The sequence below is a fragment of the Lactuca virosa genome, chromosome 6, assembly GCF_052849685.1.
Source record: "Lactuca virosa cultivar CGN04683 chromosome 6, Lactuca_virosa_CGN04683_v6, whole genome shotgun sequence".
Taxonomy (NCBI): Eukaryota; Viridiplantae; Streptophyta; class Magnoliopsida; order Asterales; family Asteraceae; genus Lactuca; species Lactuca virosa.
Genome location: NC_136431.1, coordinates 61,005,359 through 61,149,537, shown reverse-complemented (window position 1 = coordinate 61,149,537; position 144,179 = coordinate 61,005,359). Strand labels below are relative to the sequence as shown.

General features: G+C 39.1%; 1 pseudogene; it reads right to left on the bottom strand.

Moving 5' to 3' along the window:
• Positions 1-123,725: 123,725 nt before the first annotated feature.
• On the bottom strand, positions 123,726-125,571 carry LOC145121078 (protein VAPYRIN pseudogene; annotated as a pseudogene).
• Positions 125,572-144,179: the final 18,608 nt, after the last annotated feature.

The following is a 144,179-nucleotide window of genomic DNA, read 5'->3' as shown; positions in this document are numbered from 1 at the left end:
ATTCTCACTAGGTCTGTAGAAGAGGTAACCAAAGGATTTCTGTGGTTAGCCGATGAAAATACACCTCTCACTTCGAGGTTCGAGCTTATCATGAGTCTCGCATCTCACGAAAGCCTCGCAACCCCAAATTTTAATGTGGTCTAGTTTGGGTACTTTACCAGTCCACATCTCATGAGGAGTTTGGGCAACTTTCTTTGTGGGAACTAGATTAAGGATATAGGCGGCAATCTCTAAGGCATACCCCCAAAATGAGATTGGTAGCGAAGCTCGACTCATCATGGAACGAACCATATCCAACAAGGTTCGATTACGCCTCTCAGCTACACCATTCAACTGCGGTGTCCTGGGAGGTGTCAATTGTGAGACAATCCCACATTCCCTAAGATAGTCGAGGAACTCTGAACTAAGATACTCACCACCTCGATCGGATCGAAGCATCTTAATGTTCCTGCCCAATTGATTCTCGACTTCCTGTTTAAACTCTTTAAACCTCTCAAAAGTCTCTGACTTATGCTTGATTAAGTAGACATATCCATATCTACTGTAATCATCAGTAAAAGTCAAATAATAACCATTAGCATCCCTTGTGGCATGTTTGAAGGGCCCACACACATCCGTGTGTATAAGATCCAACAAACCTTCACCCCTCTCACAAGAACCTGTGAAGGGTGACTTTGTCATTTTTCCAAGTAAGCATGATTCGCAACTATCATCTGACTTTAGGTCAAATGACTCCAATACTCCATCCTTTTGGAGTTGGCCTATGCGTTTCTTGCTTATATGTCCAAGACGACAATGCCATAATGATGCTTTATCCAAGTTATTATCATTAACAGAATCAATACACAATACATTATTTCCTAAGTTATCAACCACATATACAGTTTCATACACACCATCACAAGGTAATGCTTTAAAATAAAGAACATTATTAAAGAAAACATTAATCGAACCAACTTCATTATCAAATGAAAAGGTGAAACCTTGTTTATACAATGCATGAAAGGAAATAATATTTCTTGCCATTTCTGGCGAATAACAACATTTATTCAAATCTAAACTAAACCCACTACTTAGCGATAAAGTATAAACTCCAATCTTGGTGACAGGTAAAGCTTTCCTATTCCCCATGATTAAGTTTATTCTTCCATGCTCCACATTCTCACTTCTTCTTAGTCCCTGCAAATCAGAACAGATATGAATACCACAACCGGTATCAAGGACCCAAGAGTTAGAATGGGGTGAGTTATTAGATAAGATAGTGTAAATACCTGCATGGTTGGGTTTAACTTTCCCATCCTTCACATCTTGCTGGTACTTTGGGCAGTTCCGCTTCCAATGTGACTTTTCATGGCAATAGAAGCATTCAGCCTCTTTAGGGTCAGAAGAAGGAGTGACAAAACCTTTCTTGGTTCCACTTGAAGAAGAGCCATAAAGGGTCCTAGCCTTGGTACCCTTCGAAGAGCTCTTCCTCTTCTTCCCTCTACCTTTCCCGATTTCCAAAACCGGGGCGGAGTTTGGAGTAGGAGTGTTAACAACCGACTTACCCTTAAGACCTGTTTCTACGGTCTTGAGGAGTCCCTGAAGTTTGCTGAGTGTGACCTCTTCCTTATTCATGTGATATGTCATGCGGAATTGATCATAGCACGATGGTAAGGAGTGCAAAATGATATCTATTTCAAGCTCCTCAGGGAAGTTCACATTAAGCTTCAGCAACCGATCCACATACCTTTGCATTTTCTGCATGTGGCTCGTGACGGATTCCCCGTCCTTCATCATGGTTGTTATGATAGAGCATATGATTTCATACCTCTCTTGTCGTGCACTTTGATGGTATCTTTCCATCAGATCTTGGTGCATTTCAAAAGGGTAGAAGTCCTCATAGGACTTTTGGAGTTCCGCTGTCATGGTGGCCAACATGATGCATGCCACTTTTGTAGCATCCCTTTCATGTGCCCGGAAGTCAGCGATCTCCTGGGGAGTTGCAGTGGTCTCATCAATCTCCTTAAGCTCCTTGTCAAGGACATATTCTTTGTCCTCGTAGCGGGTAATCATCCTGATGTTTCTGATCCATTCATTGAAGTTGGATCCATCAAAAGTGACTTTCCCACACAAGTTCATAAGGGTAAAGGAGCCATTAGGATTAGAGCCAGAAGCAGTATTGTTTGAAGACATCTGAAAGAAGAGAACAAGATTAGTTTAGATATTAAGAGAGTCCTTAATAAAACACCCAAATGTAATATTAAGGCTAGGATCCAATCACAATATATTATAACTTAGAAGAGGTATGCCGTAATCCACGCTATAACATATTTGAAAGGTAGGTGAATGACGATTCACCAATTTCCACCATGAAAAACGAAATATAAATATTAGGTTTTTAATTGGTTCTTAGAAATTCCTAGATTCTTTTGAGATTCAATGAACTTTTTAAAGGCATGTTTCAATCTCGAGTGTGCCCTCCAAGTTTTGTGACTGGGATACCGAGGATCACAAAACGAGGTGTGAAGTAACCATGCAAATCACTTGGTACCCTCAAGGTTTATCACTCAATCGATGTGCCGGTAAACCACACACGCTCCACCGATGCTATGGTAAACCTTAAGTCACCCTTTACCTACCTTGTTAAGTCCAAGTTAGTGTGCCGGTTAACCACACACGCTCCACCAACGACTTAAACAAAGTGTAAAGTGTAATTTCATGGATTAGCACCTTATTCACATTTTCCTAAAGTAACTAAGATTGGGAATTTAATAAAAGCATTTAGTTACTTTATAATATTCATCATACTTTTAATGAGAATTTATAAGTCCTTGTCTTACCCGTTCGGCTAACGACCCTCCACCGATCAAGGAAGCGGTGGGTGAGAGTGGACACCCATTAAGTTGCCATTTTATAGGCAACAACCTTATACCCCCCTTATAGACCGGCTTCGTGAATGAGGCGTACTAGCGGTAAGATGACTTGTTGTTATACATATATATATTAGTAACTTATAATATTATAAAGTATAAGGGTTGAATTTTAACTTTTAAAATTCTAAGGGTTGGAACTAAAGTTTTAATCAAGACTTTACATGTTCCAAAACTTGAGGGAAAGTTTTGTAAACTTCCAAAACTTTTCATTTCTTATAACTTATGAATTAATTGAGTAATAAAAATGAAGACTCTTCATTTTTATAACTCTTGTGTTCTTTTAATGGCTTTAATAAAAGTGAGACTTTTGGTTTTCCATAACTTGAGGACAAGTTATGGACTCCATTAAAACACATTATGATCATGAATTAAACTACCATGAAGGTTACAAACAATTCCTATGATCATCTAATCTTCATAAGTTCAAGAACATGAATATGAACACTTTCAAGAATCAAAAATTACACTTAAAAAAAACTTGTAATTTTAATAATTGCCATTGTAAATGGATTAGCATAAACATTACACCATCTAAAACAAGCTTTAAAACATCAAAACAGTTTCTTTAAAACATCAAAACAGTTTAGGGTAATGTTTCTAGTCCATTTCCAGCAACAAATGTGCAAACTTTCATACGAGCAGAAAACAGAAAAACGATTTTTTTTCCAAGCTGTTTGCACACAAAAAAAAAAACAACAAACGAACCAGTCTCTGATACCACTGATGGGTTTTGAGCATTCTAACACTTCCTAAGTGTACATGCAACCCTAATAACCTTGGATCTATGTTTGTCTAATTATCATGCAAAGTTGAATTCCAAGGTTATATTCCTATCTAGCATACATGGGGAACAAATTTTAACTTGCATGAAAGATAGAATAACTTACCTTGTTGTTGCTTATGATCCTTGAAACCTTGTGAGCCTAGCACCCCAAGTGTGCTGCCTCAAATGCTTCACACAACACCAAATGCTTTTGGAATGACTTTAGAGAGAATACACACTTCTAAAATCGGCCTAGCCCTCTTGTTTCTTATGTGTTGCCTATTTTGGTGGAGAATGAGTTTCTTATATAGTGTTGACACATCTAGGGTTACACCATGTAAGCCCTAATGTGTCATGACTCTTCATTTCCATGACCCATGGGTTTGTAACTCCCATGGAGCATCCATGGAGCATCCTATGGGTGGAACCCAACTTGATAATCCATGGAGCCTCTTAGCCCACTATATAAGATATGGAAGATTTACATAATCTACCCATATATTTAATTAGTTATCTTTTGATCACTTAATTAATCCTAGATTAATTCTTGATCAATACTAATTATATAATACTATTAATATATTAGAACTTATAATATATTAATAAACCACAAGTGTTATTTCTCTCATTTAGTCTATCCAAATGCATGATGCCATGCAACCCAAATGGACCATGCCGGGTCGGGTCAAGTACATACTAGAAATAGTTATGGACTTAGACCCAACCGAACCCTACCATGCCGGGTCGGGTCAAGTACATACCAGAAATAGTTATGGACACCTTATCCAATGCACCAACCGAACCCTACCTTCGGTTCTAACCCTCTCAAGACCCAACCTTCGGCCAGACTTCGGAAATTAGCATTTTCTTCCCGGTTTTTAACCCAATCTTCGTTTTAGGCCTGTTTTTCGTGATTTTAACACGATATTTTCACCAAAACTCATAATTTAATATAAGAAACCCTAAATATTCATTTTTAATCATATTTTTGGGGGAAATCCTTGTCCAAGAATAAAATCTATTAAGTTAGATCTTGGGGTAGAGTGTTGACTTTATCTAGAGTATGACACAAGCAATCTCCCCCATACCTTCATAGTGCAACCCTCAGTCACTATTCCCCCTACCTAGTCAACTATTGGTCCCTTGACACCCCTCCTCCAGCTGTAAAGGTTCATCAAAAGCTGAAAATCTCCTCTCTCCTCCCATTTCACTCACTTTTCACCAAAAAGCAAAGCACATTCTCTCTCACTTCCTCTCACCAAGAATTCGAGATTCAAGGCTGATCTTGAGCTCTTCACTCACCTTGGTAAGTAAATCTCTTCCCGGACTTGATTTCCTTACACTTCTTCACTCAAATCACGGGTTCCTTACACAAATATCGTCATATTTGTTGTTAGATCTTCGAATCATCAAGCATCTTCTAAGTGTTCTTGAGTTGAACACTCCTTTTCTTCATCACCCATTTACTGAAATCACTCAAGGTGAGTTCATGCCCCTACATTTTCATGTTTTCATCAAGTTTTAGGGGGGGAATACAAGTTAAAATACCAAAAACTGAACTAAACTCAAACAACAGCTTTCATCAGAAAAGTTGAGTCTTATTCATGGACTGTTTTGACTATCTTAAACTTAATATCTTTCAAAACTGTTATATATGCAAATAGTTCAGGTTCATACCTTTAAAATGACTACTTGCACATCTCCATACGATTTTTCTATGATTTATGGTGATTTTTACAAAACTTCCTATCATTTCAGAAACGAATTCGGACCAGTCTGTGAATATGAACATTTTAACACAAGTTAAAGACTTCTAAAAATCATAATAAAAATTATGAATAAATTAGACATATTTTGTGAACTCTCAGAATTTACGGATTCATTTCTCGACTTCGTATGATTTTTCTATTAATTTTCTAAAATAGTGTAGAAAGGGAAAAAACTAGTTCACAGCTTACAACTTTCATAACACTTTGTAGTATGTTGAGCAAAGTGCATAACAATAAGTTCTAAATATTCAATGTCTTTTCTTGTTGGTATATCATCATAAACTGAAATTTAGTCATTCATGATAAGGTTTCTTCATTCATTTCGAACACATATAATAAACTACAATAAGCATAGTTTATGGATTTTTACTACATGAAAAAGGTTTTACTCTCAAAACAAATGGGTTTTTCATATACTACATGATAAACTATAATAGTAATAGTTTAAGGATTTCATATCACTAATTTATTCATAAAAGGTGATTTTACTTCCTCGACGGAAGAGGTTTTAATATCAAACTATGTGTAAACTAGTTAACTTAAGTTGTGAGGCAATTCTCTCCCCGTACGTTCGAGTACGGGATTCTAAATCCTGTAAGTTATAACCAGAGTCTCTTGTAGGGAGAGCGTGATAATTGTGAATAGATCTATATTGGGATTGACACCCCACACCTCGCTGCTAGCTACAGCCGGACCGGCAGGTCTACGGGTGACAAGAGTCATAGGATATTAACGTCTGAAAAACGTTGTTGCAGGTTATTTCTCGTCATAGTATGGTTATAACGACTCACATAGGGAGTTTACAATCTTTCAAGTTTACAGGGAAAATTCTACTTTGAAAAGGGGTTTTATCTATTTAAAACTACAAACATTATAAGTACAAAACACACTAATACTCTCGGTCCTGGGATTTAGGACTACATGACTTTTATAAGGAAAATATTGGATTTTCTTTGGAATCACATTTCTATTAACACTACATTTTATTTAGAATTGTTAGACTTCAACTATAATTGCTAAGTGTATATGCTAGAGTTATATAAGAATCTAGTCACAATCGACTTAGAATTTGTGGGCCCACCTTACTTCCTGTTCCTTGTTTGGTTGTGGACCTAGGGCAGACCCATTATATTCTACGGTTTATTTAACTTAAAGATTTATATAACTTATATACATTGGGTGATTATAGAAGGAATCTAAGGGTCTTTCTAGGGTTCACTATCGCATAACATAGGAGCATTCATTTCACACTTAACAAAGAAAATATTGGATTTTCTGGAAACATACTCCGTCGCTTTTACAAGGAAAACGGTTTCTTCCTCAAACAAAACTCTTATGAACTCACCAACTTAATTGTTGACACTCTTTCAAAACTACTTGTATTCTCAGGAAATCAGTGAAACGGGAAACCATCAGCATTTTGAGGATGGGACGTAAATCGTCAAACAGTTCATTTTAGTCATCATAATGTAATTGGTTTTGAAACATGTAAACATATACTATGGTGTAACCTTTTCAATTATATTTATGATGGTTGTATTACTTTGAGTACTATTATACTCGTTGTTGTGATACTATACATGAAGTCCTCCACCCCCGGACGTTTCCGCCATCCTTGGTTTGGGGGTGTGACAGATTGGTATCAGAGCTTTGTTTATAGTGAACTAAGTATATCGAACCACATAAGATATACAAACTATAAATGCATTGGGACTAACGTCTCTGATTAAACATTTTCAAATAACTATACTTTTAGAAATAAATAGTTTCTTGTTAAAAGTATGAGTGCATGCATACATACTAGTGTAGTATCATATCTAGGACAATACAAAAGTTAAGAATAGAGGAGTTGTGCAATGTGAATATGCCCTGGGATATGCAATCAAGTCTGGGAGGAATATAGCCTGATCAACTATATTCGTCCGAGAAGTGACTGGTATGTGTCAGGGGATAGTCATAGTGGACAACAAGTCTATCAACTTACCAACACCCATACAAGAAAATCGTTAAGAACCAAACATAACATTTAAAATACTATAGGAGTGTTTTGTGGTGCTATAACTTATGTGAAAACTAAAGACCCCTACTAGTAGGTCTATAATGACTAAGTGCATACGCTAAGGTTATACATAATTAAAGACATTATAGACTCAGAATCTATGACTATTGCTCTACTTCCTGTTCCTTGTTTGGTTGTGGACTTGGAGTAGAGTCATTTATTCGAAGGTCTATTCTATCGCAGATTATGTATAACTAGTATGCACTATGTGATTTTAGACGTGACTAATGAGGATCACCCTCCTATAAGTAATTATAGGATTAGACGCCTATTAATTATATGCCTCTTACCCCACCCCTATTCTCGCACGGGCATCATGACAAGATTTTACTTACCAGGAGACCCCTACTTCCCGAACCCGGAGAGTTTGTGGGCGGTTGGGAAAAGAGTCGGAAGTAGAGCCAGAGGTCGACAACTCTCCTTACATAGCCAGGACTCTCACGAACCGCTTCGACTACATCGAACCTGTGCCCCATTGGGCAACATTGATCGAGGGGTGGAGTCGCCAACAACACCAGTGATCGCCATTGGGAGACCAACGAGGTTGCAGAAACCTCAACCATCGGGGACCAAAGTAGGGAGACTGCGAATCGAGTTCGGGAACTGCGTGCTACTACAGACGCTACCATCTCACAAACTCGAGACCTAGAAAGAGACTGCTATTTCAGAGACTAACTCACTAAGGACCTTATCGCCGCTCAGGCGAAGGCAAAGGAGTATCAGGATAGACACTCGAAGAAAGAGTGGTCGCAGCCGAGCCTAGGTTAGCAGAACTACATGACGCATCGGCTTCGTTTCAAGCATCACTGGGGACGTATTGTCGTGAGCAGAGTTCATTTTACTCACAAGACCTTGTAGATTAGGTCTATGAGTATGCGTTGGTGCTACTCCCCTCCATGTGTAGACCCGACCCTACGAGTTAGTAATTACACTAGTCGAGAGATTTAATTGCGGTCCAAACTTTTCCTTACAATGACCTGGTGTAGACCTGCATCGAGGTCAAAATTTTCTCTGAAACCAAAATTTCTAGAATCACATTAACAAAATGGGCTTACGGCAGGCCCATTAGACTCGAAGGTCTATTAAGTCTTACTCATGCAACTAAGCATACATCAAGTGGTCGTAAGAAGGACCTAGCTTGGATCAAATTACAAGGTTTCGCTTGGATACAGAACTACTAAAATACATGGGTTTATTATAGACTTTCATTAGGAATTGCTTTCAGAACACCATAAAAACCAGAATACGATACAATTAGAACTAAGATAAACTTAATAAGATAACTCACGAAGTCGTTTTCATCATGAAACAGAATTATGTCATCACCAAGAGGTAACCAGCCAACTAGCAAGACACCAACCCTGCAGATAGACTCTGCTACATTTCAAGCTGCAGTCACATCAACCGTGGCAGCCGTCATGGCGCAACTCAATGCTAACCACGCCAGCGGGCGCGGAGATGGTGCCGGAAATACTAACCGCAATAATAATCAAGAACACCAGCGGGCGTCTACCAACGAAAATACCTCAAACCACAAACCTAAGAGCAAGAAACGGAAGTTTTGGAACGGAAAGAAGTGCAACCCATCCCAAAAAAATTCGCTAAGAGACAGCAACTTGTGGCTACCCCTACAACTACGACAGCAGTCACAACACATGCCTCGACATCAGCCACAACATCTGTCACTCAAGCACCAGACAGGCAATATATGGGAACACTTCCAAAGTATAACAAGTGTAACTACCATCACACCGGAGCTTGCCGGATTCCACGCTGTATCAACTGTAACAGGAAAGGACATACCGTCTACTTCTGCAGGACCCCGACCCAGCACATCGCTTCAACCACCAATACTGGTGTAAGTCCAGTATGCTTCCTATGTGGTGAAACGGGACCCTTCAAGAAAGACTGTCCAACCGAGAAGAATGACGGAGGAGCAGGAGGAGTGTGACAACTGAACCAGAGGAAGCAACAAGGAAACTCATTAGGACTTTTGTAATGTTTCCAACAACAAAAACGTTTAAGTACCATATGTTTGTAATGAATTTGGTATGTTTGCTAAAATTACCGTCTTTCAAAAAGTAGTTAAAATACTCTCTCGTTCAATCAAATCAAAGACACTCATATATGACCTTAGGATCATTACCAGTGAGCTGCGATGACTTGGTGTATACATCAGGGTTAATTATAATCAAAATACTACAGACTTAAGGCGAATAATTCTGTCCCGACTCCTGTTCCATGTCTATTAGTGGGGTTAGGGTAGATCCACTCACTCGACGATTTCATCAATACCAAATTTCATACGACTTGCATATACCGCTCGATCATAGAGTGATCTGTCAAGGATCATGATATATAGTATCATTACTAGCTATCAGAACACACTCACTACCAGTGCTAGCTGCTGTGGTATGAATCATCTGCAATAATAATAACATCGAACAAAACGGAACACACTGAAAAAGAAACACATGATGCACTATCACTCTAACGAATATCTCTTACAAATACAACTTAACACATGTATCACTAAAAAGATTTGTTGTCGTCATTCGATTTCGATTGTCATAGTCCTCACCCTCCCGATTAAACGGCTACGAAAAGACCCTTCACCTAACCCACTGAATATCGAAACCCTCGTCCCTCATAAACGCAAATCCGACACGGACCTCCGGGTCATCTCTCACTGTGAAACCCCAAAACACTCACCAGAGGAGTGTTATACCTCCCAAAACCCTTCCACAAGTATTTCCAGAAGACCCTTCGGGAATGTCACGCATGCAGCAGATAAGGTTCAAGCACAAAAGCTTGGGACGAATACGGTTAGTCTATCACTACTAAGTGTATACGCGAGGATAATATATAATTAAGATTCTACGGACATTGGATGTGTGTTTCCGCCCTACTTCCTGTTCCTTGTCTGGTTGTAGACGTGGGGCAGAGTCACCCATCCAACTGTCTTACCAACCTTAATTACATACGACCTATATGCGCAAGTTAATGATAGATGGATCAGGTATGAGTCCTACCATGAACTTCGGGACAAGGCTACCCAGGAGTGCGAGTGAACGTTGTACCATCCACATAAGTCTAGTCGCGTAAACCGAACCTATATGTTCCCTACCGATCTAATTAAACGAGAAACACTAAAGCAGGCCCTATGCAGCGCTCCAAGGAGAAGTTATCACTTATGACTTAGTACAAATTCGAGAAAGGCCTAAAGCATCTCGAAAGCACGACAAGCCCTAGTCGAAAACTGCCCCTCTTTCCCGAATAAGTTTTATCTCCTATGTAAAAAAACACAGGGTTTTTACTAGTAAATCTATGACGGCTAGTGTAAACTTTGTGGTCATATATCATTAAGATTCTATAGACTTAGGATGTGTAATTCCGCCTTATTTCCTGTTCCTTGTTTGGTTGTGGGCTTAAGGCGGGGTCACTCATCCGAATGCCCTTGAAATCTTAATGATATACGACTAGTTTACACCAAGCGATTATAAAAGATCTGGTAGGACTTATATTGCAAATTTTCATCACAAATTGTTGAAGCACTCGTAATACTAGTGCTCCTAATTACATTATAAAATATTCGGAGTAGTAATACCAAGTATAAAGCGGAGAGCATAAAGGCATATACATAGAATACACCACCATTCCAAAACAATCACTGGTGGTTTTGAATCGACTTAACACCGGTTACAAAAAGATGTCCAAACGTCGTCAATTAACATAAGATGGCTTGGTCCTTACCATATCAATTCCATGTGCTACGAAAAGTACCCACATCTTTTCCCCAAACTCTCGTAGTCCCAGTCAAAACGCTAATTTCGGGACGAAATTCTTTCTAACGGGGGGATGATGTGACAACCGGCAATTTTTGGTCAAGTCAAAGTCAACCAAAGTCGACAAGTCAAACCGGTCAACTCATCTAACCCTTGAATATTAGGATTTCCATTACGTTTCTTATTGTACAACTCGCAATCTTAGTACAAGGTATCACTTAGAGTTTTCACGTGCTCGGAAATTCTAAACCCTAATAAGGGTAAGTGATGAATCTACTCGATAAAACATTATTCCATACCCCTCGGGAGCGTATAACATTCATAACAAGGCTTAACAGAGTGTAAGAACCTTGCGTTACGAAGCCAAACACTAAAAAAGGTCACAAACGTAGTCTCTCTCAACCACTTTCACTCTATCTCTCCCAAATCTCTCTAAGTATGTGCAATCTCTCCTAAATCTCTCTAAGTATGTGAAATCTCCCCCAAGTCTCTCTAAGTATGTGAAATCTCTCCCAAGTCTCTCTAAGTATGTGAAATCTCTCCCAAATCTCTCTAAGTATGTGAAATCTCTCCCAAATCTCTCTAAGTATGTGAAATCTCTCCTAAATATCTCTCTGTATGAGAAATCTCTCCAAGTGTGTGAAATCTCTCCCAAATCTCTCTCTGTATGAGAAATCTCTCCAAGTGTGTGAAATCTCTCCCAAATCTCTCTCTGTATGATAAATCTCTCCAAGTGTGTGAAATCTCTCCCAAATCTCTCCAAGTATGAGAAATCTCTCCAAGTGTGTGAAATCTCTCCCAAATCTCTCTCTGTATGAGAAATCTCTCAAAGTGTGTGAAATCTCTCTCAAATCTCTCTCTGTATGGGAAATCTCTTCAAGTATGTCAAATCTCTCCCAAATCTCTCTCAAAATCTCTCTCAACTTTTTATAATCACTCGGGGCATCCCAACTCTTAATTTGGTCGAAAACCGCTCGAAAACGGAAGTTTACGCGAAAAACAGCTTTAAGGAGCCGAACCCTCTTAAGGAGCCGAACCCTCTTAAGGAGCCGAAACCTCTTAGAGCCGAAACCCTAAGAAGCGAAACCCTAAGAAGCCTCCTAGAACCGAAGTCTCTTAAGGTTCGGTCCATCTTGCTCTCGGTTCCTCCTCGCCCAATTTCGCTTCCGACAAGATTCGCTTCTAACAACTTCACCTTCGGTCCTGACCTTGCCACAGAACCTCCCCTCGGACCGAACCTCTCACTCTCGGTTCCAATGCACCAACCGAACCCTACCTTCGGTTCTAACCCTCTCAAGACCCAACCTTCGGCCAGACTTCGGAAATTAGCATTTTCTTCCCGGTTTTTGACCCAATCTTCGTTTTAGACCCGTTTTTCGTGATTTTAACGCGGGATTTTCAACAAAACTCGTAATTTAATATAAGAAACCCTAAATATTCATTTTTAATCATATTTTTGGGGGAAATCCTTGTCCAAGAATAAAATCTATTAAGTTAGATCTTGGGGTAGAGTGTTGACTTTATCTAGAGTATGACACAAGCAATCTCCCCCATACCTTCATAGTACAACCCTCAGTCACTATTCCCCCTACCTAGTCAACTATTGGTCCCTTGATACCCCTCCTCCAGCTGTAAAGGTTCATCAAAAGCTGAAAATCTCCTCTCTCCTCCCATTTCACTCACTTTTCACCAAAAAGCAAAGCACATTCTCTCTCACTTCCTCTCACCAAGAATTCGAGATTCAAGGCTGATCTTGAGCTCTTCACACACCTTGGTAAGTAAATCTCTTCCCACACTTGATTTTCTTACACTTCTTCACTCAAATCACGGGTTCCTTACACAAATATCGTCATATTTGTTGTTAGATCTTCGAATCATCAAGCATCTTCTAAGTGTTCTTGAGTTTAACACTCCTTTTCTTCATCACCCATTTACTGAAATCACTCAAGGTGAGTTCATGCCCCTACATTTTCATGTTTTCATCAAGTTTTAGGGGGGGAATACAAGTTAAAATACCAAAAACTGAACTAAACTCAAACAACAGCTTTCATCAGAAAAGTTGAGTCTTATTCATGGACTGTTTTGACTATCTTAAACTTAATATCTTTCAAAACTGTTATATATGCAAATAGTTCAGGTTCATACCTTTAAAATGACTACTTGCACATCTCCATACGATTTTTCTATGATTTATGGTGATTTTTACAAAACTTCCTATCATTTCAGAAACGAATTCGGACTAGTCTGTGAATATGAACATTTTAACACAAGTTAAAGACTTCTAAAAATCATAATAAAAATTATGAATAAACTAGACACATTTTGTGAACTCTCAGAATTTACGGATTCAGTTCGCGACTTCGTATAATTTTTCTATGAATTTTCTAAAACAGTGTAGAAAGGGCAAAAAGTAGTTCACCGCTTACAACTTTCATAACACTTTGTAGTATGTTGAGCAAAGTGCATAACAATAAGTTCTAAATATTGAATGTCTTTTCTTGTTCGTATATCATCATAAACTGAAATTTAGTCATTCATGATAAGGTTTCTTCACTCATTTCGAACACATATAATAAACTACAATAAGCATAGTTTATGGATTTTTACTACATGAAAAAGGTTTTACTCTCAAAACAAATGGGTTTTTCATATACTACATGATAAACTATAATAGTAATAGTTTAAGGATTTCATATCACTAATTTATTCATAAAAGGTGATTTTACTTCCTCGACGGAAGAGGTTTTAATATCAAACTATGTGTAAACTAGTTAACTTAAGTTGTGAGGCAATTCTCTCCCCGTACGTTCGAGTACGGGATTCCAATTCCAGTAAGTTATAACCAGAGTCTCTTGTAGGGAGAGCGTGATAATTGTGTATAGATCTATATTGGGATTGACACCCCACACCTCGCTGCTAGCTACAGCCGGACCGGCAGGTCTACGGGTGACAAGAGTCATAGGATCTTAACGTCTGAAAAACGTTGTTGCAGGTTATTTCTCGTCATAGTATGGTTATAACGACTCACATAGGGAGTTTACAATCTTTCAAGTTTACAGGGAAAATTCTACTTTGAAAAGGGGTTTTATCTATTTAAAACTACAAACATTATAAGTACAAAACACACTCATACTCTCGGTCCTAGGATTTAGGACTACATGACTTTTTGTAAGGAAAATATTGGATTTTCTTTGGAAACACATTACTATTATGAACATTATAAGTACAAAACACAATCATACTCTCGGTCCTAGGATTTAGGACTACATGACTTTTTGTAAGGAAAATATTGGATTTTCTTTGGAAACACATTACTATTATGAACATTATAAGTACAAAACACACTTATACTCTCGGTCCTGGGATTTAGGACTACATGACTTTTATAAGGAAAATATTGGATTTTCTTTGGAATCACATTTCTATTAACACTACATTTTATCTAGAATTGTTAGACTTCAGCTATAATTGCTAAGTGTATATGCTAGATTTATATAAGAATCTAGTCACAATCGACTTAGAATTTGTGGGCCCGCCTTACTTCCTGTTCCTTGTTTGGTTGTGGACCTAGGGCAGGCCCATTATATTCTACGGTTTATTTAACTTAAAGATTTATATAACTTATATACACTGGGTGATTATAGAAGGAATCTAAGGGTCTTTCTAGGGTTCATTAGCGCATAACATAGGAGCATTCATTTCACACTTAACAAAGAAAATATTGGATTTTATGGAAACATACTTCGTCGCTTTTACAAGGAAAACGGTTTCTTCCTCAAACAAAACTCTTATGAACTCACCAACTTAATTGTTGACACTCTTTCAAAACTACTTGTATTCTCAGGAAATCAGTGAAACGGGAAACCATCAGCATTTTGAGGATGGGACGTAAATCGTCAAACAGTTCATTTTAGTCATCATAATGTAATTGGTTTTGAAACATGTAAACATATACTATGGTGTAACCTTTTCAATTATATTTATGATGGTTGTATTACTTTGAGCACTATTATACTCGTTGTTATGATACTATACATGAAGTCCTCCACCTCAGGACGTTTCCGCCATCCTTGGTTTGGGGGTGTGACAATAGGGATGGGTAATTGGGTTAATTGTTTGACGATTAAACATAATAATTATATTATTGTGGGTTGAAAACCCTATGTACTCACCAAGTTTCCCAACCTGACCCACTCATGCTTATTTGTATCACAGGTGTCGATATGAAGCTACTTTACACTGAGAAATTTAAAAGAGATGTAGATCACTAGTGTAAATGAATGTAAGTTCTGGTTATGCTTATGTTTCTGTATTGACGATGACATCCCAAAGTTTTAAAAGGACTAAAATACATTTCTTCGGAAATGCTTTGATAACACATTTATCATGTTTTTCTGGGAACAAATTCCGTAACATTTTTATTAAAAGAAGTACTCTGATTTTTATAAAGCATAAACAAAATCGGTCTTTTCTGGCCGTGAAAATGGGGATGTCACAAGTTACTTTCTAAAGTTAAGCCCATATTCATGAGGCTCAATAATGGCCCAAGTCCAAACTAGGACCACTAATGGCCTGACCCATCTAAAGAACCCTAAGGCCCAAATATTCCAAAATGGCCTTTAGTCAACAGTCCAAACTCAAACAGCTGATCGTCACAGTGTGACCACCTCGTGGTCATGTCATGAGCATCAACTCGACCCAGACCCAACTCAACGACTCAACTCAGCCCATTAATTCGATTTCAGTCATTTTCACGTCGTGACCTCTTCCTGAGTCATGTCGTGACATAATTCGGACAAAATAGTCGGGATGGCAAGCCTCCTCACGACGTGATAGGCTTAGTCCTCACGTCGTGAGCGCTGCTTTGGCCAGCCTTGAGCATTAAGCTCTTATTCCTTATAACCATAACTTGGTACTTTCCATAGGGTCTTCCCTCACCCAAAGGATGATAAAAATCATAGCTTTTTAGTCATGCATGTCCAATGCATGACTCAAACACTCACTAGGTCAAAAGAGGGAAAATGAGATCTAGACTCATGCTTGGAGTCTCAAACTATACCAAAACTTAGATCCAAGGACTACATCACAAAGAATGACTCAATGATCCATAAAGTTGCCAACTTTAAGGATCCCATGCATGCAATCCATCACAATCATGCAAAAAGGAGCTTAGAACGTATATCTAGCATGCAAGAGGTAAAAAATTCAGATCTTTAAGACTTACAATGGTCCAAAAACTCAAGAAGAAGGTAAGATAGAAGCTGGAATTCCAAGAGGTTGCTCCACCAAGGTCTTCTTCTCCTTCAAGGATTCAAAACCACTAAAGAATGCTTCAAGGATCACAAAAATGGATAAGGACTTCAAGTGGGACGAGATTAGGGTTTCCAAGAGGCAAGAGAGTGACGGAGGTTAAGGATGGGCAACCCTAACCCTTTCATTCCATTAAATACCCGAAATATTAGGGTTTTGGTCATCAGCCCGTTCTCACGTCGTGAGCATTCAAAGTCTCATGTCGTGAGGCTCAAAAACATGGGTCAACTGGTCAATGGCCACTCACGACGTGACTACCATGTCTCACGTCGTGAACCTCATCCAAAGGCTACAATTCAATAAATAAATACTTGTAAGACCTGGGCGTTACAAAATATATGTCTTATAGAGAATGGAATATTTGAAGTACATGATTACATAAAGAATAGTGTTTTCAATCTACATGATATGATTTGTACAAGTCAAAAATGATAATGTTTTGGTATACCATGTATTCATGCGATGGTGCTAATTAAATCACCAGTCTTTAAACAATATTTTTCATGTCGGTGATGTACCGATTTGTGTTGCTACTATTCTCTAGTTGTTTTCTTGTTCCTTTGTAGCATTAATATTTCTCTGTGCAGTACGCCTTTTCCTCGGCCATTTGAGGGTGCGATGGTTTCATGTTGATTAAAATGGAGCCTCTATATTAGGTCATTTTGTTAGTTATATTGAATTTTTAGGTCTGCTTATCTTTTTGACATGATGCAAATTATGGGGTCATTCCCAACAGTTCTGTGAAACTTGTAGTATTTTTTATTGTCTTTTGGAGGGAACTTCTCACATATTGTATGATTGTGTGTTTTTTTGGATGGACTATTGTTGTTATGCTTAATCGTTTGTCTGTAACGCCCGGTTCCCGGTACGTATTTTAAATATAAGTATTTTCATTTTTACACTGGGACTCGACGAGTTGGAGGCCCAACTCGTCGAGTAGACTGGATTTTTGAAGCGAGTTTTAAGTAACCTACTCGACGAGTCGAGAGATTGACTCAATGAGTAGGACTGCCTGGATGAAACCCTAATATTCAGGGTTTGCACCCAATTTAAACAGATTATCTTGTCCCACTTCTGCCTCCATCGTCTCTCACAGTCCAGAAAAGCCCTAACTCGAAACCCTAAAGCATTTGGAGTGTTCTTGAGCCATTTTTGGGTGTCTGTGGTTGTTTGAAGCTTGAAGAAAGAAGTGGAAGCTTGGTGGTTCTAGAAGGAGCAAGTAGATCCAGAGATTTTGCTTCATTTCCAGCTCATTCAAGGTAAAAAGCTTCAACCTTGACCATTTATCTCTTAGATCTCTAGTTAGGACAAGTTTCTACCTTTTCTAAGTTTTAGTAGAGCCATTTTAGTGATTTTGTGGTTCTAAAGGGGTATGACTTTAGATCTGGAACCATTGAGGGTTCCCATGGCATAAAGGTGCCAACTTTATGGCCATGGGAGTCCCATGCATCATATAAATCTCATTTTAGAGCCTTTTGAGCCAAAAACCCCATGCATGAACGTCAAGTTTGTAGCTTTACGTGTAATATGGACCCTAGGAGGTCAGATTTATGTTTTGGATGCATTAGGACCATCTGAAGTCGACTGAATAGTTTTGGACATAGAGGGACTCGGTGAGTCGCTTATGTGACTCGGCGAGTCAGGTCGCATTTTTCCCAAAACCCCTTCTGATATCGGGTAGTGTGTTGAGTTGGAAGAAGACTCAGCCAGTTGGGTTCATTATGGACCTGAAGATCAACGTACTCGACGAGTTCAAGGATGAAATCGGCGAGTTCAAGGCAATATCCCAACTAGATGAAGATGAACTCGACGAGTTCTATGATGAACTCGGCGAGTCAAGGACTAAAAACCTTAACTCGGATGAAGATGAACTCGACGAGTTCAAGGATGAACTCGGCGAGTCAGTTGTAGAAGGTGCCGACTTTGTTTAAAGGAGAACTCGGCAAGCCCTTGTAAGGCTCGGCGAGTAGGGTCGAAGTCTTGGCGTTTTCATGATTTCGGAACTCGACGAGTTGTGGGGCCAACTCGGCGAGTTGAGTCAACTGGATGTTGACTTTGACCAAGGTGTTGACCTTGACTTTGACTTTGACCTGATTTGACCAGGAAATGGTAATTAAGGAAGATTGTTATGTGTAGGATCTGAGAGGGGTTGATTCTGGCAGCAAGGACAGTTCAGACACTTTACGACATCGAGGTGAGTTACCTTCCAGTAGAAGTGGGTCTACGGCCACAATGTCGACCCACTAGTAGGGATTGTTTGTCGAGTAGTTGTCTTTGTGATAATTACTTGGGTTTGCCACTATCTGATGTTTTTTACATGCTAGTATAATATGATGTTATGTGATAGTGGTAGTGAGGGGAATAGTCCCCGGTTACCGGTCGATAGGGCCGAAGGGGTAGTATAGTATCCAGCTATGCTAGACAGTATGATTATGTTATGTTATTATGTGGTAGTAGTAGGGGTGAAATAGTCCCTGTAAACGATTAAGATAAACCGGAGGGGTAGGTCGGACACCCCGGTATGTCTGACAAGGGTAGGTTAGGCACCCCGGTATGCCTTGCAGGGTAGGTCGGGCACCCTGATATGCCTGACAGTATGTTTATTGTATGGTATGTGGTATGATGGGGGAACTCACTAAGCTTCGTGCTTATAGTTTTCAGTTTTGTTTCAGGTACCTCTTCAGCGAAGGGGAAGGAGCCGGCACGGTAGCAGCGCATCGCACACATATGATTTCCGCATTTTGAGATCCATGGGATTGTACTCTGACATTGTTACTATTTTATGTTATGGTTTTAAGACACGCGACTAAGGTTTTATGAAATGATATGAATCGTTGATGTTTTTCAATAAACCGTTTTATAAGTTACTTAATTAAAAACAAAATTTTTGGTCTTTAAAATTGGGATGTTACAAGTTGGAATCAAAGCCTTGGTTTGAGGGATTCGGACACACCTTCGGGGGTGTCTGGACTCAAGTCGAGGGTTTGAAAGATTTTTACAAGAAAATAGTTTTTATAAAAATTTAAAAATAAAAAGGTTTTGAGAAAGAACAAGGTGTGTGATGCGTGCAACCGGCCGAGCTCAAGTAAGTTTTCCCCAAGATACCCATACATGTTATGTTATGATGTGATATGATTATGAGGACTGCATGCTAGATTAGGGCCAAGGATCTAGGAACGATGCCTTATATGCTTGTTGCCTTTGTATGAGAATTGCATGCTAGATTAGGGCTAAGGATCTAGGAAGATGCCTTATGTGCCTGCTATATGTGCTTATTGAGTTATATGCTAGAACTGATTAGTCAGTAATATGATGACATGAATAGGATATGCTTGGTATGGTTACTCAATGCCCGAATGCTGCTTGCTTTGTGCTTTTGGGAGTTCTAGTTATCTTTAATTAGCTAGTAAATGAATACGATAAGTTACATATTGCGAGGACTAAATAATTTCAGAAGGTTAGGTCTAGCCCTATTGCGCAGCTCTTGTTTGAGTCCAACCGTTGTAGGGTAGGACCTCTCAATCGAAGAATTATCTGGTCTTAGTGATATGTAATGGTATTCGCAAGCTAGTTAGGTAAAGGTATCAGGGATTCCTTATGCAGCTGATGGAGGAGAGTAGGTCGGAGAGTTACCCTAGGGTAAGCCTAGGATGAGATTAGTGCAGAGAGTAGTAGTAGTAGAAGGGACTTGGTAAAGTCAAGGAAATCCTTGAGGAAAGTACGGATAGATGTGGAAGGTAGTATGGGACCGTACTAATGAAAGCAGAGGATCCGTACTCGAGTCAAGGAGGGCCGAGATAGAACCAGGGAACTTGTAGTATGTGAGACCTCCTGAAGTTATGTATGACCTTGACGGTTATGTGTTTTGTTTCAGAATGGTGATGATTACGCGACATAGAGGAGGAGGTTCAGGATCAGGATCGGGTTCGGGATCAGGTGCTGAGCCAGTTGATGAGGGACTACGTGAGTTCATTGCATCTGAGATCACTAGAGGCATCCTTGAGTCGACCCCGATGATTTTCTGGTCGATCAAGGAGATGCGGAGATGCGGAAAACCCGCTATCATGACATGTTGAGAGCTGATATTCAGGAGCATTTCAGTTACTCAACGTGCCCGGCCCTGGATTCCATGATTGCCAGGGCGAGGGAGAGGGAGATTGATATAGAGCACCTCAGGAAGAGGAAGGCAGATACTGAGCAGGGTACTGGGGTTTCGGGGAAGAAACCCAAGGGGTTCGACTCTAAGTCGAAGGGCCATCAGGGCCGGAGCTGTTGCGGGAAGTGCGACAAGCCACATGAGGGGGTTTGTAGACTAGGGTCATCGGGCTGCTACAAGTACGGCAAGATGGGGCATTTCAGCAAGGATTGTACAGCCCCTACCCCCACCATTCCGACATCGGAGTTTTTGTGTTTTCACTGCAACCAGCGAGGCCATAAAAAGGCCAACTGCCCGAGATTAACAGAAGCAGCAACGCCAGTGGCGGTGCCAGTGCCAGCGACCCTGCGGATCACTGATGGCCGTCAGGGCAAGTCAGAGGCTCCAGTGGTGAGGAGCCGAGCCTTCCAGTTGACTACCGAGGAGGCACGCGCCGCACCCGATGTGGTGACGGGTATGATTTCTTCTCTTTAGCTTTTATTATATGTTGTTTATGATATTTATGTGTCATGTTATGTGTTTTTTAGGTTCGTTCCATGTGAACGGTACTCTAGTTCAGGTGTTGTTTGATTCGGGTGCTACCCGATCATTTGTTTCTCTTGCACTTAGCAAGAGGTTCCCTGAGTCTTCGGGCATGTTGGATTGCCCTCTAGAGGTCGAGATTGCTGATGATCGATTAGTTCGAGCATCAGAGGTTTTCAGAGATTGTGTTTTGAGGCTATTTGAGGAGCGCTACCTGGTAGACTTGGTTCCCATACCATTGCATGGGAACAAGGTCGTCATCAGTATGGACTGGTTGAGCCCTAATGGGGTTGTGATTGACTGCGCGCAATAGTTGGTACGTGTCAGGACCCTAAGTGGGGAGAGTTGGTGATTCAGGGCGAGAGGCCACAGCACAGACCAGCTTTATGCTCAGCAGCGAGGGCTAGGCGCTACCTTCATCAGGGTTGCGCCGAATATGTCGCCTACGTCATGGATACCCGAGAGAAGGGCAATGCGACTGTGAGTGACGTGCCAGTGGTGCGAGATTACCCGAATGTGTTTCCAGAGGAGTTGCTTGGGATACCTCCGGAGAGGCAGGTGGAGTTTAGGATCGACCTGGTACCCGGTGCGACCCCGATAGCCAAAGCACCATATCGGTTGGCTCCCCATGAGATGCAGGTGTTGTCTACACAGCTACATGAGCTGTTAGACAAGGGATTCATTAGACCGAGCAGTTCACCCTGGGGAGCCCCGATCCTGTTTGTGAAGAAGAAGGACGGGTCGCATTGGATGTATATAGATTACCGGGAGCTGAACAAGGTAACGGTGAAGAACCGTTACCCACTCCCGAGGATTGATGATCTCTTCGACCAGCTACAGGGGGCATCTTGGTTTTCCAATATAGACTTGAATTCAGGCTACCATCAGATGAGGGTCAGAGACGAGGATGTACAGAAGACTGCGTTCCGGACTCGCTATGGCCACTACGAGTTCGTGGTGATGCCCTTCGGGCTCACCAATGCTCCTGCCGCGTTCATGGATCTCATGAACCGCGTATGCAGACCAATGTCGGATCGGTCTGTGATAATTTTCATCGATGTCATCTTGGTTTACTCCAAGACGCAGGAGCAGCATGAGGAGCACTTGCGGGAGGTGTTGGATCCCCTGAAGAGGGAGAGCTTGTATGCCAAGTTCTCCAAGTGTGATTTCTGGTTGCGCGAGGTGCAGTTTCTGGGGCACCTTGTCAACCAGAACGGGATTTTGGTCGATCCGGCCAAAGTAGAGTCCGTGATGAGATGGGAGGTTCTGAAGTCTCCATCTGAGATTCGGATTTCCTTGGATTGGCAGGCTATTATCGGAGATTCATTCAGGACTTCTCCAAGATAGTTGTACCCTTGACCCGACTCATGAAGAAAGTCGTTGTATTTCGCTGGGGGCCTGAGCAGCAGGCAACATTTGAGACGTTGAGACAGAGACTATGCGAGGTGCCGATCCTCGTCCTGCCAGAGGGCGTGGAGGATTTTTTAGTGTACTGCGATGCGTCCATTTTGGGTATGGGCGAAATATTTATGCAGAGAGGGCATGTCATCACCTACGCCTCGAGGCAGCTGAAGCCTCACGAGGCAAACTACCCGACGCATGATTTGGAGTTGGGGGCGGTCGCCTTCGCCCTCAAGATATGGCGACATTACCTTTATGGGGTCCGTTGTACCATTTACACGGATCACAAGAGTCTGAGGTACCTCATGGATCAGCCGAATCTGAACATGAGGCAATGTCGGTGGCTAGATGTTGTGAAGGATTACGATTGTGAGATCCTCTACTACCCGGGGAAGGCCAATGTTGTGGCCGATGCTCTTAGCCGCAAGGCAGCCCCGATCATAGACGTTTGCTTGTGGATGACAGTGGTGACTCCGCTTCTGGAGCAGATCCGAGAGGCCTAGCAGGAGGCTATAAAGGAGGAACATCAGAAGAGCGAGCGTATTGTAGGACAGGTTTCCTCCTTCGACTACAATAGCCGTGGATTGTTGACACTACACCGTAGAGTGTGGGTTCCATATCATGGAGGGGTGCACCAGATTTTGATGGAGGAGGCGCACAAATCCCAATTCTCGATTCATCCCGGGGCGAAGAAGATGTACATAGATCTGCGTCCTAATTATTGGTGGCCCTGCATGAAGCGGGATGTAGCCTGGTACGTCGAGAGATGCCTGGCCTGCAGGAAGGTCAAGGCCGAGCACCAGAGGCTTCACAGCAAGACGCATCCGTTGGACATCCCTATGTGGAAATGGGAAGATATTACTATGGATTTCATCACAAAGCTTCCCAGGACCGCACGAGGGGTGGATTCGATTTGGGTCATCGTGGATCGGTTAACCAAGAGTGCTCATTACATACCGATCCAGGAGAGCATCTCGGCCGAGAAGCTGGTCGATATCTACATCCGAGAGGTAGTAGCTCGACACGAAGTGCCAGTCTCCGTGATTTCTGACAGAGATGTGTGGTTCACTTCCAGATTTTGGAAGAAATTCCACGACGAGTTGGGTACTCGTCTGCACTTTAGCACCGCTTTTCACCCGCAGACGGATGGTCAGAGCGAGAAGACCATCCAAACTTTGGAAGATATGTTGCGGGCATGTGTTTTAGACTTCCGTGGTAGCTGGGATACCTACCTTCCCTTGGCAGAGTTTTCCTACAATAATAGCTACCACGTGATTATCGACCGTCCTCCCTTCGAGATGTTATACTGGAGGAAGTGCAGGACCCCGATTTGTTGGGGCAAGGTTGGGCAGAGAGTCATAGGGAGTACCGAAGTGGTACTCAAGACGACAGAGAGGATCCAACAGGTCCGGAGCAGGCTTCAGTTTGCTCAGAGTCGGCAGAAAAGTTATGCCGACAAGCGTCGTTCGGACATGGAGTTTCAGGTCGGGGATATGGTCCTCCTGAAGGTGTCACCTTGGAAAGGTGTCATCCGGTTCAGGAAGCGGGGCAAGTTGGGCCCCAGGTACATCGGTCCTTTCAGGTTTGCAGCCCGAGTGGGAAAGGTGGCGTATAGGCTGGATCTGCCAGCCGAGCTTAGCCAGATTCATAGTACCTTTCTCGTCTCCCAGCTGCGGAAGTGCCTGGTAGACGACTCTGCAGTGGTGCCTTTGCAGGATATTCAGGTGGATGACAGCCTGAACTACATTGAGCGACCAGTAGCTATCCTCGACAGGAAGTCGAAGGATCTGAGGAACAAGAGGGTCAAGTTGGTGAAGGTGCAATGGCAGCACCGTAAGGGCTCAGAATGGACGTGAGAGCCGGAGGACGAGATGAGGGAGCACTACCCCGAGCTTTTTCCAGATGCAGCAGCAAACTTCGAGGATGAAGTCTAAAATAAGTGGGGGAGATTTGTAACGTCGGGTTCCCGATACGTATTTTAAATATAAGTATTTTCATTTTTACACTAGGACTCAACGAGTTGGAGGCCCAACTCGTTGAGTAGACTGGATTTTGGACGCGGGTTTTAAGTAACCTACTTGACGAGTCGGGAGACCGACTCGACAAATAGGACTGCCTGGATGAAACCCTAATATTTAGGGTTTGCACTTTGCACCCTATTTAAACACATTATCTTGTCCCACTTCAGCCTCCATCATCTCTCACAGTCCAGAAAAGCCCTAACTCGAAACCCTAAAGCATTTGGAGTGTTCTTGAGCCATTTTTGTGTGTTTGTGGTTGTTTGAAGCTTGAAGAAAGAAGTGGAAGCTTGGTGGTTCTAGAAGGAGGTCAGATTTATGTTTTGGATGCATTAGGACCATCTGAAGTCGACTGAATAGTTTTGGACATAGAGGAACTCGGTGAGTCGCTTATGTGACTCGGCGAGTCAGGTCGCATTTTTCCCAAAACCCCTTCTGATATCGGGTAGTGTGTTGAGTTGGAAGAAGACTCAGCCAGTTGAGTTCATTATGGACCTGAAGATCAACGTACTCGATGAGTTCTAGGATGAACTCGGCGAGTTCAAGGCAATATCCCAACTAGATGAAGATGAACTCGACGAGTTCTAGGATGAACTCGGCGAGTCAAGGACTAAAAACCTTAACTCGGATGAAGATGAACTCGACGAGTTCAAGGATGAACTCGGCGAGTCAGCTGTAGAAGGTCCCGACTTTGTTTAAAGGAGAACTCGGCAAGCCCTTGTAAGGCTCGGCGAGTAGGGTCGAAGTCTTGGCGTTTTCATGATTTCGGAACTCGACGAGTTGTGGGGCCAACTCGGCGAGTTGAGTCAACTGGATGTTGACTTTGACCTAGAGTTGACTTTGACCAAGGTGTTGACCTTGACTTTGACCTGAGTTGACCAGGAAATGCTAATTAAGGAAGATTGTTATGTGTAGGATCTGAGAGGGGTTGATTCCGGCAGCAAGGACAGTTCAGACACTTTACGACATCGAGGTGAGTTACCTTCCAGTAGATGTGGGTCTACGGCCACAATGACGGCCCACTAGTAGGGATTGTTTGTCGAGTAGTTGTCTTTGTGATAAGTACTTGGGTTTGCCACTATCTGATGTGTTTTACATGCTAGTATAATATGATGTTATGTGATAGTGGTAGTAAGGGGAATAGTCCCCGGTTACCGGTCGATAGGGCCGAAGGGGTATTATAGTACCCAACTATGCTAGACAGTATGATTATGTTATGTTATTATGTGGTAGTAGTAGGGGGTGAAATAGTCCCCGTAACCGGTTGAGATAAACCGGAGGGGTAAGTCGGACACCCCGGTATGTCTGACAGGGGTAGGTTAGGCACTCCGGTATGCCTAGCAGGGTTGGTCGGGCACCCAGATATGTCTGACAGTATGTTTATAGTATGGTATGTGGTATGATGGGGGAACTCACTAAGCTTCGTGCTTACAGTTTTCAGTTTTGTTTCAGGTTCCTCTTCAGCGAAGAGGAAGGATCCGGCATGGTAGCAGCGCATCGCACACATATGATTTCCGCATTTTGAGATCCATGGGATTATACTCTGACATTGTTACTATTTTATGTTATGGTTTTGAGACACGTGACTAAGGTTTTATGAAATAATATGAATCGTTGATGTTTTTCAGTAAACTGTTTTATAAGTTACTTAATTAAAAACACAAATTTTGGTCTTGAAAATTGGGATGTTACAGTGTCACTTTTATTAGTTGGTTGGTATCATTGACTTTGATTTGGTTTTTAAATACTCGAAAATACAAAAAAAAGTCAAGTAACAGAAGTAGTCTAAACAAAACATCATATGATCTATCCAATGGATATAGGTTCATGTCATTCAAGAAAAAAAACTAAACTACAAGTGGGTTAGTGTATTTATACATTTTCCAGTGATCAAGAAGAAAAACCAAAGGATCCAAAGTAGAATTCTTTTATCATAGTCACAACCAAAGCAAGAATCCTTCAAACAAGCAAACAATAAGATCAAACCTTCTTAGATCGGTTACCAAGCAACTCGAAAACTCTTCTAGTATTATTGTTATTTATCGGGAATGAGATGTGAGGGGAGTAAGCGAAATTTCAATATTTTATATGGTTCTCTTTAAGATTGTTGTGCACTTTATACTTCAACAATATCTGAATATTTTCATCCTTTCCAAGTGTGGTTTAAATTATGTTATCCAATATAATTATCTCCTAACTTATACATTTGACTTGTTAAAAAATAATTCCCTTTATTTTATTCTCTAATTAAACCATCAAGTGTTTATGAATTTATAAACTAGCCCATGTATTTACTTATCTATTGCTTTTGATTGTGTCTTGTGTAACCCAATATGCATATGTATCTATTACAATATCACTAACTTGTGTTAGTAGGCATATCTCCAATATACTCCCACTTGCACATGCCACAACAATTGTATAACCGTATTTAAAACTACATAAGGTATGTCGTCCGAGAAAAGTATTGAGATCATAATCCTTAGGTGTGATCCAAACCTTTAGGTAAGTGGCCAAATATCCCTTTGTGCTTGATATTCGTGCTATATATCCTTATGAACGTGAGAGATGGCATGTCATCAATGTTAAACATTCAATATTCTATTTCTTAATATATATATATATATATATATATATATATATATATATATATATATATATATATATATGGTGACCTTGAAAAATAATGTATAAGTGATCTAATCCTCTTTAATAAATAAATGTTTTTTTTGCCACTTGTCACACTCTCATTCAATTTGCCAAATGTCATTTTATGGTTATTTTGAATTAATTTTTTTCCACATGTCATTGTATGAATTTTTCTATTTTATAAAATTCTATATAATATTTTAATGTAATAATAATAAATGTAGTAATAAATGGATATCAATTTCATTAATGAACTTACATTTTAATTTCAAAATTCCCAAAATTAAAGCTCATTAGTTTCTTTTATCTATTTAAATTATTTGTTTAAATTTAAAAGATAAAAAACATTTCCATTATAATAATTCATTATTTTTCTTATTTTCTTATAAATTCAAAGTTCTCAAATATTTTGACATTTATATTTAACCTTTTTTTTTAAATTAACCCATATAATACATGGGTATCACAACTAGTGTTAATATTGTATGAGTGTGACCATACTTTTATTATTAGTGTCGAATCATCAAGGGCCCAATTATATCACTTTTACAATAGGTTAGAAGGATAAGTAATCATTGACTACATATACTTCACCCACTAATCATGCAACATCTAATCGTTCCTTATATATCTTTCAGTTACGTGCACCATTGTAGAACATCTATTTTCAAGATTAGCAAAATACAAAATCAACAAAATCAATGAACATAAATCATAATGATTGAAACGTGGATCTAATGTTTATAAATTAATTGCAACTTGTATAACCGATGAGAAAGGTTTGTAGATTACTTTTCTCAAAGCTAAGAAGAGCCACAAGAATCCAAATGAGAATTCCATTACCTTAGTCGCACCCTGAAGCTGCAATAAAGCATGCTCTTCTTCCTTGGAAACTAAGCTAAAATCAAAACCTTGAGGCTTAAGCCTTCTTTGTGTTGTAAAAAGAGAGAGGGGAGTGAGAGAAAGAAATCAATATTTATGACATGTATTGTGCTTGTATCTTAAAGATTTTCATGCCTTATATAGTGCATAAACTCTAGAGATTATATTTCTCTTCAAGTTTACTTAAATATGGTAATTATACAATATTTCGAATTATGGACCTTGATTGTATAAATGGTCAGTCTCCTGTATTTCTAGCTAAACAATTATTTACCAATGAATAGCAAATATCACCTTGATTATTTATTCTTATTTTTTGGGTTGAGTTATGTGTGTAACCTAATAGGCCCATGTAACTATCTATTTATGCCACTAAATTTTATCAGTGGGCATATCTCTAATATACTTCCACTTGCACATGTCACAACAATTATATAGTTAAACTCAAAAAATTACACATGGTATATCTTTCAGATAACTATTGCGATCATAACTCTTAGGTACGATATGATCTTAGTTAAGTGATCAAGCACCCTTTTGTTTTGTATATCCTTATGACCATGATACATGGAAAGATGTCAATTTCAAATGTTCAAGATTATGTTTCTCAATAAAGATTTGTGGTGAACTCAAAGGAAGACTGCATAATTGATCCAATATCAATTCAACATGATTATAACTATAAATTTACTGTCAGCAACAAATCATCAACGCCCATGAATATCACTTATACCATAGGTTAAATGGGTCAAATCAACATCGACTAAATATACATTTTCTCATTCATCATATCATACCTGAACGTACCGTGTATGCCTGCTAGTTACCGACAATGTTGAAGCACGTCAAGGTGCAACAAAAATATGAGTCAAATCCTATGTATCCTTGTTTCAGGTATGTAAGATATAACCATCTTAGAATTATTTGTGACAAATTTCATGAAGTAATCTCTAAGTGCGGATTATTCTAATAATTGATCTCTAGCAAGTGCATGTGAGCGTTAGTCACATCCTTAGGCAATATCCATCTTTATGGGTAATCAAATAACACATCACATTAGTCTTTATTCATTATTTCATTCCATGAAGAACGACCGACTATGGATATTCTTAATTAACTAATATTTATATAAAATGATAAACATGTTAAATGGAACACAATGATGCACCAATGCATATAATTGCTTATAACATACGTTATGATATCTACATAATAATCATTATATTAGATCAAGTGCACACTATATAAGTTCCCAACACATCAAAAAATCAATCTAAATTAAATACATTTAACTAGACCTAGTATGATGTTATTGTACTATAATGTCTCTTTTTCCGACAAACTTCGATATTTCTTGAGTATATAATATGTGCACTTGTGTGTGGCATCGCCGATATCTATGATGAAATCATCCATCTATAATCCCCTATGCATCTCTATTACTTGCAATATACTTAAGCTTTATCGAATCAGATACAATATCTTGCTTGGAACTCCCCCAAGTCAGTGTTTCTCCGTTTTAATAAGCCCATGAATCCTGAATGTGAACAAGAGTCGTCTATATTAGTTTTAAAGTATGTATCATGTGACTCACTAAATTAACATCTTCTTCACTTGACAATGACCAAGGTAAATTTAAACACTTTAAAATGCCCTTGACAACCATCTAATAGGATTTGTGTGGGTTGTTATAAAATTAACTATTCATGCTTAAGGCATATGCTACATTAGGACTTTGTATATAATATGACGTATATGATTAATCCCATATATGAAGCATATGGGGTTTGGCTCATCCTATCAAATTTTGTCAACATAACTAGGACACTAAGCTTAATTCAGTCCTAAACCATGTTGTATAATAATAAACTCCTTTTGGAGTCATATTTCTTGAATTTCTTCCAGATCTCATATACGTTCTTTGGCTTAACCTATTTAAATGTATATATCTATCTTTATAGATCTTTATTCCTAATATGTATGTTGTATCCCTATGTCTTTCATAGAAAAAATTATTTCTTTGCCAAGATTTTCAACCTCTTAATATTAGGGACATCGTTTCCTAAACAAGAAAAACTACAATACTCCCACTAATCATGACATATACTCAGAGTTCAACTTCACTTTTTGGTAAAATCATACTCTTTAATTTCTAAGTAAAAATTTCAACTCTAAGATATCTTTTGAATTCATAAATGGACTTTCGAAGCTTACACGCTCTGCTTATGATGTACAAACTCTCATAGAGTGTCATGAACACATCCTTAATGAAACTTTTATTTAAAAAAAGAGGTTTTTACATTCATTTTTCAATCTACACTGTAAGTTTTTGTGTAACCCTTTGCCACTAATTGGCTTAAAACACCCACTCAAGATTGGTTCCATCACTTTGCTCAATTTATACCTCAGCTCGACTTCACTCACAACTGATATTATTCATTGCTTTTTATACACCGACACGGTAAGCATATTGCATATCTTTTACTATATATGGATGATATCCTTTCAACAACATCATCGATCAACCTACTTCGTCAGATTAAAAACACTTTAGGCACTAAGTTTTCCATAACTGGCCTTAGGGATCTTAATTTTTTTTTTCAAATATGGTTGTCACTAGAGATCGGTAAGTCATGTTCTTGTCTTAAGAAAAATAAGCCACAAAAATTTTCGAACGAGTTGTTATTTTAAGTTGTAAACACGTTCGCACACCTGCTGACACCTCCAAACCTGATGACTCCAACGCCTTATCTATGATCCTACTTTGTATAGGAGTTTAATGGGTGTATTATAGTATTTTACATTCACTCGCCCACATATTACACATGCATTACAGCATTTATTTGTCTACATGTATTATCATCTAGATCCTTGTTTCACAACTCTTAAGTGAATTTGTAGTTACATTCGAGGCACTACAACCTATAGGTTACAATTGTTTGCATCCCCCTTCTAGGGGTCTTATTGCCTATTCAGATGTCGATTGGGTAGGTTGTCCGACCACCCGGAGTCTATGTGTTTCTCATTCAGAACTATCTATCATGGTCGTAAAAAAGGTTAAGGAATTATTTCTAGATCAAGTGTCAAAGACGAGTATCATGACGTTGCAAATGTAGTTATGAAAACATGTTGGATTCAGAATTTGCTCCGTGAGATTCACTAACCAACCACCTATGCCAATATCGTCTAATGTGACAATGTCAGTGGTTTGTGTATTGCTTCCAACCTGGTTCGACATCACATAACCAAACACATTGAGACTGACATTCATTTTGGTTATGAAAAAGTTACGATGAGTTAAGTTTGCGTGCTACACATACTGTCATCATCTTAATATGCTCACATTTTCACCATTATAGTACCCTTTATCCTGTTTTTTGATTTTCGATACAACTTGAATATCGTGTTCTAAATAGAGTAAATTACACGAATGGTCCCTATGGTTTAGGGTAAATTGCACGTTTGATCCCTGACTTATTTTTTTAACTCGGAAGGTCCCTATTGTTTGTTTTTGTTACGCGTTTGGTCCCTGTCTTACCTAAAAAGATTATTTTGTCATTGATTTTTTAATTTATTTAAATAAACGCAACCCTAACACCATCTCCCTCACCTTACCTTATCTACCCCATCATTTTTTCCTATTTAAATAATAGTCTTTTTAGGTAACACAGGACCAAGCACGTAACAAAAACAAACAGTAGGGACCAAGTGTGTAACAAAAACAAACAATAGGGACCTTCCAAGTTAAAAAAATAAGTTAGGGACCAAATATGAAAATTACCCCAAACCATAGGGACCATTCGTGTAATTTACTCTTCTAAATATGAGTGGACGTTAATATATATTTATATGTGTATATTTAGTTGTATTGATTCTCCATCCTAGGCAGGTCCAATATTTGTTGTATCTAATATATATTATTTAACATATTATTGATTATTCAATAATGAGACAGGACTATATGAGGAAAATTGGAAAAATATCATTCTTCAAAAAGATGTTTAACAGAAACGAAATTTTAAATATAGAAAAGTAATGAAGAAATTTGAAGAAAATGTGAAGGGACGTGGTGGCCACGCATATATACAAGCGGCTTTGCTTGACATCTGAAATTTTGAATAGCCATCGTAACTTGGTAAAATGACCCGGTTAAATTAAAAGAAAAGGAAAATACGCTCATTATTCAAAGTAAATACGATAGTCTTTTAGGATGTATTATTTTGTTTATTTTGAATAAATTATAATTTTCATTCGATGGTTATTGAATAATCATGGTTTTATTTTAAGAGATTCTTGCATGAGTAGTATTTAAGACATAGTTTGTTAACATTTGTAGTCTTTGGACTATGCAACTTGGTGGCTCATACTAAATAACCATTTTGTCATCGTGTCTTTCACTATCTTTTTAAAATACTATAAAACTCGCTTACAACTTAACCAGACCATAATAATAAAATAAAATAAATATTAAAAATATTAAAAAATTAAAAAATTAAAATTATACATTCAAGTCCAAATACGTCTTCAATCATGAGCATGAGAGCAAGAAATCATTTTTTTTTATTCTTGGACAACAAGCATACTTTGATAGGTTATAGGTATACATTTACAACTACAAACAATAGTTAATTGTACCATTTTAATGATCTATGCTAAACTGTTTCAAGGTTTATGTGTGAGATCAATCACGGAACACTAACAATATTTTGGATGTGTCATGGTTTGAATAACGGAACTTATGTGTGAAATTACACTTATTGACCACTAGGCTCTTGGGCTCTCATCGTGGAGGGTATTAAAATATAGAGTAAATTACACGAATGATCCCTATGGTTTGGGGTAATTTGTACGTTTGGTTCCTAACTTATTTTTTTAACTCGGAAGGTCCATACTGTTTGTTTTTGTTACGTGATTGGTCCCTAGTGTTTGTTTTTGTTACACGATTGGTCCCTATCTTACCTAAAAAGACTATTATTTAAATAGGGAAAAATGGTGGGGGTAGGTAAGGTAATGTGAGGGGGTGGGGTTGGGGTGTGTTTATTTAAATAGATTAAAAAAAATCAATGGCAAAATAGTATTTTTAGGTAAGACAGGGACCAAACACGTAACAAAAACAAATAGTAGGTACCTTCTGAGTTAAAAAAATAAGTTAGGGACCAAACACGCAAATTACACTAAACCATAGGGACCATTCGTGTAATTTACTCTAAAATATAAACATATTAGTGTACTAGGTTAAAACCCGTGGAACCCACGGGTGTTGATTTTTAATTGAATTTAAAAATTAATTATTTAATAAAATAATATTTCATTAATTTTGATAACTTATGAATTGTAATATTGCATTTTTCAATAACTTTTTGATTTGTAAGTATTTAATTACAAACTAAATGATAAGTATTTAATTAGAAATGAAGATTTTTGAAAACCCTTATTTTTGGTGCATGATTCTTGTTGGACATATGCAGATGATGCATTACCAATGTGTGTAATGAAATTAACATAAAAAAACAATACGTAATTATAAATAAATAAAGTAATATGATGGATTAAGTGTGATTTGCTAAAAATGAATAAAATATGCTACAAAAAAGTTGGCTACAAATTTTGAAAAACTTCCTTATAAACAACATTAGAAGTTTTATTTGTGAGTTTGTCATCTTTATCTAAAATTAATAATTTTAATCCCTCTCTGCTTTGAACTCTAGATAAGGCAACATACAATTGTCCATGTGAAAAAACTGGATCTTTGAGAAACAAACCAACCTTTGATAACGATCGTCCTTGACTTTTATTAATAGTCATTGCAAAACATACGGCCAAAGGAAACTGTCTTCTTGTGAATTTGAAGGGAATCTTTTTTTCTGATGGAGTTAAAGACATTATTGGAATAAAAGTCCGGTTTCCAATATTAGTTCCAGTTATTATACGTGCCTCAATAACACGTTTGCCCAATGATAACACCTGTAGTCTTGTGCCATTACATAAGCCGTTTTTCTGATCAATATTTCTCAGTAACATTACTGGAACACCAATTTTTAAAACTAACTTATGATTTGGTAAATCGGATACTTTGAGACCATTTAATACATCAGGAGAGTATAAATTTGCATCAAACTGATCATGGACAAATTCGGATTCACATATGCTGTCTGAACTTAAATATTCAACTTCATCTCCTGGAAACTTGTTAAGCAAACGATCGTTTATTTCCTGAACAACTTCATTTTTTGGAGCAAGTATCGCTCTTTCTTCGAAATAATTTGTATTGCTATAGTTCTCCAAAATTGAAGGATATACAAACTCAATTAAGGAACCTATAGGATCATGTGAATCATTAATGAGAATATCATCTGGAATATCGATAATCGTTTCATCGCCGTTCGGACCACCAAGTTTGCCTTCTCCTATATCCAATAGCCAATTTGCAAAATCTCTTATTTTTCCTATATCAGATTGATCCCTTACAATAGTCAGCCTCATGTTTTTTGTTAATCTATGGACTTTGCAATGTTGCCATAAATATGAAGAACTCAAAGAAGCATTTACAATGTTCTGTCTACTGCCACCCGGAACAACAGGTAGAATCTGTCTAAAATCTCCTCCAAAGACAATAACTTTCCCTCCAAATGGAATATTTGAGATGGTTGAATTTCTGCACCTTAATAAACATATTAGTGTATTTGATGGTATGTGGTCCTTAACTAGTTTTGCATCTCATGCGATACGGCTGGAGCGTATGTGTTGCAAAAATTTATGTATAACCAAAAACTTATGCTCTACAACTACCCATGTAGTCAACCTTTGCAGTCTTACCATGCATCCACTTTGCAACCACCATGTAATTATCCATATAGCTCCACAGTCACCAGCAGTAGCCTTTACAGTTGTGGTTCTACTCTGTAGCATGCATGGTGTCAGAAGTGACAATAAGGTAAGAGGAAGAGGAAGCCTAGACTCCATAACAACATTTTCTTATACCAATCAATGAAAATAAATTATAGGTATTTTAGAGAACACGTATTCGATTTAACAAAAATACTTCGTTTTTCCTCTTTATGTAGCCATTGTATTGACAATGTTGAATTAGCTAAGATATTAACAACCATTTTGCATAAACTTCTAAAATTAAGTTTTTGCTCCTCCCGTACTCAGCTCACTACTATATACAACTTCAAAAATAAGTGTCTAATTATGACTTCATGCTTGCTAGGAGTCAACACTTTTAATATGTTAATCATACTTAGTTCACCTTTGTTAAAACCGATAAACCACCCTAAGAAGCTTCGGTTTTACTCATAAGAATTAAAGATGAGCGAACAATGTTAACAAGCCTATGAGCCACATGCACATTGTTCAAGAATATATTTCAAAGTAATCTAGAATAACTTTCATTTGTATAGGAGCATCGTCTGCAGAATACACGAACTTAAAAGAGAAGTTATGAAAGTATGTCTTCTATTTAGGATTCAAGACTGTAACCGTGAAAAAAAAAATACAAGTAACCTAATAATTTTTTTTTTGGAATGACAAAATTTTATTTAAAAAACCTAACAAGAAACTAATAAAAATTTACAAGACATTACAAGTTGAAGAGGAGCAACCAATTTATTTTATCTTACATTTTTTCTCTTGTTGCAAATCCAAAATAACTATCTAGCAACTATGTTGTAAAAAAATTGCAACCTTACTAGGCCTTTTCGAACCAAGAATTTGAGCATTACGAAAATTCCATAACACCCAAAAAGCAAAACAATTACCGCATGAAAATACTTTTGGACGAAACCGCAACGGCAAGTTGCAGTTATTTATAGTAAAAAACCGAAAATTATGGTTTTGATTCGGTTCAATTTTGCGGTTATTCTTGCGGCTGTGTAGTTATTTCGGTGTGGTTTTGGTTTTTAACCACAAAATGAGGTGGTGTGGTTTTTGCGGTTAAAATGGTGCGGTTTTACATGTCCAAACCAGATTTTTCGGCTGTTTCAACATTAAATATGTTGAATTTCATCTCGTGTCAACATCAAAAGAGGGATTTTGTTTGGATTTTACTTCAATACGAGCAACAGGAGGCTTGTGCAGATGAAGGCTAGAGCAAAATGAGAAGAACGATGTTGATTCAATTTTTTGGATATCCCGCTTAGTCGTTTACATGCGCCTTAGAGGCTTAGACCTTGTTTTTTCAATCAATATATTTTTATTAATTAAATAATAGTATAGATATTTAAATAATATATTATACGGTTATTTCGGTTAATTTGGTGGTTTATTCAATATAAAACCGAATCGCACCGAAACTTTTTGGTTTTTTAAAAGTTACAGCATCATCAGTTTTTGTTTCGGTTTTGGTTTTTCAACTTCGGTTTATGTGGTTTTTTTCAGGTTTTTTTGTGTTTCGGTTTGGTTTATGCTTGCCCTTACCAAAAACACATGCTTTATCATCTTAACTCCCGTCAAATAAGTCTGTTACACAACAAAATCCAAATAAATACCACAGTTAGCAAGGTTCACCCTCATACATAATCTGCTACAAACCAATCCTCCCAACAAGATATGTAACTCAGGCTGGAGGGAGTGGTAGCACTCCTAGCACATTTCCACATAGGTTTTTTTATTGCCATGTCAGCTTAGCATGTTTACATTGAAAAAGGTAGGGAGTGGTAGTGTGTGGTTTTGAATAGGTTTTATTTTGAAAAAGTAAAAATAGAAAAAATAAAACAAAATAGCAACAGCCAATCAGAACTCACCCTCGCCATTTTTTCTCTCATCTCCTCTCGTTAAGCCCTTAGCGAGACACAGGGGCAGTGTTTGGCTTGTGCTAGTGAGGCTCTTAGCGACCCCCACTCCCTAAAGCCTTAATAGGAACATAATTGTTCCCTCTAGTCAAACTACCATTCCTTGAAAATGTATGAGAATCCAATAAAAACCATGCTAAAAAAAACATTCAAAGAATCCAGAAGCCACCTCATCTTGTCAGAACGATCAAGAAAATTATAACTCCAAATCAGCTCCACAACATCACCTAATTTCTCAGCCTTGACCCCCCCCCCAATTCGACTCACAACTCAAACTTAAAACTAACCAACCACCCCTTAACTGATCTGCAACCCTCATTTATGACAATCTGTATATGGAAAAAATACATGGAAACTGAATCGCTAAGGGATGCACACCAAGTCACACATTCTTCCAAAAATTTATCCTTTGATCGTCCCCCACTTTAATATGACATAACTTTTATAAATCCACCACTCTCTCCCACATATGCTTGATAGTCCAAATAATAGATTTCCATGGACCTAAAGGAGCACCAATTGTGTCCTACTCTCGACACCCACTACATGAACCATGAACAACCTTCACAACAAACGTAACATCACAAAAATCATATGAATTTAAAATTAAAAAAAAACAACCCATTATCCATAATTGTTTACAAGAAAAGTCATTGTTTCAAAAGTAAATTCATATCAGAGTGTCCCAAAATCCAATATCATGAAAATAGGTAGATGTGCACGATCAAGCTTTCAATTTCTCACGATCCCCTGAAGTACCTGAAACAATAAACTAAAAGTGCAAGCCAAATCTTAGTGAGTCCCCCCCCCAAAGTACCACCACACGACATAACAACCAATAGCATGCATACATGAGCCTTCAGCCTGACTGGACCGCCGCACCGGGCCTACATTCTATCTAGACCGCTCTCCGGGCCTTCGACCTGGCTGGACCGCCTCACAGGCCTTCAGTCTATCCGGACTGCCCTGGGTATCTTGGCCTTCAGCACCAGTTGGTCCGCCAAAACCCAACAACCATAACATGTCGACATATATAATACCAATCAATAATTAGCAAACACAGGTAATCCTACAGATCTACTAGTATAACATATATCCAACAACTCAGGTAGTCCTACCTATCTACCAGTCTAATCATATAACCAGTGAACGCATAACTCAGCATAGCAACATATGAATACCAAGAGATCTAATCTAATGGGTCAGCCTTGGTGCCTTTGACTCGTAAGTACAGTGAGGAAAACTCACCTCTCAGTCCAAAATGATCGTTGAACATGACACAGCTCTGAATATCAGCTCTACCGATCACCTATCCAACAAATAGTGACCAATTCTCAATTACAACTCAAAATACCCAAAACGCCCCTAACTCAAACTTGGGTCAAAGTCAACGGTCAAAGTCAAAGGTCAACCTACAGCTGATCGCCATGTTGTGGCCTTCCTTGGCCACGTCGTGGCCATAAGATGCCCAAACAGACGAGCCTTAGCCCAGTCGCCACACCATGGTCACCGCTCCCAGAACCTCTCAATGGAATAAGCCGATTTCTTCGATTTCAGGGGCTCCTAAGCCCAAATATGATCTATTATGGGGTCTAGATGGATAAAGTTCCAACCTTTATCCCTTAAGTCCCTCCAATGAGTAAGGATCTCAAATTCTAGGTTCAAAAGAGCAAAAACCCCAACATGGCTTAAACATTAGGCTCCTAATCCCTAAAGTACTTTTTTCTAAAACTCAGTTTTGATCCCAAATAACATTCTAAGTCATAAAGTTTCCAACTTTATGACCTTGCATGACAATAAAGTTTCCAAAACATAAACCCTAACATTTTACAATGCTACAAGTCACCAAATGCATGCATGGTGGAAAGGAAAGGGTCAAGATTCAATTTTTATAACTCTAAACACCCCAAAACGTCCAAAAAGGAAACTCATTTGGTCTTGAGTAGTCCATACTCATAAATACCAAAATATGGGACTAAAAGCAAATACTTTCTAACATTAGCAAGATCTAGAGGGATAATCATCAAGTTCATAACTTTATACCTTCTGGGGGTTGCTTAAGAAGTGTACAGCTCAGATCTACAAGGCTTGGAGCTCCCTTCTTGCTTTCCAATGGCTTCCCTCCCTCTACATACCAAACACCAAAATAAGCTCAAAACACCACCAATGGAGATCAGGGTTTGAAAGGAACGAAGTGGGCAATGGAGGCTGATGAGGGTAAAAGGTCTCGAGGGAATGTTTAAATAGGGTGCAAACCCTGAAAATTAGGGTTTTTCTCCAACAATGGGAACCACGTCGTGGAACCTATTGCGACACCATGGTGGTCCATCGAAAACCCGCGACCCAAAAAGGATCACCATGCCATGGTGGAACTCCACCACGTCGTGGCCACCCAAAAAATATTAAACTTGGTAATTTAGATTCATACCTTGAATGGGTGTTACAATTCTCCCCCACTTGAATTAGACTTCGTCCTTGAAGTCCTCAGCTGTGAATAACTCAGGGCAGTGTTCCCGCATCTCAGATTCGGGTTCCCACGTCCATTCGCAACCCTTTTGGTGCTGCCGCTACACCTTGACCAAAGACACTACCTTGTTACGTAATACCTTAATCTTCCGATCCAAGATCGCCACTGGTCATTCCATATAATTCAGGCGATCATCAACCTGAAAATCCTCCAAAGGAACAACCGCTGAATCATCAGCCACTCACTTTTGAAGCTGCGAAACATGGAAATTGTTGTGGATCTTGATGAGCTCCTCAGGCAAGTCCAATCTGTACGCTACCTTGCCAATACTGGCTATCACCCGGAATGGTCCAATATATCGGGGGCCCAACTTGCCCCTCTTCCTGAATCCTATTACACCCTTCCAGGGGGATACCTTCAGCAAAACCAGGTCCCCGACCTAGAACTCCAACTCAGATCGACGTTTGTCGGCATAACTCTTCTGCCAACTTTGAGCTGTCTGAAGTCTCTGCCTAATCTGTTGAATGAGCTCTGTCGTCTGAAGGACTACCTCAATCCTTCCTATGATCCTATGACCCACCTCTCCCCAGCATACCAGGGTACGATATTTTATCCCATAGAGAATCTGGAAAGGCAGTGCACCGATAGTGGAGTGATAGTTGTTGTTGTAAGAAAACTCAGCTAAGGAAACGTAGGAATCCCGAATCCCACCGAAATCTATGACACAATCTCTCAACATGTCCTCAAGCATCTAGATGGTCCGGTCAATCTGACTGTCAGTCTACGGATGATAAGCAGTGCTAAGGTGCAACCTCGTACCCAATTCCTCATGAAACTTCTGCCAAAAACGAGATATGAACCGAACGTTTCGATCAAATACAATGGATACTGGAATACCGTGCCGAGCAACAATCTTGCGCACGTATAAATCGGCCAATTTCTCAGCCGAAGAACTCTCCTGAATAACTAGAAAGTGGGTGCTTTTGGTCAGAAGGTCCACGATAACCCATATTACGTCAATCCCTTAGCCGAACGAGGTAACTTGGTGATGAAATCCATAGTAATATGTTCCCATTTCCACATGGGAATCTCCAATGGCTTCAACTTGCCATGCGGCCTCTCGTGCTCGGCCTTGACCATCCGACAGGTCAAACACCTCTCAACATACCATGCTATCTCCCGATTCATGCACGGCTACCAATTCTGAGTCGCAAATCCCGATACATCTTGGTGGCTCCTGGGTGTATCGAAAATCTGGACTTGTCTGCCTCCTCCAGTACAACTTGCCTGACCCCACTAAAATCTTGTACCCATACCCGACCATACCGGGTCAATAATCCTCAGCTGTCGGTAGAAAACCTGTCGGTCTCGCCTCTGAGTCGCTCATGCTTCCAGTTCTCTTTCTTAGCTCCTTCCACCTGAGCTTCCCTGATCAAACCCAACAATGGTGAATCAATAGAAATCCTCATACAAATGCTCCCAACCATAGAACTAGCCGTCTTGCGGCTCAAGGCATCAGCGACCACATTCGCTTTTCCCGGATGGTACATAATCTCGCTGTCATAATCCTTGACCACGTCAAGCCACCTACACTGCATTATGTTCAGATTTGGTTGATCAATGAGATATCTCAAACTCTTGTGATCCGTGTAGATGGTACACCGGACCCCATACAAATAATGCCACCAAATCTTGAGAGCGAACACCACTGCTCCCAACTCCAAATCACGAGTCGGATAGCAAACCTCGTGCGACTTCAATTGCCAAGAAGCATAAGCAATAACCCTCCCATGATGCATAAGAACGAATCTTAGGCTGGTGATGGATGCATCATAAAATACCATAAAATCATCAACACCCTCGAGGAGGGTCAACACTGGGGCCTCACACAACTTCTATCTCAGTGTCTCAATTGCAACCTGCTGATCAGGAACCTAGCGGAAATCAATGCCCTTCCTTGTCAGACGAGTGAGGGGTACCGTAATTTTGGAAAAGTCATGAATAAACCTCTGGTAATACCCTTCCAATCCCAAGAAACTTCTGATCTCCGAGGGAGACTTCGGAACCTCCCGCTGCATCACGACCTCAATTTTGTCCGGATCGACCAAAATCCCGTTCTGGTTGACGAGATGTCCCAAGAACTGGACCTCTTATAACCAAAACTCACACTTTGAGAACTTGGCATACAACCGTTCTCGCCTCAAAACTCCTAGAAGCTCTCGAAGGTGATCCTCATGATGCTCTCGGTCTTGAAATACACCAAGATATCATCAATAAAAACAAAGATTGATCGATCGAGCATCAGCTTGCATACCCCGATTCATCAATTCCATAAACACCGCAGGCGCATTGGTGAGCCCAAATGGCATCACCACGAATTCATAATGACCATAACGAGTCTAGAACGCGATATTCTCCACCTCCTCCTCCCTAACCCTCATCTGATGATACCCCGATCTCAAATCGTTCTTGGAGAACCAAGATGCACCCTGGAACTGATCAAAGAGGTCATTAATCCGCCGAAGTGGGTAATGGTTCTTCACTGTCAACTTGTTCAACTCCCGGTAATCAATGCACATCCGGTGTGAACCATCCTTTTTTTGACAAATAAAATCGGCGCTCCCCATGGCGAATTGCTCGGTCTAATAAACTGCTTTCCCAACAGCTCCTGAAGCTGAAAGGACAACTCCTGCATCTCCGGTGGTGCCAATCGGTACAACGCCTTAGCAATCCGGGCCACACCTGGAACCAAATCGATTCTGAACACAACCTTTCTCCCAGGGGGCACATCGGGTAACTGCTCCGGAAACACATCGGCAAACTCTCTAACAACTGCTACATCCGAAACCGAAACCTCTGTCCCAACCCGAGTGTCAATCACATATGCAAGATAACCCATACACTCATGCTGCAGGTACTGTCGGTCCCTGACAACAGAACAAAAAGCTAATCCAATCCTGGTACCCTCCTCATAGATAACCAGTTCTCCTCCACTTGGGGTCGAACTATCATTCGCTGACCCTCACATTTGATCATAGCTCCAAATTGGCTCAACCAATCCATTCCCACTATCACACGCATCCCCCATGGGGATAGGAATCAAATCAATCGGATAAGGCACCCCAAAAATCTCCAAGACACAATCCTGATAAATGCTCGATGGTTGTCTTGATAGAACCAAACATCTCCAGTATAGACCTCCGGACAGTAGCAATCACCTCAGTGGTGATGATCTCCTGAATCTGATCATCAGTCAAACCTGGAATATCCTGGTCACCCGCCCCAGATCCTAATCCTCTCGTCTCCCCCATTCTGAAATTAAACCAAAACACATCAGAAAAACCACAATACACATTACCACAATCACGAGACAAGACTAACCCTTGGGGTTTTTTACTCGTTGCTACACGTACGAGTCCTGTGCTTTTAGTAGTACGGGACCATACTGCCTTCCACACCTACCCGTATTTGTATCAAGCATCATCACAACTGCCAAACATAATTATAACAACTAGGATACGCATACATCATATACTCACTCTCTCAAGAGTGGCTAAACGTTCCTCATCTGGATGGCTGCTCACACATATACTCATCCATGAAACTTCCACCAAACCTGTAGCACTCGTGTATGCTAATCATACATAACATTGGACCCTATAGACAGTCGAATACTTGATTCTACCTTAAGCCCTTCATTAGACAAGAACAGTAAATAAGGCTAAACCAAACATTCTCAGGCTATAAAATATTAGTTATGTACAAATATGATGCATACTTAAGTAACTATAGTAATGATATCAATTCCATACAAGAAGTAACCCTAGGCTATCAGACATCATACATCAGAAAATTCTGTCATGCAATTCCTGAAGATCCCTAACCTATCACTAGCATGCTGTTTTATCATAAACATCATATCAAATAATAGTGTGGTAACTTGAGGTATACTTTCTTGCTCCGGCTGATCGTACGCATCACATCCTTCCTTGGTTACTTTTGAAAACAATTTTGAAAACCGTTTTAAAACTTTTGCAGTTCATTAGTTTGAGTCTGGATTCACATGAATGTTCATCCAATTCACTTAAACCAAGGCTTTGATATCAACTTGTAAAATCCCAAAAAATCATAGGAATTTAAAATTAAAAAAAAACAACCCATTATCCATAATTGTTTACAAGAAAAGCCATTGTTTCAAAAGTAAAATCATATCAGAGTGTCCCAAAATCCAATATCATGAAAATACAAAAAATATGCATGATCAAGCCTTCGCTTTCACACGATCCTCAGAAGTGCCAGAAACAATAAACTAAAACTGTAAGTGAAAGCTTAGTGAGTCCCCCCAAAGTACCACACACAACATAACAAACAATAGAATGCATACATGAGCCTTCAACCTGACAGGACCGCCACACCAGGCCTACAGTCTATCTGGACCGCTCTCCGGGGCTTCGGCCTGACTGGACTGCCTCACAGGCCTTTTGTCTGTCCGGACCACCTTGGGTATCTTGGCCTTCAGCACCAGCTGGTCCGCCTCAACCAACCAACCATAACATGCCGACATATACAATACCAATCAATAATCAGCAAACACATGTAATCCAACAGATCTACTAGTCTAACATATATCCAGCAACTAAGGTAGTCATACCGATCTACCAGTATAATCACATAACCATGATATCTAATCCAATGGGCCGGCCTTGGTGCCTTCAACCTGTAAGTATGGCGAGGAAAACTCACCTCTCAGTCTGAAATGATCGCTGAACAGGACACAACTTCGAATATCAGCTCTACCGATCACCTATCCAACAAATAGTGACCAATTCTCAATTACAACTCAAAATACCCAAAGCGCCCCTAAGTTAAACTTGGATCAAAGTCAACGGTCAAAGTCAAAAGTCAACCTATAGCTGACCTCCACGCCATGGCCTTCCTTGGCCACGTCATGGCCATAAGATGCCAAAACAGACGGGCCTTAGCCCAGTCGCCACGCCGTGGTGCCCCAGACCACTTCATGGTCACCACTCCCCGAACCTCTCAATGGAATAAGTCAAATTCTTTAATTTCAGGGGCTCCTAAGCTCAAATCTGATCTATTCTGCGGTCTAGATGGATGAAGTTCCAACCTTTATCCCTTAAGTCCCTCCAATGAGTAAGGATCTCAAATTCTAGGTTAAAAAGAGCAAAAACCCCAATACGGCTTAAACATTAAGCTCCTAATCCCTAAAGTCCTTTCGTCTAAAACTCATTTTTGATCCCAAATAACATTCTAAATCATAAAATTTCCAACTTTATGACCTTGCATGGCAATAAAGTGTCCAAAACATAAACCCTAACATTTTACAATGCTACAACTCACCTAATGCATGCATGGAGGAGAGGAAAGGGTCAAGATTCTATTTTTATAACTCTAAATATCCCCAAAATGTCCAAAAAGGCAACTCATTTGGTCTTGAGTAGTCCATACTTATAAAGACCAAAATATGGGACTAAAAGCACATACTTTCTAACATTAGCAAGATCTGGGGAAATAATCATCAAGTTTAGAACTTTAGACATCCTGGGGGTTGCTCAAGAAGTGTACAACTCAGGTCTACAAGGCTTGGAGCTCCCTTCTTGCTTTCCAATGGCTTCCTTCCATCTACAATGGATACTAAACACCAAAATGAGCTCAAAACACCACCAATGGAGATTAGGGCTTGAAAGGAACAGAGTGGCAATGGAGGATGATGAGGGTAAAAGGTCTTGAGGGTTAATGATGTTTAAATAGGGTGAAAACCCTAAAAATTAGGATTTTTCTCCAACAACGGCAACCACGTCGTGGCACCTATTGCGACGCAGTGGTGGTCCATCAAAAACCCACGACCCAAAAAGGACCACCACGTCATGGCCACCCAGAAGATATTAAACTTGAAAATTTAGATTTATACCTTGAATAGGTGTTACAACAGCAATCCTTAACGAATCTGCATAAAAAAACGCCACCACCATTTAAACAACATAGTCCTATTTGAAGGACCATAAAGTACCAACACCTAACCCATCATCTAGTATACTAGCAATAAAATAAGACCACCGAATCCAATAAAGCTTTCGCGCCCGAACATCAACTATCTTGAAAAAATGAGCTTTTATAGCTTTAAGAACTATAAAAGGAACATCATATACAAACATGTAATACGAACCGAAACTACCAAGGATAAACTTAAGAAGAGTAAGTCTACCTCTAATATAGAGAGTCTTCAACTTCTAAATAGGTATTTTAGAAGTGAATAGATCCAATAACCCTTGCCGAGCATTAACCCGAGACATCTAATCACCAATCAGAAGACTCAAATAAATGAACAAGATGTGACTTTTCATACACCCACCAACATTGCCATCTCTTCCACCTATGAAAAAAGAACTCTCACACCAATTATTTTATTTTCAACAAATTAATTTTGAGTCTCGAAGCCAGAAAAAACACCGCAAAATCTGAAAAAACATGTTTATCATTCTCTAGAGACCAATCACAAAGCAAAACTTCATCCTCTGCATAGAAAAAATAAGAAATCTCTAGGGACGCCCTACCCACCTGTTCATATACTTATTCTCACCATGTACGATATCATTAGTCCTTTTTATCCCGTATAATTAAAGAAGAAGTGAATTTGATGCAAAATATTCGGGGCTAGGTGAAAATATAATCATATTAGTGAAAACGAACGAATATAAATAATTATTAACGAACGATTATAAGCAAATATCTTCGAACAATAACAGACAATTGTTCGTGTTCATTATTCTATCTAAACGGACAAAAAATAATATTATTCATGATTATTCGTTTATTAAATAAATGACTTTTTGGTTGTAAGACTCACAAATATTTTGTTAAACGTTCGATTATTTACAACCCTAAGATTATCATAGTTTTCTAGACAAAATTCATATAACTTTTTTTAAAACGATATATTACCTCAAAATTAAAGAATTCGATATTGGAAGATAGGACAACTCCTTTAGAATGCTTAACTTTTAAGTGATCACCATTAGGGGTGACTATAAACCAAATCGAAACCCAAAAAAATCAAAAACTGCAGAAAACAAAGCCAAAAAACTGAAACCGAAACAAAAACCGATGGTACAGTTTTAAATTTAAAAAAACCAAAAAGTTTAAGTGCAGTTCGGTTTTATATTGAATAACCCACCAAATCAACCGGAATAACCACATGATTTAATATATTATTTAAATATTTATAATATTATTAAATTAATAAAAATATATTGGCCGAAAAAACAAGGTCTAAGCCTCTAAGGCACCCGTAAGCGACTAAGCGGGAGATCCTAAAAATTGAATCAACATCAGCTCTTCTCATTTTGCCCTAGCCTTCATCCACCCAAGCCTCCTGTTGCTCGTGTTGAAGTAAAATCCAAACAAAAGTCATCTCTTGATGTTGACACGAGATGAAATTTAACATATTTAATGTTGGAAACAACCGTAAAATCTGGTTTAGGCTTGAAAAATCGCACAATTTTAACTGCAAAACTGCACCACCTCATTTTGTGGTTAAAAACCGAAACTGCACCGAAATAACCGTAAAACCGCAATAATAACCGCAAAACTGAACCGAATCAAAACCATAATTTTCGGTTTTTTACTATAAATAACCGCAACTTGCGGTTGCGGTTTAGTCCAATAACCGCACCGGACCGCACATGTTCACCCCTAAATTCACCACCAAACCATCTGGGTCCAAAAAAAAAATACATAAGTTACAAAATAAAATTAATAAATTATGAAACGAATAGCAAATCTTTTAAACAATTGCAGCTCTGAAGGAGTGACCTAAATATCTTAAATTCTAATTTTAGTATTAAATAAAGGGAAATACCTACGAACTAGTTATTCGTGATTTTTTTTATTATTAGTTTTTTTGTAAAATTACCAAAAATAATATATACAGGGTTGGTGAGATGGTCGTGACGTCGTGTTAAAGATAAAAGTTGGAAGTCTACCATCAACATTTTGACTTCGGAATTGTTCCAATTATGACCTCAAATTTGTGTATTGTTTATTGTCATTTTCTCTCACGATTGTTGGTCTTATGCCAGGTCAAAAAAGGAAGGAGATAGGTATTTTATCTCTTATCATTTTTTATTTCCATTGAGAACTTTTTTAACATGCACTTAATTGGTCTTTAGTTAAACTAAGAAAATAGTCCTACAAGACAAATAGCCTTTAAACAATTGATTAACTATTCAAGTCTACTGATTTTAAAAGTCCTATCACTTATATAAAGGTTATATAAGATTGAAAATAAGTCATTTAAATATAATCTTTTTCTATATAAATTGTCATGAAGAAAAATTAAAAAGTAAATTAAATTAATTAAAAAGAAACAAATATAACTTGATAAAATTTAGAGGTTAAATATATAATTATTGAAAACTGATTTAATATTTTCTTTTTGAAAGTTTCGACAAATTGTTAAGTGAAGCAAAGTAAAAAAATTCTTGCTGCAAAGAAGATTCGAACAACGTACTTGGACATAGAGAAAACATCTTAACATATCAAAATATATAATCTGGTTAAAATTCAGACTCTATTTTTTTAGGGTCCTACCACACACCATGCATTTAGATCGGGCCTATTAATCACAATAAAAAAGAAAAGTTGTCAGAAAGGTTAATTCTGAGCGACAAAGAACAATGTCAAGGTGCAAGCTTTATACTTTAAATGACTCAGAAACTTAAAGAAGATGATGGATCTAAGCTTGCTCTTTGCTTTCTTGCACCAAGATAGAGTTTCCTCCTCCACAAGCTTCCAAAAATCAAGGAGATAAGCTCAAAACCAAGCCGAGCTCACAACCATAGAAGGGAGGGTAGGGTTTTGGGAAAGGAGAATGGAGGCTGAAGAGGATGACCTAAATCTGGAGTTAGTGCCTTTAAATATAGGAAAACCCCTAAAGCCTTGGGCTTGTGCTGCACCAGCAACCACGTCATGGCCATCATCTCGCCATGTTGTGGCAACCTTGCCAGATGTGATCTTCATTAAATGACGTGGCCACACCGTGGTGACCTCTTCACCACGTCGTGACATAAGGTTTTTCCCAAAACCTTGTCTTTAAAATCCCCGAGTCCTCGTCTGATCAATTTCGGCAAACGGGTATTACAACGTGGACCTACTATCTAGTGGGCTAACTTGAGTTAGATGTATCTACGAGGTTGCTAGAGTGGGAAGTAGGCCCATATATGATGAAACAAGGCAGAGTCGGAGGACCATTAAGTTTGAAGGTGGCATAGAAGGCCTAAAAACAATGATTGGGATGGATTCAATGTGTTCCAACACACACCCATCCATATGAGTTTTCACTTAGGCTAGAGGGAGTGGTTTTATACTTACCACAGTCCACGTATGCGCCACCACGTAGGATTTACCACACTGTTTCAAAAATTTGTCATTTAAAGGGCGTGAGTTGCCATGCTTGGGATGCTATTTTTTTTTAAACTTAATTTATATAAAAAACAATCAATTTAAACAAAATATTTTTATAAAAACTAAAATTTCTTTAATTTTGCTGAGTATCATGGACATTTTCAGGTAAAGACTAAAAAATATTGATTATATTTTATGAAATTTATAAAATAAAATTATATTTTTGGGGTATAATAATAATTAACTTATATAGAAAGAGTTTATTTGAATTAATAAAGAGTATTAAATATAAAAGAGAATAAATCAAATGTTAACTTTTATGAAGTTTAAGGATAAATATAATATTTTTCACTTTAAGTTTGGGATAGAAAGTGTAGTAAGAGAGAATTCTCAGGGTCCATTATTGCAACTTTGAATTCACTTCCTCTTTCTCTCTAATGGGTAGTTGCTTGCAGAGTTCATCCACCGAGCTCGGCGTACCAAGAAGGTGGGCAGGTGTTCGCCGAGCCATGTAGGCATTGCCGAGGAGGGTGCCGAACCCACTCTTCTTAGCCTTATGTAATAACATAAAACGTACAAATAACATTATGTAAAAAAATACAGTATAACAAAATTTGATTTGGGTGAGTATAGTTGCATTAACTAGTAAGTCTTGTACAATGTAAGAACCAATTCATCATGTCGTTCTATATATTTAATTATAAAACTAATATTTTTTCCCTATTCTAATCTAATCTAGTCCGATATTGGTTTTTGGTTTGACTGACTAAACGATCCTAAGCTTACGAACAATAACTGTGAAAAATCCTGTAAATGTTATATAACATGTTTGTTTGATATTTACAATATTTATATCATGATTTTTTTTTAAATAATAATAATAATAATAATAATAATAATAATAATAATAATAATAATAATAATAATAATGATAAAATCATGAATTCTTTAATTTGAGTATATATACAAAAATAAGTTGAAACAAAATATCATAAAAACCAGTCACTTGTTAAGATGGTTGGTGAAGGTTGGTGAAGGCTGTGGGGTCGGTTTTTGTTATGCATACGTTAAATATAGATATAATTATATATGTAATTCTCTTTTTGTATTTATTTTAGATGCATTAAGTATAAACAAACAGGAAAAAATATATATAAATCTTAGAATAAATTGCAGAAATAGTACCTAAGTTTTTCAAAAATTCACGCTTTTGTAAGGATATGCAAAAAATATATGATCCAATTAAAACTGACCAACAAACACCAGAATCCCATTATAAATGGATTTAGACCGTTCTAAAATTTCAATATCCAAATTAACTTGGTTATTATTAGGCTATTCATGACCTTAAAAATCAATTATCAAGTCATGCAGATCGCATAGTTGTAATTTGTAAGTGCTTGTTGGGATATTAATGACCTTACAAATTTATTCGGAAGGCTTTACAAAATGGTGTATGACCTTACAAACTTATTATCATAGCCATGTAAAGGCTTCAATGAAGAGATTTTTAGGGTAGAGTTCACTTATGAATTATGTAAGTCCTATACTTGTTTGTATTGACTCATAGGTAATAAAAGGACACTTTAGGGATGAAAGAGGGTTCTAAGTGATGATGTTTTCAAGGATTTTAAGATGTAATAATTACATTGATTCTTCAATCGACATCAAGGTGAGCTCGTTGCCTATGAACACATATACCATACTATAATTTTGTACTTTGAACCTTTTAGGACTTTTACACTTTTATGTATCTAATTTATTCGAAATACTATATGTAATACATGTTGCATTTATGAAAAGTTTACAAAGAGTTTTGAATGGGGACAATTTAGCTTGTTCTCTAATGGTTTGAAATCATGATCACCTTTTAAAACTTTGTTTCTAAAAGCAATATAAAACTCATTTGTTCAACATTGTAAAACATAATTTACAAACAAAGAGTAATAACATAGAATAAGTAGAAGTCCAAATCATCAAATTCTATCGATGCAAGTGTACAGTCATGTTGCTCCTTTCCTTAAAACATTTAAATCAACAATTGTAAGCATAAAGCTGAGTGAGTTCCCCAAAATACGACATACTATAATGCACATACAATGCATACGAACAAGGCTATCGGCCCCAATGTTGATCCACCATACAAACAAAGGCTCTCGGCTCCAGTGTTGATTCACTTGACGACTAATAGCTCTAGTTTTAGTCTAGTCATCAACCAAGGGTTTTAGGCTTATGGCTCTAATGCTTTTCCGCTATCAACCCCGAGTATTTAGGATCATAGCTCCAATGTTGTTCAACCATCTACCCCTTATACAATATGTAGACATATCATACAACCAAACAATCAACAAGTAAAATACTATACTAGTATACTTGCCTAATCACCATACCACAATACCATTACATCCAATCATACAAATGATATATACGGTACCATATAGTATAGTGAGATAACTCACATAAATCTAGCACACAAGTATCTCATGTAATAGTCCACAAAGGAGTCAACTAGTACGACTCACCTAATAACAAGTCGTATAAGTAATAGTAGTAATGTGAGTAGATGAACTTTTCCCTTTCTGATCACCTACAACACGTCAATAACCGCTACTTTGTTCATTCCTCAAGTATTACTTAATGATACTTAAGTGTTGTTTGTTTTTTCAGAGCCAAAAGTACTGCAATCTACATACTATATCTGCAAACCTCTGTAGAAGAAGAGGTGGACAAAACGTCTGCAGTCTGCAAGAAGAAGACTGTCTGTTTTTTAAAATCTGTAGTCTACTGAATAAACAGAAATTTAAATAAATCGGGTTTTTAAACTAAAATTTGACATTGAGTTTTAAATAATTTAGAATTCTAGTTTACAACTCTGAAATATAATACCTTTTGAACATTCATACCACAAATGAAATTTAACCAACAATTACCTAAACAATACTCTTACAAAATGCATTATATACATACATAGCCTAAAACCCTAAAGTATATTTCTTAAAACACCATTTTAAACATTCATACCACTAATTTATATAACCCGCTCCAATTAAATTTTGATCTAAAAATCAAACGTCTTCATAATGAGCTTCCATGCACTTAAATGTCTTAAATGTCCAATCAACTTGTACACAATCAATTAACTCATACTTCTTGAAATTTGCTTTCAAACTCACTTCCTGTTGCTTATGCAACTTTTCTTCTTCTTCTTTTATTTTTTCTAGAAAACAAGAATAATTTGCCATATTTGCCACAAAATTAAACAAGTGTTAATGCTAGCCCTTTGGTTCAGGTGCTTGGCGGTGTTGGTTGATTCGGCTGCTGGTATTGATCGTTTTGAGATTTAGACCTTTAATCTTCATGGTTGTTGTGTAACGCTTGTTTCAGGTATCATTTATTTCTCAACATTTTAGGGTTTTGGACTGGAACTCGACGAGTTAGGGAGCCCCAACTCGTCGAGTAGGGATCGTTTTGGACGCGGGATTAAAGGTCTACTCGACGAGTTGGAAGGCCCCAAATTGACGAGTAGAAGCTGGAAAGGAAAATCCTAATTTTTAGGGTTTGCACCCTATTTAAATGTAACACCCGTAGATCAGGGCTAGTCAATAAAGAGACAATAAGTGTCGAAAACGACTTTTTGATAGAAGATTATTTAGAATGAATATTCTTAATAAAAGTCGTAGTATATGAAATAAGGATTCCGGAGATATAAAGAATACCGAAATCCGAGTTATAACGAAGAAGTTATGACCTGTCGAAGTTTCGTGACAGAACCAGCACGACACTACGTGACGTAAATAGTGAATTTACGATAGAATGATTTTTAGCCTTAGTAATCTAAACGAAAGTCGTAGTGTTTGTTAAACCGAAAGCGTGCATAAAAAGAACGCCCAAATCCGACTTCGTATGAGGAAGTTATAATTTTTCTAAGTTTCAGCTTAACAATAGACAACTAAAAACTCGAATTTTAGATCGAGTGATTTTTAGCCGACACAACCTAAATGAGAATCTAAGGTCTCGTCAATAGTAGTACAATGGTAAAAAGACTGACGAAAACGGACGTCGGATGAAGAAGTTATGAATTTTTAACGGAATTTCCTGTCCCGGTCTGTTAAAAATAATAATATTAAAATTAAAGTCAAAATTAGCCGACGGAGTCTAAACGAAAGTTGTAGAGCATAATGTTACCTACGCGTGCATATAAATAACGTCAAAAACGGAGCTCGTATACGAAAGTTATGGATTTTAGAAGTTTGGGACACAAAAATCGAGAAAAATGCTAAAACCGAGGAATTTCGCATGGATCAACTTCGGCCACGTCACCCTCGCTCGCAGCATGTCGTGTGTCCGATTTGCTGAGTCACCCGAGGCCACCTGTCTACGCGTGTCACATCCGTGGAGGCGTCCGAAGCGAGCCACGTCGCCCTTCCCTTGCGAGTCGCCCTGTGTCCGAAGCAGGTGAGTCATCCGAAGCGCTGGACCAATCCGAAGGCGACGCGTGTACATCCTTCCGAGACCGACACCTGGCCCCTCCCATGTCCGACGCATGCCTCCCCCTCTCGTGTGAAGCTGCCGCGTGGCTTCTCCTCCTCCCTCCGGATCCGAACCTCTTCCCTAGAAATAGTGCTTGCGAGATCTCCCGGCTAGATTTAGAAAATTGCCATTTTTCACCCCTAAACTCATATTTTCACTATTTCAACTTCCCCCGAAGCCCCGAGATCATTTACAACACCCGAAACACGTTCCGAAGTGCCCAAGAAGCCCGATAAATTTATCTTTTCGGTTTGAAGCTCAACCCTCGCAGAGCCCGGTTTTTCATTAAAGCCTCCGGTTTCATCGGAAACGATCGTTTTAGGAAATGAAGTGTTGTCCGATCATCGTATTATCAAGTGAGTGCATAGTCCCTTTCATGAACATGATTTTAATACAAGTATTGTTTGAATGTATTGAATATATGTTTTGTGTGAGTTATTTGATGATGTCTGAATTAAGTGTTAAAGAACATACTTGAATGTTTGTGATAATTTAGGTTAAAGAGTAAACCTAAGATTGGTTATAATGGTTATGGGGTAGTATCTATTTATGAGTACGAGTGAGATATATACGGAGAATAGAACTTTAAAATATGTCATTAATCCGGGAGTATGGATTAAGACTTAGTCAGTTGTCATTAATCCGGGAGTATGGATTAAGACATAGTCAGTTGTCCTTAGTCCGGGAGTATGGACAGGACATAGTTATTTGCTTTTAGATCCGGGAGTATGGATCAGGTCGAGAGGTTAGTTTTAGATCCGGGGGTATGGATCAAGTCGAGAGGTTAGTTTTAGATCCGGGAGTATGGATCAGGTCGAGAGGTTAGCTTTAGATCCGGGAGTATGGATCAGGTCGAGAGGTTAGTTTTTTTTAGTCTCGTTAAAAGGATTGACGGGGTGGGGTAAGAGTCGGTTATATATATATAGAGAAAATTTTATATTGTGTGAATTCTAAATTATATATATGTTATAACATTGTGGGATTGAAATCCCTATGTACTCACCAGGTTTCCAAACCTGACCCACTCTATATTTTTGTATCACAGGTATAGATACAAAGACACATTACACTGAGAGATTAAAGAGATGTATATCATTAGTGTAGATGAATGTAAGTTCGGTTTATGCTTATGTGTCTGTATTGACCAGGACATCCGAAATGTTTTAAAACGAATAAAATACATCTCTTCGGAGATGCTTGGCTAAAGTATTTATCATGTTTTTCTGGGAACAAATTTCGCAATATATTTATTTAAAAATATACTCTGATTTTCAAATAAAGCATAAACAAATCGGTCTTTTCTGGCCGTGAAATTTGGGGATGTCACCGTTGGTATCAGAGCATTAGTTTAAGCGAACTAGGAATTTGTAGGAAATTTCTAGACTTAAACTTAGAATGCTAACTAATGATTGTGAGGAGTGTGTCTAAAAAAAATGTTAGGTAGTACACCTAAAATGACACAAGCACTAGTATATTTTAGAAATGATGCCTAAAATGCTTTTTTGTGCTAAATGCTATATGATTTCCATATATGATATTATTTGTTCGGATCTATGGTCTGTTGCCGACCAGATATGGAAACCTTATGTGTTTAGGATTCTAAGCGTACGACTACGATATTAGATCTAGCATGTAAACGTTTCAGAGTGATAAGGATGATATATATATATATATATATATATATATATATATATATATATATATATATATATATATATATATATATATATCGTGAATGAGGATCTAAATTCACCTTATTCGGTGTATAGATCAAAAATGGCAAGAACCAGAAGTGGAGCTGGAAACGTGAACAAAAACAAGAATCAACCACCTGTGATTGAGCAAGTAGTTGTTGCAGCAGCAGCACCTGAGCCGATGAAAATGGCTGGAGTACAATTGATGATTCAAACAATGTTGGATCGACAAATGGAGGAAATTAAACGTCTGCTTCAGCAGAATCGTGAGGAACGTACAATACCAATTGAAGAGCCCGAAGTAAATGAAGGGCAGTCGGAAGGAGGAAACTTCAGTGGGATTGTTGGTCAAGCCAACCCACCGATTTTTAGGCAAAACAACCAGGATGGAGGAAATAACGAACGCGGATGCAAGTACAAGGACTTTATGGCATCCAAACCACCATTCTATCTGGAAGCCCGAAACCAATGGAAGTTATGGACTGGATCTCCGAGATGGAGACAATGTTCGAGAATTGCGAGTGTAGCAACAGACAGAAGACCGCACTAGCAATTCCTCTGTTAAAGTCTGGAGTGTTGAGTTGGTGGAAGCTACTAGCTGGTTCGATGCCCAAGGTAGAAGCTAGCAAGATGTCTTGGGAAGATTTTGTGGTACAACTAAAAATGCAATACTGCTATGAGCAGGATCTTCTGGAAATCAACAATGAGTTCCAGAATCTGAAGAAGGGAAGATTGAGCGTCACCGAGTACGCTATTAGTTTTACGGAGAAGATGAAGCTTGTTCCTTACCTGGTTCCAACTGAACTATCCAAGATTAACAAGTTTGCCCGTGGATTACCAATGAACTTTGGTCCGATGGTCAAACAAGCAACCACTTTGAAAGCCGCCATCTGGGCTGCTAAGAACGTCGAGACCCAGATAAGGGAAAAGAATCTGGAGAGGGCCGAAGTGGGCGAGAAAAGAAAGTTTGAAGGATCCTCAAGGTCCGATGAGAAGAGAAAATTCTCGAATTTTGATTCGAAGGAGTTCAAAGAAGGAGCACAATGGTGTGATAAGTGCAAGAGGAAGCACATTGGGAGATGCACTAAAGAGATGACCTGCTTCAAATGTGGGAAGACTGGTCATTATGCCAATGAATGCACAGCCAAAAGAGAAGCCTGCTTTAAGTGTGGTGAAGAAGGACACTTCAAGCAAAACTGCCCAAGAAGAGAAGGGGCTACAAAGCCGAATGTGCTACCACAGCCAAAGGCAAGAGCATTTCAAATGATCCTTGACGAAGCAGATGACAATGCGAGGAATCAAGGATGAAGACTTCATATCAATATATAAAGTCTGTATCAGGAAGTGTAGCCTATTAGAGGCATAGAATAGGGTGAACTTGAACCTTTGTGTAGTCGTTTCAAGAAATAATATAAACCCTGGTTTTGTTATCTGATGTGTTGAATGATTGTGTGATTTTGTATGGTGACTTGGTTGACTGCGAGACAATACTTGGGACGAGTATGAGTAGGTGTGAATGGTAGTAGAGGCCTGTACTACCGGAAGCACAGGACTCGCACTTGGATCAGGGAAAGTCACAAGGTTACCAAGAAGCTAGTAATTGATTTCGTTTTTGTTCATGTATGTCGTTACCATCATTTCGGTAATGACTAATGAGATGATTGTTATTCCGACCCTAGTGGTCATATCAAATTGAGTCCGACTACGATGAGTTTGTTACGTGGTTCAGAGAACCAAGTTCGATGTAAGAATGTGAAGGAAGGTATATTCCATTTTGGAATTTGACTCTAAGAGACTTGAGTCTAAGCGTTGCATCATACGATGAGAGATCGTTAGAGCATGACCCATCAGTCTGTTACAATAGATAAAGGAAAGTACTTATCCTAAGAAGAAGAAGGAGTCCTCAGTAAGGATTTATTTTGTAACTCGAAGGTTACGATTGAGCGTCCAACATAGTACGAAGAGCAAATGCAGGATTGAGCACTACCTGCGATCGAGAAGTCCAAAAGCTAGATACTCATTCGAAGAAACATATAGATTACGGTTATTACTTAGGATGGAAAGATGACGTATGGAATCATTATACCAGGCCTATTTCGTTGATGATTCCGGGAGGTAATCATCCTAAGGGGGAGATAATTGTAACGCCCGTAGATCAGGGCTAGTCAATTAAGAGACAATAAGTGTCGAAAATGACTTTTTGATAGAAGATTATTTAGAATGAATAGTCTTAATAAAAGTCGTAGTATATGAAATAAGGATTCCGGAGATATAAAGAATACCGAAATCCGAGTTATAACGAAGAAGTTATGACCTGTCGAAGTTTCGCGACAGAACCGGCACGACACTACGTGACGTAAATAGTGAATTTACGATAGAATGATTTTTAGCCTTAGTAATCTAAACGAAAGTCGTAGTGTTCGTTAAAATGAAAGCGTGCATAAAAAGAACGCCCAAATCTGACTTCGTATGAGGAAGTTATGATTTTTCTAAGTTTCAGCTTAGCAATAGACAGCTAAAAACTCGAATTTTAGATCGAGTGATTTTTAGCCGACACAACCTAAATGAGAATCTAAGGTCTCGTCAATAGTAGTACAACGGTAAAAAGACTAACGAAAACGGACGTCGGATGAAGAAGTTATGAATTTTTAACGGAATTTCCTGTCCCGGTCTGTTAAAAATAATAATATTAAAATTAAAGTCAAAATTAGCCGACGGAGTCTAAACGAAAGTTGTAGAGCATAATTTTACCTATGCGTGCATATAAATAACGTCAAAAACGGAGCTCGTATACGAAAGTTATGGATTTTAGAAGTTTGGGACACAAAAATCGAGAAAAATGCTAAAACCGAGGAATTTCGCATGGCTCAACTTCGGCCGCGTCACCCTCGCTCGCAGCATGCCGCGTTTCCGATTTGCTGAGTCACTCGAGGCCACCTGTCTATGCGTGTCACATCCGTGGAGGCGTCCGAAGCGAGCCACGTCGCCTTTCCCTTGCGAGCCGCCCCGTGTCCGAAGCAGGTGAGTCATCCGAAGCGTTGGACCAATCCGAAGGCGACGCGTGTACAGACTTCCGAGACCGACGCCTGGCCCCTCGCATGTCCGACGCGTGCCTCCCCCTTGTCTGCGAAGCTGCCGCGTGGCTTCTCCTCCTCCATCCGGATCCGAACCTCTTCCCTATAAATAATGCTTGCGAGATCTCCCGGTTAGATTTAGAAAATTGCCATTTTTCACCCCTAAACTCATATTTTCACTATTTCAACTTCCCTTGAAGCCCCGAGATCATTTCCAACACCCGAAACACGTTTCGAAGTGCTCGAGAAGCCCAATAAATTTATCTTTTCAGTTTGAAGCTCAACCCTCGCAGAGCCCGGTTTTTCATTAAAGCCCCCGGTTTCATCGGAAACGATCGTTTTAGGAAACGAAGTGCTGTCCGATCATCGTATTATCAAGTGAGTGCATAGTCCCTTTCATGAACATGATTTTAATACAAGTATTGTTTGAATGTATTGAATATATGTTTTGTGTGAGTTTTTTGATGATGTCTGAATTAAGTGTTAAAGAACATACTTGAATGTTTATGATAATTTAGGTTAAAGAGTAAACCTAAGATTGGTTATAATGGTTATGGGGTAGTATCTCTTTATGAGTACGAGTGAGATATATACGGAGAATAGAACTTTAAAATTTGTCATTAATCCGGGAGTATAGATTAAGACTTAGTCAGTTGTCATTAATCCGGGAGTATGGATTAAGACATAGTCAGTTGTCCTTAGTCCGGGAGTATGGACATGACATAGTTATTTGTTTTTAGATCCGGGAGTATGGATCAGGTCGAGAGGTTAGTTTTAGATCCGGGAGTATGGATCAGGTCGAGAGGTTAGGTTTAGATCCGGGAGTATGGATCAGGTCGAGAGGTTAGCTTTAGATCCGGGAGTATGGATCAGGTCGAGAGGTTAGTTTTTTTTAGTCTCGTTAAGAGGATTGACGGGGTAGGGTAAGAGTTGGTTATATATATATATATATATATATATATATATATATATATATATATATATATAATTTTATATTGTGTGAATTCTAAATTATATATATGTTATAACATTGTGGGATTGAAATCCCTATGTACTCACCAGGTTTTCAAACCTGACCCACTCTATATTTTTGTATCACAGGTATAGATACAAAGACATATTACACTGAGAGATTAAAGAGATGTATATCATTAGTGTAGATGAATGTAAGTTCGGTTTATGCTTATGTGGTTGTATTGACCAGGACATACCAAATGTTTTAAAACGAATAAAATACATCTCTTCGGAGATGCTTGGATAAAGTATTTATCATGTTTTTCTGGGAACAAATTCCGCAATATATTTATTTAAAAACATACTTTGATTTTCAAATAAAGCATAAACAAATCGGTCTTATCTGGCCGTGAACTTTGGGGATGTCACATTAAAGGCCTTAAGACTCATTGTTAGCCTTCCTTACCGCCCCTTTTGTCCAGAGAAAACCTAGTTTGAGCTTGTTCTCCCATTTTGAGTGTGTGAGTGCTTAAGGAGTGCATTTTTGGTGTTTATGTGAAGAAGCTTGAAGTGGTTGGTGCATAGCTTAAGGAAGAGACTTTAGATCAGGTGTTTACTCTGCTGAGGCAACCATTTTAAGGTATAAAGTCGATACCTTGGCCTTTTATTGCTTTGATCTTCTTCTATGAAAGTTTATGGCCATTATTAGACTAGTTTGGGACCATTCTTAGATTTTAGCATGTGATGAGGATATGGCTTCAGATCTGGACATCTTAGGGCCTTTGTAGACTTAAAGTTGCCAACTTTAGCAAGTCTTGGCCCTCCTTCATGCCCTAAGTCCCTTTATAAGTTTTGTTTGAGTGTTTTACCCCTTTGATGCCTTGCATGGATGTAAAGTTAGCAACTTTACGTGGTATCTTAACCCTAGGGGACTGGATCTGAAGTTTGGGGCTTTAGATTCGACTGGAAGGGGCTGAATACGTTAAGACATGGAAAAATCGACGAGTTGCCCTGACAACTCGACGAGTTGGATAGGGTTTTCCCCGCCTTCTGGATACAGAGCGAACTCAAAGAGTTGATAAGATAACTTGGCGAGTTGGCTAGGGTTTTTCCCGGTCTGCTTAACACTGAAGGAACTCGACGAGTTGCTAGATGCATTCGACGAGTTGGGTCAACATGGAGGGTTGACCTTGACTTTGACCATGGTTGACCAAGATTGACCTTAAGGGTATCCTTGGTATTTCAGGATTTTTGACAAAGTTAGTCACATGGTATTTGTAGGCAGTTGAGTTGGAGCTGTAGATTGGGTTTGACTTTTACCGGTTCAGCACTTCTTGAGAGGTGAGTCTTCTAAACATACCAATAGGTCTAAGGCACCAAGGCCGACCCATTATATGATATGTGGATTGCTAGATGATTATGCGATATGTTGGTATGACATTTTTATGGAAGACCCCGGGGGGTTCCCATGGCAGTAGATTAAGACCATGTGGGGGTTCCCATGGCATTTGGTATCAGACCATGGAGGGTTTCCATGGCATTCTAGTATGTTTGCATGTTTAGCTTGTATGATAATTCTTGGTTAGCTAAGACCATGTCGGGGTTCGCATGGCGGTTGGTAAAGATCATGTGGGGGTTCCCATGGCAGGTAGCTAAGACCACGTGGGGGTTCCAGTGGCAGTTAGTAAAGACTATGTAGGGGGTTCCCATGGCAGACAGCTAAGACCATGTGGGAGTTGTAGTGGCACTCGATGTAAGACCTTGGAGGGTTTCCATGGCATCCTTATATGTTTTTATGCCTGGCTTATGTGGTTTATGTAGCTTATATAGCTACTATGGATTATGTGATTAGGTGGATTGTGTGGGGTATGCTCTGGGAACTCACTAAGCATTTTCTTACAGTTTGTTGGTTGTTTCAGGTACTTCAGAGCCTAAGGGCAAGGGCCCTGTTTGATGGAGTGGCATGCACTCTCTGGAATTTCATTTGGGAGACTCTGATATTATGAATAAAATATTTGATGTTGTGGATTTTGAAAACAATTGTGGTTGGCATTTCATGTTTATTGGAAATGATTTTGTTAATTAAAAATGAAAAATTTTATTGGAAATTTGGGTCGTTACAAGTTGGTATCAAAGCCTTGGTTTGAGGGATTCGGGCACACTCTCGAGTGTGTCAGGACTCAAACTAAGGAAATGGTAAAATTGTTTTAAAAAAATCAAAAGTTAAAAACCTCTTAAAATGGAAAAGGGGAGAGTGCAATGCGCGTAATCGGTCGAGCTCAAGTAAGTGGTTCCCCAATATGTTAGCCATGTTATACTGATATTTTGATTATGATAGTCGGATGGATTTTGCTATGTGTATGCTTTAAAAATTGTATACAGTTAGGATCTTATAGCCTTAGAATGATCGATTTGGTTTTATTTCCTGCTCCTTGTCTGGTTGTGGTTCTAGGGTAGAGTCTGTTATTCGAAAGTCTATTTGATCCTGTTCTGTGTATAATTTGCATGCATAAGGCAACCTGTTATGATTGATTTGAGTTTTGGCTTGATGGGATTGAGCAAATCTTAGGCTAGCCTAGGATTTGAGTTATGCAGTAGCCCGTGCGATATGTTTTGTTTTGGGACGAATTAGAGTTATCAGGTAGAGCTTTGGGGAAGGTATAGGTAGGTGTGGAAGGTAGTATTGGACCCGTACTACTGAAAGCACAGGACCTGTATCCGAACTAATGTTAGATCTGGAAACTCTAAGGAGAACCGGTATGGAGGGATCCCCTTTTGGATATCTTGATCATTCTGTCTTATGGTATTTCAGATCAGAATGGTGGTGACATGTCATGGAGCAGGGGGGGATCAGGATCCGGATCTGGGTGGGGCGACGGTACCGAGCCCATTGATGAGAGGTTGCGCGAGCTTATTGCAGCCGAGGTTACGAGGGGCATCCTTGACGCTACCCCAGTCATTTTTGGAACAGTCAAGGAAAGGATGATGGAGATCATAGAGGAGCAGCTCAGGTCTTTCCGAGCCGAGATTGCTGCGGGCCAGGTCGAGGCCCGAACACCCTCGTTCAGGGAGTTCAAGGCGTGCGGAGCGCCTGAGTTCTTTAGGCTCAGGGACCCCATAGCTAGTCGACGCTGGGTGGCAGACATGGAGAATGCCCAGCGCACGAGCTTTCACCCTGATGCGGAAAAGGTGGGGTTTGCCTCGTGTATGTTGAGGGACCGAGCCAGGGATTGGTGGGAGGAGGTGACTAGCCAGGTGGGAGCAGCCGGTGTGGCTGAGATGACATGGGTAGAGTTTGTCGGACGCTTTGATCTGGATTTTGCACCATATATTGAGGTGAAACGGTTAGTGAGGGAGTTTCAGGAGCTCCAGCAGACCACCGAGACTGTGGCGGAGATCACCGCCAAGTTTCGGGAATGAGCACTGTTGATCCCGCAGTATGTTGTGGATGAGGATATGAGGAGGACGAGGTATCATTCCATGCTGAGGGATGATATCCGTGAGTTCGTGAGCTTTACAGGGTGAAAAACCATGAATGAGATGGTGGAGAAGGCCCGAGAGCGGGAAATGGAGTTGGAGCTTCGCAACAAGCGGAAGCCAGAGCAGGTTCAGACGGCAGTAGGTTAGGCTAAAAAGCCTAAGACCTCGGATTCTTCTGGTAGGGGCCAGCAGGGCAGTATCTGGTTTGCCAAATGTAGGAGATCGCACGGTGGTGTTTGCCAGGGGATGGGCCCGGTGTGTTATACATGTGGTCAGTCGGGCCACGTGAGCAGGGATTGCCCCAAGAAGGGCTTGATTTATTTCCACTGCAACCAGACTAGCCATAAAAAGGCCGATTGTCCGAGGTTGCAGGGAGGAGGAGAAGCGGTGGCAGCGCCTGCGCCCACCACAATGAGGATCACTGATGGCCGTCCTGCTAAGGCGGATGCTCCTACAGTGAAGAGTCGTACATTTCAGTTGACTACCTAGGAGGCTCGGGAAGCGCCAGACGGTTGTGGCTGGTACGTATTTTATTTTTCCTGCTTGATACTGATTTGTATTGTATAAGTGTATATATGTGCTCCTGTATAGGGACCTTTTTGGTCAATGGTATGTCAGCTCATGTTCTTTTTGATTCCCGAGCTACCCGATCGTTTGTATCTCTTGCGCTTAGCAAGAAGTTTCGGGATGCTCCGGGAACTTTGGATTCCCCACTTGAGGTTGAGATTGCTGACGACCACACTGTGAGTGTTGCGAGGGTATATCGGGACTGTGTCTTGAATGTTTTTGGGGAGAGGTTTCGGGTTGATCTGGTACCGATACCGTTGCAAGGACTGAATGTGATCATTGGGATGGACTGGTTGGGGGCCAATGGGGCCATGATAGATTGCGAGCACCAGCTGGTGAGAGTTCGAACCCCAAGTAGGGGAGAACTGGTTATTCAAGGAGAGAGGGCCTTGCAGAGGCCAACCCCCTATTCGGCTGCGAGAGCGAGGAGACTTCTCCATCAGGGTTGTTCGAGATTTTTGGCATATATCTCGGATTCAAGGGTTGAGACCCCAACAGATTTGGATAGTGTACCGGTTGTACGAGATTATCGGGATGTCTTTCCCGGGGAATTGCTTGGGGTGCCTCCCGAGAGGCAGGTAGAGTTTCACATTGATTTGGTGCCGGGTGCCGCTCCGATAGCTAAGGCACCATACCGGCTAGCTCCGCCCGAGATGTAAGAGCTGTCTACGCAGCTTTAGGAGCTGGAAGACCGAGGGTTTATTTGTCCTAGCAGTTCCCCGTGGGGAGCACCGATCCTGTTTGTGAAGAAGAAGGACGGGTCACACAGGATGTGTATTGATTATCGAGAGCTGAACAAGCTAACGGTGAAAAACCGTTATCCGCTCCCGAGGATCGATGACTTGTTCGATCAGCTGCAGGGTGCGTCTTGGTTTTCCAAGATTGATCTTCGGTCGGGGTACCATCAGATGAGGATTAGGGATGAGGATATACCGAAGACAACTTTCAGGACTCGGTACGGACACTATGAGTTTGTAGTGATGCCATTCGGGCTCACCAATGCCCCAGCAGCGTTCATGGATCTCATGAACAGGGTGTGTAGGCCGATGTTGGATCGGTCGATCATCATTTTTATTGTTGATATCTTGGTTTATTCTAAGACCAAGGAGCAGCACGAGTAGCATCTGAGGGAGGTTTTGGAGACACTGAGGACGGAAAGGCTTTATGACAAGTTCGCAAAGTGTGATTTCTGGCTGCGAGAGGTGCAATTTTTGGGGCACATCATCAACCAAGAGGGTATTTTGGTTGATCCAGCCAAGATTGAGGCACTGATGCGGTGGGAAGTACCGGAGAATGCATCTGAGATCCGTAGTTTCTTGGGTCTAGCAGGGTACTATCGGAGATTCATCCAGGATTTCTCCAAGATTGTCGTACCTTTGACTCGCCTGACCAAGAAGAATATGACTTTATGGTGGGGCCTGGACTAACAGTTGGCTTTCGAGACCTTGAGACACTGGTTATGTGAGGCCCCGATTTTGGCACTACCCGATGGGTTGGATGATTTGGTGGTGTATTGTGATGCGTCTATCGCAGGGTTAGGTGTTGTTTTAATGCAGAGGGGGCACGTGATCGCCTACGCTTCGAGGCAGTTGAAGCCTCACGAGGCAACCTACCCTAATCACGACCTGGAATTGGGGGCGGTTGTGTTTGCCCTCAAAATATGGATGCATTACTTGTACGGAGTTCGGTGCACCATCTTTACTGACCACAAAAGTTTGAAGTATTTGATGGATCAGCAGAACCTGAACATGCGGCAGAGGAGGTGGTTGGATGTACTAAAAGATTATGATTGTGAGATCTTATACCACCCAGGGAAGACCAATGGGGTGGACGATGCTTTGAGCCGCAAGGCGGCAAGTACTCCGATTAGGGACGTTTGTTTGAGGATGACAGTGATCTCTCCATTGTTGGATATGATCAAGGAGGATCAGGTGGAGGGTTTGAAGAAAGAGAACTGAAGATAGAGCGGATTCGGGGTCAGATTCCCTTGTTTGTTCGGGATAGTCGAGGCCTTCAGACACAGTGTGGCTGGGTGTGGGTACCAGTATTCGGTGGAGTGAGACAGAAGATCTTGGAGGAGGCACGCAAATCCAAGTTTTCTATTCATCCTGGGGCCACAAAGATGTATAGGGATCTGAGGTTGAGTTACTGGTAGCCCTGCATGAAGCGGGAGATTGCGTGGTTCGTGGAGCGGTGCTTGACCTACAGGAAGGTCAAGGCCGAACATCAGAGGCCTCACAACAAGGTTCAGCCGTTGCCCATTCCTATGTGGAAATAGGAAGAGATCACCATGGACTTCATCATGAAGTTACCGAGGAAGAAAAGGGGCGTGGATTCCATTTGGGTCATTGTGGATAGACTGACGAAGAGTGCCCATTTTATTCCAATCTCCGAGATTATATCTGCTGAGAAATTAGCAGATATCTATGTGCGAGAGGTGGTGGTCATGCACGGAGTGCCGGTATCCGTGGTCTCGGACCGCGATGTCTGATTCACCTCCAGGTTTTGGAGGAAGTTCCATGAAGAATTGGGCACCAAGTTACATTTTAGCACCGCTTACCATCCCCAGATAGATGGCCAGAGTGAGAGGACGATTCATACGCTCGAGGCTATGCTCCGAGCTTGTGTATTGGACTTTGGAGGGAGTTGGGATACATACCTCCCACTAGAAGAGTTCTCATATAACAATAGTTATCATGCTAGTATCGACCGACCCCCGTTTGAGATGTTGTATGGTCGAAGGTGCAGGACCCCAGTTTGTTGGGGCGAAGTTGGGCACCGAGTCATGGGAAGCACCAAGGTGGTGCTTAAGACTACTGAGTTGATTCAGCAGGTACGCGACAGACTGCGAGTCGCGCAGAGCCGTCATAAAATTTATGCTGATCGGCGTCGCTCGGATCTCGAGTTCCAGGTGGGAGACTTCGTCTTGCTGAAGGTGTCACCATGGAAGGGTGTCATTAGGTTTTGTAGGAGGGGCAAGCTAGGGCCCTGATATATTGGTCTGTTCAAGATTACTGTCCGGGTGGGCAAGGTGGCTTACCGTTTGGAGTTGCCGGACGAGCTTAGCCAGATTCACAACACCTTCCATGTGTCTCAGCTCCGGAAGTGTGTCACTGACGAGGCTACAATTATTTCTTTGGATGACACTGTAACGCCCGCAGATCCGGACTAGTCAATTTAGAGATAATAGGGGTCGAAAACGACTTTTCGACAAAAGATTATTTAGAATAAATAATCTTACCCAAGTTGTAGAATATGTCTCAAGGGTTCCGTACATATGAAGAACGCCGAAATCCGAGTTATAACGAAGAAGTTATGGCCCGTTGAAGTTTTACGGCAAAACCGGCACGGCACCGGGAGACGTAAATAGTGAATTTTTGATAAAGGACTTTTTAGCCTTAGAAATCTAAACAAAAGTTGTAGTATACATTAAACTGAGAACATACAAAAAAATAACGCCCAAATCTGACTTCGTATGAGGAAGTTACGAATTTTCTAAGATTTGGCATAGCAGTGCACGACCCGAAACTCGAATTTTAGATCGAGCGGTTTTTGGCCTACACGACTTAAATGAGAATTGAAGATCTCATTAATAGGAACTCAACGGTAAAAAGACAGACGAAAACAGAGTCCGTATGTAGAAGTTATGAATTTTACGCGGACATTTAACAGTATAATCTCCTCGTACTGTTAAATTTAAGATCGGTCGAGAATTAGCCGACAGAGTCAAAATGAAAGTTGTAGATATTATTTTTACCTACGCGTGGATATAAATAACGTCAAAAACGGAGGTCTTATGTGAAAGTTACGGATTTTAGAAGTCGGAAGTGTGCTGTGCGGAAATGGGTGATGTGGCACAATCTTGACCATTGCTTTCTCCCCAAGTCTTGCCACTAGATGGTGACATGTGGCACCAAGTTCAGCCATTTTTCACCCTATAAATAGAACCTCTCCCACCCTCATTTTCTTCACACATTTCCCATTCCTTCTTTCTCTCACTAGTTTCTCTCTCTAACCCCCCAAACCCCCCGAAAAGCCTAGGGAACCTCCCTAGCACGAGGCGGAAGCCCCGGAGTGCTCGACGGCTCCGAGAAGAAGAGCTTTTAGGCTCGGGAACGCTGCTCCAAGCAAAGCCCGGTTTTCTATAAAACCCGCTGTAAGTGAGCTACGCCTACGCTATTTTTAATATATCGTTTATTTAATTATAGTAGCGTTATTAGGAACTTATAATAAGTACTTGGGCTATTATTATGGGTTATATAAGTATTTTTTTTAACTCTTATATAATAGTAATAATAGCTAGACTATTAATTAGTCTCGGCGAATAATAGACTAAACTCTAGTGGTAATAATACTAGGTTTCGTCGAAGGAAATTATTTTTTTTAAGAAGCGAAGCGCTGTCTGAGTTCGGAATCACCACCTTTTCAAGTGAGTGCATAGTTACTTTCATCTTACACATATATATGAAGTATTTTATATAAATTACGTGCTATGTGTGCATATTATCTGAGTACTTGCTGTCTATGCTAGATGAATGATTTTATAACACGTTTTAAATGATTTAAACTGTATATGTATTTTATATCTACGAAAATGTTGGGGTAAAACATGGGTAGATGTAATAGATGAAATATGAGTTGGATGATGAGGTGAGAGGTGAAATAGACCATGAGGTGAGGGTGAGAGGTGGACGATGTGAGAAGCCTTGTACCCAAATGCTGGCCCCGTCATCTAGCAGAGTATAGATGACAACCACGAACTATTCTAGACAGTCCAGTGGAACACTAGCAGACTCGCAACCTGTAGGTGTTGTGAACGATGTGTTCACCGGTGTACTCTAAAAACCCATTGATATGTATTGCGAGTGGATTCTCGGAAACGATACTGTCGATAAACGAGATAACCCTGGCAGCTGCGCCTAAAGGACAATACCGGCAGATGCACCTCGTAGAGAATGTCATAATTTTGGCAGTTGCGCCTAAGTGACAGAACTAGCAGCTGTGTTTGACACATGTGTCATTGACAACAATGGAATTCGTACCTATTCCTTAGGATAATCCTTAGGAATGAATGAACGAGAAATAGCTGATTCTTAGGGTAGATCCTTAAGAATAAAGAAGATAATGGGGATGGGTAATTGGGTTGATTGCTTGATTGTTTAAACATAATAATTATATTATTGTGGGTTGAAAACCCTATGTACTCACCAGGTTTCCCAACCTGACCCACTCAGTTTATTTGTATCACAGGTGTCGATATGAAGTTACATTACACTGAGAGATTAAGGAGATATAAATCACTAGTGTAAATGAATGTAAGTTCTGTTTATGCTTATGTTTCTGTATTGACCATGACATCCCAAATGTTTTAAAATGAATAAAAATACTTTTCTTCGGAAATGCTTTGATAACGTATTTATCATGTTTTACTGGGAACAAATTCCGTAACATTTTTATTAAAAGAGGTACTCTGATTTTTATAAAGCATAAACAAAATCGGTCTTTTCTGGCCGTGAAAATGGGGATGTCACAGACACTCAGGTGGATGAGAGTCTGAACTACATTGAGAGGCCCGTTGCGATCTTGGATAGGAGAACTAAGGTTCATCGTAACAAAGAGGTGAAGCAAGTGAAGGTGAAATGGCAGCACCGGAAGGGCTCGGAATGGACATGTGAGCCGGAGGACGAGATGCAGGAGCATTACCCGAACTTGTTTGCAACCACAGACTTCGAGGATAAAGTCTAGTTCAAGTGGGGGAGATTTGTAACGCTTTTTTTAGGTATCATTTATTTCTCAACATTTTAGGGTTTTGGACTGGAACTCAACAAGTTAGGGATCCCCAAATCGTCGAGTAGGGATCGTTTTAGATGCGGGATTAAAGGTCTACTCAACGAGTTGGAAGGCCCCAACTCGTCGAGTAGGGATCCTTTGATGCGTTGCATGGATGTAAAGTTAGCAACTTTATGTGGTATCTTAACCCTAGGGGACTGGATCTGTAGTTTGGGGCTTTAGATTCGACTGGAAGGGGATGAATACGTTAAGACATGGAAAACTCGACGAGTTGCCCTGACAACTCGACGAGTTGGATAGGGTTTTCCCCGCCTTATGGATACAGAGCGAACTCGGCGAGTTGATAAGATAACTCGATGAGTTGGCTAGGGTTTTTCCCGGTTTGTTGAACACTGAAGGAACTTGACAAGTTACTAGATGCACTCGACGAGTTGGTTCAACATGGACGATTGACCTTGACTGTTGACCTTGACTTTGACCATGTTTGACCAAGATTGACCTTAAGGGTATCCTTGTTATTTCGGGATTTTTGAAAAAGTTAGTCACATGGTATTTGTAGGAAGTTGAGTTGGAGGTGTGGATTGGGTTTGACTTTTACCGGTTCAGCACTTCTTGAGAGGTGAGTCTTCTCACCATACCAATGGGTCTAAGACACCAATGCCGACCCATTATATGATATGTGGATTGTTAGTTTATTATGTGATATGTTGGTATGAAATTTGTATGGAAGACCCCGGGGGGTTCCTGTGGCAGTAGATTAAGACCATGTGGGGGTTTCCATGGTATTTGGTATAAGACCGTGGAGGTTTCCATGGCATTCTAGTATGTTTGCATGTTTAGCTTGTATGATAATTCTTGGTTAGCTAAGACCATGTGGGGGTTCCCATGGCAGTTAGTGAAGACCATGTGGGGGTTCCCATGGCAGGTAGCTAAGACCACGTGGGGGTTCCAGTGTCAATTAGTAAAGACCATGTGGGGGGTTACCATGACAGATAGCTAAGACCTTGGAGGGTTTCCATGGCATCCTTATATGTTTGGATGCCTGGCTTATGTGTTTTATGTAGCTTATATAGCTACTATGGATTATGTGATTATGTGGATTGTGTGGGGTATGCTCTGGAGAACTCACTAAGCATTAGCTTACAATTTGTTGGTTGTTTCAGGTACTTTAGAGCCTAAGGGCAAGGGCCCGGTTTGATGGCGCGGCATGCACTCTCTGGCATTTCATTTGGGACACTCTGATATTATGAATAAAATGTATCATGTTGTGGATTTTGAAAACAATTGTGATTGGAATTTCATGTTTATTGTAAATGATTTTATTAATTAAAAATGAAAATTTTTATTTGAAATTTGGGTCGTTACATGTTGATTCCTTTAGCCATTGGAATGTTGTTACTCGCCTTTGGTTCTAGTACCTTTTTTTCTTGTTGCTGACATTATTCCTCTAGTAATGCTCTTTGTGGTTTAAAGTGGAGGTTGCCCTATTTTGTTGCTTTCTTTCATGTACCAGTTTCTCAAAATTATACTACTAAAAAGAGAAATTTTATCGAACATATAAAGTGCATCCTAATGGTTGAATGACAACAAATTCACAATAATAGATAACAACCCATAGAATCTAAAGAAATTCAATTTTAGCTATTTCAAAAATAAGTTCAAATATTAGAGAAAATTACATGACATTAGAAATAAACATGAAGCCATTTTAGCTATTTCTGAAACGATTTCAAAAGTTCTAGCTATTTTCATAAACGGTTTCTAAAACTCTAGCTCTTTTTGGAAACAATTTCAACAAACCTGTTATAGATGGAAGAGCATGGTATGGGAAGAAGCAAGAAATGGGAGCAACGTGAGAAGGAAGGTGGCCAACAGAAGATCTGATGCGAAGGAAAGGCAGTCAACGGAGGCTATGGACGGCCACCGACCTGGATTACGTTGACAAGAAGAGGAGGAAGATGACTGGTGAAGGAGGGAGGAATTAGATGGTGAGAAGGAACTATGGAGGTGTCGATATGTCGAGAGAAACATATGGGTATGGTTTTCTTTTTTAGGTTATGAATAAAAGACCTTAGAAAAAAGCGTGCATACCTTAGAAGACTCAAGGCCATGTCTATGCTATGAAGACTTCGTGCAAATGTCTATGTCTGTGAACTTCTAAAAAACAAACACATTGTAATACTTTCTGTCTGCACATCAAAACCATAAGAGGTCACACAGATCTGCAGACAAAAAACAAACAACACCTTAATGTTATACTTTATTACTGCGTTTTAAATCGTAGTATCAACAAAATTATAGACCGATTTACCCCTCTAAACCCCCAACACCATGAAAGAATGATGTTGGTTGTTATAGTTCATACCCTTAGCTTTCCATGGATGTAAAATCCATGCTCTAATTATTTTTCTATCAAATTCTATTGATTTTACAAATTTACCATAAAAATTGTCCTTTTTTCTGGATCAATCAGTGAAAATGGTCATCACCACCCTAGAAAGGATGAGAATAATTCCATTTAAAAATTATATGACAACTTATACCCTTCCATTTAAACTTATACCTTGGGTTCATGCATATAAAATTTTGTACATTTTTTTACACATTTTACAAAATGACTAATGAAAATAATATTTCTGGACCAACCTATAAAAAATGCCACTTCCATTTAACTTAGGAATGAAATTAGACAAAACCCAATTTATGGAAGAAACTAAACATTCTTACCAAAATTTAGGAAGAAACCTCATTAAAATGAAGCTTCCTAGTTTTAGTTATGATTTTACAAAAGACCAAAGTGATCAGTAAAATTTTCAAACTTACATGAACTTGAAGCAACCCCCCCCCCCCCACCCCCACACACACACACATTTTTATATGAAATCACATCAATCCCTTGGTATGAATTAAACTAGATACACATACCATTCCGGGGACATATTTTGCATGCAAATTGAATCATCCACTAATTTATTATGATTTTTCAAAACTATTGTACAATTTTAGAATTATGCAAAACCATAAAGTTTGAGCTTACATTCAAGTTAACTCCTTAAGTCCTTAATGATTAAGTCCAAAAAAAAACCAAAACAGTTAAATGTGAGCTTCAACTAAATTTTTACAATACCAAGTAATAAATGCTCAGTGGATTATGAACTTGAACAAGTTGACTCATAAACATTACTGTTCTTCACATTAAGCTCATAAGAAGAGGTTTAAGGGTTTGTTCTTCAACCAAATCCCATTAAGCACTTAATAACTCAAGAATTAACTGGAAATAGTATTTTATATCACCCCCTTGGATTGGTGGTGATATGGTGGTCCTAAGGTGGTTAAACCTTTACACTAATTTACATTAACAAGGAGTAAACACTAGAAACTTGAAAAGAAAGAGTTGAAAAGGATGAACAATCTAGCCATGTAATTTTACTCAAGGGGGCTCACCATCACCTAAATAGAATTATGGTGGTGGTGGGAGCATTTTTCGGCGGCTACCACTACCACAACCGATGATGGTGGTTGGTGGTTGTGTGTGTGTGGTGTTTGGAGAGAAAAGAAAGAAAGCAAGTAAGGAAGAAGACATTATTCCACTCAATATTCAAGTCAAGAACACAATATTAAAACAACCGCTACACTATCTTTCCATTAGCAAAACAACAGATCTGACAAAATAAATCAAAAAACGACGGTAGAAGTGGTGCTGCTCTAAAAACCGACTATCTCTTACTCTCTCCCTTTCTTTTCACACTTGGCAGAATCACCAAACACAAATCAATGGAGTTTAGGGTTTGTTTTGTATAGAAATGGTTTCATAGGACAAAAATGGGAAGAGAATCCCTCCCCCACGCTGTGTCTTTATATGGGGGACAAGGTGAAAATAAATTTCAGACTTAGTAGAAATAGTCCTCAAACTTATATATTCCAATTATTATTATTATTATTATTATTATTATTATTATTATTATTAATTCACACAAAATGATATTTTTAACATTTATTTACTCTTTTATGTTGTAACATTTGCTTTTCAGGAATGCTTTTAAATATGAATTTTGAAGTTATAATTTTTGGAGTTTTTCTCGAGGTGGCTACGTGATAAACTTTGAGGTTATAGTGCGATGAGTTCGTAGAATGACCTTTTATGAAGTTCGCCGCACAAAGGGCTTGATGGGCCAATCCTTTGAAGCCTCAAGATTTGGGCCTATTTAAGGGCATAACTCTCTAGGGTTTTGTCATTTTGGCAGTCTCCATTTACGGAGAATCACTCTCAACCAAATCCTAGCCTCTTTGTTACTTGTGAGCTCATTTTGTTTCCTTTGTTGGATTTTGAAGAAAAAGGTGGCGTTTTTGGTGTAAGTAAGTAAGATCCAGCCAAGCTCCTTCGTCCTAATTATATTCTGAACCTTGGAAATGTATATCAATTCAACCTTTATACTCATTTGTTGCTAGATCTGGGTTATTGGTGACTTGGATGTCACTTTTGTCCCTTTATATTCATGTTCTTGGAGTTTGAGGAACTCCAGAACCTTGTCTCGTGATGTTTTTGCTTATGGATTTTCTTTTTGGGTGAAAAAGACCATTCATGTGGCCATATAATTAGTTTTGGCACTTAATTTTGGAGTTTTAGACTTAGGGTTTAGATTTGTGAGTGTTTAAGCCTTTCTTATGGATAACATTGGAAAATTTATCCATTAAGAAATTTGTGTGAATCAAATATGAGGTTCGGAGTTCTGGACTTAAAAGGCTAAGTGCTTAATAAGGAAGGATGTTAAGACAGATTCACAGCGCGACTAGATTCAGGGATCGCGACATGAGCTTGAGGCATTCACGACTATTTTGTCGCCTAGCGGTCACGGTGTGACCAGGATTTGGTCGTTCACGATGACCGTTGACTTTCAACCATATTGACTTTTGGTCAAACTTTGAAGGATTTGAGTTTTGGGCTAAGGATTAGTCTCGGGTTGATATTAGGTGGATCGTGCTATCAGACTTTCAGTGGACTTGCGTGTGAGGATTTTGCTTGATCATTTAGCTCTAGGTGAGTCTTTTCATTATATTATGTGTGGCACTATATATCCTCTATATGATATGATATAGGCATTGTTAGGGTACAAGTGTGCTAGTTGACTAAGATGGTCTTTGTGAGATGTATGGTTGATGTAACATCCATAAAAATTCATAAAATTTAAACTTTTCAAAACAACCCTTTTTCTAAAGTAGTGTTTACAAAAACCATTGTTCCCAAAACATTATTTAAAAACCAGAATCGCTTTCAACATAGTTTTCAAAAACATTCACATTATCAGAGTTTCCCAAAAATCATAAGTCCAAAACGCAAGGATGTGTACGGTCATGCCTTCACCTTGACACAATCCACCGTAGTACCTGAAATCATAAACCAAAACTGTAAGCACAAAGCTTAGTGGGTTCCCCCAAAGTACCAACACCCAAACAGATAACATATACAAATAACAGCATGTATTGGGTCCACAGCTAAAAGACTGGATTACCCCTTGAGCCCACAATATAAGTCCGACTTTCCTATTAGGCCCACAGCTCATATCTGGCTTGTTCTCGAGCCCACAACATAAGTCTGGCTTGCCCCTTGGCCCACAACTTATATCTGGCTTGCACCCTCAGTCCTTGGACTGGAATACCAATGAGTAGCCCTCAATATGAGTATGGTTTGCCCTACTCGGCCCTCAACTCATATATGGAATGCTAATGAGTCCTTAGTATGAGTCTGGCATGCCCTCCCTAGCCATCAGCTCATATCTGGCATACTCCAGGGTTTGTTGGCTACAACACAAAGCAATACAACCTCAATCCAACCCACACAATATGTCGACGTATAACAGATAATATCATATACAGATAAACAGACAATATCACAGATAGTCCTACAGATCTACCAGGCTAGTGTATCAAGACCAACATAACAAGACTAGCCTGCATATTTATTCCATACTAGGCATATCAACAATATCAGGTTATCAAACCAAAGGGCCGGCCTTGGTGCCTTTGACCCGAAAGTATAGTGAGGAAAACTCACATCAAATACTGAAGTTCACTGCAAGAATCCTTAGGTGCTGCCCCGACGACACCTCCGATCTATCATATCAAAGTAACACCCAATTAGCAATTGGGTTTCATTCTAGGCCCACCATTTATACTTGGGGTGAAATGACCATTTTACCCCTGATCCAATTCCATTAACCAAAAGGTCTAAAACTAAAAGATCCATAAAGGCCCACTAATGGCCCAATTTTCCAAATTGGGACCAAGCTCATATGAGTCTTATCATAAGCCTATATTTTCCTTTATTACAATTCATGTTACCTCAAGTAACCCCCCCCCCCTTAGGACAACTTGGTCAAAGACAAAAGTCAAAAAGTCAAGGTCAACAGCCCAAGTTGACCCAACTCGTCGAGTTGTTCCTTCAACTCGCCGTGTTTTTCCATTTAACTGCAAAGTCGGGAAAAACCGATCCAACTCGCCGAGTTTATCAATAAACTCGTCGAGTCTGCTCAAAACCCAACAACTTAATACAATAAGCACTTAATCCATAAGGACATGACTCTAAAACCTAGATCTGACTTCCTTGAGCTAGAAAACCACGTAAAATGCCAACTTTACGTTCATACATGACTAAATGAAGCTCTTATGCGTAAAATGGACTTGAGAATTGACTTAATGCATGCATAAGACCAAAATCCTCATAAAGATTTCAACTTTAAGCCAAATGATGCCATAAAATGGCCAGATCTAAAATGACAACCCATGAAACACTCAAATCCTTGGACAATTCATAAAAGAATCCAATAATCAAGATAAAACCCCAAAAGAAGAGATCTAATCGATAAAGAAGCAAGGTTCAAACTTTATACCTCAAGGAGACTGCAATAAGTGGGGAAGTTCTGGATCTCAAGCCTTTCCACCAAGCTAGACACCTTCACTTCATGGCTCATTCAAAAGAGTACCAAAAATCAACACTCAAAGCTCTCCACAAGCTCACAAACTCAACTATGGAAGATGATACTCAAATTTAGGGTTTCTGGATAGAGGAGGCTGGTAAGGAGGCCAGCCAAGGGACTTAAGGCCTTTAAATAGGGTGCAACACCCTAAAAATTAGGGTTTCCTTCCAGCTGTCAACTCGCCGAGTTGAGGCTCATCAACTCGCCGAGTTGCTTCATTAAATCCCGCAGCCAAAACATTCTTCAACATGCCGAGTTGAGGCTACTCAACTCGCCGAGTTCGACTGGAAAAACCATACAAAAGATAAATCTTATACTTGGAAGTCGGGATGTTACAAATCTTCCCCACTTAAATTAGATTTCGTCCTCTAAATCATTCCTTTCTAACACTCAGATCATATCAACATCCCTAGGAACGCAACCGCAAATTCTGCACATAAAACGACCTTCCCAATACAATCAAACCCAAATAGAAACTGCCAAGCTGAAGAAGAACAACCCATAATACCATGCAAAGACCCAACCTTATATGTTCGAACTTGGGTATCGAGTTGGTTTGACTCCTTGACAGACATCAGAACGATACGCGGCTGCTATATTTTGAAAACCCCACGACCTGCCCGACCTTCATACCGATAGAACCATCCTAAAGCGAAAACACATGAACTAAGTCCTGATCCTCCAGCTGATACCTTTGACATACCGATTCCATAACCCCCCCCCCCCCCCCCGTTCTGGATACGGGCTTTGCATGGACCCACTCGCGATTCCCAACACGAGTTTCCACCAAAAGCATGCTCGAACATGGCTACCCTGATACCTCCTCACAGAACCTTCCCTAAAACTGATGAATATCCATTTGAATCTATCCCCAGTCCCTGACCGGAGCACTACCAGAACCATGCAGAATGATCCTCGAAACACACCGACCGTGAACTTAAACCAAAACCAAACCATATGATGAACCAAAATCTTAACAACCCTTGACTCTTTTCTATGCCATTACCAACCACTGCTTCGACGAGCAACGACGATCAAACCATTAACTTCTACGATACATCCAACCCTTATCGGCTCCGGTGCACCCCCACCTGGGCATTCACTCGAGACAATCACCAAGAACTTTATGACTTACGATTGCATAAGCAATTTCCAACTTGAGAATCACAAATCTAACAACAGCTTGCGAACCACTGGAATTATAATGCATACATCCCGCATAGACTTTCTGATACCTGACTGATACGCCACACAACCCTTACTGCTCCCTGCATCCAACCAACATAATTATGGGTCTTCCGATCCCCCATCAACGCGTCAATACTGAGAGTACCACAACAGAAGAAATGAATAATCCTGTCGATTAGGCCCATAGCCTATGACTGGAATACCCCAACCAGGTCCTCAACATAGGTCTGGATTGCCTCCGAGCCCACAACATGAGTCTGGAATGCCCTCCCCGACCCTCAGCCCATGACTGGAATGCTCCCGATCTCATACCGACCTTGTCGGCATTACATCGTTTGCCCATCCCTTCGGGCCTAAAGATACTCACCTCCTTCCATTGACTTGAAGGGACCTAATCAACGTCCCACACAACACCGGACGAGCATAACAATGCTGCAACACTACCACACACAATTCACTTAATAAAACAAGCTGCTACCCAAGCAAAACCTTACGAAACCATGGTCGCTTATGACCCGAGGACAGGATAATGGTCGAACTCTTGATCCAATTTGCAAACTCTAACCCAGCCGAACCATGCACATAAGTCGAACCAAACCCCAATGCTACCTTGTACAACCCACATATACACACAAAGAATTACCGCCATGCACATTCTTAGGGAACCCCTAACCTCATGATTGATTACAAGAAGATTCCATACTTGATTGAGGCTGAATAGATTCTTCCAACATGAAACTGGCTCGAGAAGACTTCCAAGGCGATCCCGAAGGTTGCCAAAACCGGAGTCTGCTTCAGAATTCCACTCCATCATTGAGGGTAAACATACCCAAGGACCAAGGGAACATAAACACACCGCATAGGAGGGTAGGTGACACATTCCTTTCTCTTAAACTGTCACCACTTGAATCCTTCGGAGAATTCCTGCTGAAAGACGAACTCAACGACCAATGGTCTAGGACACCTTGACACCTAAACCAGAGAACCAAAAACCTACCTGGAGCTAAACATACCCGCTTTTGGAAATGGTTCACCGATCAACATTTGCCCAACAAATCTGAAAGCAGCAATCCGAACAGCGAAATGACAAAATCCTCAATGACTGACGCTCAACCTGAGAATCCCAGTTCTCCTACACATAGAACTTGAACCACCACCCACTAGTGGTGAAACCAAAACATAACCCAACCGGCCCAACCAGGTACAACCATATTTGACCGTGGAATAAATAACATACGCAGAATAGTCCTCCAGATACGGACTAAACGAACCCCAAGAGAAACCTGAATTCCAGCTGAAATCTATGAATTTCCAATAATAACCACTTACAGAGCATAGGAAACTACCGATTTACAATACAAACATACACCCCTTGCTTGCAACCCAAACGACAATACGACATCTGGCTTTCCCATCCCCCAAGGATACGGCCCTTGCTTGCATCGTTAAGGTACTCGAGCCACATCAAACCACTTGCGCACACCGGTGCTGACATACTGTCACCAACCACCGCGACCAACAGACCTCAAGCTGAGAATCCAACCTAACTCGGGAGGTCACAAGCCTGTCCACTCCTTCGAACTCGGAAATCTGAAGGGCATGATCCTTGCCACAGATAACGACAATCTAATCCGACAATCTGCCACTTAAATCCCAGATGCAAGTTCCAAGCCGATCATATCAACCACTTCCTCCTCGTGTCTCGAGGCCCGAGGCACGACTTTTAACAACCCTCGATACTTCCAACCAACATACTCATCTGGGTCTAAACCACTCAACCCATATCAATATCACCACAGGGGCCTGAACAAACACAAAACCCATCCTCTCTTGAGCAGCCCAAGTCAAAATATCGACAGATATGGAACCACTGTCTCGAACCATGGTATCCAAACATGTTATCTTCTCTGACCAGTCCTTCCTTGAATCGAGTATGGATCATGTGCTTCCAGTAGTACGGGCCCAATACTACCTTCCACACCTATCCATGCTTCCCTCAAGAATCATCTCGGGTCCTCTAAGACCTAGGCACAAAATACTCCTGAAACCTGCTCAATAGTGAAACAACTGCACTAAAATACTCCCTAAGTTATCCCATGATTCCACATTTCTTTGCCATTAGCTGCTTAAGAACTCCTCACAATGTCAATTAGCTATTCAATGAATACAATCACATGCAATAAAGCTCAGATAATCCTTCGAGTAACAGACTCATCCCCACAACGGTTGGACTCAGACAAGAGCTGCGCAGCAGGGTCAAATCCGTCACTCTGAGATTATCCAACCTTTTTCACATGTGACTTGGAACATTCACTTAATGGCTAACTCACATCACTTATGAGTTCCACAAAGCACAAAGCAAGAAGCATTCGTGCAAAGGAGCCGACTGGCACTAAAATGCAATAAAATCTAACAGATCCTCCTACGAAATCCTCGATATCAAACTCCCAACACCATGGGTGCACCTTTTCCCTGCTCTCACTCTCCCCAGAGTGGCTAATCATTCCTCGCGCTGACCCACTAAACATTACACCCACTCATGAAACTTCCACCAACCCTGCAACACTTGTGTATGATAACCATACATAACACTGGATCCTATAGACAGTTGAATACCTGATCCTACCCTAAACCCTTCATCAAACAAGAACAAGAAATAAGGCGAAACCAAACATTCTCAGGCTATAGAATCTTAGTTATGTATAGCTATGATGAATACACTAAGCAAATACAGTAATGACGTCAATTTCATAATAAGAAGAATCCTAGGCTATCAGGCATCATATAATCAGGCAATTCTATCATGCAATTCCTGAAGATCCCTAGCCTATTACTAGCATGTTGTTCTCACATAACATAACATAATCTCAAATAATTATGTGGTATTTTTGATGGGTTTTATGTAATCTAACATTCCTATGGTGCATATACAACCCTAATGCTTTGGATCTAAGTTTTCTCTAATTATACATGCAACATTGTTTTTCCAAAGCATAAAGCCTAAACTAGCATGCAAGGCAACATTTGAATCTTAAAAATAGTTAGAAGATTACCTTGTGTAGTAGCTTGCTTGTCTTTGACCTTTTGGAGCCTAGCACCTCAAGTGTGATGCCTCAAATGTCTTATAACAAACCAAGAACAAGAGAATGGACTTGAGAGAGAAGCTTGGGAGCTCAAAATCGGCTAGCTACAACTAGTGTGCATGAGTGGGCCCATTTTAGGTGTTAGGGACTTCTTATATAGCTTCGAATTACAACCATGCAAACCCTAATGACTCTTCATATCTCTTAGTCTTTTGGGCTAAACCTTCTTGGACTTTCACATAGGTTTAGTCCAACTCTAATCAACATGAGTCATGAGTCCAACTAGAAGTATTACTGATTTACTTAATCATTCCCTGTAACTTTAATCAGTTTCTTTTGATCACTAAATTAATATCAAATTAATTCTTGATCAATACTAATTAAATAATGTGATTTCTCAATTAATATATTATACTTATAATATATTAATAAACCACAATAACCTCTTCCTCAACTATCCATCCTATCAAATTGTTCCATAGTGTTACAACCCAAATGGACCATGCTATGATCGGGTCAAGTACATACCGATTATAGTTATGGGCTTAGACACCTAATCCAACAGTCTCCCACTTGGATAAGTCTAATAACTATAACTGCCAATGTAGCTTCAAAATCCGAGTAGCAATCGTAGCTCTCTAAAACCCAATGTTGAATCCTGACGCGCCATTTAGATAAGGGATCATATAATCCTCTGTTCTTCAAGATATCATGCGTACAAATACATGGAACATAGTCATACTTATTGTCCTGCAGTTTGTTTCCCGATTTCTGATTTTTTTGATATAGAACTTAATTGAACACATCAATTTAGCTCTGACCGGGCCCGACACATAAGTCAAAACAAGATCATCGAGGGGTTCAAGATATGGCTTTTAATCCTCTTAGGATAAAAGGAACAGATAAACTTCGACTTATATGCTTGTACTAACTACTTGTTAAATCATACACAATAACACGTTTTATAACATCGAGTTACTGATGCGTTTTCGCACTATCAATGTATAACCAACTCATAATCAACAACTCATATATCTCGGTTTGAAAATTATACGATATTATCATCTCACAATCACTCGTGATAAATTCCATGAAGTGATTCATGTGAGTGTAGGTTGATCCAATACTCAAATCTTATTTCAGGAGTACTCATGAATGTTGTAGCAAACCCTTGCAATGTGTATCTCCTTAGACAATCTTAGAAAACCCATTCATGACAGTTTACTTACATAACCTACTTCCAAAGTATGATCGACTGTGGATAGTTTGAATAATCTTATTATTCTGGAAGTCAAAACATGCAAAATGAAACACTAGTAAATAATTGACACAAGGTAGTAACTTTACTTATAAATAAAACTCCTTTTATTCAATCATCAAATGTCAATTACATTTTAGCTATTACAATTTTCTAAATATCTATCTAATCATTAAAACTAATATCGTCCTTCTGCCCAATACTCCTTGCATGCAGCAAGTGCTTTTCCCTGCCGAGTCCCTTTGTAAGGGGATCTGCTGGGTTCTTCTTTGACGATATCCTCTTCACTACGAGTAGTCCTTCTTCTACTTGATGTCTTATAAAGTGATATTTTCTGTCGATGTGCCTGGATCTGCCATGATCCCTTGGTTCCTTGTCTAAGGCAACTGCACTTTCATTGTCATAGAAAATATCCATAGGCTCCTTTATAGCTGGTACAACTTTAAGGTCTCCAATGAAGTTCTTCGGCCATATTGCCTCCTTTGCTGCTATGTACTCTGATTCGCACGTTGAATCAGCCACAGTTTCCTGTTTGGAACTTTTCCAAGTTATTGCTCCTCCATTAAGGGTAAATACCAGCTCGACTAAGAGCGGAAATTATCTCTGTCGGTCTGAAAACTGGCGTCACTATACCCTGTCACTCTCAAGTCATCACTCCTACCGAGGGTAAGGACCCTGTCCTTAGTCCTCCGCAGGTACTTAAGAATGTTCTTTACAACAGTCCAGTGAGCTCTAACAGGGTTCCTTTGATATCTGATGACCATGCTCAAAGCAAAGGCCACATCAGGACGAGTACATGTCATAGCATACATGATCGATCCAACTGTAGAAGCATATGGTATTCGACTCATTTATGCTATCTCAGCCTCTGTACTCGGACTCTGAGTCTTACTCGGTTTGGTATTCCTCTGGATTGGTAAGTCTCCTCTCTTGGAATTCTCCATGCTGAAACGTTTCAACACCTTATCCAAGTAGGTGCTTTGACTAAGTCCTATTACTCTTTTACTCTTTTTTCTTAATATCCTTATCCCTAGAATGTAAGCAGCTTCCCCAAGGTCCTTCATAGAAAAACACTTCCCAAGCTAGGACTTAACCTCCTGCAAGGTTGGAATGTCGTTTCCTATGAGCAGTATGTCATCCACATACAACACGAGAAAGCTAACTGTACTCCCACTAGCTTTGACATATACACAGGACTCATCCTCGCTTCTCAAAAAGCCAAATTCTTTGACTTTCTCATCGAAACAAATATTCCATGTGCGAGATGCTTGTTTCAATCCATAAATGGATTTCTCAAGCTTACACACTCTATTAGGGTACTTTGTATTGACAAAACCCTCTGGCTGATTCATGTAAACATCTTCAGCCAACTTCCCATTAAGGAAAGCGGTTTTGACATCCATTTGCCATATTTCATAATCATGAAATGCAGCTATGGCTAGCATAACCCTTATAGATTTAATCTTAGCCACTGGTGAGAAGGTCTCATCATAGTCAAATCCAGGAGTTTGAGTAAAGCCCTTCGCAACCAATCGTGCCTTATATGTGTGCACTCTCCCATCCATGTTGGTCTTTTTCTTGAAGATCCATTTGCACCCGACTATCTTACGGCCTGGTACATTGTCAACCAAGTTCCAAACTTGATTGTCACACATGGACTGAATCTCGCTGTCCATAGCCTCTTTCCATTTCACAGACTCGGGGCCTGCCATGGCTTCCTTGTAGTTGTTAGGTTCATCCAAGTTTACCAGTGTACTATCACTGATAAATGTGTCACCTTTAGTAGTAATATAGAAACCATAAAACTCAGGTGCCTGTCTAACTCTACCCGAACGCCTCAGAGGTAAGGACTCGTCAATTGGGTTCAACAGGAGTTTCCTCCTCAGGTTGAGTGCTAGTGTTTGAGGTTCCTTCATCGCTTAACTCTTGAAGCTCTTCAAGGTCAATTTTCCTCCCACTGTCCTCTTGGCATATTAGTTCTCTCTCGCGAAAGACTCATCTCCTCGCAACGAAGACAACATTGTCACTCGGTCTATAGAAGAGATATCCAAAGGATTTCTGTGGATAACCGATGAAAATACAACGCTCACTTTGAGGTTCAAGCTTGTCGTGAGTTTCTTTTTTCACAAAAGCCTCGCAACCCCAAACTTTGATGTGTGTCAACGAGGGAACCTTCCCTGTCCACATCTCGTGAGGTGTTTTGGCAACCTTTTTAGTTAGGACTAGATTAAGGATATGTGCGGCAGTCTCTAAGGCATACCCCCCAGAATGAGATAGGTAACAAAGCTCGACTCATCATAGAACGAACCATGTCTACCAAGGTTCGATTGTGCCTCTCAGCCACACCATTAAGCTGTGGTGTCCTAGGTGGCGTCAATTGTGAAACAATTCCACATTCCTTAAGATAGCCATGGAACTCGATACTAAGATACTCTCCTCCTCGATCGGATCGGAGCATCTTTATCTTCCTGCCCAGCTGATTCTCCACTTCTTGTTTAAACTCTTTGAACTTTTCAAAAGTTTCTGACTTATGCTTGATTAAGTAAATATACCCATATCTACTATAATCATCAGTAAAAGTCACATAGAAGCGGTTAGCATCCCTTGTGGCAGTTCTGAAGGGTCCACACACATCTGTGTGTATGAGATCCAACAAACCTTCACCCCTTTCACAAGTAACAGTGAAGGGTGACTTGGTCATCTTTCTAAGCAAACAAGATTCATAAGTGTCATCTGATTTTAAATCAAATGACTCCAACACTCCATCATTTTGGAGTTGGGCTATGCACTTCTTGTTAACATGTCCAAGACGACAATGCCATAAGCATGCTTTATCCAAACCATTGGACGAATCGATATGCAATACATTATTTCCTAAGTTATCTACAACCATCACAGTTTCATATATACCATTACAAGGTAATGCTTCAAAATAAAATACACCATTATAATAAGCATTAATACTACCAATTTCATTATTAAAAGAAAAGGTAAAACCTTGTTTATACAAACTATGAAAGGAAATAATATTTCTCGCCATGTCAGACGAGTAGCAACAATTATTCACTTCTAAATTTAACCCACTACTAAGCAATAAAGTGTAAACTCCAATCTTGGTGACATGTGACTTTCCCCTATTCCCCATGATCAAGTTCATCTTCCCGTGCTCCACATCCCTACTTCTTTTTAGACCCTGCAAATCAGAACAAATGTGTAAACCACATCCTGTATTAAGGACCCAAGAATTAGCATGTGATGAGTTATTAGACAGAATAGTATAAATACCTGCGAAGGAGGGTTTGATCTTCCCATCATTTATGTCTTGCAAGTATTTGGGGCAGCTTCGCTTCCACTGCCCTTTTTCATGACAATGGAAACATTCTGCTTCCTTTGGGTTTGAGGAGGGTGTAGCAGGACCACCTTTGGACCCACTAGAAGTGGATCCAACATGGGACTTTCCCTTGTGGCTCTTTGAGGAAGCTTTCCTCTTCTTTCCCTTCCCATGTCCAATTGTCAAGACAGGGGCAGTAGCAGTAGGAGTAGAAACAACAGATTTTCCTTTAAGACTACTTTCAGCAGTCCTTAAAAGACCTTGAAGCTTGCTTAGAGTCACCTTCTCCTTGTTCATATGATAAGTCATACGAAACTGATCATAACAAGGAGGTAAAGAGTGTAGGATAATGTCAATTGCCAATTCTTCATCGAAATTGACATTCAGCTTTAGCAAGCGGTCCACAAACCTTTGCATCTTTTGCAAGTGGGCCGTGATAGACTCTCCATCCTTCATTTTGGTAGTAATCATGGATGCTATGATTTCATACCTCTCCTGCCGAGCACTTTGATGGTACCTTTCCATCAAATCCTAGTGCATTTCATAAGGCCAAAAGTCCTCATAGGACTTCTGAAGCTCGACAGTCATGGTAGCAATCATAATACACGACATCTTTGTCGCGTCCCTCTCATGGGTCTTGAACTCATCAATATGTTCGGGAGTAGCGATAGATTCATCAATCTCCTTAAGCTCTTTATCTAGGACATATTCTTTGTACTCGTAGCGAATGCCCATTCGGATGTTTCGAATCCAATCATTGAAGTTCGATCCATCAAATATGACCCTCCCACATAGGTTCATGAGGGAGAAAGAGCCTGAAGGGTTTGGGTTTGAAGCAATGTTGGAAGACATCTAAAAAGAAAGACAAAGTTTAGATTAGATAAGGATCCTTAATAAAGCACCCCAAATGAAATATTAAGGCTAGGACCCAACACAATATTTTAGAATTCAGAAGAGGGATGCCGTAATCCAACTGCAAAATCTTTGAAGGCAGGTAAATGACGATTTACCAATTTCCACCATGAAAAACAAAATTGACTATTAAGTTTTAAATGAATTGAAATTCCTAGATTCTTTTGAGATTCATTGAACTTTTTCAATGGCATGTTTAAATCTCGATTATGCCCTTCAAGTTTGTAACTGGGATGTCGACGATCACAAACAAGGTGTGAATAACCATGCAAATTAGCTTGGTACACTTAATGTTACAAATCACCTAATCAACTTGTCGGTTAACCACACACGCTCCATTGATCCATGATTAACATCAAGATACCCTTTGCCACACATTGTCAGTCCCAAATTAGTGTGCTGGTTAACCACACACGCTCCACTAACGACTTAACAAGGTGCAAAGTGCAATTTCATGGAATAGCACCATTTTCACATTTTTCCTAAAGTAACTAAGATTGAGATTTTATAAAAGTTTAGTTACTTTAATAATTATCATTATACTTATTAATGAAGAATTAATGTCCTATCCTACCCGTTCGGCTAACGACCCTCCACCAGTCAAGGAAGCGGTGGGTGAGAGTGGACACCCATTAAACCATCATTTTATAGGCAGTAACCTTATACCCCCCTTATAGACCGGCTTCGTAAATGAGGACTACTACCGGTAAGACTGAATTGTCTTATATATATATATATATATATATATATATATATATATATATATATATATATATATATATATATATATAAGTATTAAACTTTAATATTATAATAGTATAAGGGTTGAATTTTAAACTTTTAAAATTCTAGGGTTTGGAATTAAAGTTTCATAAATGAGACTCTTCAAGTTCCAAAACTTGAGGGCAAGTTTTGTAACTTGTCAAGACTTTTGATATCCATAACTTATGGATTTTAAAGTTCCATGAATGAGACCTTTCAAATTCCAAACTTGACGACAAGTTGTGAAACCTTTCAAGTTCTCTTGAATTCTATAACTTACAACAGTTAATGGTTTCATAAATAAAGGATTTTCATATTCCATAACTCGAGGACAAGTTATGGAACTTTTCAAGAAACACAAAGATCAAATTAAACTAATCCAATTATCATATAATTGATAATTTACCAATTTGACCTAGTTCATATTCAAGATAGTTTCAAATTTTACAAATATTTAGTTTTTTCAAAAAATCAAGTAATTATCTTAAAATTTGATAACCTTCATGGTTTTGGATGGGGATAAACATTACCATACTAATAAAATTAAATTTTATGAACCAAAACAGTTTGTGGTAATGATCCTAATCCAAAACAGGCCAAAAACTCGAAAAATCTGCCACCAGATGAGCCAACTCGTCGAGCCAGGCTTTGGACTCCTCGAGTTCATGGAAAACTCATCCAACTCATCGAGTCAATATATGGACTCGTCGAGTTCATCAGACAGTGGCCAGAAAAGTCATTTTTCCAACTTTGAAAACACACATTTGCATCAATATAATAGAAAACACCCTAAGCTCTGATACCACTTATGGGTTTTATGTACTCTAACATTCCTATGGTGAACATACAACCCTAATGCTTTGGATCTAAGTTTTCTCTAATTATACATGCAACATTTTTTTTCCAAAGCATAAAGCCTAAACTAGCATGCAAGGCAACATTTGAATCATAAAACAATTAGAAGATTACCTTGTGTAGTAGCTTGCTTGTCTTTGACCTTTAGGAGCCTAGCACCTCAAGTGTGATGCCTCAAATGTCTTATAACAAACCAAGAACAAGATAATGGACTTGATAGAGAAGCTTGGGAGCTCAAAATCGGCTAGCTACAACTAATGTGCATGAGTGGGCCGATTTTAGGTGTTAGGGACTTCTTATATAGCTTAGAATACAACCATGCAAACCCTAATGAATCTTCATATCTCTTAGTCTTTTGGGCTAAACCTTCTCGGACTTTCACATAGGTTTATTCCAACTCTAATCAACATGAGTCATGAGTCCAACTAGAAGTATTACTGATTTACTTAATCAGTCCATGTAACTTTAATCAGTTTCTTTTAATCACTAAATTAATATCAAATTAATTCTTGATCAATACTAATTAAATAATGTGATTTCTCAATTAATATATTATACTTATAATATATTAATAAACCAAAATAACCTCTTCCTCAAGTATCCATACTATCAAATTGTTCCAGAGTGTTACAACCCAAATGGACCATGCTATTATCGGGTCAAGTACATACCAATTATAGTTATTGGCTTAGACACCTAATCCAATAATTTTGGGGTCAACTTACTGGCTCCTGCTGATCGTACACATCCCATCTCCCTTGATTATTTTGAAAACCATTTGAAAAATGTGTTAAAAACCTTTTTCCTTAGTTTGAGACTGGATTCACACGAGTGTTTCTCCAATTCACTCAAACCAAGGCTCTGATACCAACTTGTAACATCCATAAAAATTCATAAAATTTAAACTTTTCAAAACAACCCTTTTTCTAAAGAAGTGTTTACAAAAACCATTGTTCCCAAAACATTATTTAAAAATCAGAATCGCTTTCACAGTTTTCAAAACATTCACATTATCAGGGTTTCCCAGAAATCATAAGTCCAAAACACGAGGATATGTACGGTCACGACTTCACCTTGACACGATCCACTGAAGTACCTGAAATCATAAACCAAAACTATAAGCACGAAGCTTAGTGAGTTCTCCCAAAGTACCAACACCCAAACAGATAACATATACAAATAACAACATGTATTGGGTCCACAGCTAAAAGACTAGATTACCTCTTGAGCCCACAATATAAGTCTGGCTTGCCTATCAGGCCCACAACTCATAATTGGCTTGCTCTCGAGCCCACAACATAAGTCTGGCTTGCCATTGGGCCGACAACTTATGTTTGGCTTGCTCCCTCAGTCCTTGGACTGGAATACCAATGAGTAGCCCTCAATACGAGTCTGGCATACCACACGGTCCTCAGCTCATATCTGGAATGCCACTTAGCCCTCAGTATGAGTCTGGTTTGTCCTACCCGGCCCTCAACTCATATCTGGATTGCTAATGAGTCCTCAGTATGAGTCTGACATGCCCTCCCTGGACCTCAACTCATATCTGGCATACTCCAGGGTTTGCAGGCTACAAAACAAAGCAGTACAACCGCAACCCAACCCACACAATATGTCGACGTATAACAGATAATATCATATACAGATAAACAGACAATATCACAGGTAGTCCTACAGATCTACCAGGCTAGCGTATCAAGACCAGCATAACAAGACTAGCCTGCATATCTATTCCATACTCGACATATCAACAATATCAGGTTATCAAACCAAAGGGCCGGTCTTGGTGCCTTCGACCCGAAAGTACAGTCAGGAAAACTCACCTCAAATACTGAAGTTACACTGCAAGAATCCTTAGCTGCTGCCCTGATGACACCTCCGATCTATCAGATCAAAGTAACACCCAATTAGCAATTGGGTTTCATTCTAAGGCCCACCATCCATACTTGGGGTAAAATAACCATTTTACCCCTGACCCAACATGAACCAAAACTGAGGCCCAATTCCATTAACCGAAAGGTACAAAACCAAAAGATCCACAAAGTCCCACTAGTGGCCTAATTTTCCAAATTGGGCCCCACCTCATATGAGTCTTATCCTAAGCCCATATTTTCCTTTATTACAATTCAGGTTACCTCAAATACCCCTCCCCCTAGGACAACTTGGTCAAAGACAAATGTCAAAAAGTCAAGGTCAACGACCCAAGTTGACCCAACTCACCGAGTTGTTCCTTCAACTCACCGTGTTTTTCCATTTAACTACAAAGTCGGGAAAAATCGATCCAACTCGTCGAGTTTATCAATAAACTTGCCAATTCCACTCAAAATCTAACAGCTTAATACAATAAGCACTTAATCCATAAGGACATGACTCCAAAAGCTAGATCTAACTTCCTTGAGTTGGAAAACCACGTAAAGTTGCCAACTTTACGTTCATGCATGTCTAAATGAATCTCTTAAGCTTAAAATGGACTTGATAATTGACTTAATGTATGCATGACACCAAAATCCTCATAAAGCTTGCAACTTTAAGCCAAATGAGGCCACAAAATAGCCATATCTAAAATGACAACCCATGAAACACTCAAATCCTTGGACAATCCGTCAAAGAATCCAATAATCAAGATAAAACCCCAAAAGAAGAGATCTAATCAATGAAGAAGCAAGGTTCAAACTTTATACCTCAAGGAGACTGCAATAAGTGAGGAAGTTTTGTATCTAAAGCCTTTCCACCAAGCTAGAAACCTTCACTTCAAGGATCCTTCAAAAGAGTACCAAAAATCAACACTCAAAGCTCTCCACAAGCTCACACACTAAACTATGGAAGATGATACTCAAATTTAGGGTTTCTGGACAAAGGAGGTTGGTAAGGAGGCCAACCAAGGGACTTAAGGCCTTTAAATAGGGTGCAACACCCAAAAAATTAGGGTTTTCTTCCCAGCTGTCAACTCGTCGAGTTGAGGCTCCTCAACTCGTCGAGTTGCTTCATTAAATCTCGCGGCGAAAACATTCTTCAACACGCCGATTTAAGGCTACCCAACTCACCGAGTTCGACAGGAAAAATCATACAAAAGATAACTCTTATACCTGGAAGTCGGGATGTTACAGTTGATTGATTGTATGACATTGTTATGTGTTATGTTTGGACGGGGTATTGGAAATATTGGTTGATTGTTGAGTGAATGCCCTAGGGGTTGTACGTAGTTTAGATTAGATAACCTGAGAACTCTTAATTTGGCTTTTTGCATGGTTCTTTTTTGATTGATTATTCTCAGGTGGGATCATCTATTCGACTGTCTATCTTATTTTCGGACTATGTATGACTAAGTGTTCATAAGGTGATCCTTCAACACTATCAGTAGCCTTTTATATAGGTTTGCGTGTATGTTTTTATGAGGAGTTGACGACGGGAAGACGAGAGGTCATGAGCTTGTAGACTCGTGTTGAGAATGGAACGATTACAAATGATGAGTCTAGATACACATGTTATTGGTAGAAGTTTTATGACAATATGTATCCTTGAACGATAGGATGTAAGTACTGATAGAGTAGAGTTGTATGAGTAGACAAGTGTAGTCCTCCGTATGATTTGTTACTTTATTATATGATTCATTTACATGTTTGTATGATGAGTTCGCAGTGGAACAACGAGAGGTCGTGATGTAACACCCATAGATTCGTGTTAGTTAATTAAAATATAATTAGCGTTAAAAAAATACTTTTTGATAGAAGATTATTTAGGATAAATAATATTAACCAAAGTTATAGTATATGTGACAACGATTCCGTACATATAGAAAGTGCCAAAATCTGATTCCGTAAGAGGAAGTTATGATTTTTAGAAGTTTCAGTGTAGTAGTGTACGACTCAGAAACTGAAATTGAAATCTATCGATTGTTAGGAAAAACAATCTAAACGAGACCTGAAGATCTCACCAATACCTATCCGTCGATATAAAGACAGTCGAGAATGGATATAGTATAAGAGAGTTATGATTTTTATACAGACTTTAATAGTCTAAACTTGTTAAAAATATAGCTTTTAAAAATAAAGTCAAAACTAGCCAACAGAGTCTAAACGAAAGTTGTATATCTCATCGATAGCTGCATGTGGATATAAAGAACATAAAAAACGGAGTTCGTATGAAGAAAATACAAAATTTTGAAGTTTCCCGAGTGCAACTCGCGCAATAGATACACGACACGCACCTTCAACAAGGTGGGGCGTGAACCACCATATTTGCGACACGTGGAAGAAAAAACAGGAGGAACGAAATATCAGGTGTGCATGGCGCGCAAGGTCTGGGCGCGACGCGCATTCAGATATTTAGGCTATAAATAGAGCTTCAGCCCCAATTCGACATTCACACCTCTCCAATTCATTTTTCTCGAGTTCCTTCGACTTTTAACCCGTTTTCCCTTAGTTTTAGTCTATGGCGAAGCCCTGTGATCCCTGAAGCAGTAGTAGCTAGCAAGTAGAAGCTCTGCTAGTGCAATTTCTAGACTTTTGTCTATGAAATCTCTATAAGTTAAATTACACTCATCCTTATTTTAGTGTAATTTATATTTCTAGTCATAGTCCTTGTTATGAATCTATAAAAAAGATTTATCAGTATTTCCATTGCGTTATACTGATTGATCTACTTATTGGAGAGGTGTCTAGAAGGGTCACATTGGCTTGGTTGATGGATTTCAGAAAGGCTATACGCCGAAATGGTCTTGTCTCCCAACTTTCCTGCCTGGCTAATCCTTATTTGATATAACTCTTAGTATATATTGAGATCGTTGATTTGATATAACTCTCAGTAAATAATATCCACATCTCATGTAAAAAAAATTTAATTTTTTGATTTGATTTTTTTAAATGCAGAAAATAAAAAACTAAAATAACTAGAAATAAAATATTTTTAGGTTTTTTTTAATGCAGAAAAATAAAAAGGAAAATATTTTCTGGATTTTTCAAAATTTTTATATGCAAATGCAATGTAGAAAATAAAATGCAAAAACAAAAATAAAATTTGAAAAATTTAACCTAAAAAGGTGAAAAGTTAAAAATTTTTAACAAAAAATGCAAATTTTCACACTAACCCCCTCCCCAAGCTTAAAATGATGCATTGCCCCCAATGCTTAGAGATGAATGAAAAACTTAATAAAGTATATAAATCAAAAGGGTGCCGCTAGGAATGAATGTACCTGATAAGTTTGCAGAAATTGTGATTTTGACGATAAATGTTGACGAAAAATCTGAATTTCAGCAACTTTGTCGATCCTTTGATTTCACCAAGCTTGCTTGGAATTGCGATCATCTCTTTATTGAAAGCATAAAAAAACTAAAAACTACTCATTGGGTTGCCTCCCGGAAAGATGCCCATTTTTAAAGTCGTTGGCTCGACTTTGCCCAACCAGATTTGCTAACTGGTGTGGTTGGGACTACTCTGAAGCTCAACTCGTTTCCTTGTTACTCCAGATCCCTTCATATATGGCAAGATTGGTGGATCTGGAACTTGTTCAACAAATTGGAAAGATTTCATATTGTTATCAGATAAGTCTTTCTTCTGATTTTCAGATTTCTTTCGTTTTTTTATCTTCCTTTTCTTTCCAAAAATCTTCTCTTTGATTTCTTTAGATTCTTTTCTTTTTAGATTCGTATCAGAAATCACCTCTCCCACCTTTTCTTTCTCCAGAACCATTTTTCTTTTCAGATTAATCTCTGATTTTTCGATAGCAGATTTCAGCTCCTCCTCTTCCCCAAGCTTAGATCTGTCCAGCTAGCTTCTTATCAGCATCTAACTTCTCTTCTTTTTCCAAAAGCTTTCATTTTTCCAGCTCTTCTGATGTGGCGGATAATTTTCTTTCTACAAAATTGTCTTGCACAGAAACACTAGAAAACTCACAACAACCCTCAGATAAAGGACTGCTGGTACCAAGATAATTAATAGAAATATTATCAGAAGTATTAGAATCATTCATTTTGAAATTGACCACACCCCCATCACTGTAACACATGTTCCAGGTATTGATTAATTTATAAAATTTTTAGGGTTTGTGCATGGACTTGGCGAGTTGGGGTGCTCCAACTCGTCGAGTAGAGACTATTATGAGGACGCGTGGTTTGGGTTCTACTCGACGAGTCAGAAGGCCCCGACTCGACGAGTAGGAGGTGTTAAGAGAAACCCTAATTATTAGGGTTTGCACCCTATTTAAAGAACATAATGCGACTCTTTTGGCCTCCCTTATCACCTTATTAGCCAGAGAGAACCCTATTTCGACATTGAATATTTTTGAGTGAGAGTGAGAGCTTTTGTGAGTGATTTTGGGGGGTAACTGTGAAGGATTCTAGAGCTTGAAGAGGAAGGAGCAAGGAGAGGAGCAGTAGATCTGACATCTACTCTGGATTGGCCATCATCTTGAGGTATAAAGTCGTCACCTTGACCTCTAGTTGATTAGATCCCTTTTCTTGGAAGTAAATGGCCATTTTTGGTGCAAAATGGAGTCAAAATCGGATCTGGACTTATCACAAGGATATGGTTCCAGATCTGGACCTCTCTAGGTCCCCAATGACATAAAGTTGCTCACTTTATGCAGCTTAGCCCCTTTCCATGCACAAAAACCTTGTAAGAAGCCTAGTTTTGATGTTATGGCCTTAGAGGGATTTTCATGCACGTAAAGTTTGCAACTTTACGCGGTATCTGCACTAGGGGAGGTTGGATATGAAGTTTGGGACCTTAGATCCCACTGAAAAGGGCTGAACATGAAAGGGACTGAAGGAACGGGGTAGGGTTTGCCCGTTTCAGAGTTTCTGGATGAATGCAGTGAAGAATTAGGGTTTTGGTCTCAACGAACATTAGTTTTCTGGACGTTTGATGAACTCGACGAGTCAGTAGGGTGACTCGGCGAGTTGACACGGGATTCAATGGAATGGACTCGGGAGGAACTCGACGAGTTGCTGGATGCACTCGACGAGTTGAGGTCAACATGGACTGTTGACCTTGAATTTGACCAGGGTTGACTTTGAGGGTAATTATGGGATTATGACAAGTTAATCACATGTTGGTTATAGGCAGTTCCGCAGTTGAGGAGATATATCTGATCTTAGTTCTTAGTTCAACATTCGAGAGGTGAGTCTTCTCACCATACCAATGGGTCTACGGCACCAAGGCCGACCCATTTTATGATATGTGGTACACTAGCTATAGTAGAGATATGTGGTATGATAGTTAGCTTTATGCTAAGTGGTATGCTAGTGATTATGTGATATTTTCATGGAAGACCCCGGGGGGAGCCCATGGCAATTAGATATAAGACCATGTGGGGGAGCATGTGGCATTTCTAGGTAAAGACCATGGGGGAGCCCATGGAATGAAGGTATAAGACCCTTGGGGGAGCCCACGGCATCCTTATATGTTAGTATGCATGGCTTATGTGATATGTGTAGCTTTTATAGCTAATATGATATGTATTATGTGGATTGTGTGTGGGGTATGCTCTGGGGGACTCACTAAGCGTTAGCTTACCGTTTGTGGATTTGTTTCAGGTACATTTGAGCCTAAGGGCAAGGGCAAGGCTTGATGGCGCGGCGTGCACTCTCTCATGGTTTTTCATGAGACACTCTGATATTTGGAAATAATGTTGTTATGGATATGAATTTGAAAACAATTGTATTGGTATTTCATGGTTTATAGAAAAGTGTTTTGAATATTTAAAAATGAAAAATTTCTTTGAAAAAAATGGGTCGTTACAAGTTGGTATCAGAGCCTTGGTTTGAGGGATTCGGGCACACTCTCGGGTGTGTCAGGACTCAAACTAAGGAAATGGTAAAATTGTTTTCAAAAATAAGATAATTGTTAAAACTTTTAAAGTATGAAAAAGAGGAGAGTGCAATGCGCGTGATCAGCCGAGCCAAGTAAGTAGTCCCCAATGTGTTAGCCATGTTATACTGATATTTGAGCTATGATAATCGTATGGAACTTGCTATGTGTATGCTTTTAAAATTGTATACGGTTAGGAGCTTATAGCCTTAGAATGATTGATTTGGCCTTATTTCCTGTTCCTCGTCTGGTTGTGGTCCTAGGGTAGAATCTCTTATTCGAAAGTCTATTTGATCCTTTTATGTGTATAATTTGCATGCATAGAGGCAATCTGTTATGATTGGTCTGATTGATGTGGGTAGAGCAAATCTTAGGATAGCCTGGGATTTGGGTTATGCGGTAGTCTGTGGGATATGATTTATTTTGGGACGAATTAGATTTATCAGGTAGAGCTTTGGGGAAGGTACAGGTAGGTGTGGAAGGTAGTATTGGGCCCGTACTACTGAAAGCACATGACCTGTACCCGAACCAATGTTAGATCTGACAGCTTTAAGGAGGACCGGTGTGGGAAGATCCCCTATATAGATATCCTGATCATTATGATTTATGACATTTCAGTTCAGCATGGAGGCAACACGATTTGGAACAGGAGGATCAGGATCAGGATCGGGATCTGGATCCGGGTTGGGCAGCGGTACTGAGCCCATTGATGAGAGGTTGCGTGAGCTCATTGCAGCCGAGGCGACGAAGGGGATCCTTGATGCTAACCCAATGATCTTTGGGACGGTCAAGGAGGGGATGATGGAGATTATGGAGGAGAAGCTCAGGTCATTCAGAGCCGAGATTGCTGCGGGCCAGATCGGGGCCCGAACTCCCTCGTTTCGGGAGTTCAAGGCGTGCGGAGCACCAGAGTTTTTTGGGGTCAGGGACCCCATTGTGAGTTGACGCTGGGTGACGGATATCGAGAACGCCCAGCGCATGAGTTCTTGCCCGGATGCGGAAAATGTGGGTTTTGCTTCATGTATATTGAGAGACAAAGCCCGATACTGGTGGGGCGAGGTGACTAGTCAGGTGGGAGCAGCCGGTGTGGCTGAGATGACATGGGCCGAGTTTGTTCGACGATTTGAGTTGGAGTTTGCACCAGCTATTGAGGTGCAACAATTGGTGAGGGAGTTCCAGGAGCTCCAGCAGACTACCGAGACTGTGGCGAAGATCATCGCCAAGTTTCAGGAGCATGCATTGTTGATCCCACAATATGCTACCGATGAGGACATGCGGAGGACGAGATATCATTCCATGCTGAGGGATCATATCCGAGAGTTTGTGAGCTTTACAGGGTGTACGAACCTGAATGAGATGGTGGAGAAGGCCCGTAAGCGGGAGATGGAGTTGGACTTCCGCACCAAGCGGAAGCCGGAGCAGGCACAGGCAGTGGTTGGTCAGACTAAAAATCCTAAGACCTCAGATACTTCCAGAAGGGGCCAGTAGGGCCGGGGCCGATGTGCCAGGTGCGGTAAATCGTACAGTGGGGCTTGTCGGATAGCAGGCTCAAGATGTTACGCATGTGGCCAACAGGTTCACTTGAGCAGGGATTGCCCCAAGAAGGGCCTGATATGTTTCCACTGCAACTAGACTGGCCATAGAAAGGTCGATTGTCCGAGGTTGCAGGGAGTAGGAGGAGAAGTGGCGGCGCCTGCGCCCGCCACGATGAGGATTACTGATGGCCGCCCTACTAAGGCGGATGCTCCAGCGGTGAAGAGCCACGCATTTCAGTTGACTACCGAGGAGGCTCGGGCAGCGCCATACGTTGTGGCTGGTACATGTTTATTCTTCTCTGCTCTATGTTTATTTGTATTGATTATGTGTACATTGTGCTTATATAGTGACCTTTTTGGTCAATGGTATGTCGGCTCATGTTTTGTTTGATTCGGGAGCTACCCGATCATCCGTGTCTCTTGCGCTTAGCAAGAAGTTCAGGGATGCGCCGGGAACTTTGGATTCGCCACTCGAGGTGGAGATTACAGATGACTGTATTGTGAGTGTTGCGAGTGTGTATCAGGACTGTGTCCTGAATGTGCTTGGGGAGAGGTTTTGTATTGATCTAGTCCCGATACCGTTACGAGGGCTGAAGGTGATTCTCAGGATGGACTGGCTGGGGGCCAATGGGGCCATGATCGATTGTGAGCGCCAGTTGGTGAGGGTTCGAACCCCAAGTGGGGGAGAACTGGTTATACATGGTGAGAGGGCCTCGCAGGGGCCAACCCTTTGTTCAGCTGCGAGGGAAAGGAGATTCCTGCAGCAGGGATGTACGGGATTTCTGGCTTATATCTCGGATACGAGGGTCGAGCCCATGAAGGATGTGAGCAGTGTGCCAGTTGTACAGGAATTTCGGGATGTATTTCCCAAAGAGTTACCAGGAGTGCCTCCGGAGAGGCAGGTGGAGTTTCACATTGATTTGGTGCCGGGTGCCGCTCCGATAGCGAAGGCACCGTACCCGCTAGCACCGCCCGAAATGTAGGAGCTTTCTACGCAACTTCAGGAGCTGCTAGACCGAGGGTTTATCCGTCCGAGTAGTTCCCCGTGGGGAGCTCCGATCCTGTTCGTGAAAAAAAAGGATGGATCACACAGGATGTGCATTGATTATCAAGAGCTGAACTGTAACACTAGTCAAAATTAGGTCAATAACAATCACATGTGATTATACCAATCATGTAATGTGATTTTGTCAAAACAAGTAATGTAGTAAACTCATTATGTATTTCATGATAATTCTAATATAAATATGAACTTTCATACATACTTTATAGTATAAATCAAATTATACGTCCATATGATTCCAAAAATATAGAGCACGTCTGAATCTGACTTCGCATGAAGAAGTTATGATAAACCGAACACTATAAATCTCTATAATAATAGGAATTTAAAATAGACTTAGATTTAGCTATTTTAGTCTAGAAGAGAGTTGTAGTACTCGTAAATACCTACGCGTGGATATAAAGAACGTCAAGAACGGAGTTCGTATGCAAAAGTTACGACCTTCCGAAGATTCAGCTGTCAGAAACCCTAATTTGACTGAACTCACGACGTAAGGAGTCATTTTGCCACTTTCAGATCTAGAAGGTGCGTGACGAGGCTACGAAGTGATAAGATCCAAACTCACAACGTGAACATTGATATTTCACGACGTGAGGAGTCATATGGCCACCTTCGGAAGCTAGAAGACGGATGGCAATTCTACGAAGAGATAAGCTCAAAACTCACGACGTGAGCCTTATAACACTCACGATGTGAGGGTCAAAAATCTTACTATAAATAGCAGGCGCGACTTCAGCTATTCTCACACCTTTACTTCTTTCCTTTCTCTCATTTGCTGAAGCCCTCTTGCATCCCGAGCCCCGACGACCTCGTATGCTGACAGTTTCTGCTTAGATTACATAAAATCACGCTATTAAGGTGAGTTTCACGGCCCCACTTTCTAATATTTCGGGGCAAAACGCATGCTAAATATTGTATATACGTTATTATTATGTCTATATGATAGTATATTAGTATCAACGTAGATAGTTATAATAACCGGGATATAGTTATTTCGTATCTGAAAATATACAACTATCGTAAAGTTGTTAGCATGTTATTGTTATAGTAGTATACTAATGTAGATCTTGAGTTATACTTAGGATTCTATATATATGTTGTGTGCGATATAGTTCCGAAGTTATATTCGGAAGTTCTATATGTTAATTTATAAAGTATGTTGTTATTGTTAGTTTATGACAAGATAAAACTTGGTATGTTATATGTTGTTATTGGTTTTATGTCAATATAAAACCTGGTTTTACTTCAAGTTATAGCTGTTATACTGCCTAAATGTTATGAAATTAGGAGTAATGTTTAAACGCATAGTCTAGTAACTTAGGGTTTTAGACACGAAAATGCTTTTGTTGTTAGAACTATAGAACGCAGTCAAAGTTTACATGAGCTATTGTATCCATCAACTAAGATTAGAAATCTTAGTGGAAATCCTCTGACCTGTAACCATTAATCCCGTGTGAGCGTGACAACTCCACCCGTGGTTGCTAGCTCCAACCCAACGGTATTCGGGTGACAAACTTGCCTAATTTACTACTTTCCGACGTCGATGAAGCATGCGGAAACTACTACAAGGTGTGATCCTTGTACTACCGCAAGATGTGATCCTTGTACTACCGCAAGGTGTGATCCTTGTACTACCGCAAGGTGTGATTCTTGTAATAATAATAAGAGGTATAAAACTAAGTCATACAGTTGCGGCTACATACTCATGGTAGCACAACTTTAGAAGCATTATACTTTGTCGATATACAAGTATGAATGTTAAGTATAAGTCTCTCAAAGACTTATACTCTAAGTATAAAGATCTAGTAGGTATATTACTTGTATATTAAGTAGACCACTATATCGATCCTACTTACTCGTATAGAATTGAAATAGATTTATACGTAGTGGTTTTACTCGTATAGAATTGAAATAAGATTTATACGTAGCAAATTAGTTTGAATGGAATTACAAACACTTATATTCATAGTATATGAGACTTATAGGTAAGCTACTTATTTGGTAAGTAAACTTTTATACCTAGGATATATATACTAAACATTGGAGAGTCAAAATGATACTTTCAAAACTATACTTTTGAACTTGGAAAATGTACTATTTTTATATGGAGTCAAAACCTGTGGACTCACCAACTTTATGTTGACGTATTTTTAAAATGCATGTGTTTTCAGGAAGTTGATAACTATGATACGAGAAATGACGTTACACTGCCCGGTGTTTCCGCCGACGGCCGGGGTGTGACATGAACAAACTAATGGTGGTGATCCGTTACCGAGGATCGATGATTTGTTCGATCAGCTGCAGGGTGCGTCTTGGTTTTTCAAGATTGATCTTCGGTCGGGATATCATTAGATGAGGATTCGGGATGAGGACATACCGAAGACAGCTTTTAGGATTCGGTATGGGCACTATGAGTTTGTGGTGATGTCATTTGGGCTCACCAATGCCCCCAACAGCGTTGATGGATCTCATGATCAGGGTGTGTAGACCGATGCTGGATCGGTCGGTGATCATTTTTTGTTGATGATATCCAGGTCTATTCTAAGACCAAGGAGCAGCATGAGCAGCATCTGAGGGAGGTATTGGAGACCCTGAGGGCGGAGAGGCTGTATGTCAAGTTCTCCAAGTGTGATTTCTGGCTGCGGGAGGTACAGTTTTTGGGGCACATCATCAACCAAGAAGGCATTTCGGTTGATCCAGCTAAGGTTGAGGTAGTGATGCGGTGGGAAGTACCGAAGAATGCATCCGAGATCCGTAGCTTCTTGGGTCTAGCGGGTTATTATCGGAGATTCATCCAGGATTTCTCCAAGATTGTTGTGCCTTTGACCCGCTTGACCAAGAAGAATGTGAAATTTCGATGGGGTACGGATCAGCAGTTGGCTTTTGAGACCCTGAGATAGAGGTTATGTGAGGCTCCGATTCAAGTAATACCTGATGGGTTGGATGATTTAGTGGTGTATTGCGATGCATCGGTCTTAGGGTTAGGTGCAGTACTGATGAAGAGGGGGCATGTGATAGCTTACGCCTCGAGGCAGTTGACGCCTCATGAGGCAAATTACCCCGTTCTCGACCTGGAATTGGGGGCAGTGGTGTTTGCCCTCAAGATTTGGAGGCACTACTTGTATGGAGTGCGGTGCACCATCTATACTGATCACAAGAGTTTGAAGTTTTTGATGGATCAACAGAACCTCAACACGCGACAGAGGAGGTGGTTGGACGTGCTGAAGGACTATGATTGTGAGATCCTATACCATCCAGGGAAGGCCAATGTAGTGGCCGATGCTTTGAGCCGCAAGGCGGCAGGTTCCCCGATTGGGAAAGTTTGTTTGAGGATGATTGTGATCTCTCCATTGTTGGATATGATCAATGAGGCTCAGGTCGAGGGGGTAAAGAAGGAGAATTAGAAGATAGAGCGGATTCGGGGACAGTATCCTTTGTTTGTTAAGGATAGTCGTGGCCTTCAGACACAGTGTGGCCGGGTGGGGGTACTGGTGACTGGAGGAGTGAGACAGAAGATATTGGAGGAGGCACACAAGTCCAAGTTCTCTATGGGGGCTACGAAAATGTATAGAGATTTGAGACTGAGTTATTGGTGGCCGTGCATGAAGCGGGAGATCGCCTGGTTTGTGGAGTGGTGCTTGACATGCAGGTGTGACATCCCCATTTTCAAGGACAGAAAAGACCGATTTTGTTTATGCTTGTTTGAAAATCAGAGTAACATTTTAAATAAAAGTGTTGCGAAATTTGTCCCAAAACAAAATATGATAAAGATTTATCAAAAGCATTTCCAAAGAAATGTATTTCATTAAAAGATTCGGGATGTCATGTTCGATACAGATCAAAAGCATAAACAATACAACATAAGCCTTACTACATTATTTCGTATTTACAGGCCTATAATCCCTTATCTCTCATCCAAACATCTATGCTCATGCGCCACTACCTGTAATACAAGAAACTGAGTGGGTTAGGCTTGAGAGCCTGGTGAGCACATAGGGTTTTCAACCCACAATAAATAAGTTTATTAACTTTATCAAACCAAACAAACCTGATTACCCATTCCTGTTATCCTCACTTTACGTCCCTAAAACATCTAACACAAGGGACCTAGTCTAAGGACTTTCATCGGGGTGACAACACATGCTTTGGGGATTCCTCAGCAATTCATGTCAAATAAGGCAACCATGTGGGGGATGGAGTACTGCTGGTAAACACCTACAGGTTGCGAGCCTGCTAGCGTTCCACTGGACTGTCTAGAATAGTCAGTGGTCGTCATCTATACTCCGCTAGATGACTGGATCATCAATAACATCTATAACGAGGCCTCTCATTATTTTATTTTGTCACACAACAACTATTACATCTACCCATGTTTTACCCAACACATTTTGTAGATATAAAATACATATACAGCTTAAATCATTTAAAACATGTATAAGATCGTTCATCCAACATAGATAGCAAGTATACAGATAATATGCACACACAACACGTAATTTATATAAAATACTTCATATCTATGTGTAAGCTGAAAGTAACTATGCACTCACCTGAAAGGTGGTGACTCTGCACTTGAACAGCGCTTCGTTATCTCAAAATAATTTTCCCTCGACAACACCTAGTATCAATACCACTAGGGTTTAGTCTAACGTTAACCGCGACTAATTAATAGTCTAGCTATTATTATTATTATTATATAAGCGTTAAACAACACTCTATATAACTCATAATAATAGTCCAAATAATTATTTTAAGGTCCTAATAATGTTACTATAATTAATTAGAAGCAATATTAAAAATTGCGTAGGCGTAGCTCACTTACAGCGGGTTTTCTTAAAAACCGGGCTTTGCTCGGAGCATCGTTTCCGAACCGAAAGACCTTTTTTTCTCGGGACTCCGGGAGCCTCGGGGCTTCCTTCGGGTTCTAGGGGTCCACCTAGGCTTTAGGGGGGGGGGGGGGTTAAAAACCCTAGAGAGAGAAATAAATAAAAGAGAGAAATGATTTTTGGTGTGATTTACTCGGCAACCCTCGCAGCGTATTTATAGACGCGAGCCTTCGGTCGTACGCTGGGCGTACAGCGGCACTACGCGGGGCGTAGTTCGGATAGGGTTGCCAGCTCGCACCAGCTGGCTCGCACATCGGACTCGGAAGGGATAAGGCCAAGTACGCCGGGCGTACCCAGCTTCAGACGCGGGGCGTAAGCGAGGGGTGGCGTTTCCTTCATCCGAAGCGAGACCGTGGGCCGCAAGCGACAGCTGTGATCTTGCCACGTCATCAATCGAGCAACAGGCTTCGCAAATTCGAGTCTAAACTTTAAAAATTCGTATCTTTCGCATACGAGCTCCGTTTTCAACGTTCTTTATATCCACGCATAGGCGGGAACGTACTCTACAACTTTCGTTTAGACTCCGTCAGCTAATTTTGATTTTATTTTAAATTTATATTTTTAACAGGCCGGGACAGGATTGATCCGTTAAAAATTCATAACTTCTTCATCCGACGTCCGTTTTCGTCCGTCTTTTTATCGATGTGCTACTATTTACGAGATCTTCGATTCTCGTTTAGGTTGTGTCGGCTAAAACCCGCTCGATCTAATATTCGAACTTCGGGCTGTACACTGCTAAGCCGAAACTTCGGAAAATCATAACTTCTTCATACGGAGTCAGATTTGGGCGTTCTTTTCATGGACGCTCCCGGTTTAACGTTTTATACGAATTTTGTTTAGATCACAAAGGCTAAAGGTCACTCTATCGAAACTTCACTATTTACACTTCCCGGTGCCGTGCCGGTTCCATCACGAAACTTCGACGGGTCATAACTTCTTCATTATAACTCGGATTTCGGCGTTCTTTATATCCCCGGAATCCTTGTTTCGACCACTACAACTTTATGTAAAGATATCAGGCTTATTACACACTTTAATTTTAACACTTATTTTTATTCTTTATTTATTATACGCTTATAAATAAGTAATAAGCACATAAATACACACAGTTCACATAATACTCAAGTAATTAATCTTTATTACTTCAAAAAGAGTTACAATAGTTGACCTAGACTATTACATCATCTAAAATTCTTAGCCCTGAAACACGGGCGTTACAATTCTCTCCCCCTTAGGATGATTCCGTCCCGGAATCATGCGTCAGCAAACAGATGCGGATAGCGACTCATCATGCCATCCTCTGTTTCCCAAGTGAGATTCGGCCCATTCGAATGTTTCCATTGACCTAGAACTAATTCGACCATCTTGTGTCGTAACTTCTTAGTCTTACGGTCAACAATTTCCTCGGGCTCTTCAATCAACCTCTTGTTTTCATCCATTCTTAACTCTGAGATTGGAATTATGTCGGGAACTTCTCCCGTGAATTTCCTCAAGTAACACACATGGAAGGTGTTATGAATACCATCTAGTTCTTCGGCAATTCGACCTTGTAAGCTTGGTTCCCAATCTTCTGAAGAACTTTGAACGGTCCAATAAACCTTGGACTCAACTTTCCTCGTTTCCCGAATCTTATAAGTCCCTTCCACGGTGAGACTTTAAGCAAAACCGAATCACCAACTTCGAAGGTCATCGGTCGTCTTTTCTTGTCAGCATAGCTCTTCTGACGATCCTGAGCTGCTAACATCCTCTCCCTGATTACTTTCAACTTTTCAGCAGTCTCATGGACTATCTCGGGGCCCATAAACTGCTTTTCCCTAGCTTCAAGCCAACAAGACGGCGTATGACACTTCTGTCCGTACAAGGCTTGATAGGGTGCCATCTTAATGCTCGAGTGCAAACTATTGTTGTAGGAAAACTCTACCAAAGGTAAGTGCTCATCCCAGTTACCTTGGAACTCAATGGTACATGCTCTCAGCATATCTTCAAGCGTTTGAATCGTTCTTTCGCTCTGACCATCAGTCTGCAGATGGTAAGCTGTACTCAGACACAACTTCGTACCCAGTTCCTCTTGTAGACTCCTCCAAAATCCCGACGTGAAACGACTATCACGATCGGATACAATCGTTAGAGGAACACCGTGAAGTCTCATAATTTCCTTCATGTAAGCATTTGCAAGCTTATCCATAGACCACCTTTCATTGGCAGCTATGAAGTGTGCACTCTTTGTGAAACGATCCACGACTACCCAAATCATGTCGTGACCGCTCTTCGTCCTGGGTAGTTTAGTCACAAAATCCATGGTGATGTCTTCTCATTTACCCATCGGTGCAGGTAAAGGTTCTAAACTCTCGTATGGTTTCTGATGTTGTGCCTTAACTCTTGCACATGTTACACACTCGGCCACATACTTCGCAACATTGAGCTTCATCGTCGGCCACTAGTAGTAGGGTTTTAGGTCCCTATACATTTTAGTGCTACCGGGATGAATTGAGTACATGGTCGTGTGAGCTTCTTCCATCAAAAGATCTCTTATTCCTCCCGTCTTAGGTACCCAAATCCGATCCTGGAATACCTTCAGTCCTTGACGGTTTGTACCGAATACCAATGTCTTTCCCAAACGTTCTTCCTTTCGGTCATTCTTTTCTGAAGCTTCTTCTTGAGCTTTCTTGATACTTTTGACAATTGTCGAGACAACTTCAATTCTCAACGCTCTTGGCCTTTTCCTTTCAAGATTGACTTTTCGACTGAGAGCATCAGCGACAACATTTGCTTTACCGGGGTGGTAAAGTATCTCAAAGTCGTAGTCCTTGAGTAACTCTAGCCAGCGTCGTTGTCTCATGTTCAATTCTTTCTGATTAAAGAGATACTGAAGACTCTTATGATCAGTGAAAAGCTTGCACTTCGTGCCATAGAGGTAATGCCTCCATATCTTTAAGGCGAATACTACCGCTGCCAACTCCAGATCATGAGTGGGGTAGTTCTTTTCGTGCTCTTTCAATTGTCGAGAGGCATATGCTATCACCTTTTCTCTTTGGGTCAGAACACAACCCAACCCAACTCCAGATGCGTCACTATAGACCGCGAAGTCTTCAACTCCATCGGGTAGAGAAAGAATCGGTGCTTCACATAACTTCTTCTTTAGCTTCTCGAATGCTTCTTCATGTTTCTCACTCCATGTATAAGTAGCTCCTTTATGGGTCAAAGCTGTCAATGGAGCAGCTATCGAAGAAAAGCCTTGGATAAATCGTCGGTAATATCCGACTAATCCTAGAAAGCTTCGAATCTCCGTGGGACTCTTTGGACGTTCCCACTTCATTACAACTTTGATTTTTGCTGGGTCAACCATTATTCCCTCCTGGTTAACCACATGACCCAAGAATTGGACTTCTCGGATCCAAAAATCACATTTGGAGAACTTTGCATACAACTTCTCCTTCTTCAATACCTCCAACACCTCTCGTAGATGCTTGCCATGCTCCTCCTGGCTTTTCGAGTAGATCAGAATGTCGTCGATGAACACTATCACGGATTTATCGAGGAATGGTTCACAAACCCTGTTCATCAAATCCATGTATGCTGCTGGAGCATTGGTTAGTCCAACCGACATAACCAAGAACTCGTAGTGTCCATATCTCGTTCTGAATGCAGTCTTCTCAATATCTTGATCTCTCACTTTCAGCTGATGATACCCTGACCTAAGATCGATCTTTGAGAAGTAGCTCGAACCTTGTAGCTGATCGAATAGGTCATCAATCATTGGCAAAGGGTACTTATTCTTTACCGTTGCCTTGTTCAGCTCTCTGTAGTCTATGCACATTCTCATGCTCCCGTCTTTCTTCTTCACGAATAGCACCGGAGCTCCCCAGGGTGATGAACTAGGTCGAATGAAATCGTTGTCCAACAGCTCCTGAAGTTGCGTCATAAGCTCCTTCATCTCCGTCGGTGCTAATCGGTAAGGTGCCTTTGCTATCGGTGTTGTACCTAGTAACAAGTCTATCCGAAACTCCACTTGTCTATCATGTGGTAATTCGGGAAGATCTTTGGGAAAGACTTCCGGATAATCATACACAATCGGTATATTCTGCACCTCTTTCTTTTCCTTTTTAGCATCGATTATGAATGCCAAGTATGATGCACATCCCTTGGACAAACATTTTCTGGCTTTCATCCGGGAGATGATTCCAGAATTTACTCGGCGTTTGTCCCCGTACACCATAAATGACTCTTTTCCAGGTGGGTTTACCCTTACTATCTTCTTTCGGCATTGAATCTTAGCATCGTTGGCGCTAAGCCAATCCATACCCAAAACGATATCGAAACCGTTCAACTCTATGGGTAATAGCTCTTCGTGGAATTCGTCTCCGTTTAGGTCGATGACGATGTTCCTAATACGGTTACTAACAGGTACGAACTTGCCACTGGCAACTTCCACAATTAGGGCATTATCAAGTTTTTCTACATGCAATGCTAATTTCCCACCAAATTTATGCGACACAAAGGAGTAGTTAGCTCCGGAATCAAATAGTATATTGGCAGGCAAACCATTTACAAGAAAGGTACCTGAAGCGACGTCTGCTGCCTCCTTTGCAGCCTCGGGCGTCATCTGGAAGGCTCTCGCCTTCGGCTTCGGCGGAATGTTGGGCCTTGCCGCGTCTTTCTTCTTTGGGCAATCCTTAGCAATATGCCCTTCTTCACGGAACTCGTAGCACACCCTCTTGTTGATGGTGCACTCATTGGCATAGTGCCCCGTTTTTCCACACTTGTAGCAGGTTACTTCCTCGCTATATTTTCCCGAGTGCTTCTTCTTGCACTTCTCGCACCATTTTGCTTCGTTCCTTCCTCCTCCAAACTTCTTGGAACTGAACTTGCTCTTCTTATTGTTGGGTTTAGCAGACCCCTCAAATTTTCTCTTCTCGCCAACCTCAACCTTGCTGGCAGCCCTTCCTTTAATCATATCCTCCACAGATTTGGCAGCCCAGATAGCTACCTCCAGAGTATGTGCTTGACGTACTGGCACTGCATATTCCCATGGGAATCCCTTAGCATACTTGTCGATCTTTGTCAGCTCATCGGGGACAAGACGCAAGGCACACTCCATCTTTTCTGTGAAGTTGTTTGTGTATTCATCGATTAACATGCTTCCCTTCTTCAGGGTCAGAAACTGGTTCTCTAGCTCGAGCAAGTTTTGGGCTGAGCAGTACTTGTGCTTGAATTATACTAAAAACTCCGCCCATGTCAGCTGCAGGGGCTCATTGGGGCTCAAGGTCTTCCCCAGGGTGTTCCACCAGCGTACTGCTCCTCCTTGGAACTGGCGTACTGCAAAAGTGGTTTGCAGCTTGCCTCTGCAACCGCATGTCATAAAAGCTAACTCCATTTCTGAGATCCAATCCATGACTCCGATCGGATCTTCCTTTCTAGTGAAAGTCGATGGCTTGCAAGTTAGAAAATCTTTGTACTTGCATCCGTTTCTCTCGACTCCATCATCTTGGCCGTTTCTTCTATTTACTGGCGGATCAGGTTGGCCCACTGACCTACTGTAGTTTCCTTCCTCCGATTGTTCGGGAATTGGCTCCTGTTGCACAATGGGCACGGTGGCTTCGTCCCTATTCTCTTGAATCATTTGCCTCATTTCTTCCCTTTGTTCAGCTAACATAGCCCGCATCATGGCTTGTACTCCAGCCATGGTGATTGGCTCAGGTGCAACTTCTACTACGACTGGTATTTGCTGTATCACTGGGGGTTGATCTCGGTTCCCATTTGCATTCACGTTTCCGCTACGGGTCCTTGCCATCTTGATCTATACACCGAATAAGGTGAATTTAGATCTTTATTCAGGAATGACGTTCAAATCATCCTTATCGCTCCGAAACGTTTACATGTTAGTTCTAATATCGTAGTCGTACGTTTAGAATCCTAAACACATAAGGTTTCCAGATCCGGTCGGCAATAGACCATAGATCCGAACAAATAACAGCATATCAGGCACAAAGCATTTAGCACATAAAAGCATTTTAGGCACAATGCCTAAAATAAGCTAGTGCTCACACCTCACAATCATCGCTTAGCATTCTAAGTTTAAGTCTAGAAATCCTACAAATTCCTAGTTCGCTTAAACTAATGCTCTGATACCAACTGTGACATCCCCATTTTCACAGCCAGAAAAGACCGATTTTGTTTATGCTTGTTTGAAAATCAGAGTAACATTTTAAATAAAAGTGTTGCGGAATTTGTCCCAAAACAAAATATGATAAAGATTTATCAAAAGCATTTCCAAAGAAATGTATTTCATTAAAAGACTCGGGATGTCATGTTCGATACAGATCAAAAGCATAAACAGTACAACATAAGCCTTACTACATTATTTCGTATTTACAGGCCTATAATCCCTTATCTCTCATCCAAACATCTATGCTCATGCGCCACTACCTGTAATACAAGAAACTGAGTGGGTCAGGCTTGGGAGCCTGGTGAGCACATAGGGTTTTCAACCCACAATAAATAAGTTTATTAACTTTATCAAACCAAACAAACCCGATTACCCATTCCCGTTATCCTCACTTTACGTCCCTAAAACATCTAACACAAGGGACCTAGTCTAAGGACTTTTATTGGGGTGACAACACATGCTTCGGGGATTCCTCAGCAATTTATGTCAAATAAGGCAACCATATGGGGGATGGAGTACTGCTGGTAAACACATAGTTCAAATAAACACCTACAGGTTGCGAGCCTGCTAGCGTTCCACTGGACTGTCTAGAATAGTCTGTGGTCGTCATCTATACTCCGCTAGATGACTGGATCATCAATAACATCTATAATGAGGCCTCTCATTATTTTATTTTGTCACACAACAACTATTACATCTACCCATGTTTTACCCAACACATTTTGTAGATATAAAATACATATACATCTTAAATCATTTAAAACATGTATAAAATCGTTCATCCAGCATAGATAGCAAGTATACAGATAATATGCACACACAACACGTAATTTATATAAAATACTTCATATCTATGTGTAAGCTGAAAGTAACTATGCACTCACCTGAAAGGTGGTGACTCTGCACTTGAACATCGCTTCGTTATCTCAAAATAATTTTCCCTCGACAAAACCTAGTAACAATACCACTAGGGTTTAGTCTAACGTTAACCGCGACTAATTAATAGTCTAGCTATTATTATTATTATTATTATATAAGCGTTAAACAACACTCTATATAACTCATAATAATAGTCCAAATAATTATTTTAAGGTCCTAATAATGTTACTATAATTAATTAGAAGCTATATTAAAAAATGTGTAGGCGTAGCTTACTTACAACGGGTTTTCTTAAAAACCGGGCTTTGCTCGGAGTAGCGTTTCCGAACCGAAAGACTCTTTTTTCTCGGGACTCCGGGAGCCTCAGGGCTTCCTTCGGGTGCTACTGCTAGGGGTTCACCTAGGCTTTAGGGGGGGTTAAAAACCCTAAAGAGAGAAAGAAATTAGAGAGAGAAATGATTTTTGGTGTGATTTACTCGGCAGCCCTCGCAGCGTATTTATAGGCGCGAGCCTTCGGTCGTACGCTGGGCGTACAGCGGCACTACGCGGGGCGTAGTTCGGATAGGGTTGTCAGCTCGCACCAGCTGGCTTGCACATCGGACTCGGAAGGGATAAGGCCAAGTACGCCAGGCGTACCCAGCTTCGAACACGGGGCGTAAGCGAGGGGTGGCGTTTCCTTCATCCGAAGCGAGACCGTGGGCCGCAAGCGACGGCTGTGATCTTGCCATGTCATCAATCGAGCAACAGGCTTCGCAAATTCGAGTCTAAACTTTAAAAATTCGTATATTTCGTATACGAGCTCCGTTTTCAACGTTCTTTATATCCACACGTAGGCGGGAACGTACTCTACAACTTTTGTTTAGACTCCGTCGGCTAATTTTGAATTTATTTTAAATTTATATTTTTAATAGGCCGGGACAGGATTGGTCCGTTAAAAATTCATAACTTCTTCATCGACGTCCGTTTTCGTCTGTCTTTTTATCGATGCGCTACTATTTACGAGATCTTCGATTCTCGTTTAGGTTGTGTCGGCTAAAAACCGCTCGATCTAATATTCGAACTTCGGGCTGTACATTGCTAAGCCGAAACTTCGAAAAATCATAACTTCTTCATACGAAGTCAGATTTGGGCGTTCTTTTCATGGACGCTCTCGGCTTAACGTTTTATACGACTTTCATTTAGATCACTAAGGCTATAGGTCGCTCTATCGAAACTTCACTATTTACGCTTCCCGGTACCGTGCCGGTTCCATCACGAAACTTCGACGGGTCATAACTTCTTCGTTATAACTCGGATTTCGGCATTCTTTATATCTCCGGAATCCTTGTTTCGACCACTACAACTTTATGTAAAGATATCGGGCTTATCTCACACTTTAATTTTAACGCTTATTTTTATTATTTATTTATTATACGCTTATAAATAAGTAATAAACATATAAATACACACAGTTCACATAATACTCAAGTAATTAATCTTTATTACTTCAAAAATAGTTACAATAGTTGACCTAGACTATTACATCATCTAAAATGCTTAGCCCTGAAACACGGACGTTACAGCAGGAAGGTCAAGGCCGAGCATCAGCGGCCTCATGGCAAGGTTCAGCCGCTACCCATTCCCATGTGGAAGTGGGAAGAGATCACTATGGACTTCATGACGAAGTTACCTAGGAAGGCGAGGGGTGTGGACGCCTATAGGTGATTGTCGACAGATTGACGAAGAGTGCCCACTTTATTCCGATCTCTTAGAATATATCCGCTGAGAAGTTGGCGGATATTTATATGCGAGAGGTGGTGGCTAGACACGGGGTGCCAGTGTCAGTGGTCTCTGACAGGGATGTTCGGTTTACATCTAGGTTCTGGAAAAAGTTCCACGAGGAACTGGGCACTCAACTGCATTTTAGCACGACGTACCACCCCCAGACAGATGGCTAGAGCGAGAGAATGATCCAGACCCTTGAGGATATGCTTCGAGCATGTGTGTAGGATTTTGGAGGGAGTTGGGATACGTACCTTCCACTGGCGGAGTTTTCATACAATAACAACTACCATGCCAGTATCGACCGACCTCCATTTGAGATGTTGTATGGTAGGAGATGCAGGACCCCGATTTGTTGGGGCGAGGCTGGATACCGGGTCATGGGGAGAACTAAGGTAGCGCTCAAGACTACTGGACTGATTCAGCAGGTGCGTGACCGGCTGCGGGTCGCACAGAGCCGTCAGAAAAGTTATGCTGACCGGTGGCGATCGGATCTCGAGTTCCAGGCGGGGGACTTTGTGCTACTAAAGTGTCACCATGGAAGGGAATCATCAGGTTTTGGAAGAGGGGAAAGCTAGGATTCTGATATATAGGACCGTTCAGGATTACGGCCCGGGTGGGCAAGGTGGCCTATTGGTTGGATCTACCGGATGAGCTTAGTCAGATTCACAACACCTTCCATGTGTCACAGCTTCGGAAGTGTGTCACAGACGAGGCCGCAGTCGTTTCTCTGGACGATATTTAGGTGGATGAGAGCATGAACAACATTGATAGGTCGGTTGCAATCTTAGATAGGAAGACGAAGGTTCTTCAGAACAAGGAAGTGAAGCTGGTAAAGGTGCAATGGCAGCACCACAGGGGCTCCGAGTGGACTTGGGAGCCGGAGGACGAGATGCAAGACCACTACCCGGATTTATTTGGGTCAGCAGACTTCGAGGATGAGGTCTAGTTCAAGTGGGGGACACTTGTAACACCTGTTCCAGGTATTGATTAATTTATATAATTTTTAGGGTTTTGTGCATGGACTCGGCGAGTTGGGGTGCTCCAACTTGTCGAGTAGAGACTATCATGAGGACGCGGGGTTCGGGTTCTACTCGACGAGTTGGAAGGCCCCGACTCGACGAGTAGGAGCTGTTAAGAGAAACCCTAATTTTTAGGGTTTGCACCCTATTTAAAGAACATAATCCGCCTCTTGTGGCCTCCCTTATCATCCTATTAGCCAGAGAAAACCCTAGTTCGACCTTGCACCTTCTTGAGTGAGAGTAAGAGCTTTTGTGAGTAATTTTGGGGTATTTGTGAAGGATTCCAGAGCTTGAAGAGGAAGGAGCAAGGAGAGAAGCAGTAGATCTGACATTTACTCTGTATTGGCCATCATCTTGAGGTATAAAGTCGTCACCTTGATCTCTAGTTGATTAGATCTCTTTTCTTGGAAGTAAATGGCCATTTTTGGTGCAAAATAGAGTCAAACTCGGATCTGGACTTATAACACGGATATGGTTCCAGATCTGGACCTATCTAGGTCCCCAATGACATAAAGTTGCTCACTTTATGCAGCTTAGCCCCTTTCCATGCACAAAAACCTTGTAAGAAGCCTAATTTTGATGTTATGGCCTTGGAGGGCCTTGCATGCACGTAAAGTTTCCAACTTTACGTGGTATCTGCACTAGGGGAGGTTGGATCTGAAGTTTGGGACCTTAGATCCCACTGAAAAGGGTTGAACATGAAAGGGACTGAAGGAACTCGTCGAGTCCCTTAGTTGACTCGACGAGTCGGGGTAGGGTTTGCCCGTTTCTGAGTTTCTAGATGAGTGCAGTGAAGGATTACGGTTTTGGTCTAAACGGACATTAGTTTTCTGGACGTTTGATGAACTCGACGAGTCACTAGGGTGACTCGGCGATTTGATGCGGGATTCAGTGGAATGGACTCGGGAGGAACTCGACGAGGTGCTAGATGCACTCGACGAGTTGAGGTCAACATGGACTGTTGACCTTGACTTTGACCAGGGTTGACTTTAAAGGTAATTATGGGATTATGACAAATTAATCACATGTTGGTTATAGGCAGTTGAGGAGGAGAAGTGTGTGGGATAAATCTGATCTTAGTTCTCAGTTCAACATTCGAGATGTGAGTCTTCTCACCATACCAATGGGTCTACGACACCAAGGCCGACCCATTTTATGATATGTGGTACACTAGCTGTAGTATAGATATGTGGTATGATAGTTAGCTTTATGCTAAGTGGTATGCTAGTGATTATGTGATATTTGCATGGAAGACCCCGGGGGGAGCCCATGGCAGTTGGATATAAGACCATGTGGGGGAGCCCGTGACATTCCTAGGTAAAGACCATGGGGGGCCCATGGCATGATGGTGTAAGACCCTGGGAGGAGCCCACTGCCTCCTTGTATGTTTATGTATGAGTTATGTAGTATGATAGATACTTCTATGATATATGATATGCTAGTTGATTATTATGTTATTGCATGGAAGACCCCAGGGGGAGCCCGTGGCAGTTGGATAAAAGACCATGTGGGGGAGCCCGTGGCATTCCTAGGTAAAGACCATGGGGGGAGCCCATGACATGAAGGTATAAGATCCTGGGGGGAGCCCACGACATCCTTATATGTTAGTATGCATGGCTTATGTGATATGTGTAGCTTTTTATAGCTAATATGATATGTGTTATGTGGATTGTGTGTGGGGTATGCTCTGGGGGACTCACTAAGCATTAACTTACAGTTTGTGGATTTGTTTCAGGTACATGTGAACCCAAGGGCAAGGGCAAGGCTTGATGGCGTGACATGCACTCTCTCATGCATTTTCATGGGACACTCTGATATTTGGAAATAATGTTGTTATGGATATGAATTTGAAAACAATTGTATTGGTATTTCATGGTTTATAGAAAAGTGTTTTGACTATTTAAAAATGAAAAATTTCTTTGAAAAAAAATGGGTCGTTACAATCACATTCCATAGAAAGCGTACCAGCAAAAACATTAATTTTCGTTTTAGAAGTTTTCAGAAAAGGTATTCCCAAAATAATTGACTTTTTATCTGATACGTCTAAATCACCCATGTACAAAATATAAAAATCAGCGGGAAAAATAAGATCACCCTCTTGGACGAAAACATCCTCCAATACACCTTTTGGGTGTACTGTTGAGTGATCAGCCAACTGAATGAGTGTCCCGGTCTTTTACAAAGTTTCTAAATTTAATTTTTCAAAAACTGAGAAGAAAAGGACATTGACTAATGCACCAAGGTCAAGCATGGAATTTGAAAAAGTAAGGTTCCCCAATTTCCAAGGAACTAAGAAAATTCTTGGATCCTTGTACTTTGGAGGTAAACCCTTTTGCAAAATAGCAGATATATTTTCGCCAACTTTGATAGTTTCATTAATTTTAAATCTTTTCTTCGAAACACATAAATTTTTTAGAAACTTGGCATAACGAGGGATATGTTTAATTATTTCTAAAAGTGGGATATTTACCTCCACCTTACGAAATGTGTCCATAATATCCTCTTCCTCACGCTCGTTCTTCGTATTTCTCACTCTTGATGGGAATGTAGGCAAAGGCTTGTACTCCTTCATATTTGGCTTCACTAGTCGTGGAGCTTCTGTTTCTCTATCTTCTTTAGTTTCTTCTTCAACCAAAACTTCTTCATATTCTTCTTCTTCTTCTTCTTCTTCTTTCTGATTCAGATACGCTTGGGCCTTCATAACTTTTTCCACTTCTCAAGGAAATAGAACTCACATTGTACTTCAAATTATATTTAGAGTGCCCCAGTAACTTTCCTTGAGATTCCAGATGACCCACATAAGTGGCAAGTTGAGACATATGTTGTTCCAGATTCTTGATACTAGCTCTGGTTTCGTTCTGAAATGCTTGGGTGCTCGTGGAAAGACTCTTCACAATATCTTCTAAGGCCACACTGGAGCTACTGGGTTGCGGATGCACGTTCTGATTTTGAAAATCCGGGCTCTGAAAATTTTGCTGATTCGGATTTTGAAAGTTGGGCTGAAAATTCGGTTGCTGATAATTTTGCTGCTGATGGAATCCGAGTGGCATTTGTTACTGTTGTTTCTGCTGATAATTATTCTGATAGCCTATGACAGCTTTTACTGTAGTTGTATCCTCTTGCAATAACGGACACATATCTGTTAGATGTTCCGTCTTCAAGCAGATTCCACATGGTTTCTTTACAACTATTTTTTCCTTTGTTAAGAGCATAACAACTTTTGTCAGTTCTGAAATATGAGACTCTAGATGGACATTGTTGACTTTTTTTACTCCTCTTGGCTGATATGGATACCATTCGTCTTTGTTTCCGGAATGTTTTGACTCTATCGCCATCTTCTCAATTAGCTCTCGGATTTCAGTTGGTGTCATGTCGCCTAAGGAACCGCCACTGGAAGCATTTATCAAACGCCTTTCCATGGGTGTCAGACCCTCACAGAAACAGTTGTAGAGCTGATAATCTCTGATCCCATGTTATGGGCACCTAACTAGAAGCTTCTTGAACATCTCCTAGTAAGTGTGTAAAGCTTCTCTTTTTCCTTGTTTGATACCAAGGATTTCTCTTCTGAGACTGGAAACTTGCATTTATAGAAATACTTCTCTAAAAGCAACTTCGTGAGTTCTGTCCAAGTGAGATCGATCCGGATGGGAGCTCATACAACCATTCCCTTGCTGAATCTTGAATAGAAAAGGGAATGTCCTTAACTTTATATGATCTTCAGTAACAGCATGCGGCTTCATTCCTGAACAAACCACATGAAATTCCTAAAGGAATTAATGTGGGTCTTTGTTTTTTAGACCTCAGAATGTGGGAAGAAGATGCATCAGCATCGATTTAAGTTCGAAGTTATGGGCTTCTAGAAAAGTAATGCAAAGAGGTTGTTGATTGATCTCTTGGGTGGCCCACTCTCTGAGAGTCTTTTATGCTTCATCTTCTGCGTCATTCATGGCTGATTTTTCAGATCCTGAAGGTTCTGGTGTTTCATATTTTTTAGATTGGGTTTCAGAAGAATCTGTTTGCTTGGATTTAATTGAGGATGGTGGGGAGTAAGTTTTAAAAGGGCTATCAGAAGATGGAGATAGGGGTACTTTCGGAAAAATGGAAAAGTCTGATCTAGTTCGTTCCACAAGGGACTGCCTTATGGTGTGGTGATTTCTGCAGGTACTAAAGAGGATGAACCAAAGAAACCAGCTTACTGTTTTCTCTTTGCTGCTTCTTTCTTAAGTTTCCTTGCAGTTCTTTCAATTTATGGATTAAAAGTTAAGGTGTACATGTATGAAAGATTTTGGGCATAAAACTATTAGAAGCACCGTGTCCCTGGAAACGACGCCAATTTGTTAACACACTGTCGTAGGCTGTCACACCCCTGATCGAGGCGGCGGAACATACCGGGCTGTGTGACTAAGTTCATGGATCACCGATAAACTGAATATACAACACAAGTAAAACAATAAACAAAACAACATTTGTATTCCATCTTTAAGTTTACATACAGGGTTCTTACAAATAATAGTAATACATGAATTTCCATAACATATAGGCTTAACATAACAAAAACTAGAAATTTAAAGTGCCTGCAATCCATGATTTTCCCGATGTCTGAGTATGCTTGAAATCACTGATTTTCTGAGAATACATGTAGTTTGAAAGTCAACACAAGGTTGATGAGAGTTACAGGTTTTTTGCTAACCGTAGTAAAATACTTTTAAAAAGTCTAAAAAGTATTGTCTTTGTAAGTATAACCATACTTTACATAGTTTTGAAAACAAACCAAATCCATGGTTTGTAGGAAAATGAGAGTTTTTAGTTAATGTTTATAGTGAGTCCTATAACCGAGCTATGTGACTGAATGTACCCCCTACAACACTTCATTGGACGTTGTAGTAACAATTGTAGACACTTATCACCCACATCGATTGATCGGTCGAGGTTGTAACTAGATCTATACATATGTATCTCGCTCCGAAGATTAACGGTTATAGTAGTGTGGGTATGCTAAGTGTTTAGACTCAGCTAATGAATATAGTCTCACTAAAAAACCCTTAACCAAAGTATGTGAATAGCTCTCAATACAAACTTTATTGTGATTAAGTCATTAGGCATAATGAATTTCATTATATAAATTTTATAAAAGTCGAGTATGCTTGATAGGTATGTAAAAGTGTAATGTACTCGCTTTTATAAAGATGTATGTTTTAAAGTAATGAACATAGGTACATGTATAAACTTTATGTATTTAAACATATAAATATACATGAATAGTAATAGTTTGAATCCTTCAAATATTACAAAGTTTTATAACGTGCTTGTTATAATATATAATGTCACATGAAAATCATATATTTTTGTATCATGTAGCATTTGTTGTGTGGACTAGTTATTTCATGATAAAATAACCGTAATATGTATACGAACAATTTATACTAGTTTATTTGTAACGATATGTTACATTGTTAAATCACATTTTTATAAACTAGGATTATTGTATTTTCACATGAAAGGATACTTTATTTGTATAAGCGAAGTATATACGCACATGTATTCCACCCCGAAATAATTAAAATATTACAAAGGGGCCGTAAGCACTCACTTTAACGTGCGGTTATCGAGTTGTTTTGAGTATTGGATGCGAGAACCGGGACGTGTTGTTGTGAACACGACTCTTCGTGATTAATTTAGTTTCCTAGGAAATTTTAATATAAATTAATATTTGGAGGGTTGTTTGGTAATTTAACTAAAACATAGGACCCATTTATTAGTTAAAATGAATTAAGTGGTACTAAATTAGTTGATAATTTCCAAATGAGGGACTAAAAGTAACTTATTTACATTTTAAGTTTCAAGCTTGGACTTATTTCACAAATAAATCTCAAGATGGGGTTTAAATTATTTAAACAAAATGGAAGTTTAGTTAATTTGGACACATTTTGAAATAATTTTTGAGTGGGGGTAACTTCTGCACATATTTATTTGAAGTTTAAAGGGCTAGGACTTGTTTTAACAACTTTTCCGGGGAGCAGGCTGATAATTATTTTGGAACTGATGTTTAAAAGGTTTTGGACTCTTTTTGCAAAAAAAAATCGAGGGGGGGGGGGGGATTTGTATATAATAAAATGATGTTCGGAAGAGGAGGTGATAACCTCATGTTCTTCGTCCGCTCATGCATCACATGTCAAATAAAAAAATGATTTTGGTCTTTGTTTTGGCTATTATTTTTGAAGAACAACAAATGGGGAGGTGGAGAGGGACTTACGGTGGCATGATGAAGATCGAAAATCTTGGTGATCGACGACGGTGGGAGGTGGTAGTGGGGGTTTTTAGTGGTGATGGGACGAATCTGACATCCTCCTGCTGCCGGTTTCTGCTGCTTTCTGACGAAGACGAAGGGAGGGTGGAGGAAGCTCTCCACGGTGGTGCCACAGTAGGTAGTCTCGCGGGAAATGGATTTGGAAGGTGGTGGCAGTGAATTGCGGGTGGCGGCAGTAGGGATGAGATTTAGAACCAGAAAACCGGACCGGAACCAGAATCAGACCGAAATCGGAACCGTTAGAACCGGAATAAATAGAACCGGTTCCGGTTCTGGGTTTAAAATTTGGCATTATCCAGGTTTCGGGTAATCCGGGTTTGGGTCCATCGGGTCCGGGTAAACCGGGTCTATAAACCAGAACCACTTTTAGGGCCGTAACCGGTTTTTGTGAAACGTTTAAAGATGCATATCTCATTTGTTTTAACTCCGATTGACATGAGGTTTTTTTTTTCAAAGTGTAATTTAGAGTTTGTACATGATTTTAGACTATAAACTTGCCATTTTGAATTTTATATTCATTGACTTACAGTCCCCCAAAGTCGAGATATCAAAGTTGAAAGTTTTTAGTTTTCAGTTTTTTTGTATTCTGTGAAAGTTTTAAAACATGCATATATATTTCGTTTGAAGTCGGATTGACATGTGGCTTTTTCCAACTTGTAGTTTAGAGTTTGTAGATGAGTTTAGACTATAATTTTGTCATTTTTGGTTTAATATTCAATGATTTACAGTCCCCCGAAGTCGGGATATCAAAACTGTAAATTTTAACCTTTTCAGCTATTTGTTTTTGTACTTTGTATTCTGTGAAAATGTTAAAACATGCATATCTCATTCGTTTAAAGTCGGATTGACATGAGGCCTTTTCCAGAGTGTATTTTAGAGTTTATACATGATTTTAGACTATAATTTTGTCAATTTTGGTTTCATATTCAATGAGTTACAGTCCCCCAAATTCGGGATATCAATATGAAAATTTTCAAAGTTCAACCCACTAAGTAGTAAGTAATTACCAAAAAATTCCGGTTTTTCCGGTTCTAAACCCACTTTATCTGGTTCCAGCCTACCCACTTTGATGTTTTCGGGTTTTTCGGTTCTAGACCCACTTTACCCGGTACCGTACCTGGAACCGAACCGGAACTGGTTCCTATATACCGGTCCGGTTTCTGGTCTACAAAATCCCTTTAACCGGTCTCGGGTTTTCCGAGTCCGGGTCCATCCAGTCCGGGTTTGGACCCACTTTCATCCATAGGCGGTAGTGGGATGGCAGCAAGGTGGTTGCCACTCGTTTCTTCCTTCTTCTGGGCAGTTACCGATGAGGGGAAGGAGGGGGAAGTGTGGGGTGGGGGTATTTTGATTAAGAGAGGGAGGTATAAGGGTGGTTTGAGGTGGTAGTTTTATGGTGGTGGAAGGTTGGTGTTGTGGTGGTGTTTTTCCAACTCAAGAAGAAGAATGGAGAGAGTATGGATTGAGAGAAGAAGGCTGATGTTTTTGGTGTGGAAAGTGAGAGCTCAAGGCCCACTGCTTCTTAAGTTCACTCACAAGCCCTTGAGGTCATGCTTCACCACATACTTTGTACTCATTGGAAAGGAGTGCACACCATAGGAAGGGTGAGAGGAAAGAAAGAAGAAGAAAGAAAAACATGGGAGAGAATAAGAAAGATTAGATTTTTGAGCAAAATAGGTCTTGGTGGGTTCCACAAGGTGTCATACTCTCTTAAATGGTCTAAAAACATCTTATTTTGGTGTATCGGGATCCCGATGTTGAGAAATTTTTCCGAAACTCTATTAAATAGAGTTTACTTCAAGGATTCCAAAAACACAAACAAATTAATTTTTCGAGTTAAGGAACTCCGGGAAATTGCGTTTAAAGTTTCGCGTCTAAATAGCACGTAACGCTCGGTTTTTCGATTTCTGCAATTATTATCGCTAAAAATAGTTTGAGTATGAAATTAAATATTAGGCTATATCCTGAGTTCAAAACGCTCTCGGAATTTCCATCGGAGGTGTGTAAGTGCCTCAACGGATCGATTCGGTTTTACGTAATTAAAGAAAACTAATGTTTTACTGTTTGTTTTCTTAAAACTGTCATATCTTTTGCATACGAGCTCAATTTTTGGACATTCTTTATATTTTCGGAAACAGTGGAACATGTACTATAAGGTTTTAATGTTTGCTTTGCTCAAAATTGCTTAATACGAAATTTCAGTTTTTCAGACGCATTAACCGGTGTTGCAGTTTGAGCTGTTTGATTCGTTTAACAGTTTACACATTTGGAAGTATGGTATCGTTTGATATCTTATAATATTTGAAATGAACTCATTTATTTCACATTAGATGCACTAAAACTGAATGAGTTAAATTTCAAAAAGATTTACTGAAATTTAATCGTTCGCAGTCTATGACCTAAATTTCGGGATGTCACACAGGCGTATTAAGCAAATAAAATTTTCATTGCTGATTGCACTAATAATATAGCACAGGGAAGCAATGTCGAATCCTCAGGGACACAACCTAATGGTCAATGCCTTTTTGCATCAGACACATTCTAGTCAATAAAACAGAAATTATAAGGGGGGGGGGGTTTAATTAAACTAAAAACTAAAAATTGCAATCAGTTCGGATCTGGTTATTCAGAATGTGTTCTATCTAAACTAGTACTGAGAAAAACTAACAGGCTCTAGTATAATCTCATTACCTAAATTAGTTAACCAAAACAAGCTCTTTAAAATAACCCTAACTTTTTACTGTTCTATCAAACAAGCTCTTAATTAAAGTAGAAAAGCAACTTTATGATCTGTGTAAAATTCCCAACAATACCCAATACTTCTCATAAGCTCGAAATCTTAAAGATATGACTTTTACAGTTTATATCAGAGTTAAATCCCAACACAGAACCAATCTGATACTTGTTACTTATTACCAATTGACAAGAAAAATTACAGATTCTATTAACTGATTAACTGGAATGATAAAACCCTAGCTAGGTGATCAAACTAATAAGAATTAAAAATCAAACGTTCATTAAGCTCAAAACTGAAAAATCAAGATAGAAACACAAAAAGAAAACTAGATCTGAAAACTAATCACATGAAAAGTACTAGTCTATGCATAACTGAACACTAGGGTTTTAGCCAGACATGGCTAAAAACAAATCTAAACTAATAAAAAGAAACATTAACCAAATAATCGTCTAAACTAAACAAATGAGATGAATCGCAACCTTCAGATCCTCAGGAATCGCTGAAAGATATCAGAAATCGCCTTCAAAAATGTTTTTCGTCGCCTGGAATCGTCTAACCTTCTAATCTGATAATGAGGGTTGTATTTATATGCAAGACGGAAGCTTATAGAGAAAGAAACCAAAAAATGTGATCGTAGTTTTCAGATATGCGATCGCAGAAAATAACATTTTTTCCATATTTACCCCTAAAAGATGTAAGAGGATATGTTTGACGTTTCTGGAACTGTGGGACAAAAATGCGATCGCAGAAAGACAATATGTGATCGTAGTTTTTTGAATTTCTTCCAGGATTGTGTTTGAATGAAGTACGAAGCCATATTTGAAGTTTCTGGAGTTGTGGGATAAAAATGCGATCGCAGAAAGGCATTATGCGATCGCAGATTTGGTCTTTTCTTCTCAGATAGCCTCCAGATGACTTATTTCAACCCTGGGGAACTTCGTGACATTTATGCGATCGCAGAAAAGAGAATTGCGATCGCATATCTGAGTTTCTGGCTCGTTTCGGACACGATTCTTCAGTTTAAGCACTCCTTGTTATTCCTTAGCATCCTTCTTCAGTTTCAGCTCCATTTAAGCTCCAAACATGCATTCATCTGCTCCCAAAGTACTGGTCCACTCGATCTATCATAAAACGACGCAAAAACGCTAGCAGTACGAAAATTCTGATAAAAGACATGAGCTGAACATTATTTAAACAAATGACGTGCAAATGTACAAAATATGTTGCTAAATGCTAATAAAAACTACCCTAAATATACATAAAATGACATCTATCACCCTACATGCACTCTATACCCGTTTCTATGATCTTTATATCCAGGTGAAAGTGGGAACATACTCTACAAATCTGTCAAGTCATTTCTTACCGACTTAATACATGTTTCTAAACGTATACCCAATACATACACTTTATATACGTACATGCTCTGATACATGTTTCTAAACGTATACCCCATACCTATACTCTACATTTTTTCTATGATCTTTATATCAACACGAATGTGAGAACATACTCTATAAATCTGTTCAGTCATTTTTCACTGACTTAATACGGGTCTTAATCTATTAAGTCACAAAGTTGGCCCAAAAACATAATATTTCCCATTTACCCTTTTGATCAAAATGCATCTTCTCGTGCATTTCTTCTCTTAAACTTACTTATCTTGACCATTTTCATGAAGTCACAACTTCATAAATCTTATAATTTCTCATAAATGACCATTTTGCCCTTTTGGTCAATAGCTGACTAAAAGTCATCTCTCTATAAATTTTAGGTTCTTACAATGATACCCCATCTGCAATGACATTTGTATGGTTTATAAGTACATTGTCATTATCAAGTGTCCAATTTAGTACAAATTACAATTACCGTTATTTATAAGTACATTGCCTTTATGTTTGTCCAATTTAGTGCACGCAATTAAACATTGCAAGAATTGTATGTATATAGCCATTATCAAACATGTTGAAATGCATTACCATTAGAATTAGTTCACCAAATTACATGAGTAAATTTCCACCATTAACAGTTTACATATCAATATACGACCATTACAATTATACCATGATAAAAAAATGTAGTTTGGTCAACATTAATTACTACCCAACTTAGCAAAACATCAAAACTACCAACTAACCACACTAACCAAAACACCAATTTAGACCATTCACCCAAAAGCACCCAACTAAATGCATGACGAGACAGAGGAAATAATGGTTAATTTAGGGCTTCATAATACAACAATAGTGTGTTTTGGTATCGATACAAAAATGAACAGTTCATGAGTTTTCTGCTACAACACTAATTACGAAACAAATCAGTGTTTCCTTGTGAGAAAAAAGAAAAAAAAAATCAATCATTCATCATCATTTATATCACAGTCAATGGTGAAGCAGATCGATCAAAGCTACCACGAATCACTCGTGCCTGAGTACTCCTCTTCTTCATCGGGCTCATTCCAACTCCGGATTTACCACCGGTTTTATTTCCATCGGCGAGAACTCTTGTGATTCCGGCGTAATTCAGAGACTCTGCAATTTCCATCGCCGTGAAACCCTTATTCGTTCTTGCTTCCACATCAGCACCTCTTTTCACTAACAACTCAAGCACATCAACATGCCCAGATTCCACAGCACAGTGTAAAGCAGTATACCCATCTTCATCTCTAGCATCAATATCAACGCCATTTTTAATCAAAACCCTAACCACATCAGTCCTTCCCATAAACGACGCCCGGTGTAAAACCGTCCATCCATTCTGATCTTCACCGGTAATGGCCACTCCACCTTTAAGAAGCTTATTAACGGTTCTAATATCACCTTTCGTTGCAGCCATACACAAGGTATCACCTAACCCGAGTACAGAAAACAGCCGTGTATGTCCATGCTCATTAGCAACATCATACGCTGTTTTCTTAAATCTATTTATAATATTCTTATTAGCTCCTTTTTGTAATAAAAGCTTCACCATGTTATCATCTCCAAGAGCTGCAGCTATATGTAACGGAGTCTCGTCTCCATTACCATTACATATATTAGTCTCTGCACCGCTAGTCAACAACAACCGTGCACAGTCTCGTCTCCGCCCCTCCACCGCCATGTGCAAAGCGGTATTCCCGTCTTTCGTCAGCTCATCGACATTAACACCTTTTGATAAAAGGAGCTTCAGAATGTCGATATGACCAGATCCAGCTGCTAGATGGATCGGGCCATATGTAGATGGCTCAACCCGCTCTATGACTGCTCTATGCGCCAACAAGAGCTCCACAATCAAACCTTCACCTGAGGTTACCGCAGCTTCAAGTGGGGTTGATCCTGAGTGAGCTCGAGCCATTATATCCGGCTCGAACTCGAGTAGGACTTGAACCAGGTCGGCTCGATGTTGAGAGATTGCTAAATGAAGTAAAGTCTGACCTTCGGAGTCAACAGAATCTACCGTTTTCCAAGATGGGTCACTCTTTTCTAACACGTCTCTTATTTCATCTATAGATCCGTTGGTGATGAGTTTGGCGATCACCATTGATCCGACAAACATGATCTTGACTCCACTATCGACGAACACTTGCTTCTTTTTTGTAGTAAACCAGTCACTAGGGACTGAATCGTTAGAACTGTTCTTAACTCCGGCACCGGGAACCACCACGCTGTGCAAGAAGAACGGATCACCACAGTAAGGGTATGATTCCGGGAGTGTGGAATTTGGCGGGAGATCATAAATGATCTGCAGAGTGACAGTTGTCAGTGGATATATGATTCCAGACTGTGGACGGACGGTGTACCGGAGCTTATTCACCGGTTGTAGGCGGAAGGCCACTGGCATGGTGTACATGACGTTTCTTAAAGTGAGCTTACCGGTACACTTTTGGCCTTGTTCGACACGTATTACAACCACATTGGATGGCTCCAAAGTTATTAATCTGTCCATGATCTGTTTTCCTCGGTCGACAAGCCTCACCCGAGTCTTCTTCTCCGATGGGTCTTTTTTTTTTGAGGAAAAGAGAAACCGGTTAAGTAAAATGGTGTTGGAAGTTGAAGAAAATTGTTGGACTGTTGTATAAGTACAAGTGAGAGTTGAAAGAGTGCCGGCTGTTACGATGCGACGTCATAGCTTGGTGTGAGGAACAATGTTGACTTGTTCTATTTGGCGTCCAAAGTTGTATAACTTCAAGACACTCAATTTGTACGGGATCATATGTCAACTTATTTGACATAAGTTCAAATGCATAAAAATTATTAAAATATATTTTGAGTTAACCTCGAGCAAGTAACACAAAAATTACTGATCAGTCTAATGGGAATGGGGTAGGAGTCACTGATAATACATTAAAAAAAAAAAAAAAAAAAAAAAAAAAAAAAAAAACCTATCTAAATGGGATGAGGCTTCTTTAATTAGCATTGCTTTTTCGGTTTCGGGTAAATCGACTAAAGAAAGATATCTTATTTGGTTCGACATTGGTTAATGTTTACAATATTTCAGATTTTCAGTTAAACTGAATGATCTAAATAAGCAAATAGATTAATATTTTTACGTTTTAGTTTTTAGATGTGAAATTTACATCCGGAGTTGTCTAATGTTAAAGAGTAAATTACACGAATGGTCCCTATGGTTTGGGGCAATTTGCACGTTTGGTCCCTAACTTATTTTTTTAACTCGGAAGGTCCCTACAGTTTGTTTTTATTGCGCGTTTGGTCCCTGTCTTAACTAAAAAGACTATTTTTCCTTGATTTTTTAATTTATTTAAATAAGGTGGGATAGGTAAGATGAGGTGGAAGTGAGATTGGGGATGTGTTTATTTAAATAAATTAAAAAATCAATGACAAAATAGTCTTTTTAGGTAAGACAGAGACCAAACGCGCAACAAAAACAAACAGTAGGGACCTTCTGAGTTAAAAAAATAAGTTAGGGACCAAACGTGCAAATTTCCCCAAACCATAGGGACCATTCGTGTAATTTACTCAAATGTTAAAACATCCTACAAATTGTAAAAATTGGTGTCTGACTTTTTTTTATTTATTTATTACAAAATTTCAAATTGAAGATGTTTTTTTAACACTAAACTAATATATGGTTGATGTGCATTTGGGTTTACATACCTTATATTCAAGGAAGAATTATATTCTAGAATTGAAATTCTATTAAGTTTACCTAGGGCGTGTTCGGCATGGAGCGTTTGAGAGCGTTTGAGAGCTTCTAGCTTCTAGCTTCTAGCGTTTGACAAAACGCTCCGTTTTGAACAGAAAGTCTCGTTCGGTACTACAAGCTTCTAGCGTTTATTTTAAACAAAACGCTTCAAATCCAAATGTTACTTCATGTAGCGTTTAACAAAACGCTACAAGCTACTTGCTACCCGCTACAAGCCACCCGCTATCAGCTATTTTTGCTGAACACGCCCCTAGTTGAACAAACTAAATAACCCAAAATGTGATTAAAACAAACCTCTTGATTTACTTATACTTAGTTTAGATTTGTTAGTATAATGCGTTAAAATATGCCTTTATAGTTTAATTTTATCAATAGAAACAAAATATTGTTGATATTGTTTCCTAACTTAGTATGGTTCCTACAAGACATGTTTTGGTGTATGTTATGACCTCTGAGTGTTGATAAAAGTTGATAGATAGGCTAATGTTGGAAATATGCGAAGTTGTAAGGATTTGTCAAGTGTTGAAGATGGGGAGTAGTTGGAATACCGAAGCTATACAATTATCACATACTGATACATACAAGATTATAAGCTCCTTCCAATACGCTATATAAAGGGATCAATGTAATAATATTTTCATGTTAATCTCCATTTCTCTTTACTGTATAAGGGCGAAATATTTTAGATGCGTGAAGGTTTTGTTAGTTTAGATTTATGATTATGTAAAACATTTGAGTAATCCATTTTTGTGCTTTTAATCATGGTATCAAAGCACATAAGTTAGTGGCATTATCTCCATTTATTGATTAGGGTTTCTGGTTTATAAACCTCTAAACTTTTCTTATTTATTGAACTAACTGTGTTTTAATCCTAGATCTATGCTCTTAGATCTAAAATATTTCAACCTTTATTTTGTCTTGATTCAAGATCAGGCTATTAGATATAGTGTTTTTCCACAATATAAATCTTCTGGAGGTATCTTTTAAGAATTTGAAAGTTCAAAACCTTATGTTCTTTAATTATGCTTGTTTAACTTACTATGTAACAAACAATAAATAATTTATTCGTTATAGTGAATCCTTCATTCATTGTTTGTTCAACAAAGAATAGTGAATCATTCATTCATTGTTCTGAGCGCCATGATAATAAGTTTATCCTTGAAATTAAGGTTTACAATTATATATGATGTTAGGATTTCTTCATATTGCTTTGGTGGTTCATAATGTTCATTGACATGATATTATGTTGGTTTCAAGTCGTCTACCCAAACCTAGGGTATGTTATTCTTTGATGAAGATATTGTAATTGATTCTTACAATATGTTCGCTTAGTTATGGGTTGCTTAAGCTTACATATGTAAGTCTTTATTTCTTTTTTTGCTGATATTGTAGTGTGTGTGATTGTTTGAGGTGCTTTGTAAGTCTTTTATCCTACTCCTCTTTGTAGCAGGAGTTGATAAAACTACTAATGAGTACATTATTGGCATATAGGGGGATCAAATATGATACTACTTTTGTTAAAAAGCATATCACATGTTATACGCATATTTTGGGATATTTTATTTCTACTGTGTATACATGTTCATTTGTTGTGTATGTTATGTGCATATCTACACTTTTCTCAACCTATATGTTGACCTTGATCAACTAGGCCGACAAGTGTGAATTCCTATTGTCATAAGCATTATTGTTGATTGATCGTGTGATATATCTTCAATATGGTTCAAAAGGTCCTAAGTCTTCAACCTCTCTAACTCAAGTTTTGGTGTCGTTGGTTCCAAAGAAGTCACTTACATTCTTTAATTGTACCTATGTGACAGTGGAACTTTATCCATTTGGGTTCAGACTGACTAGTATCGACAACTACAAAGTATAGAGTACATCTATTTTTATGATCTTATAGATAGAAATAAAGTTAGCTCTATTTGCAAATATCCGTTAAAAAATATAATGAAACTAAAGATAAATAGTGGGTTGTTTTTGATGTCGTGGTCCTAAATTGGTTATTAGGGTATGTTAGTGACAAACCTTATATGTCCCACGATTACGTTGAAAGTTTTCTTGTTTCTTGGCAAGAACTAAAAGAAACCTATGAGAAGTTTCATGGCCCAATGGTCTTAAACCGTTATATAAACTAAACTCTTCGAATCAAAGTAACCTTAGTTTTTTAGATTACTCTAACAAATTTAATTCCTTGTGGAAAACCTTTGATACTTTAACTAATCTCACTAAGTGTCTTTGTAATTCTTCAAAATCTTATGTCTATTACAATGAACAAATAATGACCTCCTTGTCTATCATCTCTCTTGAGGGAAACCTTTCCCTCATGAACGTTCTATTTATATATGGTATATCTTGAGGAGTCTGACAAAGGTAGTAAACCCATCTCTAATTCTGATAAGGGCCAACACTCTATGCTTATAAGTAAAGTAAATAAACCTAAGAAATATATATATATATATATATATATATATATATATATATATATATATATATATATCATAGTCAAAATTTTAATATTACTGGTAAACATTATAATATGAAAGGGAATGTAATATTGAGATTTAATAAACTGGTTGGCTATACTAACTTTAATTTCAAGAATGATAACAAATTAAAACATAAATCTTTCTCTATAGACAATAATGTATCTGATACCTTAGCACAATTCCTTATTGAAACTCGGTTTCCTAATCACCTAATCAGAGATAGGTGACATGTGCTCTCTGATCCTACTACTTCTAATAGTTTTTCTCCAAGGAATTATAATAGAGAGTCTAGGCTCCTTAGGAAGTTCATTGTTTTCATTTTTGAAGGAAAACATAAGTATGGTGTCGAAGTGGTTGTAAATTATTCTAATTTGTTTCATAATTAATGAGTGCCCAAATTATATAAATTCATAGAACTTAGTTCCTATTATGAAGCATATTTAGATTAAATCCCAATAGTGGTCATGAATGATGAAACAAAGACATAATAATAGGACTTCGGTTGCGTAACACCCGATTCCTGATATCTATACTATTGCTTAAGTATTTGATTTTGAGATTTGGGAGAAAAGGGTTTTGGCAGAGGCGTGGGGCGTCACTTAGAAGGTGTAGCACGTCTGATGTGCGGCATGTCTCATGGTAGGCACGCCGCATCCTTGTTGTTTAATGAAACCCTAATTTTGGGCCTTAGGCCATATTTAAAGGATCGAATCACCAGGGTTTGCCTCATTTGGCAGCCTCCACTTCCAGAAACGTTTTCTTTACCAAACCCTAGCCTCCATAGAGAGTTTTAAGCTTTGTTCTTGTTTTATGTGAAGTTGGAAGAAGAAAGATATCAGTTTTGGTGCAAGGAAGCATTGCTACAGCCTAGATCCAGCTTCTTTGCCCATTTCTGGAACATTGTGAGCGTAAAGATCCTAACTTGATGCTTTTTCTTTTAAATCTATTTTTGTGAGAGTTTTTGGCACATTTTGGTCCCTTACTTGGTGTTCTTGGAGTTTGGAGGACTCCAATACTTTAGGGATGACTTATTTGGCTTCTGAACGTTTGGATGATGGAAAATTTTGATTACATGTTCTTTCCTTGTGCCATGCATGAGTTTTGGTCCTTATTGATTAGTTATGAATGAGATTAAGATATGAAGTTTTGAACCTGTTGTTGGATTAATGTCTAAGTCCATAACTATATTTGGTATGTACTTGACCCGACCCGGCATGGTCCATTTGGGTTGCACTTCACCGACACAATTTATATGGATAGTCTTTTGAGAATAGTATATTTATGATTTATATTAATATATTATAAGTTCTAATATATTAATATGGAATCATATTATTTAATTAGTATTGATCAAGACTTAATTTAGAATTAATTAAGTGATCAAAATGAACTAATTAAATATGGACTCTTATATATATATGGAATGGGCCAAATTCATTTAGCTTGGGCTAAGCTTTCATGGATAGTCCATGGAGTGTGTAACCCATGGATCATATGAAATGAAAGGTCATGGGTTTAACCCTAGTCTCCACACTATATAAAGATGTCCTTGGTTGGTGAAATTGGCACTAGTGTGGGAACACTAAGAGGGCTAGCCGATTTCACTAGAGAGAACCAAAGTATTCTTATTCTCAAAGTCTTCCAAGGTGTTTTGGTGATTTGTGATTCCACTTGAGGCTTCCACACTATTGGAGCTAAGCTCTTAAAGCTTGAAGATATCAAGCTACACCAAAAAGGTATGTCATCTAACTAGTCTTTGTAGTATAGTTGCCTCATAGTATGCTGGTTAGGATTAAAGCCTTGGAAAGTTCTTATTTGCATGTATAATAGAGAAAACATAGATCCAAGGTTTATAAGGTTGCATGTACACCATATGAGTGCTAGAATGCTCAAAACCCAACACCTGTAACGCCCGTAGATTCGGGCTAGTCAATTTAGAGACGATAAGCGTCAAAAATGAAATTTTAATAGAAGATTATTTAGAATGAATAATCTTAACCAAGTTATAGTATATGTTACAAGGGTTCCGTACATATAAAGAACGCCGAAATCCGAGTTATAACGAAGAAGTTATGGCCCGTCGAAGTTTTACGGCAAAACCGGCACGGCACCGGGAGACGTAAATAGTGAATTTACGATAGAAGACTTTTTTAGCCTTAGTGATCTAAACAAAAGTTGTAGTATACGTTAAACCGAGAACATCCAAAAAAAAGAACGTCAAAATCTGACTTCGTATGAGGAAGTTATGATTTTTCTAAGATTTGGCATAGCAGTGCACATCCCGAAATTCGAATTTTAGATCGATCGATTTTTGGCCAACGTAACCTAAATGAGAATTGAAGATCTCATTAATAGTAGTGAAACGGTAAAAAGACAGATGAAAACGGACGTCGGATGAAGAAGTTATGAATTTTTAACGGACTTTTCTTGTCCCGGCCTGTTAAAAATATAACTTTAAAAATAAAGTCAAAATTAGCCGACGGAGTCTAAATGAAAGTTGTAGAGTACGTCTCCACCTACGCGTGGATATAAAGAGCATCAAAAACGGAGTTCGTATGAACAAATTATAAATTATAATAGCATATTTACATATTAAAATAAAGTATAAATCATATATACGTATATATATATATATATATATATATATATATATATATACAAATGTATATATCATTAGAAAGACATCGACGATGCGGTCATTATAAGACTAGTGTTGAGTACTTTCGACATTAGTTTAGTAGAAATATCGTTAAATCTATTTAAAATAGTATTATGAAGGGGTGTTTAGTCGTTTATATAACTATAAGGTCATTAAGTAATTATGGAGGGTAGTTTTTGTAAATTCAATTACTATAAATAAGAGCCTTGGGCTCTCATATTTCTTGCACCATTCTCTTGATTCAAGAGTCTTTCTCTTCTTATCCCCCGATCATTTCGGTCCCTCGTGATTCGACTTCTCTTTCTGTAGTTTTAGTATAGTAAGGTGAGCGCTGAAGCGCTGCACAAATCTTTCTTAGAAAGATTCAGTGACGAAGTTCTGCCCCTGCAGAGCCCGACTCCTAGCTAAAACCCCCTTGTAAGTAAGTTATGCTTACCCTATTTTAATATAACTTATATTTAAAATTAGTATTGTTATTATGACTTATAATAAATATTTGGGTTATTATTATGACTTATATAAGTGTCGTTATAATATCTTTTTAACTACTCGCGGTACGGGGAATCTGGTTTAAAGGGCCGCATAGGGTTGTTGGATTTCAGAAGTGCTATATGTCAAAATGGTCCTGCCCTCCGGTGTTTTATGTCTGGCCCCTGTTTGTACATAGTGGTTGGAAAATATTGTTTAAACGCTTATATAATAATAATAATGCTAAGACTAATAATTAGTCACGGTAAATATTAGACTAAAATCTAGTGGTAATAATACTAGGTTTCGTCGAAGGAAATTATATTGTTAAGAAGCGAAGCGCTGTCCGAGTTTGGAATCATCACTTTAACAAGTGAGTGCATAGTTACTTTCATCTTACACATAGATATGAAATATTTTATATAAATTACGTGTTATGTGTGCATATAACATGTATACTTGCTATCTATGCTGGATAAACGATTTTATACATGTTTTAAATAATTTAAAATGTATATGTATTTTATATCTACGAATATTTTGGGTAAAACATGGGTAGATAAATGATGAGAGATGAAAGATGATATGAGTGAACATTGACAACTATAGACTTAGTGCCTAGTAAATAACATCGGTAGCTATGGACTTAGTGTCTATTGGATAAACGCCGGTAGCTATGGACTTAGTACCTGTTAGATAAAAGTTGGTAGTTATGGATTTAGTATCTATTAGATAAACACTGGTATCTATGGATTTAGTACCCGATGAATGAACTTTAGCAGCTATGGAATTAGTGCTTTACGAACGAGCATTGGCAGCTATGGACTTAGTGCCTGTCATATGAACCCTAGAAGCGATGGACTTCGGAATGAACGAATGCAGGATAGATGATTCTTAGGGTAGACCCTTAAGAATAACGAAGATAATGGGGATGAGTAATTGGGTTAATTGTTTGACGATTAAACATAATAATTATATTATCGTGGGTTGAAAACCCTAGGTACTCACCAGGTTTCCCAACCTAACCCACTCAAGCTTATTTGTATCACAGGTGTCGATATTAAGTTACATTACACTGAGAGATTAAAGAGATGTAGATCACTAGTGTAAATGAATGTAAGTTTTGTTTATGCTTATGTTTCTGTATTGACAATGACATCCCAAATGTTTTAAAATGAATAAAAAATACATTTCTTCGGAAATGCTTTGATAACGTATTTATCATGTTTTACTGGGAACAAATTTCGCAACATTTTTTATCAAAAGAAGTACTCTGATTTTTTTATAAAGCATAAACAAAATCGGTCTTTTCTGGCCGTGAAAATGGGGATGTCACAGAACCTCCGTCTAAAGGGATTCAGATATGAAGTTTTGAACCTCCGTCTAAAGGGATTAAGGACTTAATAAGAAAAGAATGTTAAGCCAAGAAGCACGGTGTGCTTCCGTAAGGGTGTACACGCCTTTGAGATATTTTCATGACTATTTTATCGTTTTGTGGAGCACGACGTGCCTAGTCTTGGTGTTGCGACAATGGCCATTGACTTTGACCAGTTGACCATTGACCGTTGAGTTTTGACTAGTTACAATTTGGTCAAACTTGGTTGTTTTTGATCTTTAGACTGAGGTTTTGACCTCTATTTCAATTTAGACAGTAGATGTTAGATAATTTCTTAAAGATGTGCGTGAGAGTGTGTTAAATGTCATCTTATGCGTCTTTTTATAGTAGTTTTTATTAGTCTTTTGCATCATATTTTACGTTTTTTTTCGTATTCATCAGTGTAAATAATGTTTAGCTAATGTATTTTTTCAGTATTCCCGTACTACTCATGTTTTTATGTTATTTTCAGATATTTTGAGTGAAACATTTGTTTGGAAGCAACTTGGATGCACATTTTAAGCTATGGATATAAAATACCCGAGGAAGCTGAAACTCGTGCTTAATTAGTTGAATCTGAAGAATTCGAGTTCGAAACCATTTTTTCCCTCCCCCATCGTGTTTCTTATTGTGTTTCATCTTCGCAACTTTTCCAAGCCAAAAATCGATTTTTGGGACTTTGAAGGACTTACACGATCGTGTTTTATCAAAAAGGACGATCGTGTTTTTTAGAAATATGTCCAAAATAGCAACGTACTTCATTAAACAAGAAATCTGGAATTTTTTTCTGAAACACGTGACGCGCCTTCAGAAAGTCGCGTCGTGTTTTTCCGAAACTTGCGTCTGATCTACCGACTTGCGTATAATACTCCCTCATGTTATCAAATAAAAACCTAGCCGTTCCCAGACAATCAGAGACAATTTTTGGGGAAAATTTTCTCCGTTTTCATCAATTTCTGAAGATTTGAAGAATATGGATCGACTCTTTCATTTAGGTTAGTAAGAATTAGTTGTTTGATTTCTCTTTTTATTGTTCTAGATCTGATTTTGGCCATGTTCGACTAAATCCTAGATTTTGTGTGATTATATCTAGTTATTTCAGTTTTGCACCTAATGAATGTTTGACTTTTAGTTCTTTTTAGCTTGATCGCCTAATTTAGGATTAAATCATTGTAGTTAATCTGTTGTTGAAATCTGTAATTGTTTTGATAAACTGGTAACAAGTAACAAGTAACAGATCGGTTATGCGTTGAGATTTAACTCTTTTATAAACTGAAATTTCATATTTTTTATGTTTCCGAGCTTGTGCGAAGTATTGAATATTGTTGAGAATTTTACACATATCATAATGCTGCTTTCTGACTTGATTAAGAGCTTGTTTAATTAGGTTAGTAAAAAGTTAGGATTAACTGAAGAGCTTGTTTTGGTTAATTAACTACGTAAAAGAGAACTTACTAGAGCTTGTTAGTAGTTTTCAGCCCCAACTTAGATAGAACGTATCTTAAATAACCATGTATGTGTTAATTGCGTAATTAGGAAAGTCGTAATAGAAATGAATTTGCTTTTTCTTACAATTTTTTTATTTCACTGCAATTTCAAGTTTTAATTAGTAATCAAAAATCTTCTTATATTATTTTATTATTTTTTGTATTTGACTAGTATGTGCCTTACACAAAGAGGCGTTGCCCATTATGTTATGTCCCTATGGATTCAACCATGCTTCCATGTGCTACCCATTAGTGCAACCAAGCAGCGATATTATTATTTGTTTAAGACGTCCACGACAACATTTTAACAGAGTGTGTGATTCAACTCTTCTAATTTAAGCGAGTGTTCTCACTATATTACTTATATTGGATCTATTGTATGTAGGATCCGATGTGATACTATGACATGGTTGTATGCTAGACTAGTGGGGATTTCTTGTTGCTTGTATATTTACATGCTATGTTTGGGATGCTGGCGATATCAATGTCGCATCGTGAGTCTATAGGCCCGATTCAATGATGACAATATCGATGTTGTGCCTTGAGTCTATAGGTTCGTTTGGATGATGGCAATACTGGTGTCGTGTTGTGAGCCTATAGGTCCGAGGGATGACGGCGAAAGCCCACTGGCCTATTGTGAAGTGTAAAGTTATTATAGTGATGTATGTGATATTTTGGGAATCTCACTAAGCTTTGGTTAAATATTTTCCAGGTTGTTCCTCCGATCGTGGAAAGGGCCCATTGTGACTGTACTACATATGCATCGATGATCATTTATGATTTTTGTCTTCCGCTAAATTTATGCTAATCCTGATACATTGTTTTATGCCTTGGTTTTATGATAGGAAACTATTGGTATTTCTATCTTTTACAAAAATAGTTGTTTTACTTATGGTTTTAAAAGGAAAATTTCGGTATGAAATTTGGGACATTACAGGTTGTGACCGTGACTGACTTGCTAAATGTTTGAAAACCTATTGGTTACAATTGGGTCTACAAGATGAAGTATAAGGTTAATGGCGAGAGTTTGAAAGGTATAAGGGAAAACCTATTGCCAAGGGTTTTAAGTATATTTTTTTTATTAAATATCAACTTTAGAGTAAGTTAACCATTGCAAACAATAAATTTCTTTTACACCGTCTTAGATGGACTAAATAAGTTCAAACAAAATTTTGGATTTTTGAAGAACCTCACATCCAGTCATATCACTTCAAGCATGTACGCTCACCGCACATTTCCAATATTTTAATTTGATAAACCAATTCATAAGAATGGATTGATAAGCATGGAAGTTATTTGTTTTGAATCATGACAAAAGCATGTTGCAATTGGAAAAATGTAGTCTTATTAGATAAACTCCGAGCTATAAATAATGCATACCGCGAGTGTATTATATGTCCTATTCTTGAACATAAACTATTCATAAATTAAAAACCTAGTCTTTAAGCTTTAAGACAGGAAAAAAAAAGAAGTAAAATTAAACTCCACTTTGCATTGTCTAAATAATTAAACCTTATCGAATAATTGAACGCCAAATAATCTATTAATTCAAAATGGAGTTGTAAAAAATCTAAATAAATTTTGAGGGCATCATTTATTAACAAAAACAATTTATTTATATTTGTTGGAATCTAGTATTAAACTTCGTTCCACCATCACTTTCTTCTATAGTGTCGTAGGGGCCTTGGGGCAGGTTGACATAGGTCGTTCAAAGATGCCTTTCACAATTTTTTGTATAATGTCATAGTTCCTCATTTTGATGTTGTTCCTATCTTTTTTTTATTTATTTATTTTAGACTTCCAATTATTTCTTTTTTCATTCACAACATAGTTAACATATACTTGATGTATTTTGGGTTTTGAAAACGTGGGAAAAAATATTTTCTATTTGGTTGCTCCTATATAAGGCCGTAATTTTTGAAGCCTATTAGAAATATTGGTCCAAAATGATTGCTCATGTTGCTCATTCCCAACGTATGAACAGCCAGTAATTTAATTTATCATATATTAATTGCTTGTAAAGGACTTTGACAAAAATATATTTATTCACATAAGGTTTGGATTTCACCGATGACGAAAAGTTATCCGCAATTCTTGTTCGGTACATCTGGAATCTACCTACCTTCTCACATCAGTCCAACGGTTATGATAAATCTTAGATAAAAAAAAAAACAAAGCAAGATTCATTATTTTTGAATAAAAAATGAAATGAACGGAACGGCCAATCACGAATATGCTAAATACAATTAAGACTTTTTCTTTTATATTTTTTAGCAGAAATAATAAACATGGAGATGACTATTTCTATTAGCAAACCAGAAATTGGAAAAGATACATAACAAGAGGAAAAACTTAGAAGGAATCTAAAGACTACATAAAAACGTATTGTTTTAGGTAACTATATATCTCATTTTGGTCAACATTTAGAAGAGGTAAAAGAAAAGGTAAAAACCATCACTCGTGGGAAATTGACATAAGCCCATTCTAACACCAAAGGTCAAACATGAAGCTTGGTGGTCGATTATTTGAAGCGTCCTGAATTACGATCATTTGAAGATGACATGATAAATAATATATTCAATGTGATATAAAATACATAATATTTTCAATATAAACAAAATGGCACATAATACAAGTAGTGTTTTAAATAAGCAAAGAAATGAGGTACCCCCAATGAGATCACCTTATGTACACTCTGGCCAAGTAGGTAAAGACACACATGTAGCAACCAATTTTGGAAGGCTATGTCATGTGGGATTTTAGACATATGTTCCATTTGCATATCATTGTAGACCAAACAAGACGCAATCTATAGTATCTTTCTTTGTGGTTGTGTGGACCATGTCATTGTATTCACACTTTTGGAGCCACTTGTATTTCTCTTTATTTTTTGTATTGAATATGTAAAAATAATAAAAATTGGGACAACTATAAAAACAATAAAAGAGGCTATACAACTTTTCATCTAGTGTTTTTATCCCAAATTCGATACATAAACTTAAAGTTCTTAAATGCAAAAGAAATTTAAGGGGCGCTTTTTGCAAACTAAAAGGCTCAACTAAAGTTAATCTGAATTTCAAAAGTTATGCAAAAATGTTATTTCACATATCTCCACATCGGCATCTTACAAATAATTATGGTTCTTTATGTATTATTTCTTTTATTTGTATTTTAAAGTTGAAAAATTAAATACTCTCCTATCTTTTCTTTCTATTTATTCTACTACTCATAAACGATTATGACATGTGAATACCACTAATTCTCTTTTTTAATCTTCTTTTTTTATTTTGACACTTGTCTTGAACTATTGAGTAGGAGGATAAGTAAGAACAAAATGTAAAAGGATATTTGACTTCTCTTCAAAGTTACCCAAAAATGTATGTTGGTAATGAAATGGGTAAATTACACCAATAGTCCCTCGTGCAGGTGACAAAAAGCATTTTAGTCCATATTTTCAAAATTAACTCGGACCGTCCCTTATACCGTAAAAAGGTACATATTTCGTCCCTCGTTACTTTAAATTTGCATGCTTCATCCCTTGTGAGAATTGGAATGACTAAAATGCCCTTTACAATTTTTTTTTCATTTGTTTTTAATATTTATTATTAATTTATTAAACTTAATATCTATATATCTATCTTTCTGTTTTGTTGAAGAAGACTTAAGCACCACCACCACCACTTGACTGCACAAACACCACCGGAATGCACAACCACCACCGAAATCTCCACAACCATCACCAGAATGCACAACCAACCACCACTTGTTCCCCAGAAAAATAACCACAAAACCACCACCTCCTTCACCATCGCCACCCTCCTGTACAACAACCGATAACCACCCCATTTGAACACTACCTATCACCGCTCCATCATCATTACCGTCGGAGGATCTAGCCTTTTGTTGGAGTGCATATCTGAACGGTAAGGTAGAAGCTTAGGGAGTGCTGCAGATCCAATACCCTCTCGCCGGAAAAACGAGAGACGGCTAGGGGTTATGTGCATCGATGGACCACCTACATTTTCCGGCGCAACCGCCTCAAATACTCCATTCTCCATTCCCCTCCAATAGTGAAACCTTATTCTATCTTCTCAGTTCGATCGACAACCACATATCGAGAATCGGAAACCAGATTTGCTACCCTATCGTCGGGAATGAGGATGATGACGTAGATAAAGATGAAGGGTGTTGGCAGTTCATTCTATCTTCTCAGTTCGTTCTTCTTTTTCTGTTCAATGAGGATGATGACGCAGATGAAGGGTGTTGGCAGGAGTGCAGTTGAAGGGTGGTGTACAGACGATGAATGATGGCGACGATGGTTGCCTTGATGATTGTCTTGCTCCTATGGTGGCTGAGATAGAGTTCGTGAGATGCACATAAAGAAATGAAGGAGATGTGTGGTCATCGGTTGGGTTGCAGAAGAGAGAAGACGGTGGATGAATAGATTTCGTCGGTGGCTGCTTCATGGTTGTCGGTGGCTTCATGGTTGCAGTCTGTCGATAGTTAGAGAGGAAAAGGGGAAAACGAGTACGAGGAAAGAAAAAGGGGGGGGGGGTGAAGATACATTTTTTTCTTTTTTTCTTTTTAATGTAAAAATAATAAAGGACTAAAAGAAAATTAAGAAAGAAATTGTTAAGGGTAAAATAGTCTTTTTATGTCTGGAGGAACTAAGCGTGTAAGAAAAAACAAACCTATGGACCGTCCGAGTTAATTTTTGAAAATAGGGACCAAACGTGCTTTTGGGCACATGCACGAGGGACTAATGGTGTAATTTACCCTAATGAAATTTTATGCGGATTATTTCATATATGCATTTCCGATCATTTAGGCTATGTCTGTGGTTCTCCCCTCTCATTAACCACCTTATCGTCACATAACATTTTCCTTTATTCTCTTTACTGATAGGAAATAGACACCTTTCACTCTCTTTACTCCCTTTTTTAGTATTTAAATATGTATAAATAATGTATCAATATTATACTCTATTTATAAGGAATTAAGAAAACATGCATTTTGATATATTTTTATAATTTTTTTAACCCTCTATTACAAGATCTGTCTCCATCTCCATATCCATGAATATGCATTACTGGTTCATTTCCTCTGGTACTAGGTCCGATGGAAAGTAAAAGAAAAATTGATGATGACAGTAGGTGAGCTAATAAGGATTCTTATGAAGATTTATGAGGTTGTCGACTGTAGAAATCAAAGAGCATTTTTAGTTTTAGGAATTTGTTTTTGTAAGATGTGATTAGTTGGTGAGTGAACATCAACTTCCATTGAATACATAAACATGTCAATCCTTATTGTAATGTAATCCATATGAGACTTATATTTTCTATTAGTTTTGCTCCTTGAATTGCAATCCATATTGAGGTTTTAGTTTGGTTTTGATTTTAGGTGATGAATTTAAGTTTGGTTTTGATTTTAAGTTCAACTCTTTTAATGTGGTGGCGATGGTGATTGATGATGATGGTAGTGGTGGCGATGATGGGTGATGGTGATGGTTGGAGATGGTAGTGGTTGGTGAAGTTGGTGGGCAGTGATGGACTAATCTGAAAATCAAATAATTCTAAAATAAAAATAGTACAAATGTAAGGGAAAATAGAAATATTAAAAATGTGAAATCTCCGATAAAGTCTCAATATTTGGGTCAGTTTACGGTTTAATCTCAACTTTTGCTTTTTGAACAGAAAAGTCTCGATTATTTTATATTTTTCCCAAATTAACAAAAAAGTCCTTATTTTTTCAATAGAAAATTGATAGATTATTGTATAAAATTAGATAATCAGGACTTTTCTATCTAAAAAGTAATTATTGTGATTAAACTATAAACTGACCCAAAATATTGGGACTTTATCAGATATTCTCCTATTAAAAATATAGGAAGTCCATGTGTTTTAGTCTAATTAGAAGGTTTAGTCCAACTTTCATAAAGTTAAGGCATCCCAATGGTTCTTGAAAAATACATTAAAAATCTTTGATTCATATAAAAAGACATATTTTCTCTTTCTAATTTCTTTTATCCATTTATATTTTTTTATCAGATTAAAATAAAATAAATTCCACTTCATCCAATCCCTACCCCTAAACACCCAATCCCCCCCCCCCCCCACTCCCCTCTCATACACATACATATATACACATTCATTGCAAAACCTACGAGTGAAATATACAAACACATTAAACTCATTTATGCATTTTTCTAGTTTTAGCCACCGATCAGATCAGATCTCCGACCATAAAACCCATCATACACAAATTTGTTCATGTTTTATGTAAACAGAATATCACATGGAGCTTACTTTGTCTTTAAAAAGTTATTGATAGTTCATAAGAGGGTTACATGTCTAGTATTGACAAGCTTAAAAGAAACATCGTTAGAATAGTGATTTTTATCACTTGTGTTGGTAATAAACCAACAATTATTTCAACAATCACTATATGCTTCTTCTATGATTCCTGATGAGAGAACATCATTCTGTGAATTAGGGATCTCTCTAAACAATCCATGTAGCGAGTTCTATGCATAGCTCGTTAAGATTCTCATGACCACATATTATTTTAGAATTATCGTCTTCACTACTATCAAGTTTCGTTGAAAGAAATCTGTCACACCCCCAAACCGGAACGGCGGAAACGTTCGGGGGTGGATGACGTCATATGTAGTATCACAACAATTGCATCATAGTAATTATAGTAAACACAACCATTAGATTAAATATATATAGAGGTATTTACATATGTTTGATTCATGTTTTTATACATCAAAAGCATAAACAAAAGTAAAAGACGTGACTCTATACGCTTCGTCTTCTCAAAATATGTGCGAGATACCTGTCTACTAATTTCCTGAGAATACAAGCAGTTTTGAAAGAGTACCAACATAAAGCTGGTGAGTTCATAAGCATGTATTTGTAATGAAAATTATGTCATTGAATTTGTAAAAATGTTGGTATGCTTCCCAAGAAAATCCAATATTCTAACATATGAGTTTGTTACAATGTTCCATAAAGTATAAGTTCGAATGTCTATTTATCATCAGATGAATTGTATAATACTATTTTGAATGTAAAATCTCTTTTTGAAAGAAAGAGTATGAATAAAATGTTCTGTTTTGTTACTTTAAATGAAACCATGTATTTTCCCATACTTATGTTAAATAAGCATTGTTCATGAAAAGTATATTACTACGTAAAATATATCGTTGTTATCTACTTGCGAGTTTTATGACCATACTAACTGATACGACAGGAATCGAACGCCAATATCCTCTATGACTTTGTCACCCGTAGACCTGTCGGTCCTACTGTAGCTAACAGCAAGGTGCAGGATTGTCAGTCCCGTATAGATCTATGCACAAACTCACGCTCTCCCTCGAGGAGACTCTGGTTCATAAGGATAGTCTTCCATTAGTACATGTAATTGTACCCAATGACGTGTCTCGCAAACTAGATTAACGACTTTACAACTAATAATACATGAAACCCTTTTTATAAATAATGGATAAGTTTATAAAAGATAAGTTTGTAAAACCGTTTAATGAATTCCCAAATTATACCTATTATAGTTTGTATGTTTGTATATGTATAACCATGTATTGAATTCCCAAACTATACCTATTATAGTTTTGTATGGTTGTATATGTACTTTGATTTATGTAATGATCTGAAAAACTATGAAATTACGCTTGTAAGATGAAAACATCCCTTATGCTCAACATGTTACAAAAGGGATAAAATATCTAAATATTTTATAAAACATTGAAGGTCTTTTGGTTGTATCGATTACTTAAGTTTTAAACTCGTTGAAATCCTTTTCTATAAGTTCACAAAAATCATTTGTGTTTAGCTTGTATTCCCCCCCCCCCCCTGAAAACCTTAAAAATAGTAAAAGCGTAGGGATATGAACTCACTGTTAGTTGTGTGAATAATCGGACAGCGAAAACTGGAAGTGAAGACCCTCGAGTTGATGCACGCGACACTTAACGGGATCCTAATACAATCAATACGTATATGTATTTTATTAGTGAAACCATTATTTTTAGTGTTGGAAATACACTTGCTTTCAGTTTAGGAATGTTACCGGGACTCGATCGAATCGGAAAAACGGGTTTGCAGCCAAGATTCACGATGTGAAGGAGTTTGCGGCTGTGAAGGGTTTACGTCCGTGAACTGTCCCTTGAAGGGTTTACGGCCATAAATGAATTTACGGCCTTTGAAGGTTTGAATGGTGTACGGCTGTAAACGGGTTTACGGTCTTTGAAGATTTGAAGATTTGAAGGGTGTACGGCCGTAATCTCAAGAACAACGATGTTGGATTCAATGAAAAATGCACTTTAGGTGCTCTAACATAATCTACAAAGGTGTTTCTTGATGATTTTAGGAAGAAAAGAGGGTGTTTTGGTGTTTACGGTCGAGAGGTAGAGAGAGAGAATGAGAGAGTTTTCGGCCAAGAAAGTTCAAATGAAGGTGGGGGTCCCGTATATATAGGCTGGGGGTATGGTCGGTGGTGGGGGCCACTTGGCACTGGCCGTAAACATGTGTACGGCCGTAAACGAGTTTACGGCCGTGAACATCACTCAGGCCGAAAACTAAAAGAAAAACTCAGGTTTTTCGCGTGATTTTGTTTCCGACTCTTATATAGAATTTAATTACATAACTAAATGATTTTCCAACCCAAAGGAATTTGATGGAACTTGTCACACCCCGAAACCGAAGGCGGAAACGTTCCGGGGTGGAGGACGTCATGCGTAGTACCACAACAGTTGTATTATAGTAAGCATAGTAAACACAACCATTACATTATAATAAGAATATTTACATTGTTCAAAAACATGGTTTATACATATCAGTATATATAGCAAAGGTAAAAGATGTGACTTCAGGATGTTCCATCTGATGGGTTTTATGCATAAGAACAATCCTATGTGCTCATACAAACCCTAATGCTTGGATCTAGGTTTCTCTATTGTACATGCAATGAATCCAAGACTTACAAACCCTAGATCTATCAAATAAGAACTGAAATAAGG